Source organism: Calidris pugnax, unplaced genomic scaffold (genome assembly GCF_001431845.1).
Source record: "Calidris pugnax isolate Ruff unplaced genomic scaffold, ASM143184v1 scaffold459, whole genome shotgun sequence".
NCBI classification, from domain to species: Eukaryota; Metazoa; Chordata; class Aves; order Charadriiformes; family Scolopacidae; genus Calidris; species Calidris pugnax.
In genome coordinates this window covers 505320-615237 of record NW_015091670.1, presented here as the reverse complement: position 1 = coordinate 615237, position 109918 = coordinate 505320, and the positions used below count along the sequence as shown (strand labels likewise).

The 109918-nt window shown below is 50.3% G+C and overlaps 1 protein-coding gene across 2 annotated transcripts; it reads right to left on the bottom strand.

Annotated features, from left to right (window-relative positions):
- Positions 1–9199: 9199 nt before the first annotated feature.
- On the bottom strand, positions 9200–79356 carry PPP6R2 (protein phosphatase 6 regulatory subunit 2). 2 transcript variants are annotated; one of them, XM_014961962.1, is made up of 23 exons: positions 79218–79356; positions 65364–65609; positions 58582–58768; positions 57744–57881; positions 49803–49868; positions 48411–48523; positions 43418–43531; positions 42131–42257; positions 41440–41592; positions 39382–39585; positions 38006–38070; positions 37007–37122; positions 34149–34234; positions 33721–33801; positions 31786–31883; positions 28211–28268; positions 27196–27323; positions 25360–25538; positions 23826–23988; positions 23355–23443; positions 21706–21913; positions 10647–10802; positions 9718–9769 (listed from the first exon to the last, which is right to left on the bottom strand). In XM_014961962.1, the coding sequence occupies exons 2-23, from the start codon at positions 65588–65590 to the stop codon at positions 9718–9720; spliced, it is 2808 nt and encodes a 935-aa protein (XP_014817448.1). In that variant the 5' UTR covers positions 65591–65609; positions 79218–79356. The 2 variants fall into 2 exon arrangements, with proteins under 2 accessions (XP_014817447.1, XP_014817448.1); XM_014961961.1 differs by lacking the exon at positions 79218–79356 and having other exon boundaries at positions 9200–9769; positions 65364–65590.
- Between the last annotated feature and the right edge of the window lie 30562 nt (positions 79357–109918).

Sequence of the window (109918 nt, the reverse complement as noted above, 5' to 3'; positions counted from 1 at the left end):
CTTTTCACCAAATTCAAGACAAGGCTCAAGCCCCCAGCCAGCACCCCCAAGCAGCCCCTGCCCTCCAATAATCCCCCCCCCCCCCCCCCAGGAGCCACCACAGCCCCTGGGAATGCTCCTCGGTGGGAGAAGGACACAGACTCATCAGCCGAGGGGATCCTGTCCCCCTGCTCCCCACGCCGGGCAGTGCCAGGCACGGACGGACCTGTGGGTCTGCACCACAAAAAGGGGCAGCACGGAAGAGTGAGAAATGGGGCAAACTGAAGTTATCCCCCCAAAAAACAAGCCTCTGTCCTGCCGGGAGCTGGCGAGTGTCCGAGGGAGCCCGTAAAGCTCCAGCAGATGGAAGGGCAGAGGGAGGGGGGCATCACGGCAGGAGGGATGGGACACAATAAATGGAAATTAATTACATGGTGAGGGGACACGTGTCGCAGGCAGAGAAGCTTCTGGAAAGACACAAAGGAGCCCCCAAGATGCAGAACTGCCCCAGCCCCTGCTCTGTTGTAAGAAGGAAAGTTCATTCTGTTCACAGCCTCAGGCAAAAGGGCAACGGGGCTTTGCAAACGGCGCAAAGATATTCTTAAAAAGATAATATTTCCGTGTCAGGTGATGGACAGGAACCGAGCACTGAATTACCCATTACAATTGACTGTGTAATTTACTAAATACTCCCTTTTTTTTTCTTCCAATGTTCTCATGTAACACGTACATATTCATCTGATCCAGCCAAAATTTACATCAATTTATAGCATGAGGTAATTAATGGTTTTCTTGACACTATTTGACTCTGTCAGAGTAAGGATGCAGAACTGTCACTGACGTGTGACCGACGGGCTTTAAGGCAGGTTGAGTGCCCGGTGTCACCCGACTGCTACGGATCCGGGCAAACCCCCACGAGGTCCCTCCTGCTCCACCAGGTGACACTCGCCCGGTGGCCTTCTTGAAAGGTCTGAGCAGACAGACCTGGGGAGGTGGTGATGTGAGGAGAGCCTGGACAGAGAGGACACACGACTGTGCAAGGGATGGCACTGTCTGACCTCGGGCGAGAAGAGAGAAGAGGCAATTTTACTGCACAAAGCCTTTTGTCCAGACTGTCCCAGCAAGTCAGGCATGGGGTTGTGTTTAAGCCCGAGTCTGGAGATGAGATGAGCAGGAAGAGTTAAAGTTCCAGGGCAAAGTCACTGGCGTGGTGAGGAACACCCAACGTGAGGAGCACCCAACAGTGAAGAACACCCAACATGAGGAACACTGAACATGGGAGCACCCAACGGCAAGGAGCACCCAACAGCGAGGAGCACCCAACAGCGAGGAGCACCCAACATGAGGAACACCCAACGTGAGGAGCACCGAACAGCAAGGAGCATCATCAAACAGCGAGGAGCACCCAACGGTGAGGAGCACCCAACGGCAAAGAACACCCAACGCAAGGAGCACCCAACATGCCATCATGGTGCCACCTTGGGGCTCCCAACCATGGAGAGGGATGACCCTCCTCTCACACAGCCTCCAGCATAGATGAAAACCTCCTCAACACCAATTTTGTAAACCGAAGCCCAGGTGCGTGCAGCACCCATGGGACCCGGCTATGGCCACTCCAGCAGGCGCTTAAATGAGGATGGAGCAAGAGCAGGACTTCTCTGCTGGCCAACCAGCTCTGGCTGGCCCTCACCCAACGTTTGTTGGTTTGGCAAAGGACTTCCATGGGGTTACCAACGAGTGAGAGAGAGTTCCACACTCTACACGACGAGAAGTTTCCAATTAACATTTGCTGTGCCTGTAGTTAATGATGCTTCAAGTTTAGCTCATTAACGATCCAGCCTAGGAGACACCTAGGCAGCGCCCGGCCACAGCAGGTCTTCCTGCAGAGGACGAGCTTACTCAAAATCCACCAACAGTGGGAGATTCTCTACAGCATTTCTAGAATTCCTAGAAAGTTCTGAAAAACTAGCTACGAGCATTAAAATTACACGATAGAAGATTTTTTTCATAGTTTACATCTGTTTTTTACATCTGATTTTTTTCATAGTTTACATCACCAAGCAATTTGAGAAAATAAAAAATAGATGGGGAAGGATCTGTCCTTTATAAAAACCCCCCAGCTTCAGGGAGAGAAGCAAGGATTTTTCTCTCCCGCTCAGCATCAAATATAAAAATACACTTTACATATAGGCATATTTCACTAACATTTTTCATACTTCGGTGGGGAAAGGTGATGGGTAACAGTCACTGGGAGATACAGTCCATTTTTGTCCCACACTGAAGAGGGAGGTGGCCACCACCTGCCCTTCCAGTACTGAGGTCAGCGAGTTTCAGATGAGAGAAGCAAACGCACCAAACTGTTTATTTCCTGGAGATTTGTCAGAAGGTTCCCCTGTGAATGCAGATGGCAAACGCCCCCGGGGGCTGACGAGAGCCCCCTCTCCCAGCACGGTGCCAGCAGAGACCTTGGGGGGAAACCGGTACCAAAACCCACCTCCTTCCCCCCAAACCCAACAGCATTGCCCAGGCTGGAAACTGGAGCCGGTGGGAGAGCAACAGGAATTGTGTCCAACCCAGCTCCCAAAGAACCTTCCACTTTCACTACACTGAGTTTTAGAGATGGCCTAATACTTTTCAGTGCCCCTGGGGTGCCCATTTCTGCCTCCCGAGCCCCACAGCAACAACCAAGGGTGCAGAACTCTGGGCAGGAGCCAAGGTCCTGTCCACGACGAAACCCAACACACGCCGCTCCCCTCACCAGAAGGATCTCTATTTTTTTTTGGCGAGTCGTCACGCGAAGATAAAATTACTACTTTGAACTTTATCCCAAGTTATTTCAAGAGAAGAGGTGATTTACTGCACAAAGCCGTTTGTCCAGATTGTCCCGGCAAGTCAGGCATGGGGTCGTGTTTAAGCCTGAGTCTGGAGATGAGATGAGCAGGAAAAGAGTTAAAGTTTCAGGGCAAAGTCACTGGCGTGGTGAGGAACACCCAACGTGAGGAGCACCCAAGAGTGAAGTTGGAAATGACGTGCTCCGAGCCCCGGATGGCCCAGTCCCAGACACGGCACCCTCTTCTCACCCAGTGAGACCCTGGTGCAGCCCCACCGAGAAATGACATCTCATTAAATGCCACTTTCTAAGATGGGAGGAGCTGCAGGTGGGTTTGGGTTATCTCCACCTTGGGACTCTTTTTTTGCCCAGATAATGTTTCCTGCTTCAATGGAGAAACGAACAATGGGGGTACCTTCTCTCCACAACACAACACCTGCTGAGACAACACATTAATTAAGAAAATGGGGAAAAAAGACCACTTGCATAAAGTCATCCTTGGCCCATCGCAGGGAGGCTGCAGCCCCCCTTTCCTGTGGGATACACAAGTGGTCCCCGTCGCAACCGTGAGGAGCCACCACCGCAGCCACCACCTCAGCAAAGGGAAACTCCTGTCACAGCCCCATCACTGGGCTGTGGGACCCATCAGAGAGCGGGGACAAACACACCTCCAAGCCATGGATTCCTGCAGACACACACACACCCACACACACACACCTTGTCACGCTCCATGGCACCAGTGGCACCACACTTGGTGGCCTCCAAAGCCAATGTTCTCATTTTGGGAGCTTTCCAAGAGCCTCCAGCTCTGCCCCGACCGCGTCGCTCATGAAAATAAAACTAAATCCTCCCAAGCCCAGGGTTAACCACATCACACACAACTGCACTCTGGATTCTGGGGGGTAACAAGGCTTGAACAAGCCCTTTCACCCCCCGCCTGGGGGAGGCAGGAACCAAAGCCAGGAGCAGTCACACCGCACGTGGTGAGAGCCAGAAGGTGACACCAACGTGCTCTGAGGGACCAACAGCTTTCCCAAACCCACCCCGAAGCCTGCGGCACCTTCCATTTACAGCTCTGAGGCTTCTCCAAATTCCCCAACACAACGTGTCCTCGTTTAAGCAAATTAAGAGCAACCCCCCCAACAACACGGCGCGACGGCGGGCAAACCTGAGGCACAGTGCTCCATCTTCCTTCAGCTCTTTCCTATACATCTTTTTTTTGGGTTTGTTTTTAAAGTAGAGCCCCCCATCCCACGCCACGGGAGGAGAAAGACCCTCTCAGACCAAGGGGGCAGCTGTCACCTCGCAGTGGGGTGGCTTTTCGTGGCTGGTGATGTCCCAACCAGAGCAAACCTCTCCCACAGGGCAGAGCCCCCAGACCGGCACCGCTCCCCCAGCGTCAGGACTGGGCTGAGAGCAAGAAACCGAACTTCACTTTGGGGGAAAAGCATCTAAAAATGTTTCATTTTGAAGCCGGGGTGGGTGAAATAGCAGGGAAGCGCGTGGCACTGGCCTGGTGAGAGCTCACAGCCGGAGACGGACGCTCTCGGAGCGGGATTTCAGAGAGAACTGATGCCGGGTGGAAAAAAACCAACAACAACCCAACCAAAGAAAATGAGCACAACCTTGGGAACAGCAGGTTTCCTTTTGTCTCCTTTTTTTTCTAATGACAACAAACCCTCTTATAACAACCAAATCCACAGTTGATGGCTTCTGAGCACGACTGGGGTGAGACGGGTGCTTTGGGAAGAGCTAGAGGAGAAGAAAACCTGTTCTTTAAATGACTGAAAACCACACGAGCTGCCAGATGGCAGCCAAAAAGCCAAGAGTTACATCACAAAAATGCCGAGTGATCTTAGTTATCAGGTCTAATTAATTGGGCAGCCAGGCTGCAGGACTCTGGGGACCTCAAACTGCGTGGTGGGTGTCACAGCACCGGGGGGACAAGCTGCACCTCCTCCTCCTCTGCTGGCAACCACGGCACTTCTGGCACCTGCAGAGTGAGGGGTCTCTGCCACCCCCCAGACCAACCGGGCAGCGACAAAGCCATTGAAATATTTCCCTTTATTTAAGGGATGTTATTTAAGGAGTGCCCCTTGCCTTTCATCCACCCGGGGCACTGCACCCTACCCCAAACCTTCCCACCGCCAAACTGGGATGTCCCAGCCTTTCTGAACAGACGCTGTGGGGAACGCTGGGGAGGCTTTTAGGTTTTATTCCTTTATTTATTTTAAACTTGTGCACCCACCAGTTTTCTGTTCCGCTCACCAGCTGCAGCTCTCTACAAAGCCTTAAGGGCAGCGGAGCCTTGGGACGCTCACAGAACGTATCAGGCTTTGCTGAGGATACGTTATCCAGATGGATAACTGGGATTTTGTCAGCTGGAACTGTTACGACTCAAGAGAAGCAGCAATAAATCATTTTTGGAGGGGGGGGGGTTGCGTGAAGTTTGTTAGAAGATTGGTGAAATTGCTGAATAAACTACAACCACATTCTTTGATCCCTCTCCTTCCAAGGACTACCTCACCTGCACCTTGGTTTGAAGCCGGTGGATATAATTCCAGATGGGACCTCACCTCCTGGGACCACTGGGGAACTCACACCCAGCACCCACAGCCAGATCTCCCGGCTCTGGGGGGGGCACGAAGCTGCTGCCCTCCCCGCACCCAGCGTTCAAAGCCTGTAGTGAGGAGCAGAAATGATTCACCCAAACCACTCGGGTTTTTATCTACTGCTGGATCACGTCTCTGTGGCTCCAAACTAGTCACGCTCGACGTCTCTGCGGCACGGGGTTGTTCTGATGGCAGCCCCCAGCCGTGCTCCCCCCACTCCAACACCCAGGAACCCAACACTGGTGCTTGGACACCCAAAAACCAGAACCTGATGTGATGATGGTGGGACCCCGGCATGGGCACATCACCCAAAGGAGCGCGTTTCCCCCACAATCCAACCACCCAGAGACAATTGTGCTACGATTCAGGAATGATTTGTGTTGGCTGAAGTGCTACTTGTGCAGAAGAGGCACGATTCCTCCTCTCCCAGGGTGGAACACAAGGGCAAGGCAACACCACGGCGGCCACCGCTCTCATCATCCACCACATCAACGCCCAGGTGGGTCAAACCTTCCAGCAGAGCCTTCCAGCAGAACCATTATCCCCAGTAAGGTATGCTGTGCTGGTTTTGGGCTGGTAGGAGTTGCTCTGGATGGAGCTGCTGTTCCCCCATCCCTGCTTCACCAGGCTGCTGGCAACATCCAGCTGTGTGTGTATAGATACACGTGGAATAATGCGGATTGCAAATACCTATCTATATACACACTCCTCAGCAGGCACAGTCAGACCTAAACTGATATATATATATATATATATATATCCCCTGTCCATATGGACAGACCCAAAAATACTGCAGGGAAATGGGGAAGGACAGTGCTGTGTGTAACCTCTGCTCCCTGCCCACGCAGCCACCCCTCCCCGGGGGCTTTTACAGGGTTGGGGGGGGGTCAGTAAAGCCCTTCTCAGTAGATAATCCACCGGTGCTGCCCCAGGACACATGGCAAGAGGGACCCTCCGACCTAAGCTGGAAGCCCCAACTTAGGAGCAGACACACATTTCTGCACCCTCTCCCTCTAAACCCCCTTGGGCCAGGCAAGGAGACCCCCACCCAGCCCTGGCTCCGTCCCGAGCCGCACACCAAGGGGTGAGGAGCTTCTCCAGGTGGGCTCGGTGACTGCCCCGGGGAGCCAGGAGGTAAAATCCAGGGGTTAAAGCCCAGACGGGAGCACGGTCACAGCAGCAGGAGAGCTCGTGCATTTCCATACACCTATTTAAATACCAGCAAATTGTCTCATCACAAAAGTAACCAGCCGCAAGTCATCAAATTAAGATCACCAAGATAAGGAGCCTCCCAGGAACTAAACTGTGGTTTTAGATCTGCTTACCGGATATGTTTACATACTGCATTAAAGCTTTCTGTTAAATGTAGAGACTCCAAGCCAAAAGCTAACGAACGACAAGTTCAGGAGCTGCAACAAAAGGCACAGACCAACACGTCCTTGGACATCTCTCCTGAACGTTTCAGGGTGTCACTGCTGTCACTCTCCAGGCACAGGTGTCCCCCCAGCCCGTGCCCTTGCACCCGCAGCTCGGCCCCAGGTGACGGGAGGTGACCCCCGTCCATGACGTTACCCAAGGCAAACACCATGGTTAACGAGGCAGCCCAAGCGTAAGGAGGCAGAGGGGTGATGGAACGGTGCCTGCTCCACACACCTCCCCTTCATCTCCTGATCCTGGACGGGCTCGGCCCGGGCTGCAGCAGGGTGGGAGCTGGGAACAGGGACAGGCTGGAGGAGAACCATTCCCATCGCCCGGGATTTAACGGGGCTGAAGCCCAACCACGGTCTCCAACCAGCTGTGCTGACTTGTGGGTTTTCAGTTTTCATAGTATCGTTTTTGGGTGTCTAAGGAATCCCCCAAGAGAACCTGATTTGCAGGAAAACTCTAGCACCAATCCTCTGAAAATTAAGACTTTAACGTGTCTCCAATTAGGAACTCAAACCCGCTAATCAATTTTGATAATCCTGGCTAAGAGAGACTGATCTCCAAACTCCAAACGGGGCAAACAAAGCAGAAAGGGAGATTTTTTTTTTCCTCCCAGCGCGACGTAACTTTAAATTATTAATATTAAATTACAAGAGTGAGTGAGAGGAGTCCAGAGCAACAGTCCTGCGCCGTGAGAGTAACTGCAGCTGGAAGCACAGCAATGCCAGCAGCACAGCAGCACCCACCGCCCCCGAGGGCACGGGGACCTCACCCCCACCCCACTTTCTGCCCGACCCCCCCCTCCTGCTGCTCCAGCAAAGCAAACCCTCAGCTCTCCCTGCCCCCTGGAAGGAGCCGACCTTCCCCTCGGGCAGGATCCCCTCCTGCTGTGGGTACATCCCTGAGGGACACGGATCCGGCAAGAACAGACCAGCCCCAGCAGCCAGAACATGCTGCCCATCTCACCCCCTCCCCACCCCACCTCTCCATACAGCCCCGAGAAGTTCATACGCACTGCAGACATAATCACAGTTAAAAATAAAGTCTTTTTCTTTTTGTAAAAAGACGGAAGTCAGGCTGGGATGCCTTTGCCCGTAACACCAGATCTGCGCGAGGTACCTTCTGACGCTCACAGGGTGAAGTCCCTCGTTATGCACAAGTGAGAATATATCTGGGAATAAGCTATTTGGCTACCTACGTGTCAAGCTTCATGCTTTTACTCCAAGGTGAATGATTTTCCAGCCTTAGGTCTTGGACTACTAAAAGAAGCGGCGTTTCCCGTTGGAGGGGAGGGTTTTGGGGCAGTTACACACAAAAGCAGCCCCAGCTCTGGATCCACGCTACAGGGGCAGAGAGCGAGCGCCGGGGTCCACCCGGGGTCCCCAGCCCCAGCCTGCTTCTGCCAGCGGCCCAACACCTACACCCCCATCAGCTCCGAGCTGGGTGCCCCGTGGGGAGAAGCTGGAAGCAGAGGCTGGGGCAGAGCTGTCTCAAACCAAGCCTTTTTGGGGAGCAGGTCCTTCAGCCGTCACCCGCGTCCCCGAGTCACACACACCCCTCCAAGGGGCCTCGCTCCCAGGGAGGGTGAAGAGCAGTCCATCTCCCCGCACTGCTCTCTCCTGCTGCCCCAGGAGCACGTGTCCCCCCCACCCCAAACGTCTCCACCACGGCCGACTACCTGGGGAGCAGCAGCAGGAGTCCTGCGCGGGGGCCGTCTCGCTCTCCCCCGTTGTCATTGGTACAAAGTGCAAAAGTGTTGCTGTTCCTGCATCCATTAAAAACTTTAAAAAACAGAACAAAACAAAACAGAAAAAGGATTTCCATAATAATTTGAAAATACATTAGTCTCCAAAAAAAAAAAAAAAAAAAAAAAAAAAAAAAAAAAAAAAAAAAAAAAAAAAAAAAAAAAAAAAAAAAAAAAAAAAAAAAAAAAAAGCCAGCAAACACCCGATAACCTGTTTGTGCCACGTCTGCTCTGGTGCCCGCCCGGCCGCGGTCCCCGGGGGATGCCGATCCTCCAGATCCTCCAGAGGGATGCAAGGACCACGCTGCCTCCTCCGCGCGCTCCGTGGCCAACGCAGGACCATGTCCAGGGGAGGGGAGTTGTGACGGGTCGGGCAGAGGAGGCCAATGGCTAATTGCCCCACCAGGGTCCCACCACGAACCGCCACGGCTCCGGAGGAGAGCACCCGGCGACTCACGGGGCCGTGGGACGTCCCGCTCCTCCCGGCAGGAGGGCACGGCAGCTACTCGGGGACCAGGTCAACCCCTTCCCTCCCGCCCCACAAAAAGGTGAAATAAAATCCCTCCCTGCTTCCTCCCATTTAAAGTGTTTGCATCTTTTCCTCCTATGAAATGTTTCTGATAAGGCTTTATTGCTATACAAAAGCGGTGCAAATGCTGCCCAAAGACAGCTCCATCAGGAACTTTGGTCGCACGACTGCGGGACTCCTGTGCACTGTCCGAGTCCCAGCGTTAGACCTGCTACCTTTCCGAAGAGAAGCTGAATACTGTGTGCAATAACACTAAGAAAATAGGACTTGAACCCCAGATACAAAACAAAAACAAGGGAGAAGAGGGGAAGGGGGACAAGGAACTGAAATTAGGCAGAAGGCTTGCTCGGGAAGAACCCCATCGTTCCTGTGATGACTAACTGATCGATGCTACATTTAGACAATGCAAGTGTCTTTCAGAACAGATTGTTGGTGCTGAAACTGCGTGTCTGGTCCTGAATGCCAGCTCTCTCATCAATGCAGCATTTATTAAAAAATAAAATTAAAATGAAAAAAAAAAAAAAATAATAAATTGACAAATTGCATCACCAGGTAGCAGCCTGGCCTGGGTCACACACGTCCCATTGCAGCTCTTTCATCAAGCGGGGCCATTTAACGTGGCTTCAGCACAGGGCAAGACTTCTTCTTTCCTAGAGAGAAACCCAAAGAGTAGCAATCAGAGAAATAAAACCACTGGAACATACTCATTCCTCATGCTGACTTTCATCCTGGCTGGAAAACTTCCTCTTTAGTAGCACCTGAGCCATCCTTCCTCCTTCCATCCTTCCTCCTCCCATCCTTCTCCTTCCACCCTTCCCCTATTTTTGTTTCTTCTGCCTGCTGAAACTTCATTAGCTTCCTAATGAGATCACCCTCCAAGTCCTTTACAAAATGCTACGTTTAGAAATCAAAACAGAAACTGCAAAGTCAGCTTTGACCACCGATTACACAACATTGATTACATTTATTGACCCAGAAGTTTGGAATGTGACCGTCAAGGTCCCAAGTCCACCAGAAGGCTCTGACCTGACCAGCCTTGCCCAGGGCTCCTGTGGAGGTGACAGCACCAGACGTGCAGAAGGATTGGGCTTTGTATTTAAAAAGACCTAAACTGTCACATTCACAAAAAAAATAACAATGTCATTCTCCTTGAGATCACCTCCAGTTTCAGTCACCAAAACACACTCCCGCATTCCCTCACAGTATTTTAACTGTCCATGTCTATCTGCTCACCTGACCACACAACCCCACACCGCCCGGGTCCTTGTCACGCAGGAGGAAAATGAGAAGTCCATTATTTTAATAAAACAGATGGTTTCACAGCACTTCTGGGAAACTTAAAGGTATGTGTGATATACTGCAGTCAGAGCTCTTCTCCACCTGCAGGATAACACCTCCAGGACCCTCCAGACGTTCTACTTGTCTAACTTGTTCTACCTCAGCAGAGGTAGAACAACCGCATCCAGCGACACAGGAAAAACCCATTCTCTGTCGCAGGCTGGTAAAGGAGACTTTTGACCATCTCACCTGTCTTTTGTGGCCGTTTCCGTGACAGCTGTGACAACGGCGGCGGGGTTCTGGTGCTCCTCCGAGTGCTGGGCCACGTTGTTGAGGGGTTTGGATGCTTTTGTCGTTCCCATGTCAGTGATGGCCAGCTTATCGATGACCATGCAGTCCGCGTCACTGCCAGGGGAGAAGTCAAGTTCACGTTAAAATCTCGATTAAGGGGCTTACGTTCCGACAGAGAAAAAAGCATTCCTCCTCCTCTGCTAGCACAGGCCACAGAAATGCCATAAAGGAACGTGAACTGAAAATAAACTGGAATTAAAAAGCAGCGTGGGCATCCTGGAGGCTACGGGTCCTAAAAATCAACAAGACACCAAGAACGATAGCTCCTCAAGGAAGGCGTCCCCATTTCCTGCAGCAAAATCCAGCCTAAGAGCCCCCCGTGTACCCCCACATGTCCTCAGCCTACGGATGAACACAGAGGACCAAGAGCAGAAGGACGAGAAGGTGAAGTACAACCAGCCGAGAGCCTCCAGAAAGCCAAGTTCACCACTGGCAGCAACAACCCAAAAGGCACCAAGTGTCTGGGCAGAGCCATGGAGCAGCTCGGGCTGGAAGGGACCTCAGGAGATCCTCTGCTCCAGCCTCTGGTGGGAAAGGTGGCCTGGAGGAGCTCACCTCTCCCGGGACTGCCCTCCCTCAACCAAGAAAATTCCAAGTCCTTCAACTGCTGGCCTTAGCAAAGCGTTTCTATCTCACGCAGGCACCTGTGCTGCTCTGCCCTTTTCCTGTGTGCACCTAAGAAAGGCTTCAATTTAACTACAGAACCCAAAATCCTGAGGAAAAAAAAGGAAAAACTGATTGGAAGCTCATGAGTGGTATCTTGGATGTTCATGAGTGGTATCTTCAGAAGCCAAACAGCATGACATTAACTCGCTTTCAGTAACACTTCAGAGCACACACTCCCACGCCTGAGGGACATTTCCAGTGACATCTCCCCACAACAACACAGAAGCTCAAACACCGAAAAAGGAAAAAGCAACTTCTAACACAAAACCTCCAGATCTTCTACATTTGTATTAAAAAGACTCGTACTTCTAATTGGAGAAGTGACGTCCACGAACATCTCTCAATTTTTGCCTTCTAAGGCAGAGGACGTGAAAGATCTTCCCCACGGTTTTAACCCAGGCCCAGTTTCAGGAACGATTTCTCCCCCTTTCAGAGAGCACTGCCACAAAAATGGAAGGGAAACTCGGGAGACAACCGAGCTGGAGCCCCGTCACCAGCTGCCGGGGAGTTTATAATGCACACGTATAATCAGTCTGGTAATTAAGACACGTGACAGAGATTTTGAGATCAAGGTTCTATTTCTGCAGCTACTTTTCTGTGTGCTCTTGAAAAAAAAAAAAACAGAACAAGATGAGGAATAATGAGATCCAAACATTTATCTTGCTAAAGGGCTAACATGCTCTTCAAAAGAAATACTGCAAGTACAAAAATACACCTCAGAGACGCTGCAGGGGTGGATGATCGGGCAGAGAATTGCCCTCAGCCGCCAGAAACGGCCTCAGAAAATGACTTCCCGCACAAGAGACCGGAGCTCGTGAGACTTAAATTGCTCAAAGATAAACCTCTTCAACTCCATCGCTACAATTTCCATGACACGAGGACGTTATGAAGTCCTGAGGGGCACGGAAATGTCTCTCTGGTGGAGAGGCTGAGGGAGGAGCAGAGCTGGACACGCCAACCTCCGCAGAAGGACACGGCCCGGGCAAAACAACCCGAGGGCCCACGCAGGAGGGTTAAAAACAATATCTGATTCAGGCCCAGAATAAACATTTTGCATTAGTATTCCTCTGGTCGGGTTATTTTTAGCAGCCAGCTGTGTCCCTGCTGCCAGCGCTGGCCACCAGTGGTCCATCTCCACGTCCCCTCCAAACCCCGGGCGGGCTGAGGGCAGGGACGGAGAGCGCGTCACCTGCAAAGGGTAGGGCTGTCCCCTCATGGGCTGGGAAGGAGAGTCATCAGCAACAGCATCTCCTGACTCCTCGGTTAAGCTCTGCAAACAGATCTCTATGACTTCCCACTCCAGAAAGAATTAGGCATTTTTAAGCTCGAATTCAAAGCCACTTGTACAAACGTTCCAAGAGTAACCGTACATCTGTCCAGAACTGTGTCTCTTGTCACCGTGGACAATCCCTCCGCACAAACAAGTTGTGAATGCCACCTACAGCCGTGCCCCTGGGCTTTCCACCATGAGAGCCAGGACAACGTTCCTTTATGTTTGCCAATGTAGCCAACTTCTGCAGCTTAACCACCAAGTTTGTAAACATTGCTGTGGAGGCCACCCGTGACAGAGCCTCCTCTCTCTCTACAAGCACTGCAATGCTCCTGAGATACGTGACCACCCCTGGTGCACAACCTCAATGTCCAAACTCTTCAGTCTTACCAGAAAATAAGACCTGCATCAACAGGCCCAGCCATCTTCACCTCTAGAAGGTCAGAAGAGAGTTTGCACACAGTAAGCTGGAGATGCATCCTTCCAACTGCTGGCTGGTGGCTTCGGGACAGCCCTGGCAGAGGCTGGTGGTGTTCTCCTCGCCCAGATGCTCGGTGATTATTGGGCTTCACAGAATGGATCAGGTTTGCTTCACCGTAGGTACAACACAAGTCAAGTCTCTGCTGGACCTTCATACAACAGAGGTTCTGCAGGAGAACTCTTAAGGATAATCTTGGGGTCTTGGTGGCAGCAGTGCAGCGCTGCCTGGTGACTTGCAGAGGGAAGAAAGCAGGGAATTATCCAGCTGGGAATCTCCGGGAGGGTGAATACACGGGTGCTGACACTGGTGAGGAACACCTCCTGCCACAGCCAGCTGCAGAAGGTGGAACTGGGTGAGTTTTGGCCACGGTCACTTGACGGGGGAAGAACTGAAGAACACCCTCCAGCAACACATCTCAGAGACTGCTCCAAAGCACGGCAGGGGATGGTGAAGATGGAGAAAGGGAAAAAAGCCCATCATTATCAGTTCCTCTTCCCAGGTGTATTCCATACCTTCAACATCATCTACGCTTTGGCTTTGAGGGCAGCAAATCCCTTGGGGCAGGTACGATCCTGTCTCCTCTGGGTGATGTCCATTGCCAAGAACTTGGATTTCACGCAGAATAATTACATGATAAATTACAGTAATAACTTCAAGCTAAGAAATATTTAAAATATTACTGCTTCACAAGCTGTTGTTTTATGTTTGGTGATGACAAGGAAAGCTGCCGAAACACTTCTGGCCAAGGCCACCGGTGTCCGTGCAAAACACCTGCAGACACAAAGGCCCCGGGAGGGATGCACAGGTATTCCCTGGACACCAGGATCAGGAGTGAAGCCGTGATGGTGTCACCTCCGGGGTCTAGAAGGCTCCCAGTGACCACACACGTGGCCTTAGACACGGGACCCAGGAGCAGGAGCTCTGGTTGTCCCAGATGGACGTCAACTGCAGCAGCTCCTCAGAGAAGAATCTGCCATAAGGACAGCACCGAGTTCTCAGCTTTTACTGTGTGTGACAGAATAGGTGTAAATGAGAAACATCACATCTCCTCCTTCCAGACCCGAGGTGCTAGAAAATGCTCGCTCACTCTTTTTTTGCTCTAATGCCCAAATCCTGCAAAGGCAAAGCTTCCTCACGCTGACACCACCACTGCTTTCCTTGAAAGGCAACAGGATTCAACGAAGTTCACATTTCGCAATCACTGAAGTTGTCATAAAACCATTCTGTACCAACACCTGATCCCCAGTTAACACAAGTGATGTGCTGGTTTATTTATAAAGATGAACGCATCGGGAGCTTGCTTAACTTAAGCTAACAACCCGGCCCCGCCTGTACCTTTCCACCAGTTCAGAGAAAACACTTCAGATTGCAATTTTTTGGACCACCTCTCCTGCCCAGTTTCACTGCAAACGTCTCTCTGACTCCTGCAGGACACACCGTGCCCTCCCCCTGCCGTCCCACTGCTCCCATCACCCTGGGGGCAAACACAGCTCTGACAGCTTTGCCGGGGGGTCAATGACCCAAACTGCCCCCACATGGAAACCCATGTGCTATGGGACCTAACGCAGCTCCTCCTGAGGCTACGTGCGGTGCGACCTACAGCTCATTGTCCGTGGGGCTGCAAAACCCGGGCTTAGACCCAAATGATCAAAGAGCTCTAGGAATTTTGGGAAAGAAGGCCAATGGCATCCTGGGGGGCATCAAGAAGAGCGTGGCCAGCAGGTGGAGGGAGGTCATCCTGCCCCTCTGCTCTGCCCTGGGGAGGCCCCAGCTGCAGCACTGGGACCAGTGCTGGGCTCCCCAGTTCCAGAGGGACAGAGAAGTGGTGGAGAGGGCAGAGCAAAGGGCTGCCAAGATGGTGAGGGGACTAGAGCATCTCTGTGCTGAGGAAAGGCTGAGGGACTTGGGTGTGTTTAGTGTGGAGAAGAGCAGAGGGAGGGGGGATGTGCTCAAGGCCTGGCAATCCTTCCAGGGGGGGTGTCAGGAGGATGGGGCCAGGCTTTTCCCAGTGGTGCCCAGGGCCAGGCCAAGAGGGAACGGGCACCAACTGGAGCAGGGGAAGCTCCATGGGAACACCCTGAGGAGGCCGTTGTTTGGTGTGAGGGTGGCAGAGGCCTGGCAGAGGCTGCCCAGAGAGGTGGTGGAGTCTCCTTCTCTGGAGACATCGCAACCCCCCTGGAGACGTTGCTGTGGGAGCTGCTGTGGGTGCCCCTGCTCTGGCAGGGGGTTGGCCTGGGTGCTCTCCAGAGGTCCCTGCCAACCCCACATCACTCTGGGATTCAGAATGACCCAGCCTCAGAGCTCAGGTCTACCCACCTCCGAAGCTGAGGCTCCTGGACACACTCTAGATCCCCTCTAGTCCCTTTGGCAAACAATCCATGTCACAGACAACAGAACCCGGTGCAGACACAGGAGGAGAAACAGTGGGACGATCAGCAAAGCAGCAAGAGGAGCAGAAAAAGCGTTTCTAAGCACAAGCTTCATGCTCAGCCCATGAGCAGGTCCTTAAGAACCAGGCTCTGCAACGAGCAGCCGCAGGACGAAGCAGGAGATGGGAGGGCAGCCACGCGACATGCATGCTCAGCACTTGGGACATTAATTGTTAGCTGTTAATTAGAGAAAATTCACACAACATGGGAGGTCTGGCTTCCACATCCACATGCAATCCTCCAATAAAAGGCCAAGGCTCACGTTAGCTCAGAAGTTCCCATCTATGACAATTATTGCACTGAGTGCTCATCTCTGATGGGAAAAGGTGTTTTGGTGAAATGGGACCTCAGGTTAGTTGCTTTGATGTTTCCTTCTGGATAAACACACCGCTATCCAGCCGAATGTTAGCAAAATGGTGGTGTCATGCAGCGTGCCCCGTTCCCCACGGCTCGGCCCCTCTCATGGCCATGGGCAGGACACGGCTCCTCGGCTCTGTCCCCGCTCCCCACATGCAGCCCCCAACCCCAACCTCAGGCAGGACCGACCCTCGGCAGGCACAGGAACGACAAACATATCCCACAGCAGGAGAGCCCAAAACATCCACAGTGACAAGGTCCCCCTGCTCGGGAACCCGGGGGTGGTTCTCCCCGCTGCCCCCCAGCCCCGGCTCGGCCCCAGGAACCACTGCCAGCCCCTATTTCTGAGCTATTTCAGCAATTTGGGGGCATCGCTGCTGTTAGAAGGGAAGTTTTAGTGCTTTCACCCCAGAACCGTTGTAGGATCAGAAACAGGAGGAGACTTTCCCCGGGTTTCGCCGCAGCGGGAATGCAGAAGCTGCAGAAATTGCTCGGTTTGTCTCATTTTCACCTCCTCCTGAGGAAACCGCTGCAGCACCTGCAGCTCCAAAGCTGGGGAGGGTGCGAAGGGAGGGTCGGTATCACACAGGCACAGAAAAAATAAGATTTGTTTTTAGCAGATAGCAAGTATAGATGGATTCCAGCCTCCCCCCTAAACTTCCCTTCTCAGCTGCTTAGCCCAGGCTGCTCAGGTGAGGAGGCACGAGAGAGAAGGAGGTGGCAAATATGATCAACCATTAAAAAAAAAATCAGAACCGTTGTAGGATCAGAAACAGGAGGAGACTTTCCCCGGGTTTCGCCGCAGCGGGAATGCAGAAGCTGCAGAAATTGCTCGGTTTGTCTCATTTTCACCTCCTCCTGAGGAAACCGCTGCAGCACCTGCAGCTCCAAAGCTGGGGAGGGTGCGAAGGGAGGGTCGGTATCACACAGGCACAGAAAAAATAAGATTTGTTTTTAGCAGATAGCAAGTATAGATGGATTCCAGCCTCCCCCCTAAACTTCCCTTCTCAGCTGCTTAGCCCAGGCTGCTCAGGTGAGGAGGCACGAGAGAGAAGGAGGTGGCAAATATGATCAACCATTAAAAAAAAAATAAATAAAAGAGAAAAAAAAAAAAAGATTGAAGGGGGGAAAAAAGGCATTTCAGGTCAAGTTAATAAACTGAAAGAGAAATTGAAAGTTACAAACATCCCAAGCCCACTATCACCACCCACAGCAAAAGCGGGATTTTTTAATTTTTCCTTTATGCACAGCCCATTTTTTAAGGAGCTGCCCAGAAACCCCCATCTGCAGAGCCCAGCGCTGCAACACCTCCGGCGGCTCGAGACAAATCATGAAGCAGAAATGCAGGTTAATGATGTCCAGCCAAACACCAAGCACACGGGGAGATACCAGTCACCTCCCACAACCAGCCCCGCTCCCCTCGCACACCCAGGGGCCTGCCTTCCCCCAGTACCACCAGTCTCCTGGCTCTTTATTCTGCTGGTACTCGCAGCCCTGGCTCCCGCTGCCCCCATCGCCCCGCAGCCCCCCCTCACCCATCAACAGCCCAAATATTACTACATTTTCCTGGCAGAACGTATTGCCTGATGGCACGTACCCCCAGAGGAATCAATACCTACTCGCCTGCTTGTGAAAGAGGCAGAGGACTTTCAAAAGTTTGGTTAAAACGCCATTGCGACTCATTAAAATAGCAAGTTAAATAGGCACATGTCGTAATTATAACTATTTTAAAATACCACCCAGCTGGCACGTCTGGGAGCTCGGTGCCTCCTGCTCTCCAGAGCCAGGAGGGTGTGGGTGTCCATGGGCCGACCCTCCCCACACGTGGAATTTCTCTCTTTTGTCTCTGATCTCACCCCGAAATTACAGCAGAGCCCTGCCAGCTCCCACGGCGGCCGGGAAAACGCATCCGAAGGGATGAACTCCAGAAAAGAATTAGTAAAAACCCCACTATTTAAAACTGAAAGAAAACAACGGGGGAAAAGAAAAAAAATAAGTATTTTGTAAAACAAACAAACAAAAAAAGCCTTTGGAAAACACATCAGCCATTCTTTTTTGGCGTATTAGAGCAAAGCAGTGAAATATGTGTTAGTGCTGCTGGGAGACAGGCTGGGGAGACTCCCCCCCCGCCCCGGCACGGGCAGCAGTTCCAGGGGGGCTGCGTTGGCAAAATGCAGCCGTGGGGCTCTCCCTGGGGATTCATGACAAAATCCCCACTTGCAGAAAGAGCTCACAAAGAGGTGGGATGGCAGGAGCTCAAGGCCACGAGCCATGAAACCACCCTGTTCCCTGTTTGCTTTTCTAAGGGCCGGTCGGCGCGGAGCCCTCGTCCCTCCCCGCGGGGCGGCCACGCAGCCCCCAGCCCGGGCTTCCCAAAGGTCATTTCTGGCATCTCTTGTTGACTGGTTGTGAAAGGATGAGCTCTCCCAGTCCAACAGCTCTTTTGCCAGCCCCGTACGAAGCCCCGAACGGGGGGACACGAGGTGTCAGGTGGATGTTTGGGGCCCTGGGGAGGTGGCCGTGATACATACCCTCTGCCCGCAGGTCTAAACACTCTGAGCAATACCCGCGGCGAGAGGCACACACAGAGAGACAGCCAGGAAAGGAAGAGAGAGAAAACAGTAAAGATCGCTGAAAAAACAGACAAAAGAGTTAACTCTGCGGCCGCATCCTCAGGCGGCGCTCCTGCCGGGAACAATTAAAGCTGTTTCAAAGAGCACAATCACCAAACGTGGCATTTTCCACCCAAAATTCAGATTAATATAGAAAAACCCAGAAGATCCAATAGAAAGCACCTTTCTCAAGACTGACACAGGTATTCTGAAGCTATCAAAGTGTGAGATTTGGCAGCGCTGGAAGCTCTCTGCCCGGAGAACTTCTGCAAAACTACTCATTTTCTCCCAAGAAACTACCACACCGAATTAGCCACGGGAAAGGAAGGCAGCTAAAAAAAGTTAAAGTAGAGAAGTTACCTAAATGCATCTTAAACACCTTTTTTTGTGTCTGAAGTTGAAATTAGTACTGAGAATATCGGCTGCCTGAAGCAGAACTGCTGTGAGGGACACTCTCTCAGCTTCTCAAGGACAAGTAATGAACTTCCAGGGTTTAAATTGCAGGACGGGCAGGGAAGCAGCCGCTGTGAAGATGATGATCACGGAGGGGACTGGAGGTACTGGGACACCTGGAGCTTCTGTGGCCACAGTGAGGGCAGAAGCTGCAGAGTCCTTGTGGAGCCCCAAGGAGCATTAAAGATCTCCCCTCCCCCAGAGAATTCGGTATGGCCAGGAGGGAGGAAAAGGAGAAGGAAGCCCCATTTCTAAAGAAACGGGGATGTGGGGTGGGACAAGTTGAGCACTTCTGGGGAAGGGCTTGGGGAAATCAGCAAGAGCCACATACCCATCCCGAAAAATTCGTAAACTTTTAGAGTTCATTCCCTTGGAATCATTAAGGAACATGGTAAGAAATCCATATATTCAATCCTGGCCCTTTGAGTTTAACTGCATCTGTCCCATTAGAAGGCAGCCTGGTCTGGGAGCTCTGAGGATACTGGTAAGTTTCCATTATCATCACTGGTCAAGGTGGGAAAAACCTGGCTACTGAGCGGACCTGGAGCAGCTGGAACCAGCAGCTCTGGAACAGGTTTCTGTCTTCCCACAGCTTCTATTTTGATTTTTGGCTCCGGCTCTGGCTGTGGGAAGCTACAGACACCTTTAAAGTGGAGGCTGTGGTTATTCAAGCATTTGCTTTCTTGGCCAAAACGGAATGAGTTTTGTGGAATTGCAGTCGTGCAAAACCGAGCAGGTTCTGGAAACCCTGGCCTTATTGAAAGTGCTCGAGATATAGACATTTGTTTAGAGAGAAAAAAACATATTCGGCATTCCACTGCCTGGAACAGCAGCAGAGCCCACAACTTCTCACCTGACAGATTAGGAAAAAAAAATAAATACCCCTACCTGCTAGGAAATAAATGGGAAAGAGAAGCACATGCCAAGTAAGATTTACACTGCTCCTGCGCGTGGAGGCAGCCCCGTCTGCGACTCCCAAACACCACGAGTTTGTGAGGACAAGCAGCTGGAGCAGGAGCTTTAGACAGACACACCAATAGGTTTAGTTAGGTATCTCAAGCACAATGTGAATTTCACTGAATTTCACTGAATTTTTAGAGTTGGAAGGGACCATAGAGATCATCTAGTCCAACTCTCCTGCTAAAGCAGAACCACCCAGAGCTTGTCAGAGCATGTTACTCAGGAGCATCCAGGCGGGTCTTGAAAATCTCCAGAGAAGGGGACTCCACACCCTCCCTGGGCAGCCTGTTCCAGGGCTCTGCCACCCTCACCGTGAAAAAGTTCTTCCTCATATTCAAGTGGAACCCTTTATGTTCCAACTTGTGCCCGTTGCCCCTCGTCCTCTCACTGGGAACCACTGAAAAGAGTCTGGTTCCCTCCTCCTTCAGCCCACCCTTGAGATTCTTGTCAGCATTAATAAGGTCTCCCCTCAGCCTTCTCTTCTCCAGACTAAAGAGTCCCAGCTCTCTCAGTCTCTCCTCATAAGGGAGATGCTCCAGTCCTTGAATCATCTTTGTAGCCCTACGCTGGACTCTTTCCAGTAGTTCCCTGTCCCTCTTGAACTGGGGAGCCCAGAACTGGAGGAGGAGGTGCTGATGCCAGTGCAGCAGGCGCTGTTCTCATCTCCCTCCTCTCTCGTTTTCGGGGCAGCCCCTGCCCGGCCCTGCCAGCCCCACACACAGACAAACTCCACTCCTCAAAGCAGCTCCTCGGGTGCCATCTCTGCTGGGGAAGGCATCTGGGGCATCTCACTCCCGGCCAGTATGAAGAGCAAAGGCCATGTGGGGTGGACATCGAAAATAAAACCCAGCCACATTATTAAAACCTCAATGCCACGTCGCTGGACCAAACATACCCTTGGTCAGCTTCCTCCTGCACCGTGACCTGGCTCTGCCATCCCACTTGTTTTCTGAGCCTCTGCTTTGTCCCCCCCAGGAGCTGTTTGCTGGGGTGGGCGCACACGCCATGTGGGTCACGTTGACTACCCCAAAAAAGTCACATAAACCACAACCTACACCAGGTAAATACCCGCTCCTGAGTCAGATGCATAAAATACAGCAGCTCCAGCAAGTTACATCATCCCCTGCCTACTTGTAAGGAACATGAGGAAAAAACCCCAAAATACCTTAAAATTGGGTACTATTTCTGGACGCACCAAGGTGAACCAGACGCTGTTCTGAACAGCAGTGTCCCCTCTCAAACGCTCAGAGCAGGTGAGATTCAAGCACATGCAATTCCATCCAAATTGCTGCCCCAAAGCTAAGAAACCTCATGACCTGCTCTATGATTTCCTGGCATTTTTCATTTTTTTAATAATTTATTGTCTAGAATGTACTACTTGGGAAATGATGGCTCCAGAGGCTGACACACCCCCTCACACACTTGCCATGGGGTGAGGCTTTGATCGACCCTCGTGTGGGATCCAAGGTGGGACCCCCCCAGGAGCCCTGGCCCCCTGCAGACAGACAGACAGACAGACAGACGGATGGATGATGCTTCTGTGGCAAGGCTCGGTGGCTAAAAGGAGCCACAACGCTTCCTAAAATAAAACCCCTATAATTATTTTCTCAAAACAATCCCCCCCTTGAGAAGAAAGCCATGGGACATCCTCAGGCAGGACACTGGACCCAGGGTGTCTGAGGGGGAGAGGTGACACGTCAGCCCCGGCCCCAGGGGATTCCTCTCGCACCTGGTGAAAACAGCCTTCTCGTTTTTAGCATCCACAGTCAGCTTGATGGTCTCCTGGCCCGAGCCCGTGCTGATGGTTTCCGTGACGGTATCAGCTTTCTCCTCCTCCTCCTCGCTGTCCGAGCCCCCCGAGGAGCTGCTGTCCGAGGCCACCAGCGGCGCTTTCCTCGTGACACAGACGTTCCAGACACAGGGAGAGGCAGTGCTGACTGAGGGAAAGAGAAATAACTCACGTTGCAGAACCAAGAAAAGCCCAGAAACAACTCCCCAGGTGCGACCCCAGTTAAGTGCAGTGGCTTAAAATGGAGCGTTTATGGCTACTGTGAATTTTGAGATGATGGTTTCGGGGCAGCTCCCCCACTGGGACAGCACACAATATTATTTTTGCATGTAATAAAAAAACCCCAGCCTCCCAAATCAGTGTTCTCCACCTGCCACCTCATAATAGAAAGAGCAGAGGAGACTGGCCCCAGCTGGAGCACTGGGACCAGTGCTGGGCTCCCCAGTTCCAGAAGAATAGGGCACTGGTGGAGAGGGCAGAGCAAAGGGCTGCCAAGATGGTGAGGGGCCTAGAGCATCTGTGTGCTGAGGAAAGGCTGAGGGACTTGGGTGTGTTTAGTGTGGAGAAGAGCAGAGGGAGGGGGGATGTGCTCAAGGCCTGGCAATCCTTCCAGGGTGGGTGTCAGGAGGATGGGGCCAGGCTTTTCCCAGTGGTGCCCAGGGACAGACCAAGAGGGAACGGGCACCAACTGGAGCAGGGGAAGCTCCATGGGAACACCCTGAGGAGGCCGTTGTTTGGTGTGAGGGTGGCAGAGGCCTGGCAGAGGCTGCCCAGAGAGGTGGTGGAGTCTCCTTCTCTGGAGACATTGCAACCCCCCTGGAGACATTCCTGTGCAACCTGCTGTGGGTGCCCCTGCTCTGGCAGGGGGTTGGCCTGGGTGCTCTCCAGAGGTCCCTGCCAACCCCACATCATTCTGGGGTTCTGTGACTATTTGCTTCCCTTATTGAGTGCTGGTAACTCTGAAGGAGGACTGAGGTGGTCCCTGGGGCCCCTCCCAACCATCACCTGGCTCTGAAAACCCACAGGATAATGGAAGGAGCTGGACTTGCTGAAGTCTCATTGGTTTCCATCCCAGCAGCATGCCTGGCAAGGAAAGGCTCTCCCCAAAGTGGCAAAGAAGCGTTTCAGGCTCAGAAAGTGTTTTTCACCCCAGTGCTGACATCTTGCTCGGGAAGGAAGAGGGAAGAGCCAGACTGGAGCTCACCGACCGGCCGGGCGCAGTTACCAGCACTGTATTTACTCAGCACAGTGACCAGCAGTATAACTGACCCTTGCCTTTTAGTGTCTACAAGTAATTTTATAATCAAGGACACAGTTAAACCAGGACTTCTGAACAGTTTACAAATGAACCATCTCTGTGACATCAACTCTTACCAACTTAAATTTCATCCTTTTCCTGCTGAGTAATATTATCCCACCAAACACTGGGGAATTCTGAGTTATTACTTCAAGAGACTGATCTCTGTACAGAAGAGAGCTCTCAAGCACGACCCTGGAGGGAAGTTCTCCCTGGTAGACTGGGTTCACAACACAAAATTCCAAACAGCGTAAATAATGCATCTCTTTTGTCTTGTAACACTCTCACTTACAGTTCTTGTCCTGACTCTGCTTCGTGTTTCCACCCGAGTCGTTGCTTTCTGTGTCGACGGGAGAGCTGCACCGGGGGCCTGATTCTGAGCTAAAGTGGGGGGAGAAACAGCCTTGAGAACAAAGTACAGATATCTCGGTTCTGCTTCCAAATATCCCCAACAGAAGAAATCATTAGGGCTTTTATCTTCTAAAAAATTCATTGACTTAGGTCATGCTCCTGGCCTAGTGGCAGCGATCATACAGGAAGTATAAAAAGGTGATAAAACACCAGCCTGCACCAGTCGGAAGCACTGGAAGGCAAAGGGGCGCGTGAATCCCCCAGAATATTCAGATAACATTAAAAACTAAAAGGAGTAGCAAGGGGAAGGGAAAGGGAAGAAGATCAGGGTTAATGTAGACCAGAAAATCGTATTTCAAATACTGTTTCATTCAGAAGTTAGTAAGAAATGGCAAGAACGGGTGCCTCTTACCAGCAGAAAGGCTGGAAGTCTGTGAACTTGGCCCACCCCTTCTCCTCCGGCGCGGCGTTCTCCGGAGCCGCCGCGTCCCACACGCTGGAGCCGACGTCCATGGCCACACAGGGTGTGGGGGGCTTGGAGCTCACGGGCTCGAACACCGCCGTCCACCCCGCGCCTGGGGACACCACAGACGGGGAGTCCGTCAGTTCGCATCCCAAAAACATCCCAAAGTGACCCCAGAGCCAGAAAACAGAAAGACCATCCAGGAGGCGGTCTCCAGGAAGCCACCGGTCTCCCAGGTTACAGACCATCAGCTTGAAAATCCCCCTTCTGACAAATATTCACATCATCCGCCAGAGAAACGCAGCCATTAAGAAGAATGACATTAGGAACGTCCTCCTTCTTTGAGCCAGTGATTTTCAGCTGCCCCGTACCTACCTTAGCTCCCCCTCAGAAGCCAAGCGGCATGGCTTTCACCCACTTCAACCATTAGCTGTTTAATTTTGGCAATTATAGGTAAGGAACTGATACATGGATTAAAATGTTTAAGATCACCGAAGTGATCTTGAGCAAAAATAAGAATATAATTTGTTTTTCACAGTCCCTGTCTGCTCCTTACTCATTAGAACGTACCTCTGTTCCTACAAATCCCAATTCTTTAAAAAGCCACTTTCATGCCCTTTTCTCAAGGAAGAGAAGGGATCGCTGCGACATGTCCCGGAGCAGCAGAGATCCACCAAGTCTGCGCTCGCTCAGGAACTGCAGCCAAGTGTGAAGCAAAGTCTCTAGAAGGGAAACTGAGCTGAGCCCCACTACCCCAGGCTGCCACGGCCACTGCGTGTCCTGCTTCTTCCCAACCAGAACTGAACCCCGGGGACCCCACCAGGGAGCTGAGATGGCAATAAACACGCGCTGCGCTCAGGGTCACCAGACAAAGGCACGACCTAGAAAAATAAACCTTTTAAAACTGAAAACGCTCGTGCCAAAGGAGAAATGAGCGTTTGGGAGACCATTTCTGCCCCTTTATTTCAGCTGACTGAGTCTGTTCTGCTGCCAGCGCCGCGTCTCAGGAACTCACACAGCTCTGTTCGCACCCTCATCTGGGAAAACCTCCTCCCTCCGTGCTCTGCCTCAGGCGCTGCAGGAACCGCTTCACAACGCACACACTAAACCCAGAAAGGCAATGAGGCAGAAAAGGCAGATACAGGCAGCGTGGAGATACTTGGCAAGGGTCTGCCTAAATAATACAAGGAGTTAAGATGTCATAATCCTCCACTAATGTTCTGCTCGATGGGAGCCAGTATTGTCACCGCACTTGGCTGTCCCAGCGCAGCCGAAGCATCTCACTGCTGTCTGGGAGACACTGGGCATTTAATTCCCTCAATCTCACCGATATTTCAGAGGCAATACCAAAGGCTCACACTTCTCATCTGACCACGGGGAGTCAGGGAACAGTCAGGGAAACCTGGCAGCATGCACACCGCTGCCCTGCAGAGACCTTGCAGCTCTCATTTCCACAGGGACAGTGCTGCTCTAAACCCTTTACCTTCAGAGGAGTCCGAGTCCTTCTGCTCAGGAACATTATTCTGGTTGTTGTTCGCTGGGGAAGGCGGCGGCTGCTGCTGTTCCGTTTCCTCCTCTTCCTCGGAGTCCACGCTGCCGTCGTGATCTCCGTTCTCAAGATCACTTTTGGACGAACTCTCCGAGGTCTGAGACGCTCCAAATCTGAATTGCAGAACTCAAGAGTCAGAGAAAACCCCCCAGAGCAAGGGTTCAGACCCCACCCGCTGCCTCCCTGCCCCTGGGAGGAAGCACAAACTGCGACGCTGAACGCCTTTTCCTGGGCTCATTTCCCCCAGACGGAACCAGCGCAGACGGGCGACGGCAGAGGCTCCTGGAGGTGCTGCCACCCAAGCCCCCGAGCGCTGCGCTTGTCAAAAGGCATCTGCAGAGCTGGGGTGGGGAAGCTGCTGCAGTGACATATTCGGGGCTGGAGACCTGATGAGAGCAGACAGAGCAGCAGCAAACACGGGCACCGCTGGCCCGGTCCCCATCCCGCGCGGGGCAGACAGCGGGCTCAGCCAGGAGAGGGAAATTAGTGCTGCGGCCTCAGCCGTTTTTCCTGTCTCATCTGATTGTCCTTTCAAGACTGAGAATCACAGAAGTAGCTTTATTTAATAACTGACCACGTCGAAGGGGTGACAAGCTGTGATTTGCAGTGCCAGGGACACACCACGGGGGGTCACTCGTTCCCGTGCAAAAACAGAATCACAGAATCACAGAATCACAGAATTATCCAGGCTGGAAGAGACCCTCGGGATCATCGAGTCCAGCCATCCACCCTACTCTAAAGTTCTCCCCTACACCATATCCCCCAACCCCACATCTAAACAGTTCTTAAACACAGCCAGGGATGGTGACTCAACCACCTCCCTGGGCAGCCTGTTCCAATGCCCCACCACTCTCTCTGCGAAGAAATGTTTCCTAATGTCCAGAACATTGCTTTTCTTAACATTTTGGAAAAGAATATTGTCTACTGCCCTCAGCCTTGCAATTCTATCGACCTCCTCATCTCCAAATGTGAGGAAAAGGAGTAACTTCTAAGTATTTCAAACTAAGAGTGGGGTTTTTAAATATCTTTGATAACGGAGTCAGTAATTAGGCGTTTCCATCACCTTTGCATTCCCTCAAATCGGATCTTTGTTTCACACTCCAGATAAACCCTTGTCTCTTTTTCACTGAATTTCACTGAATTTTTAGAGTTGGAAGGGACCATAGAGATCATCTAGTCCAACTCCCCTGCTAAAGCAGGACCACCCAGAGCTTGTCAGAGCATGTTACTCAGGAGCATCCAGGCGGGGCTTGAAAATCTCCAAATTTTGCAGAAGCAGGACATGTAAAGCACTCTGGTTTATGCCAGCAAGAAGCCTCACAGCACATAAATAGCATTTAACTAAAATGTAAAGTGTTCACAGAATCATAGAATAGTTAAGAGTTGGAAGGGACCTTAAAGATCATCGAGTTCCAACCCCCTGCCCTGGGCAGTGACACCTCCCACCAGCCCAGGTTGCTCCAAGCCCCCTCCAACCTGCCCTTGAACCCCTCCAGGGATGGGGCAGCCACAGCTTCTCTGGCCAACCTGGGCCAGGCTCTCACCACCCTCCCACCAAACAAGTTCTTCCCCACAGCTCAGCTCCATCTCCCCTCTTGCAGGGTCCAACCCTTCCCCCTCCTCCTAGGGCTCCCCCCCTCATCAAAAGTCCCTCCTCAGCTCTCCTAAGGGCTCCCTGCAGATCCTGGAAGGCTGCTATAAGGTCTCCGTGGAGCATTTGCAGCATTTAGGAAAATGAAATTAAAAATTGATCTGTTGTTTTCACCTTACCGTGTTCTTGATTTAACTTGGGTTGCATAGGTAATCTCCTTCTCTTCCCAGATATCTTCCTCCTCCTCGTTGTCATCGAACTGTTGGATGCGTTCGTTGCAGCAGGCTTCGAAGAGGGAAGCGTTGGGCTGAAATGATGACGACAGCTTTGAGACAGCTTTAAAGTGAGGGATCCCCCTAAAAACACCAACCACCTGCCCACGTCAGCGTTCTGGGATCGCTTCATTAAAAGGCTGAGGAAGGGGTGACTTCCAGGTGGTGCACTGGAATCCCATCACACACAAAAACCGTCTAACTCAGGGAAAAACCAAGCTGAGAGAAGCAGAGAAACAGCTCTCGGAGCCGCAGACTGTGCTGGCAGGTTCAAAAAGAAAACCAATTTTCTACATCTACAGAGCACTGCCCAGAGCAGCCAGAAGAGAGAAAAAACCACTCTTTATAGTAATGTTTAAGCGGAAAAGGGAGTATTTTAAGACTAAGGAAACCTACATATCAGTATTGACTAAAATAAGCTTTGGTCAGGAGATGAGCTTGGAATCCCCTCTCGAGCCACTGCCCGGCTTCCTCAGTGAGTGCTGGTTTAGGGCAATAAAACAGAAAAAGCAGACACGGCACAGCACCACTTACACCCATAAGAAACCCAACCCTCTCTATTTGCATCTTCTCCTTGCCTGTGTATGGGAATATTATCAGAGCGAAAATAAGGGCAAGAGATTCACACTGCAGAGAAGAACAGAGAGAGACCCCCCCGTGCCAAGAGTACAACTTCTGAAGAGCCTCAACACTGCATTTATTGCATCCTAAATGCAATGAAAGGAGAGGGGTTCTCTGAGGGTCCACGTAATGTCCCCGTGTTCCTTCACTCAACTCAGCCACGAGTCCAGTTACCAGGTTTTATTTACCCAAACAACATATCAAATCTTTTTGTCTTTCAGCACGACATCAGCCCATTCAAGCATGAACTAACTTGCCAGAACCTGTCGTATTAAATAAATATCCAGAACCAGCCACTTACACTGTCGTCATCCGCGTCTATGTTGAAGTTTATCTCTGCGATCCTGTCGAAGGGAGCACTGCAAGAAGAAGGAGAAGCTTCAGTGATTAATTAAGTAATTAAGCACTTTTGCAGCACAAGACCAGGGGATAAGGAACCACAGAGACACTTTATTGACCACCCAATGCCGCCTGCATTTGTTCCCTCAATATTCAGTTTTGTATGGAGTGCAACCATCTCCTCTCTTTGAGATGAAAGGTTATTTGAGATTTTCATTCTCAGGCCTGATCCAATCCCTGAATGAGCAACGTGTGCTATTATGGTGTCGACGTGGTGCTTTGAGGCCCCATGGCAGCCTGGGCTGTTATTCTGCAACCCTCACGGTTGCACCCATGGAGCATAAAGGCTATCTTCATTTTTTTTCACTGGTCTCTCAGCTGAGCCAAATCTTGTTGAAAAACATCAAATTCATAATTAATTAGGAAGAGAAGGAGCTGCACCTTCTTGGCGGTCTCCCAAAAACTCCACTGGGCTCCTCAGCCCCGAGGAGACAGGACCCAGGGAGGGGAGCGAGTCCCACACGGTGGGGACACATCCAGGGACACCCAGGAGGGGCTGAGCCCTCCTGCGTCAGCATCATCTCAGTAGCTCCGGGGAACCTCTGTGTACTCGCTGCTCAACAGCCCCGATGTGTTGCTAAGACACGTTTGCTGCAAAAATCACAAAATAACCCAATTTCTGCTTTAGGCCCAGGAGTGTCTCTCGTACCAACAGCAGAGGGTGCTACAGGTCAAGAAATGCCAACCTGCTCCAAACTCCAACCTGCTCCAAACTCCAACCTGCTCCAAACGCCAACCTGCTCCAAAAACTCCAACCTGCTCCAAACTCCAACCTGCTCCAAACTCCAACCTGCTCCAAACTCCAACCTGCTCAAAAAACTCCAACCTGCTCCAAACTCCAACCTGCTCCAAACTCCAACCTCCTCCAAACTCCAACCTCCTCCAAACTCCAACCTGCTCCAAACGCCAACCTGCTCCAAACTCCAACCTCCTCAAAACTCCAACCTCCTCAAAACTCCAACCTCCTCAAAACTCCAACCTGCTCCAAACTCCAACCTGCTCAAAAAACTCCAACCTGCTCCAAACTCCAACCTGCTCCAAACTCCAACCTGCTCCAAACTCCAACCTGCTCCAAACTCCAACCTGCTCCAAACTCCAACCTGCTCCAAACTCCAACCTGCTCCAAACTCCAACCTGCTCCAAACTCCAACCTGCTCCAAACTCCAACCTGCTCCAAACTCCAACCTGCTCCAAACTCCAACCTGCTCCAAACTCCAACCTGCTCCAAACTCCAACCTGCTCCAAACTCCAACCTGCTCCAAACTCCAACCTGCTCCAAACTCCAACCTGCTCCAAACTCCAACCTGCTCCAAACTCCAACCTGCTCCAAACTCCAACCTGCTCCAAACTCCAACCTGCTCCAAACTCCAACCTGCTCCTAACTCCAACCTGCTCCTAACTCCAACCTGCTCCAAACTCCAACCTGCTCCTAACTCCAACCTGCTCCAAACTCCAACCTGCTCCAGACTCCAACCTGCTCCAGACTCCAACCTGCTCCTAACTCCAACCTGCTCCTAACTCCAACCTGCTCGCACTGTTTGGGGCCAGGCAGCATTCTGTCACAGTATCTACGCATCTCTGCGTTTCAATAATGTTATTTTCTTGTACAGACAACTGCTCAGTTACTAAAAAACACCGTCACACGCATCACCAGGACGTTCAAACATGATTAATACTTCTTAAAATATTCCAATTCCCATCTGCAACCGTTCACAACTGCTGGAAACCAGTCGACAGGGAGCAGTGTTCCCAGCATATTCAAGACCAGAACAGTTTTATCGCATATTCTTCTTTTCTAATGACAAATACAGAGAAGCCCAGCACGTCTCAGTTGCAGAGTTTGTTCAGTTTCATGTTCCTTTTCAAAACCACCATGAGGTGCCTCCAGCAGCTCCTCACAGGAATTACCTCCTCCCCTCACCAACACACTCACAAATTCGATGTTTGCTGTTAAAAGCGTATTTTACTTTTAAAAAATGTGTAGAACTAAGTAAACCGCATTCTGTTAAACACTCCTTCTAGTCTGGAATTTTTGGGCCTTATTAAAGTTCTGGACATTTACACTCAGAAAAAAAAAAAAAAAGAGGAAAAAGCTGGACTCCAAACTCCTTCTCCATGTCAGAAGAGGGTTCCCAACTCTTTGGCAAACACCTTAATGGAGCTCCTCAGACCCCAGGGACTTCATGACTCTACTTTGGTTCATGCTGCCCAGGGAAGGGGTTGAGGCACCATCCCTGCAAGGATTTAAAAGACGGATTGACATAGTGACATGTTTCTAAAGACATGGGTTAGTGATGGATTTTATGAGGGTTAGGTTGATGGTTGGACTCGATGACCTTAAAGGTCCCTTCCAACCCAGACAATTCTATGGTTCTATGCTTGAAAGCCACTCTGAAGCAACCGAACTGTCTCCACTTTGTCATTTCATTTAAGTTACTTCATGGAGCCCAGCAGTTGCTAAAAATACAGTCTGAGCAGAACCGGCCAAAGACTCCTCATAAATCCGAGGTGGAGCAGGTGGAGTGATGTGGTGTGTCCAGCACTTTGGGGGCTAAATGCTCTCTGTTTCCACCAGGATTCCGGGATTCCAGGATGCTGGAGCTCCCTGCAGAGCAGACCCAGTGCCTGTTGGCCTGTACCAGCCCCAGGATGGCACGTACAGCGGGTACCGCCACACACTCTCCCCCTCACCTTGGCTGACTAACAATTCTTCTGATGGAGACAAAGGCTGCCACGAGACAGAAGTGAATGGGGAAAACCCCAGGAGGAGCAGGAAACACGCTGGGTATCCTCTCTGCCAGTACCTGTACACTAAATGGTTACCATTTCTCAACCATTAGGGACAAGTGGGCTAATTACAGTCCCAGTCATCTCCTGTGCTACAGTTTTTAAGGCGAGAAGATGAGCTGCAGTCCGAAGGAGATTACAGGAGCTCTAGGAAAGCACCACCACTTCTGAAGACTGAATTCAGCAAATTGCATAACATTAAATCCACCTATATCTGCCGCCTTTGAGCTGTCATTTGCTCCTGCCTTATCTACGTTTCCTTATTCCTATGAGAGAAAATGGCTAAATTTTTCCACGGACTTCATCAGAAGACTATTCTTTCTACTCTAATTTCAGTAAGGACTTACTGCCACCAGAGGATATCTGTATAATTGCCTGGAGTTAGCTCTAATGCTTTGCTTTCCGCGCAATTAAATTCATTCTAGAATATGGCTGGATAATAATTGTGTGTTTTATTAAAAATGTCTCTCTCTGAAATGAAGAAGGACTTTTCCTTGGTTCTACAACTGTCTTTGGAGAGCAGAGCTGTACTCCTCTAAAAAGAAAAATCTGTTTTCTCCAAGCCATCTATCGCTCTTCTGTTTGTCCTGAACCGAAGGAGGCACCCAGCGAGGCTCACTTTAAAACCTGAACTAGAAGAAGAAAGATTAGATGCAAAAAAGTATAAACGCTGAAGTTTTATCAACTTACTTGATATTATCATCCTGGTCTGCAAACTCCTCATCGTTAAAGCCAAACTGATCCACGAAGTTGGCTGTCATCTGCTGGATCTGGTACTCAGAGAAGGCCTGAGCAACGGAACCCACATCATTAAGGTGTCCAAAGACATTCAATTAAGATGGCTGAAAAAATGTACTCTAAAAAGCACTAAAATCACAGAAAACTGACAAACTTTGAGAAATCACCTGCTCCAACCCCCTTTCTCAAAGCAGGATCTCAGATTGTTCTCAAACAGGTTTCTGCAAGTCCTAGACAGATGCTTCTCTGATCTGCTCCTCACTTCTTCCACAGAGAGTGAGGAGACTTTCCTGGGAAACCATCTGTTGGCTTCATTATTCCATTAGAACCTTCTATGGGGGCATTTTTCATGTTTGTTTTCCCCTGATGCAAGATGAAATTTACTCTGCTGCAGCTTAAACCCTCCAGGGATGTAAAGAAGGCACCTTTCCCTTCCTCTCAGTGCCTCTTCCTTGTAGGAGGCACATCCTTCCATGTGTGTCCCCACATCATCCTGCCTTCTCTTGACTGAGTGGACCAAATTCTTCCTGCTCTTCTTCCCCATGTCACATTCTGCACCTCTGACCGTTCTCATGACCATCCTCCAGCTCACCTTTTGCTAACACAAACCCCTTTTGAAGTTCACTGCCCCCAGCGGGACACTCACCAGGGAGAATGGGAAAATTCCTCCTCCTCCTGGTCTTTGAGACCATGGCTCCCACCCCTCTGGATCCCACCACGGCGGGGGCTCTCCTCTTTGCCAGCTTGTGCCTTTGGATAACTGCCCAGATCTGCTTCTGGTCACACTCCTGCCCAGTCATCCATGCCTCATTCTCTAGTTATGAAAAGAATCGCTGCTGCCTCCAAACAGCATCTCACACTTGTTCTTAAGCATTGCGGGGTTTGGGGGTTTTTTTTCAGACAATTTCTCCTGTTGGAGGCTAATCCTGATTACGGGCAGGCAGCCAGCTCCAGCTCCAGCTCAATAATTCTAAGAGAAATCTCTGCCATGACTCCCTGCAGGTGACACCAAGTGCCCGTGTTGGGGCTGAGGAGTTCTGCCAGCTCCTGTCAATATTTCTATTCATACTTGCCACAATACACAATAAAAAACAATTATTTTTTTTACAAAGACAACGCATTTCTGCTTTTTTTAATGCACTTTCTAAGTATCAGCTGAGCAAACAAGAGGTAAATATAATGTCAGAGTAGCCTGTTATTTAGACAAAAGAGTAACTTTAAACAATTTCCAGCTCATTTTTACCCTTGACTTGAAGATTTCAGATTAATCCTGTCTTTTTGCTCCCCACAGGTACCTTCCTGCCAAATAGGCAGAAACTTGCATGTTCTGCTAATGCTCTTTATATTCTTAGCAGCAAATAAGGCTGGAAGAACTTGTCTAAATATTTCACCCTGAAAAGCAGCTTCCATATATATGATGGAGCTTTAGCCGAGCACCTCAGATGTTGATGATCCTGAGATATTTGCTAAATGCAAGTGAACCTTTAATTACCTCAATTTCTCCCTAAGGCAGGGCTTTTTGCTGCTCTCGCTGCTACTGTCCACTGCTCTTGCTGCTAACGTAGCGCGGGGAGAACAGGAATCCCAGAGTGATGTGGGGTTGGCAGGGACCTCTGGAGAGCACCCAGGCCAACCCCCTGCCAGAAATATGCAGTGTCTCACAGAAATGTCAGACCATCACGTATCTGGGATGTGCACACAGTCTGAGCCAAATTTATTCCCAATCAGGGTCCAGACTACCTAAGAAAAGATACTGGAAGAGCACAAAAGAGCTGAAGGCTCTGGCTAAGAGGAACATTTCAGAAGCTGGTCTATACTAGGATGGATTGAGGGAGAATCCAAGGAAGAAGCTTCCCAGGAAGAGTGAAGAGCACATTGTCAACTCACCTGTTGGAGAGAAAGTTCATTGGGAAAAGTACTCTCAATGTCTTCGTCCTCACTGGAGGAGTGCAGGTGGTGAGTGCTCACCTGAAAAAAGTACCAAAATAATAAGCCCAAATGAAAGCTAAGAAAGTACAAATACTTTGGTTCCACACATAGAATCAAAGACCCAACTCCTCAGAAGGCACACCTGTCCCAAGGAATACCAGGAACATGGACAGAGTTTCCCAATGCCTATCAGATCTGCTGCAGCTTGAAGAACTATTATGGAGCATGTTTTCTACAAACACTCTGTCCCTGTAAGGCTACTTCATAAAAACAAGCAAAAGAAGGAAAAAACCCAGCAGTATTTATTTATTAATTTTTTTTTAAGTTAAAGAAAGCCCAGCAGATAGCAGGACTTTCCAAAATATGCACAATATCACTGTTCTCACCAAATCCACCGTATTCCTCCTGTTTGTTTCTGTCAGCGTCTCTTCAACAAAGCTCTCCCACCTCCCTCTGCAGTCCTCGGGCAGCTCTGAAACAAGAAGGGCACCACAAAGGTTACCACAGCCCAGGAGAAGGACCAACGCAGGTCCCTCAGCCCCACAGGTCACCTGGAAGTTTCTGGGGAGCCACAAATGAGCTAATTAATGCAAGTGTGCAGTAAGTGCTCTCAAAGTGAATTACACTGTACTCCAGATTTTCTAAAAATGGTAAACTTTGCAGAGAAAAGAAGATTTTTTGTTAGGCCAACCACTGAGGTATACTAGTCTTCACAGAATCACAGAAACTGCTGGGAGTCCAACCCCCAGTCCAACCCCCTGCCAGAGCAGGGGCACCCACAGCAGCTCCCACAGCAACGTCTCCAGGGGGGTTGCAATGTCTCCAGAGAAGGAGACTCCACCACCTCTCTGGGCAGCCTCTGCCAGGCCTCTGCCACCCTCACACCAAACAACGGCCTCCTCATGGTGTTCCCATGGAGCTTCCCCTGCTCCAGTTGGTGCCCGTTCCCTCTTGGCCTGGCCCTGGGCACCACTGGGAAAAGCCTGGCCCCATCCTCCTGACACCCACCCTGGAAGGATTGCCAGGCCTTGAGCACATCCCCCCTCCCTCTGCTCTTCTCCACACTAAACACACCCAAGGCCCTCAGCCTTTCCTCAGCACAGAGATGCTCTAGGCCCCTCACCATCTTGGCAGCCCTTTGCTCTGCCCTCTCCACCACTTCCCTGGCCTTCTGGAACTGGGGAGCCCAGCACTGGTCCCAGTGCTGCAGCTGGGGCCTCCCTAGGGCAGAGCAGAGGGGCAGGATGACCTCCCTCCACCTGCTGGCCACGCTCTTCTTGATGCCCCCCAGGATGCCCTTGGCCTTCTTGGCCACCAGGGCCCATTGCTGGCTCCTGGGCATCCTGGTGTCCCCCAGGACTCCCAGGTCTTTCTCCCCAGAGCTGCTCTCCAGCAGGTCCCCCTCAACCTGTCCTGGTGCAGGGGGTGATTCCTCCCCAGGAATAAGACCTCCCCTGGTCTTAACAACTGTACTTCCCTTGTGGGCTAATGGCACAAAACTTTCTGAAAACCAACATTCACATGACTTAAGGTCTACTTTTTTCTTGCTTTGCATTGATGGTGACTGTGGTGGGCTCACCCCCACCCACCCAGCTGCTCGCTCACTCCACCCCACAGCACGATGGGGAGGGAACTCAAAGCGAGAAAAACTCACGGGTTGAGGTAAAGAAGGTTTAATAACTGGAGAAAAGAGGGGGAAAACCCCAAAGTGAGTGACACAGAGGCACCGCCTCAACACCCCCATCAGCAGACAGATGCTCAGCCACTCTCTGAGTGGGAGCAACTTCGGAAAGATGGTCCCCCCAGTTCCTGCTGTTGAGGACACGACATGGACCAGCCCTTCAGGCAGCCCTGTGTCCCCTCCCAGCCCCTCATCCAGCCCCGTCTGCCCCCCGGGCTGGGGACGGAGTGGGTCCAAGCCTTGGGGCTGGGCAAGAGCTGAGACACCGGTGAGCTGTTTAGTCTCCAAGCCAAAGGACAGCATTGCTCAGCTGCTGGGGGCACATCATGGGCATCCCAGCCAGAGCCAGCGGGGGAAACCAGCAGAGAGACAACTGGGACCTGTGAAACTTTCAGTCTTTACTAAAATACTGATGACTTCTCACTTTTCATGTAGATACGCCGACACACCAGGTGGCTCTATCACCATTTGAGACGTTCGTTAGATGCCAAAAATGGAAACTCAGGCCATAGTTGTGCTCGTTGTTTCCCTTAATAGATGCAGACAGAAAATCTTATATCCTCTCACACAAAAATCTCAGACAGAACCAGTTCTCTAAAAAATAAAGTGCCATGAAGACGTGATGGACAAAGCCTGGCAACATGAGTATCTCCAACAAGCAGAGAGGCAGGGCCTCTGGGATCTCTTACTCTGGTGTCTCCCTTCCTCTCAGATGGGTGTAAGAATAAGGAAGTACAGAGTCACAGAATCACAGAATCTTCATGGTTGGAAAGGACCTCTGAGGTCACCCAGTCCAACCACACACACAAAAGACCCCCACAGTCTCAGGCACTAGAGCATGCCCTGAAGAGCCACGTCTACACGTTTCTTAAACACCTCCAGGGATGGTGACTCCACCACCTCCCTGGGCAGGCTGTTCCAGGGCCTGACCACCCTCTCAGGAAAGTTCATTCTTCCTAAGATCTAATCTAAACCTCCCCTGCCCCAACTTCAGACCATTTCCTCTGGTCCTGTCATTATTCCCTTGGGAGAAGAGGCCAACCCCCACCTCTCTCCACCCTCCTGTCAGGGAGCTGTAGAGGGCAACGAGGTCTCCCCTCAGCCTCCTCTTCTCCAAACTAAACATGCCCAGTTCCCTCAGCCTCTCCTCGTAGGACTTGTTCTCCAGACCCCTCACCAGCTTGGTGGCTCTCCTCTGGACACCTCAATGTCCTTCCTGTAGTGTCCTTCTATGTAGAAATACCCCATATAAAGAGCACCCCAGAATGCTGTAGCTAATATAAATGCACACTTAAATCTGGAGGAAAAGGAGCATTCTTTAGCAGAAAAAGGACACCTTCAGCCTCCGGCTGCAAAAACAAAGTTCCAACAATTTCAATGTAATTGTTTGAAAACAAAGAGCACCCAAATTTGGTCTGGACCTTTTTTTAAGTTATGGGAAATATTTAACTAAGAATGCTTTTCATTATAAAAGGGACTTGCACGAAAAACATGCAATAAAAGTCTTCCCAAAATGTCTGCAAGGATTATTTAATCAAGGAAAACAGTGAAAGGAGCACATACCTTTAATGAACTCACTAATTTGGGTCTGCATGGGGCCCTTCTCCATGTTCTGCACCACGGCGTTGGCTATCCGGGTGAGGTGGCCCATGTTGCCTCGCCTCATTCCACCTTCTGCCCTGAAAAGAGGAAAGGGCCAGTAGCCACACAGCCAGGCAGCACGAACCCCCGGGTCATGACATACCACGACATGGCAAGGGGGTCCCACTGCTGCAACATGGGAGGGCTAGGAGAGAAGACACAGCAAGGATGGGCCCTGCTCCCATGGGCAGGGCACGGGAGGAGATCACCCCCAACAAATGAACCCAGCTTCAGTTCTTCATGTTTTCAGAGAGATCATAGAATCATAGAATGTTTTGGGTGGGAAGGGACCTTTAAAGCCCCTCCAGTGCCACCCCCTGCCCTGGGCAGGGACACCTCCCACCACACCACGTTGCTCCAAGCCCCCTCCAACCTGCCCTTGAACCCCTCCAGGGATGGGGCAGCCACAGCTTCTCTGCCCAACCTGGGCCAGGCTCTCCCCACCCTCCCACCAAACAAGTTCTTCCCCACAGCTCAGCTCCATCTCCCCTCTTGCAGGGTCCAACCCTTCCCCCTCCTCCTAGGGCTCCCCTCCCTCAGCCAGAGTCCCTCCTGGGGTGGGAGTCCCTCACCCAGTTTGAACGCATGTAATTAAATTATATTGAGGAGAATATAATGAAGCATTCAAAAATACAATAAAATAGTTAATGTTGTATGCAATTAATACGCTATGTAATTTCCTGCCAAAGCAAGAAAGAACCATATTGTGTATTTGGGTTGAGATGTTTTATGCATTTTAAAAAAATCCTGTTTTCAAATTATATGCCTATTTGGTGAACTGGCTTTCAACATGCAAATAATCCTAATTCCCAGCCACAGTCTAAATCCAAATCATTTTTAGACACTATAAAATTATGATTGAAAGACTACTTCAAAGCCATATTCTCGCTCTGCGGCCCGAGAAGAAGAAAAACCCCTTACTGGATTTTGTCGTTGGCTTCCCAGGCGTCCAGTATCCTTTGCACAAGGCAGCACTTCTGGAACAGCTGGAGGGGAAAAAAACAGAGAGAGAGAGAGAGATAAAGACCATTTCAGGAGTTTGCCAAAGTCCGACTCACGCCGTAGGAAGCCTGCCCTGAACTGGAGTTACTTCAGCTCATTCCTTCGCTCCTGCTGAACAAGAACTTAAAGTTCAGAACTCTTCTCTCCCAAGAGCTCAAGTTTCCTCTCTCTCAATTCTTTTTCTCAGAGGAGGCAGCAGGGAAAAAGCTCTTTCCCTTTTTTTTCTCAGGGAAAGCAGCGACACCTACACTGGCCTCCAGCTCCGGGGCTTCACAGCAGCAGCAAAGTCTTTTTACAAACCCCACTAAAGGTTTCTATCATGAGGGCCCCAGTGCAGAAGCTAAAATGTAGTCAGCTGGTTGTAGCCCAATTTACTAAAAAAATTAAATATGAATGAATTCACAAGCCCATTAAAGGAGGTGGGTGGTGTGTTTGTTTTGTAATTGGATGCTAAAAACAAATTGACGAAAGCAAATACTTTCATCCAGGACTGAGAGAACCAAGTTCTATCGACCCTTTTGGAATCACTGAATCACACAATCACATGGGAGGGACCTCTGGAGAGCACCCAGTCCAACCCCCTGCCAGAGCAGGGGCACCCACAGCAGCTCCCACAGCAACGTCTCCAGGGGGGTTGCAATGTCTCCAGAGAAGGAGACTCCACCACCTCTCTGGGCAGCCTCTGCCAGGCCTCTGCCACCCTCACACCAAACAACGGCCTCCTCAGGGTGTTCCCATGGAGCTTCCCCTGCTCCAGTTGGTGCCCGTTCCCTCTTGGCCTGGCCCTGGGCACCCCTGGGAAAAGCCTGGCCCCATCCTCCTGACACCCACCCTGGAAGGATTGCCAGGCCTTGAGCACATCCCCCCTCCCTCTGCTCTTCTCCACACTAAACACACCCAAGTCCCTCAGCCTTTCCTCATAAGAGAACGTGCTCCAGGCCCCTCATCACCTTGGTAGCCCTTTGCTGTGCCCTCCTCAGCAGTTCCCGGTCCTTCTTAGAATCACAGAATTGTCTGGGTTGGAAGGGACCTTTAAGATCATCGAGTCCAACCATCAACCTAACTCTGATAAAAACCATCACTAATCTACGTCTCTAAGCACTATGTCAATCCCTCTTTTAAATTCCTCCAGGGATGGTGCCTCAACCCCTTCCCTGGGCAGCCCATTAAGGGCTTAATAACCCTTTAAAATAAACTCCATGCTCCTGACCTGTTCCTCACACCATTTTCTTGTTAATGCACGTTCAGGCTGAATCACTCTGTGTAAAACTCTCTGGTGGCAGGACCAGACTTACGTGAGTGACCATGATGTTCTCCGCAGTGGTTTCTGGAGCCTCCGAGTTCTCTGTGGCCACGTTTCCGTTCAGGACCTCCTCTTTGCTCTCCAGGTCATTCGTAGTCGTTTTTCCCTCTTGCACAGAGTGGGAGAGAATAGCTGCTATGGACAACTCCACTTGGAAATGCAAAAAGTTATTCCACGTGTATTTAAAAAATAAGTCCTGGAACAAAACAAGAAACAAAAACAAATGCACTCTAGATACATCTTCCAGCTCTTAGCAACCGAATGGTGTTAGAACTCTGCCCAAGTAGGTGTTTAACCTGCAATTCCACTAAAATACATTTACTTGTGTCCCACTGTACCCACTTAGAGCTGAAGGTGCTCTCTTTGCCCTGCTGTAACCCAGACTGCCACCAAACACACCGGGAACACTCTCGGACACAGCCAGGGCTCAGAACAGACATACTGAAAAAATAGAGTGTTATCTATTCTGTGGCTGAATTAATCATGAGAAAAATATTAACTAAATAATTTGTAATAATTAGTATATCAATCGAAAAAGGAAGACTAGGGAAAATGTAGGCCCACTGATGAATGAGGTGGGCACCCTGGTGGTGCAAGACAGAGTCACACAATCACATGGGGTTGGCAGGGACCTCTGGAGATCATCCAGTCCAACCCCCTGCCAGAGCAGGTCCACCCAGAGCAGGTTGCACAGAAACTTGTCAAGGTGGGTTTTGAATGTCTCCAGAGAAGGAGACTCCACCACCTCTCTGGGCAGCCTCTGCCAGGGCTCTGCCACCCTCACACCAAACAAGTTCCCCCTCATGTTTAGGTGGAACTTCTTATATTCAAGTTTGTACCCATTTCCTCTTGTCCTGGGCAAGGACAGCGAAGGCAGAGTTACTGAGTGCCTTCTTTGCTTCGGTCTTCACTGCTAAAGCTGTCCCTCCTGAATCCCAGACCCTGGAGACAAGGGGGAGGGTCTGGAGAGAGGAAGATTTTCCCTCTGCAGAGGAGGACTGGGCTAGAGACCACTTGGCCAAACTGGACATCCATAAGTCCATGGGCCATGATGGAACGCACCCGCGAGTGCTGAGAGATCTCGCAGATGTTATTGCTGGGCCACTCTCCATCATCTTTGAAAGGTCATGGAGAACAGGAGAGGTGCCTGAGAACCGGAGGAAGGCCAGTATCACTCCAGTCTTCAACAAGGGCAAGAAGGAGGACCCAGAGAACTAAGGCTGGTTAGTCTCACCTCCGTTCCTGGGAAGGTAATGGAGAGACTTGTTCTGGATGTCATCTCCAAACACACTGAAGTTATTGGGAGTGGTCAACATGGATTTACCAAGGTAGGTCATGCTTGACCAATCTGACAGCCTTCTATGATGTTATAACTGGATGGCTGGATGGAGGGAGAGCAGCAGATGTCATCCACCTTGACTTCAGCAAGGCTTCTGACACTGTCTCCCATAACATCCTCATTGGGAAACCGAGGAAGTGTGGGCTGGATGAGGGGGCAGTGAGGTGGACTGGGAGCTGGCTGGGTGACAGAACTCAGAGGGTTGTGATTAATGGAGCAGGGTCGAGTTGGAGGCCTGTAACCAGCGGTGTCCCCCAGAGGTCAATACTCCGTCCCAGTCTTCTTCCATTTGGAAGTATAAAAATAATTTTCTGAGAGACTGACGGGTTACAGTGGAAGTTTTCAGAACAGGTCCCTGCTCACGGCCACAGGAGCAGCTCCAGAGCCACGAGGGCTGACACACACACACCCCCCAAAAGCCAAGCTCCCGGGGTACGCAGCCTCTTCTACGTACGCACCCCCAATGACTACGACAGCAAACGTGGAGCACGAGGTTCCCTTCAAAACTCTGAGCGACTGCATTTGCGTTACAAAAGCTCCTCTGGGGACGGATGTTCCCACTTTCAGCAGATTAGAAAAAATTAATTAGACCCCGGCACACGTGAGGCAAAGCACCTCGCGCTGAGGAGATGAAAGGGAAAAAGCAAAACTGGTCCCAGTTTAAAGTTATTCCCCCTCTCCCCGTTGAGGGAGTCGCGGTGCGTTACTCACAAGTAATAAATTCATGGTACTGAGTCTGCATAGTTCCTGATTAATACTGGGAGTGTTGGTGTGAAGCAGAGCAGCTATGAGACGAGATCCGTGCAGACGAGCGTTGCCCAGAGGCTCCTCCAGGACACCGATTGTAGTCAGGATCGCCGTTTTCTGTGGGGAACAGGTAACGAGCACCTCAGGGCTGAGCGCTTCCCCGGGGGCACACGCACAACGAGGTGACTAAACACAACTAGGTCACTTCACAAACACTCTGCTGGTGAACCTCAACTACCCTCCCACACAGAGGAGAGTGTCGTGCGACCACTCTGAGGCTTGGGCTTCCAAAAGCGAAGATTAAAATCAAAATATCCACTAATTAAAATCCCTTTCTTTTCACCCCCTCCCCACCTTTACATAAGCCACCAGCCCCAATATTTCTATGCTTGTTGGTTTTACTGGAATACAACAGCTTCCAGAGTTCCTACAGCCTAGTCCCAGAGCAGCTAAATTCACAGAATCACAGAATCTGTGATTCTTATGAAATAAAGAACTTCATAAATTATGAAGTTTAAGAGTGAATTTTTCTTCAAAAGGCTGTTCCAGCACCTGGTGCTGCCAGAAAATACCCCAGAAGCCCACGTAGAAGGAAAGGGAAACCCTGGATAAGGTGAGGAGCCCTTTGCTCCTGGGAAAGGCTGAGATGCTTCACCTTGGGAGGGCTGAGCAGCAGCTGGTGGAAATCCTTTAGCCGGGGTTCGATCCCGTGTAAGATGCTGCTGTTGACAGTGTAAGACCTTTCAAATCCCTGAGTGTACGAGTCCATCAGTCCTTCCACTCTGCCGAGGAGAAAAGCACAGCAGTTAAGAGCGGGCAGAGTCTTACAATGGTCTCCAGTCGTGTGGGACACTTCCTCTTGAAAAATAATTATGAATATGAAAAATAATAATTCCCAGCTACTGAATATATTTACATAAGGACACTGTATTAGCACATCATTTACAAGATGCTATTTACGTAATCAAACCTGCGAGTGAGATGAGTGGGATGACAGGGCTGACAAAAACAAATCTCTGAAGTGCCTCCTGGCTTTTAAAACTTCCCAAACATTTGAAAAGTAATTACATCAGCAAGAGATAACTACAGACACTTGTTAAACACTGCAAACCCTCCCCAAGTGTTCAAAAATATGTCCGTAAATACACTGGGAAGCCCTGAGCAGGCAGGTGGCTGTGCTCAGACGGGCAGGCAGAGGATTACAACTATTACCAGCCCCTTCCACCAGCACAGGGATCACAGAAACACTTCCATTTCAGTAATGAGGTGTAATTCCAGTAACGAGGTGTAATTCCAGCGAGGCAGGAGCCCCCCAGCCCCCAACTCATCACCCTCCAGAGACCCCAGACACGAGGTACAGCAGAACCAGTATCTCAGCTTTTCACTTTTAACTCTGCAGGTGACTTTCTGAGCAGCACCCTGTTTTCCCAGTGCCATCTCCTCCCTCCTCCCCAGGACCTCCTCCGAACCCTCCCTTATCTCCTTCACCCTTCCTTATTTTCTCCTTTTTTAGAAATTTTATCTTTTTTTAGAAATCGAGATTTTCAGCTTCTCCCTTCCTCCCTAAAACCTTCTTTTGCCTTTTCTCTCCTCTATCTCCATAACAAGACACAAAAGGTGGATAAAATTTAAAAAACAAAATTAAAACTACACTATATATACATATATACACATATGCATACATCACCCCACCAATTATGCCCGATGAACCATTCCCTTCCCCACCCCGCACAGGTTCTGCTGGAAGATCTCAGATGTGCAAGAACCAGCAGAGCCCAGGGAAGGGCCCAGTTGCCAACTGGTACAACCACTAAGAACTTCAGCTTTTCTTGTTTTCTACACACCACTTCACTCTAGGGCAAAAAATGTCCTTTTTTGCCCAAGTAAAAGGAGGCTGGAGCTCTTGAAAATGTTCTTGCTAGAGAAGCAAGCGCTGCCTTACCCAGAGCGCCTGGTTTCCAGCAACGTTAGAAGAACCTGTGTTCCGTTCACTATGCAATTTTCAGTCTGTTCTCCATCAAACATGTTCTTCAGGAGCTGCTCCACACATTCCTGCCTGTTGAGGAACACACAAACATTAGCAGTGTAAGAGTTAGAAGCATTTGGCAGTTGCTTTAATCACAAAATATCCACTTCTGGGTCTTCTGGTGAAAAAAAGGCTGCAATTTTTCTCCTATTTTTCTTTATTCTTTTTTTAATTAGCAAGAATAAAGACGTTCTTCTCTGAGAAGGATGGTTCTACACCAGTTTCTGAACTCGCTCACTCAGCACTAAGGCAAGCCCTGGTTAGAGACACCCAGACTCCAAACCAAATTGTTTTTCTCCTTTATCAACAGGCTGTACCTCTTCATTATAAACTGGAAGACAACCGCAGAGTTAACTCAGCCAAATGAATGGATCAAAGCCAAGAGGGAGCTCTGAGCTGACAGCCTAAAATGATCCCTCAGACGGGCAGAAGACAGACACCAAAGGGTAGAAGCTGACCCTTCTCATTTGTCACTGGCAGATGACGACCCAGGACCCAGAAACAGAGACCGACAAACACAAACTATAAATAATAATCCCATTTTCAGTAGTTTTAGCTATTACCTCCTTGAAATGTTTTAATCAGTTCACCATCTCTTCAAGCCTTAAGCCAAGATCAGATGGATTTGGGGGCAGGTAAGGGATCACCCAATGAATCATAGAATCATAGAATGGTTTGGGTTGGAAGGGACCTCAAAGATCATCGAGTTTCAACCCCCCTGCCCTGGGCAGGGACACCTCCCACTAGAGCAGGTTGCTCAAGGCCCCATCCAGCCTGGCCTTGAACCCCTCCAGGGATGGGGCAGCCACAGCTTCCCTGGGCAACCTGTTCCAGTGTCTCACCACCCTCATAATAAAAAATTTCTTCCTGAGATCTAATCTGAACCTTTTTTCTTCCAATTTAAAACCGTTTCCCCTTGTCCTATCATTACACCTCCTGGCAAAGAGTCCCTCCCCAGTGCTGGAGACGCTGGAGTCAAGTTGAATAATGACGCTGGTCCCCTCTAATGTTAAGAATTACTCTGAGACTCAAACACAGCCTTAGAACTGAAGAGGAACTGGCACAAAGGCAACAGCCCACATCCCTCTGCTGTGTGCCGGGCTAAACGAGTCACAGATCCGAGGACCATGAGGTCCAGGCTGGGGCTGTTCCTCATCCACAGGCACCGGGATGCACCAGAGCCCGCTGCCACCTCGGCATTCCCATTCCTCCCCTGAGAATCCCCTGATGCCAACGGGGTTCTCCACCACCCAGGGCTCAGCGAGCGCCTTTCTCCACTGCCTGAGCCACGTGTCCAGCTAAAAACAGAGTTACTCAAGTGTACGGTCTCATTTTTACTATTTTCTAACATTTTAAAAAAAAAATCTCATTTACATCTGTATAAATAAAATATGAGATAAAAATGTAAAGTACATGAATAATGCACAAGATAAAATTATTTTAATAAGTAGCATCTAAATACACTCCATCAGCACAAGAGGCAGGAAAACGAAGTACCAGCTTACTGTAATTAACCCAATTCACTTCTGTTGCACAGAGCCAGCACTTACTGAGAATCTATATTTGATATTTATTCTGTAACCCTGATCACGGCTCTTTTGTGCTGCGCTCCCCGATTGCTAATCCATGATTCAGAGATAAAAAAAGTTATCACAGATCAAAAAAGGTGACCAGCAGTGCTCGGAAAAATCGGCCAAGAAATGTAATGAGATGTGTGACATTCAGCAGAAAGATGAGTTTTGCAAAAAACCAAATATAAAACCAAAATATATTTTGCTTCCAAGCAGCCAAGTGGTACAGTGGTATCCAGAAATGCTTTTTGAGAGCGCAAAAGCGTTTTTATTTCTCTCCTGGAAGTCACAGGTAGCACTTGAAATGTGCACAGAGAGAGACAAGCAGGGAGGGGAGGAACCTAAAGACCTTCTGAGCGATGGACGAGCCCAACTTCAAACTGCAGCTTTGCCTAATTCTTTGTATAATCAGGGAAACTTGCTTAACTTCTCCTGCTGGTGTCACAGCGGCTCTGAGGAAAGCCCAGGGGCAGCCACCTCCTGCCCCACACACAGCAGGGTTCAGCATCCCACCCCAAAACTCCCGAGAAAGTCAAAAATGATGGAAAAAGTCTGAAAGTACCACGTTTTCCATGGGCCACCACCATGACCACCACCTCCATGAAAGGTTCCCAGGTGAAACAACCAGGGAATAGCCTGGTTGTTCAAATCCCTCCTTTTTTTTTTTTTTTTTTTTGTTTTAATCTCATACTGAATCTCCAGTAGATGTTTTTAGGTTTGAAGCAGATCCAGGAAGTGGTAAAGACGCTAACACGAGTCATTTAAAACTACATTAAGGAGCAAAGCAGCAACGCAGAGGGAATAGACTGAACTTGAAAAAAACATCATCTTCTGGTAACACAACTCATAGTTAACATCATTTGGGAAATGGGTCCTAATACAAATTCTCTTTGTGTGTGCAAGTTTCTCATCAATTTTCCCCCTCAGAATCACAGAATGGTTTGGGTGGGAAGGGACCCTAAAGATCATTGAGTTCCAACCCCCTGCCCTGGGCAGAGACACCTCCCACCAGCCCAGGTTTCTCCAAGCCCCCTCCAACCTGGTCTTGAAATTAGCTCTGGATTTAGACAAAAACCAACTTCACATAAAAAAAACTCTCCCAGCTTTGACTGAAGCCCAGGTACACAACCACGGGGTCTGAGGAGATGTGCCCTGCTGGGACACACAGGGCCTCACCACCTTCCACCAGGAGCACCCCTCTTCTCAAATGGATTCAAACACCTGAAACACAGCAAATGCTGCTCTGCCAACTGGTCACTGATACCGTTTAATTAGTAGATTACAACTTTCCAACAACCCAACACCCCCCACAACAGCCTCCAAGTGCAGGAATTCCCTAGATCCCCTCCCCACATCCATTTCAGTGACACACCACCTTCAGTAACTGACACAAGTCCAGGTGCAAACACAACAAAACCCTTGAAAACAGCTTTTCTCCTTTTTCTGGCCAAAGTACCAAGCCTAATAAGACACTAATATCTCTATTTACAAATTCTCCCTGCAAAGTTCATCAATCAGAAGGCAGGAAAGGATGAAACCAATTATGTATCTGCATTGTGGGATGTTTGCTCTAATTAAAGGACCATGCAATGATTCCAAGACACGAGGAGAGATCACGATGGTCCCAGGTGACGAGGCTTTGAGGATAAAGATGCTGACACCAACTCTGATGTCTTAGGGACCACTGGGACAGTGTGGAGAGGGGAAAGATCTGAATAGTCACCATCTGACCACAAAGAGGAGTGACTTGGAATGAGGAAGGAGCGCTCGGGAGGGATCTGAAGCGCGTGGGCTGACTCTGTCAGGGCTCACCCCCATTTGGAGAATAAAAGCAGGGAGATGAATGATTCGGTCACAGGAAGGGGCAGACAATCTCTGGTGAGATGTATGAGCCAGTGTCCCAGCATCGCCTGATCTCTGGGGAACTTCACACAAGTTACAAACTCTTCAACTCTTCAAATGACCCAGGAGCCAAACCAGGGTGTGCCAGAGACAGGGAGTGTGTGAGACCTCGGCAAAGGCTGGGGGGAAGCTGGTGATGCCCCATCCAAAGCAACATCCATGGGGACACGTGTGCTACTGTGGTGAGAAACCCCTGCTCGGCACAGCATTTTCTTCCCTGTTTTGATCAACAGCAACTTGATGATCCGAAGTCCATGGTGCAACATGTTTACTGGCAGGAATAACAGCCGCTGTTTGAGTGAAACTTTGCACCTGAACTCACACTTGGTACCATGAAACACCACCAACACAGGCATTTTAAGATTTGCCTTGGTGGGACTTCCCTCAACTACTGCCACCCCAATTCACCTTCCTCCAAACCAGGTTGCCCAGAGAAGCTGTGGCTGCCCCATCCCTGGAGGGGTTCAAGGGCAGGTTGGAGGGGGCTTGGAGCAACCTGGGCTGGTGGGAGGTGTCCCTGCCCAGGGCAGGGGGTGGCACTGGGGGGGGCTTTAAGCTCCCTTCAAACCAAACCATTCTGTGATTCTACGATACCCTGTGAACGTTTTAACACACTCACTGGTGTTGCCTTGTCCCGAATCAGGGTGTGAACTCTGGGGATCACCAACACCCATCTCCTGCCTTCGGGGAGGGCTACAAAACCCAGAAATCTCTCCAGAAGTGGTGAAATGATGGTACTGAAATTTAAAAGCAACACTGAATGGTTGGCACAAGTGCCCCACCTCGAGTACTGTGTCCAGTTTTGGGCCCCCTACCACAAAAAAGACATTGAGGGGCTGGAACGGGTCCAGAGGAGGGCAACAAAGATGGTGAGGGGTCTGGAGCACAAGTCTCCTGAGGAGAGGCTGAGCGAGCTGGGGTTATTCAGCCTGGAGAAGAGGAGGCTGAGGGGAGACCTTATTGCTCTCTCCAACTCCCTGAAAGGAGGGTGTAGAGAGGTGGGGGTCGGTCTCTTTTCTCAAGTCACAGGCGACAGGATGAGAGGAAATGGCCTCAAGTTGCCCCAGGGGAGGTTCAGGCTGGATATTAGGAAAAATTTTTTCACTGAAAGGGTTCTCAGGCATTGGAATGGGCTGCCCAGGGAGGTGGTTGAGGCACCATCCCTGGAGGTGTTCAAAAGCCGGGTTGATGTAGTGCTGGGAGGTCTGGTTTAGTGATGATGCTCCTTGTTTGTTGTGTGGGTGTCTATTTTTGTCAGTTGGGTTGACGGTTGGACAAGATGATCTTTAAGGTCCCTTCCAACCTAGAAGATTCTGTGATTCTGAGTTAAGCGAAAGCTTAAGACCACTCATTGCAGTTTGTGTCCCCAGGGAGCCATCAGCAGTGACAACATCAGCAGCAATTGGCTTCGCAAGAGTCCTCTGGGCAGTACTTACGATTCCAGTGCTGTGAGAAGTGGATCAGGCTCAGGTATGTCCTGGAGTTGATTGCTCTGGTCTCTGCTCAACCTGATGATATCACACAGGGTCTGGGAAGCGTTTGATTGCCTCTGGAAACAAGGACACAGGGAAGGTTTCAGTGCTAAGGGCTAACGGGTTTCAGTGCTAACGGGGATGCAAGAAACTGAATAAATCCATTTTTCAGAACAAGCTCTGCCACGCTCTAGATTATTCATCTGCGAACTACTAACAGATTTTAGAATCAAAGAGGAGGTCTTCCCGAACCTAACAATTACACGCAGTTCAAGATTTCAGAAAGTGAGGATTCTTTTTTTATCTTCCTGCCCAAGTGTGTTAACTTGCACATTTCCAATACATTCCAATTTCCAAGCATTTCATTCCTTCTTCTCACTACTCGGGAGGTCTTTCTGCATGAAGAAAAATAAATGGCTTGATAAAACCCTTTACAATTTAATTACTATGTATTAAAAAGCTCTAAAGTACTGTTTTGATAACTTAATCATCTCACTCTGGCTATCAGTCAAAGCCTCTCTGTGTGTAAGGTCTCACCCTGGAGTTTAGCTTTCACCCATCAGCCAGCATGGCTGAGGGCACACAAATCAGCATCTTACTGCCCAGTTTTTCCTCTCAGAAGGGGCAATTTTTGCTGTGATGGGATGGGGGAATCACACTGTTGGCATTAACACCTCATCAAAGGAATCCTTCCCGTTGGCTTTGGCTGCTGGTGCTGGCAGGACCCCGTTAACCAGGGTCCCCAGCCCCATCCCAGCTGAAGCTGGGAATCAGTGTCCCTCAGCACTGGGGAGGGCAGTCAGCACCCAAATGGGAAATAACAGTGTAGGAAACTCAAATCCAGACCTACAGCTCCTGGCTCGGGTGTTTTGTAAAAATCATTGAAAGGAGGGGAAAAAAAAAAAAAAAAAAAAAAAAGAGAAAAACAAAATATAATTTAATACTCAGCAAGTCTTTCTCATGGGCTCACAGAACTGCATCTTGTAGATTTTCTAATGGAATACCTACTTACTTACAGTCTAAAAAGAATTGAAAGTTACAGTAATTAATTTTAAAAGTTTTTCAACAGCCTGTTTCAAATAGCAGGTTCCTACTTAAAACCAAATTAGTTACCACTGGCTGTAACTACTGAGACAAACTGATGCAGCAGCAGAACGAACTAAGAAATTGGCAGTAAAACAAGCCAAAATACAGGAAAACATTTCAGTATTGAGCTTGGATGGACATCCTGTCCTCTGGTTGCCAGATTATCTCCTTCCAGAAGTCACCTGGGCACTATGGAAGAGAGGAGAGGTTCCTCTGGACCTTACAGGACCCACTGCCCACAAAGACCAAACTCAGTCCCATCGTACTCACGTCCTCGTCTTGGCTTGAATGGATGAGCTCCACGAGTCTCTGGATAATCTTTGCTTCATTAAGCCACTGGAAGGAAAGAAGGGGAAAAGAAAGTCCTTGTTTGGTATCAGAGAATTCAAAACAAGAGGATTTTGGCAAAGATTTGCATAGCCCAGGCTCTTCAAGAAGGGAAAGCCCTTTCCTTCTGACTCCTAATCAAAGCCCCGGGCGATTTGCAAACTCCCCCCAGCACAGAGAGATGCAGTTTAATCTGCACCAGGACATACAGGACAGGGAGGGTGTGGAGTCCCCTTCCTTGGAGATTTTCAAGACCCGCCTGGATGCTCCTGAGTAACATGCTCTAGCTCTGGGCAATCCTGCTTCAGCAGGGGAGTTGGACTAGATGATCTCTATGGTCCCTTCCAACTCTAAAATTCAGTAAAATTCAGTGAAATTCAGTGAAATACACCCTGCCCACGGAACCACGACTCCAAATGCCTCTGGAAAACGTGGAATAGATCAGCCATAAACACCACCCCACCTGGAGCAGCATCAGCATAATTACCCACATGTTTTTCTCCCTCCATTTCCTCTTCTTATGCTCTCACCCCTGTTTACACCGAGTGGTTTCTCAGCCTTTGAGGTGACACAAGGAGGCTGTTGTCGCACCCCGTCCCCGCGCTCGACGCCGACTCCAGACGACTTCCTTTTCCTAGCGCTCGCTATCGCTTCATCTCCCTTCCCTGACCGCATGCAAACCAAGGACATCATCTGCAAATCACCCCCCCGGGGCCCTCCCCTCCGGCTCCATCCGCAAGCTCAGCTTCTCACTTCCACCCAACCCCATCCACCCCCATCCCTACCCCCTCCAGCTCAGCCCAACGGCTCCACCTCTAACATCAATCACGCTCATCAGTCAAATCAGGCCAACCAGTGCAGCCCCGGCTGCTTTTGAAAGGACTGACCAAAACCTTAATTACAAGGAAAAAGACTTTGGAGGTTCCAGCAATGATCCTGCCATCTCCCATCGCTCCCCAGATGAGTCATGGAGAAAATGAGCAGCCTCCTGCCTCCCACCTCCCTGTAAGAAGGATCCATGAGCATCTTCCCCCCAAATGCTCATCTTTGTCTTATCTATTCCATGAATTGAACTCTAACCCTTACACAGACCCTTCACCAGCCTTGCTCTAATGACCTTCCTACAGACCTCCCGCCCTCTGCGACTCCGTGCTGAGCATGATGTGTGTCTGACTTCAAAACTCCAGATCACCATTTTTAGGGACTTCTCCCATGAATAACGCTGCCGTTTTCCTACTAAGTCTGAAGCGTCTGGCTCTGTCTCCTTTCTGATGTCCTTTATTAGTGCAAAAATACTACAGTTGTCCAAAATCCTACCCCAAAATTCCTACAGCTGGGAAACCAAGTGCCATGTCTTTCAAGACCATGTTTTAAGATCCGGATTCTCTAATTTCTTCTTCCTGACATCCAGTTTACCCAAAAGTTCAAAAAAACTGGGCTCCCAGGACATCTTTCCTCCCCAGTCTCTCTACCAGCCCATCTCTCCAGATTCTTCCACTGGTTTCTAGTTTCCCAGCATCAAAATTAAACTCCTGGACCTTCTTCTCCTGACCATCACAGCAGAGTTGATCCTTGCTCTGTCCTAACACACTGCCCTCTTCATTCCACCCACAAAGCAAGTGTCTGTTCCCTCTTGGATGATTTATTCTATGACCATCTTTTCTCATCATAGAATCACAGAATGGTTCGGGTTGGAAGGGACCCTAAAGCCCATCCAGTGTAATGCCCATCCATTCTGTCCCAGTGGCCTCCCCCAAGCCCCACACCGGGCCTGATTAATTAAAAATGGGAGTTAAACAGTAAGGAAGGAGAAGGTTTGCTCTTTTTGCCTGGGCTGCCAGGATAGAGGGGCCTGGGGGGAGCTGGTGGCCACAGGGAGAAGCACTGAAGGGACAGAAGCATGATCATTCACTGAACTGGGGGACACACGAAATGGAATGAAAAAGGAAAAAAACAGCCAACTGCAATAATCTGTTAAAATCAGAAGAGCGATACCAAGACGTGGTGAATGAAGAAGCGCATGGACAAACATGGAAGAGACTCATTCCTCCGGCATGAGGCTGCTCTTGAAGAGATGGACATTCACAAGAGAAGGAATATTCTGTGACCGACTCCTCAAACGGTGGCCCCTGCAGGACTCACCCACCTGGGCTGAAGCAGGACACCCTGCCCAGAGTCACACCTGAACCACAGCCTCTGCCCACGGGGACCTCGGCAGCGTGTTCCTCTCACTGGGAGTGACACACGTGTAAGGAACTCACAGCCAGAGAACCTGCACATGCGTGCAACTCGGATTATTAAATCACAGAATTGTCCAGGTTGGAAGGGACCTTTCAGATCATGGAGTCCAACCATGGACCCCGCACTGCCCAAACCCCCACTGACCCATGTCCCTCAGCACCACGTCTGCCCGGCTTTGAAATCCCTCCAGGGATGGGGACTCCACCACTGCCCTGGGCAGCCTCTGCCAAGGCTTCACAACCCTTTCAGGGAAGACATTTTCCCCAATCTCCATCCTAAACCTCCCCTGGGGCAACTTGAGGCCGTTTCCTCTTGTCCCAGGGCCTGTTCCTTGGGAGAAGAGACCGACCCCCCCTGGCTGCCCCCTCCTTTCAGGGAGTTGGAGAGAGCAAGAAGGTCTCCCCTCAGCCTCCTTTTCTCCAGGCTGAACACCCCCAGCTCCCTCAGAAGTTCTCCAGACCCTTCTCCTTGGTCTCCAGCCCCCTCCTCAGCTCCGCTGCCCTTCTCTGGACCCGCTCCAGCACCTCAAGGTCTTTCCTGTCATGAGGGGCACAAAACTGGACCCAGCCCTCGAGGTGGGGCCTCACCAGTGCACAGTCCAGGGGAACGGTCACTGCCCCAGTCTGCTGTCCACACTGGTCCTGACACAGGCCAGGATGCTGTTGGGTTCTTGGCCACCTGGGCACACTGCTGGCTCATGTTTAGTCACTGTCAACCAACACCCCCAGGCCCTTTTCCAGCCCCTCTCCCCCCAGCCTGGAGTGTCCATGGGGTTGGGATGACCCAAGAGCAGGACCTGGCACTTGGCCTTGGTGAACCTTACACCATTGGCCTCGACCCATCCATCCATCCCTGTCCAGATCCCTCTGCAGAGTCCTCCTGCCCTCCAGCAGATCAACATCCCACCCAACTTGGTGTCCTCTGCAAACTGACTGAGGGTGCACTCCATCCCCAATCCTATTCCCAGGAAAAAGAGGACAGGAGGACGTGGGGCTGCCAAGAGGGAGGCAGTTGATGCAGGAGCTCTTTGCTGTCTCCAAACGATCAGGGAGCGTTGGGCTTGTGCCCAACTGCTGCTGGGGAGCACCTGCACCACGTACGCTCAGGCACCCACAACCAGTGGGACATGGCAAACTGGTCCAGGCAAACCGGGACTCGGTGGTTAATGAGGGTGTGGAGGTGCTGCCCGGGGCTGCATGGGACTGCAGAACACTGCAACCGTGGTGGGGACATGCAAGAAGGCATGGTCCCCACCACCAGCTGGGGCAACTAAATCTGGCACCCAGGAGGCCTCAACCCAACTGGAGCTCCTGGGAAAAGGCATGGTCAACTGCAACCCAGGCTGCTGGGAGTGCCTTGCTGGAGATACGTCCCTCACGAGTGCCTTGCTGGAGATGATATCCCTCACCCACAGCAGATGCACTGTCATCAAGGCACTGTGCTGCCAGGGGATGGCAGTCATGGGTGGAGGTGAAAAAGGAAATGCAGTATTATAGAATCATAGAATAGTTTGGGTTGAAGGGACCTTAAAGCCCCCCCAGTGCCACCCCCTGCCCTGGGCAGGGACACCTCCCACCACACCAGGTTGCTCCAAGCCCCCTCCAACCTGCCCTTGAACCCCTCCAGGGATGGGGCAGCCACAGCTTCTCTGCCCAACCTGGGCCAGGCTCTCACCCCCCTCCCACCAAACAAGTTCTTCCCCACAGCTCAGCTCCATCTCCCCTCTTGCAGGGTCCAACCCTTCCCCCTCCTCCTAGGGCTCCCCTCCCTCATCCAGAGTCCCTCCCCAGCTTTCCTGGAGCCCCCCCCTTGAGGGACTGGAAGGGGCTCCAAGGGCTCTGGGGCCTTCTCTTCTCCCGGCTGAACCCCCCCCGCTCTCTCAGCCCCCCCTCCCAGCAGAGGGGCTCCAGCCCTCCCAGCGTTATTAGATTCTGGATGAACAGAATTCCAGCAGGGTTTTTCTGCAGAGACAATGGAAATGGTCAGCATTTCCTGGACCCTAATTTTGCACGGAAGAAGGAACAGCCAGGGCCTACAGAGGAATTAGAGGACAGAGAGTCCCAGGTCAGGAGTGGCTGGGAGCTGGTAACACAGGAAAAGCTTTCTCCACCAGGAGATGTGGACCCACAGAACAGGCAGGATGGCTTGGTGGTAACAGGTGAGGAGGAACAGGTTTCTTCATGGGAGCCATCAGAGCCACCTGAGCCCAACCCTCACCAACGGAAGAGGAAGCCACAGATGAGGGTGGCCGGAGACTCCCTTCCCAGAACCAGGCACCAGCTGGATTTGCTGTTTGTCCACAGAACGCTGCTCGCCAGCAGCTCAGGCTCCTCCAGGTCATGGGGACACCACCGAGGCTCATCCAGCCCCTGGACCATCACTCTCCTCCTGACACCATGAGTGCAACTGATGCCACTGCCACGGGACATCTCATATGCACCACGGCCCTGCTATGGTGAAGCCCTGGATCAGTCCCTGCGCTGATGGACACGTCCTTTGCCAGGTTCAACTCTGGCTGAGCTTCAGCTTTCCTGACAACATCCATCCCTGCTCCACCATCTCTCACCACCTCACTGGGTGCTCCATCCCTGCTCCTCCATCTCTCACCACCTCTCACTGGTTGCTCCATCCCTGCTCCACCATCTCTCACCACCTCACTGGGTGCTCCATCCCTGCTCCTCCATCTCTCACCACCTCTCACTTGAGGGTGATCAAACACTGGAAGAGGGTCCAGACAGGTCTCCAAGTCTGGAGATACTTAAAGCCCTGGATAAGGCTTTGGGCAATCTCCTTAATGGACCTGCTCAAAGGGCAGTTGGACTTTCTTGGGGCCCTTCCAACCTGCTTTATGTAAGGAAAGAGGTCTCACAGAGTCAATGCTCAGGGGAGTTGGACTAGATGATCTCTATGGTCCCTTCCAACTCTAAAATTCAGTGAAATTAGGACTTCAACAACACTTAGATTTCTTAAACCTGCTGAAAATACACCTAGTAACAGCGTGACTCTGGCTTGGATTTTCCTAATCAGCCACAGTAAAGTTTGTGCTTCAACCTCAACCATTCTATGATTAGCACCGGCTGGAGAGCTGGGCAGAGGAACCTGACCAAGCAAAAAACCAAACCAAGCAAAAGCCAACTGAAGAAATTGAGCTGTCTGAAAACAATCCTGGCAGAAAATACAACCAGAGGAGAGGTGTTTCCAGTTGGATCAGTTCCCCAGTCCGTGTCACCTTACAACCACACGGATGCTTCAGCTGGAGAAGATCCAGAAGGAGCTGGAAGAAGAAGGTGCCAGCAGGATGGCCTCTGTCTGTGGCAATGCCAACTTATGGCCCTCGGGGAACTGCTGGCCCGGCTTCACGTGGCACTGGGAGCAAGAGCCTCCACCCCAGCTAACACTGTCTGAGCAAGGGGTACATGGGCCAACTTCAACCACAGCCTTTAGAAGGTCCATTGGGCAGAAAGCAGAGCAGAGAAGGGAACCAGGAGCACTGCCCCGCTATCCCAGCGTCTCCAAAAGGGAAGGCCACAGAATTCCACTCTTGTGCAATTCTCAAGGAGTCTCCGACGTTCCGGGCCCAGTGACAACGTGGACACCAAACCCCTCAGGAGAGGTGCTGTGGGACTTGTTATACAGAATATGACTTCGTTTAGCTTCATCCTCATAAATCTGAGGCTGTGAAACACCACCTTCCCAGACAGCAAGACACACGGAATGACCCAATGATCCCAGAGGGATTTTGCCAGCACAGCAATGTCCAGTGGTAAAATGGCTTTTTCACGCCCCAAAGTGATGTGACCTCCACGGCCGCACCTTCCAGTGAAAAAATGCTGCTTCCTAAACTTTACTTGCACGACAAAGTTTTTAGCTGTTGCTAAGTGACACAAGCACAAGGTAGAAGGCATTTTGTTGTTCAGACGACATTCATATTCTGCTTGGGAAGTAGCTGGAGCGTGGCCTGGAGACCCTGATGTAATGTCAGGCCTCCTCAGATACCATCCCATAGCAGAGCACCAGTACTAGGGAAACCTTAAAATACCAAGTTTAATTGCTGGAACAAATTCCAGTTTAACTGGAAACTGTCCAATGGCAGATGACAACACACAGGGGCTTATGCTGTCACGCATACATAGGAAGTTAATTAATAGCACACAAATGAAGCTCAGCTCAGACCCAGGTCAGGAGACAGCCGGACACCGCTCTGCTGTTCTGTAAGGGTTGCCATGGCCTCATGGTTACCATCAATACACCCCGTGATGGACCACCTTTCCACATCCACATTATGGTGGAACATAAGAGGTTCCACTCAAATATGAGGAGAAACTTCTTCACGGTGAGGGTGACAGAGCCCTGGAACAGGCTGCCCACAGGGAGGGTGTGGAGTCCCCTTCCTTGGAGATTTTCAAGACCCGCCTGGATACTCCTGAGTAACATGCTCTGACAAGCTCTAGGCAATCCTGCTTCAGCAGGGGAGTTGGACTAGATGATCTCTATGGTCCCTTCCCACTCTAAAATTCAGTGAAATTCAGTGAAATTCAGTGAAATCCCCGCAGTCAGAAGGGGGAGAAGAGTGGGTAAGGAGACCTGGACAAGCTGGAGAGCTGGGCAGAGAGGAACCTGATGAAATTCTTCAAGGGCAGGTGTTGGGTGCTACCCGTGGGGAGAAATAACCCCCTGCACCAGGCCAAGAGGGAACGGGCACCAACTGGAGCAGGGGAAGCTCCATGGGAACACCATGAGGAGGCCGTTGTTTGGTGTGAGGGTGGCAGAGGCCTGGCAGAGGCTGCCCAGAGAGGTGGTGGAGTCTCCTTCTCTGGAGACATTACAACCCCCCTGGAGACGTTGCTGTGGGAGCTGCTGTGGGTGCCCCTGCTCTGGCCGGGGGTTGGCCTGGGTGCTCTCCAGAGGTCCCTGCCAACCCCACATCACTCTGGGATTCTGTGATCTATCCCGGGTCTCTGCAAAGGCTGTGAAACACACAAATCCTGCTGTGGGCTCCAGTGACCCCAGCAGAGCTCTCCGTACCACACACTGCTCTCTGCCTCACTGACAAAGAGCTCAAATAGGGTTTTTCCCTCCGATCCCACACATCTGCCCACTGAAGGGGGCTGAGGCAGCCTCACCCACACCAGGCTACGAGGGGAGAAAAACTCGTCCTACCTGTAAAGCAAAGCGTCCCAACGGGCTATTCTCTAAGGCTGGCTATTAAAGAGGAGGGGGAAGGAGGAGGCAGGAGATAGCATCTCCAAAAGTCACAAACATGGCGAGGAACTAAACAAATTACTGTCCCAAATGATCAGGCTGAAATTCCGAACACCGGGAAAGCTTACAAATGTCCTTTTTGTCGAAGCTCAACAGCAAAACCAGTAGGAGTAAACAGTGGTTGCTACATGGAAAAATGAGTTGAAAAGCCTTCCCTGCCAGGGATGGGCACAGTGCTCTGCCGGGCGAGCCACAAACGGGCTGGAGGACCCACAGCAACCCCCCTGCAGGCTCCAGCACTCCCAAAAATAGTTGTCAGAAGAGTGGATCCACTCTCGCAATAAATGACAAAAAAAGAATACTATTTCTTTAAGACACAAACCAACCCAACCCCCTCCTTCCCCATCTTGTAAAGCAAGCAAGCAAGCAGCAGATTCTCACATTCAGCACTTCCTGCCGTAGCGTGGCGGGCTCCACGCAGCTGATCAGCCGGAGCAGGAGGTCCATCATCGCTGACGTATCTATGTGCTTTAGCACCAGGCTAATAAATTTCTCTTTTTTCCTTAAAAACGCAATCACCTGAAAACAAAAGCATCATCATGAATTGCTGGAACACCCCCCCCCGACAGGGCACACAGAGCTTCACCTTCTGGTCTCAACCAGCCCGTTTTGGTGTTAATTCGGCTGAGAAAACCTCCAGAGAACGAGAGAGTAACGTTCCCGTTTCAAGGCAATACTCAAATCTTTTTAGCTATTTTTCCCTTCCTCTGTGCCACAAAGAAACCCAAACCCCAGAAATAAGAGCGTTGAGAAGCTGGTGAAGCTGGAGAATTTTTCACTCCACTACAGCTCTCTGACAGCCTTATTTACAAAATGGATTTTGAATTGGAAGACGTGTATTCCTAAACCACCGCTCAGCTGGTGTTCCCAGCACCCATTACAGCAGGAGACCGAGGTGCTGTTTGTGCCACCAGATGATTCGGGGTGAGGACCAAAGGGCAGTACAAAAACTAAAGCTCTGGCTGTGGCAGAGGGACATCCCAGCTACGGCAGGTCTGAACCCGAAACCCCACGGAGGTGTCCAAACCAGCCGGCACCTCCTCCAACTGAGGGAGCCCCAAGAATTTTTCGGAGCCTACATTTCAATTTCAACCTTAAAAGAGCTCTTTTTGAGCTCTAGGAATACAGCAGGAGGAGGAGGGCAGTGATGCTGCTGCCACTCAACAGGAGGATCGCGCGCTCGTTCGTGCTTACGCGTCAGGACGACTCTAATCACTACCTGTTCCGTTTTTCTTGCAATGAGATTCCCAATTGTCTTACTGAAGAAACTGGCAAGCAAAGGGTTGAGGGGGGGCTCGTGATCCAAGAAGTCGTAGAGGATGTTGAGCAGGGTCTCGTCCCCTCCCAGCTTGTCGTTGATCTGCGGCACGTCGGAGGTGAGCAGCTCGCAGGCGGTGTTGGGGTACCTGCGGGGACAGAACCGCAGCGACTGAGGGTGAAATGAAAACTCTCAAGAAAATCCGCCCTCATTAAGATTCTAACGAGCAGAAGGATCGTCCTTCCTGGAGGCTGAATCATGGGAGAGACAAGGGGCACCCCGTTAGAGGCACGCTGTGTCCTGCAGCACATCACGTGGGTTTTTCACCGGGGAATTGTGCACCTCGCCTGCCTGCAAACTGCAGCTAATTCCCATTATTAACAGTGGGGCTTAATCAGCCCCAACACACTTACAGCCTCTTCAAATCCTTTCACATAAATCTAGTTGCACAACTAAAATTAAGCCCCCGAAAACTGGAGGCTGATTTGAAGAATGCATATTTTAACACATTTCTGAAAAATTATTCACTCCATTGCTGCGGCTCGATTAAAAATGTTTTTATTGTTTTTAAATCCAGGACTAGAATTTAGAGACAGAGCATCAGATCTAACACCCAACTCCTAAGAAATGAGCACGCACTCTGTACAAGAGCAGGCAATTCATAGCCAACCTTCTGAGTTTCACTTTTTCAGTCATGCCTACAATATACTGTAAAATTAACTTGTTTTTCAGAACAATGTTAATCTCAGAGAGTTAAAAAAGGGCTAGCTAAGAGGTAAAATTACTGAACAGGAATTGGTTCTGTTTTACCTCAAACCAAGCCACTGGTTTAGATAATTTTGCTCACTTAAATCAGAATAGGGGATTATATCTGACAGCTAATGAAATCCTTTATTTTCCTTTCTTGCTCTTCCAGGTGGTGCTTTTAGAAACCCGGCACATTAATGCTCAGAAAAGGCAGTAACGTGTTTATAATTAATATTATGTTTATAACTCAAATACCAAAGCACATATGTACAAAACAATACAGACAAAACAAGTCAATACACACAAAAAAATTGCTTTTTGGGGACTGTTGGGTTTGTGAAGACCGGGTTTGCCTGTGCCCCACTCCCAGCAGGGCCCTGCCAGCCCCGACTCCCCCTCTGTTTCCCAAACCGTGGAGGGGCTGAGCAGGGCACGGGGCCTCCCATCCACACACACCACAACACTGACACTCATCTCGCTATTCTTGAATTTTTTAAAACCTGATTTCAGCGTTTCAATATCAGGTTAGTGTCCAAATTCCATATTCCAGCTACTGTCCATGGATAAAAAGGGCTTAAAAGAACTCCCTTTGACAAAGCCCTCGGCACCATAGAGTCACAGAATCCCAGAATGATGTGGGAATGATGGACCAGGGGAAGTAACATCTCACCATGAGGAGGCCGTTGTTTGGTGTGAGGGTGGCAGAGGCCGGGCAGAGGCTGCCCAGAGAGGTGCTGGAGTCACAGAATCAAAGAATCCTCCAGGTTGGAAGGGACCTTAAAGATCATCTTGTCCAACTGTCAACCTAACTGACAAAAATAGACACCCACACAACAAACAAGAAGCATCACCATCACTAAACCAGACCTCCCAGCACTACATCAACCTGGCTTTTGAACTTCCTCTTCTCTTGAAGAGGAAGTTGCTCTTGAACCTCTTCTCTCCTTCTCTGGAGACATTGCAACCCCCCTGGAGACGCTCCTGTGGGACCTGCTGTGGGTGCCCCTGCTCTGGGCCTGGGTGCTCTCCAGAGGTCCCTGCCAACCCCACATCATTCTGGGATTCTGGGATTCTCTGAACTGCCAGGACCATCGTGAGGACCAGACGTGGGAAAGGATGCTCTTTGGGTTGATCGCAGTGGCTGTTTTTGGTGTGTACACCCCTTCTGTGATACACCCACAGCTCTCTCCACTTGCCCATCCTTCCTGGGGGTTTGCCTGAGCTGTACCAGGAGCTCTGGGCACGTGGCTTCCATCCCAGTGCCATGGCTCAGCCGGCAGGATGCTCTGCTGGCCCTCGGCTCCCTCCCATTCACAGCTCCAGCTGGAGCTTCCGTTAGTCGTTACGCCCCCAAGGGCATCCCGCTGTGCCCACCTTTCCCCTCTCATTGTCACTACACTCATCAGATAGAATTTTTATTTTGGAAGAAATTCCACACCTTGACCTTCACAGTTTAGGCCTCACTTTACCCATCACAGTTTCATTTGGTTCTTAACAAGGAAGATACTTCTTGTCCCGAAGGTGTGAAGACAAGTGCAAAGGGCAGCAGGAACTTCTCCAGCACCTACACTGAGCTGCTGCCTGGAGAGCTTGCACTTTCCATCATGAATGTTAAGTTTTCCCCATTTATTGAGCATTTCCACCAGGGCTCTGGCACCTTCCCCGGGATGTAAAAGCCAACTTGAAGCCCGTCAAGATGCGCATGCAACTTGGGCCATCAATCACCACACAAAGGCTGTGTTTGCTCACACACTGCCCGCCCATGTAGCATCACAGGATCTTTTTACCTTTTAACTCACAGAACTGATTTTGTGTTATCAGCTTCCTACATTTATAACTCAGCTCCCCTCTTATCTCACGTGTGAACACATCCAACAGCCCAGGACCCAGCAGTGCAGAGCCAGGAAGCTGGAACTGGCCATTCTTCCCTCATCTCTATTTCTTATCATAGAATCGTCTAGGTTGGAAGGGACCTTAAAGATCATCTAGTCCAACCATCAACCTAACTGACAAAAAAATAAATAAGAAATAAGCAATAAGAAAAAAAACCATAATTTTGAGGACCATGTCAACCCGTCTTTTGAACACCTCCAGGGATGGTGCCTCAACCACTTCCCTGGGCAGCCCATTCCAACGCTGGATCATTGAACAGCAATTAATTGATGAAAGAACCCTTCCCCGTTACCCCACGAGAGCTTCTTTTCAATGGCCTTTGCACAGATTTACTGGCTCACAGACCCTTCTTAAGAACCACTGCCCTTCCATCCCACTGGTTTTAAGGCTGACCGGGTGAGAAATTTCATATCTGGGCTCCTCTAAATCACTGGGGTGAAGACCGGCTGCTCTTAACAATTATTCTACTGATTTTGTTCCTCAGATGCTCCAGTTTGAACTGGAATTGGTTCCTCAGACTACTGCCCTGTAAAGAAAGACACCGCTTGGAAGTCTCTGAAGTGAGCACCAACACAGATGGTTTAATTAGATTTTCTGCTATGGTCCTATCTTCCTTTTTATACCTGGATCATGCACCCACCCTACACCTTCTGGGAGAGCTCTCCTGATTTTGATGGGTTTAGAGTATGAGTGAGTTTGTCTTTAGCAAACTGCTTCTCAAACCCCCTGTGTCCAGCCCCAGAGATTACCTACCCACCTTTTTCCATACCTGGACACAACTTCCCTTCTGTGAGGATGTACTCTGAGCTGCAACAGGTCATTTGTCTTTAACCAAGCCACTTTTCTACGTTAGGATTTTCAAAAAAAAATCTTTGTAAGACAAGCTCTGCTTTTACCACGAGCCACTCCAACGTTTCCAGGCCAGCCGTGAGCTTTTTACCCTTTCACAGACCCACTTACCTCCCACCCAGCCACCTCCTATTTATGTAGCTCCATTCCTAAAAGTTAGAAAAACAGCCCCCAGCCCCACCATAACACCGTTTAGGTCTTTTTTGCTCCTTCGAGGATGTTAAATCTGAGCACGTTACGGTTACTATTACAAAGTGATTTTACAAGTTACATTTCTTAGAGCCCCCAGGGGTATAGGAAGAGTTATTCCCCCTTTTTCTGGCTCACTGCTCCACGCAGAAGGCATTCACCGTTCCTAAAAACCCGTGCCCCCCCGTGATGTATGTGCTGTTGGTGGGGGGATAATGAGACCTCGCTGTGTTCCAGCACATTGAGCTCCTGCAGCCTTTCCAGTCCCCCAAGGTCAGATCCAACACTTCTCCTTCTCCATCCAGACACGGCATCGCAGCCACCGGACCTTGGGGACACCACGCTCTGTGCCCCCCAGCCTGTCCTGTGCCACCAGGCTTGGCTCTGCCTCTCCCGGGGGCTGCTCTCAACCCCACGTGGTCCCAACGGGACCATAAGACACCCCGGTACGTCAACAAGCTCAGAACAAACAGACACCCCAATTCTATAATTCAAACCTTTTCTACACTTCCTTGATGGCTCCGAGTCGTCACCCGGTTGCTGGGTCCCGTGTGCTGTGCCAAGAGGGGGATTTACTGCCCAATTTTCCCCTTCACCATTTCCCTTCTCAACTTGATGAACTTCCATCCCACGGACGTGTCAGGAATGAAGCACTCTGCTGATTCCATTTCCACAGCACGCACCACTCCGAGCTCCATCTCCTTCCAAACCTATCAAGTTTCTCCCCTGTTCCAGTTTAAAAATCTTTCATAACCTTTTCTTAAGAGCCAAAAATTAGATTCCATTTGGATTTAGACAGAGTTCGTTCTTCCTGATTAGCCTTCATTTATTCCAAAAGCTTCCCCAGTTCCTAATAAGCTGAAACCCCCTCTCCCCTCTCCAGTGCCTCTCCAGGCTGTGGAAATGCTCCTCCGCCTGCTCTACCCATGGCACTGGAAGCATTTCCAAAGAAATGCTCCATAAGGATCAGCTCTATTTGTCCTGGGCAGCAGGTCAGAACGCAGCTCGTGTTGCCACCACACTCACTTCTCTCCCTGCTGTGTAACCACACTCCCACCTCTGCACTGGCTTCTCCAGCGGGCACCGTATGGACCACTTGGAGAAGAGGAAGAAGATACAACGGCATCATCTGACAAGGAGATTGGTGAATGAGATGGATCATTACGGCCTTCCCAACACAAAACTCAGAATGATGGAATGGTTTGGGTTGAAGGGACCCTAAAGCCCCCCCAGTGCCACCCTCTGCCCTGGGCAGGGACACCTCCCACCACACCACGTTGCTCCAAGCCCCCTCCAACCTGCCCTTGAACCCCTCCAGGGATGGGGCAGCCACAGCTTCTCTGCCCAACCTGGGCCAGGCTCTCACCACCCTCCCACCAAACAAGTTCTTCCCCACAGCTCAGCTCCATCTCCCCTCTTCCAGCAAGGGGACCACAGCGCTACTACCTTCTCCCACCAACCAACATCTACCTTCATCTGTGCCTCCTCCTCAGCTGTCCTGGCCTTTCTTCAGCCTCCCAAACCCCACGCTGCCTTCAAAAGCTGAAGAAAGGGCACATAGTCCTGCATGGGAATGAAATTCAAGAACACCCAGGAGAAAACACTCTGACACTGAGCTTCCCTCTTCGTTTGGATTTGCATTAAGGATTTTTCTTCTTGAGAAGTTTTTGTCCCCACCTTTCCTTATTCTTAACTCTGGTTACAACAGGGAAAGGTCTCCACTTCCACCCTTTGGCACGCAGGAGCAGACGACATAAACTGTCTTCCAACAGCAGCCACAGAAATCTCAGAAAAGACTTAAAAATATAGCCTGGTCAACTGAGGGAGTGTTCTGCAGCAGTACTGACAACGTACCAGTTAGTACTGGTGCGATACTGGAATCTCTCATCCTTCCCTCCCCCAAAACACACCCAGATCCCAGTGAGGGACCCCAAACCTTGCCCTGCCCATTGGCTCCCAGCACGAGGGAAAGCATCAAACTCCTTCCTCAGCAGGACATGTGGGGTGAGCTGGGCTCAGAGCCTGGGTAAAGGGCTGGGGGGCACAGAGCCAGTCACCCCACAAAAAGCTGGTTCTTCTGAGAGGGCACGGGAAAGGCAGGAAGAACCAAGACTGTTTTGTGCCACGTTCCCTGCTTTGGGAGAATCTGCACTTGTAGGACAGCGGTGTGAAACCAACGCTGCTGCTTCCTGCTGGTAATTCACCTTTGACAGCACAGGCCTTGCAAAAGCAGCCAGATAATATTCCAAGTTACTACATAACACGTTTCTTGGCGTTCCTGGAAATAGTCCCCTAAACCTCATCAATCATCTCACCTAGTAACAAACCTGAACAATCATTTCTTCAGCGGGTTTCAAGCACCAAGAGCAATGACCCCCACCGACCCGTTCCCACACCGCCAAACTTGCCCCGCTTTATTTATTTATTTATCCGCAGAGCGAGCTTTTATTTTTACATAAACTTAACAAAAAGAAAAACAAACTTCCCAAATCCGAAATGTAAATATTTTCAAGTATACATTTAGTTAAAAACGTATAAACACAACTGGCTGTGAGAACCAAGCGCATCTCGAGGCTCGGGCCAGGGTCAGGGCTGTCCCTAACGGCAGGGACACCGAAATCCCCAGGGTTTGTGTATGTGGGACACTGAAAATATTACTGAAAATATTACATCTTTTATTCCCTGTACAGCTCCCTCTCTTTTGTGGGCTTGACTACTGAAAACCAATCGAGCTCAGAAATCTGTAACTCAGCAGAATGCACTTTACTTGCAATTTTGATAAATACATACTAAAAGTTCGAAATACTGATTATTTTTCTTGCAAACTTTTGAACAAAGAGAAAGAGGGATTATTTTTTTTTTTTCCAGACAAACTCAACATCAAACCATTCAAAATAAAGAAACAAGCTTCTGAAAATTCACTATAAATAACCAAAAGGCTGTGAAATATTTTCTGGAACTCAAAAGGCTTTTTTCCCCAAGACTGGGAAGGCGACATGAGAGCATTCCCAGCACCAAGCTCTCTCACGGGGTGTCTCCACACAGGATGGCAAACCAATACCTACTTGAAGCGGACCTTCTCGTCCATGTCCAGGGGGGGCTCATGTGTGATGAGGGTGACCAGCTCCTCCATGCAGTGCTGCTGGCAGAGGAAGTCCAGCAGCTTGCGGTTCTGCGCCTTGCACTCCTGCAGGATGTCATCTTCGTCCATCAGCTCCTGAAGCGTCACATCTTCTTTATCCAGCAGCTTGTCCACGTGTGATGTCGTGTTCAAATCGAACTTCCAGAACATGTTGATGGGACACTACTAGCTGCAAAGCAAAAGAATACGAGTTAATCTCTCACCTCTGTCATTTACTGCTCCTCTGTAATTCTGAGTGGAATACCTTCATGTCGCTGAGAGCCAGCTTGTAAAAATCAGTTACATCCTGTAACCAAAATTATTAACTTTTCATACCAGAATCATAGAATTGTCCAGATTGGAAGGGAGCTTTCAGATCATCAAGTCCAACCATCTAACTAACTCTGATAAAAACCATCACTAAACCATGTCTCTAAGCACTATGTCAACACATCTTCTGAGTTCCTCCAGGAACGGTGCCTCAACCCCTTCCCTGGGCAGCCCATTCCAAAGCTTAATAACCCTTTCCGTGCAAAAAATGTCCCTAATCTCCAATCTGAACCTCCCCTGGGGCAACTTGAGGCCGTTTCCTCTTGTCCCATCGCCTGTGACTGGGGAGAAGAGACCGACCCCCCCTGGCTACACCCTCCTTTCAGGGAGTTGGAGAGAGCAATAAGGTCTCCCCTCAGCCTCCTTTTCTCCAGGCTGAACACCCCCAGCTCCCTCAGCCTCTCCTCACAAGACTTGTGCTCCAGCCCCCTCCCCAGCTCCGTTGCCCTTCTCTGGACGTGCTCCAGCACCTCAAGGTCTTTCCTGTCGTGAGGGGCACAAAACTGGACCCAGCCCTCGAGGTGAGACCTCACCAGTGCCCAGTACAGGGGGACGATCACCTCCTGTGTCCTACTCACCACGCTGGTCCTGATACAGACCAGGATGCTGTTGGGTTCTTGGCCACCTGGGCACACTGCTGGTTCATGTTCAGTCACTGTCAACCAACACCCCCAGGCCCCTTTCCAGTCCCTCTCCCTCAAGCCTGGAGCATTCATGGGGTTGGGGTGACCCAAGAGCAGGACCTGGCACTTGGCCTTGGTGAACCTTACACCATTGGCCTCGACCCATCCATCCATCCATCCCTGTCCAGATCCCTCTGCAGAGCCTTCCTACCCTCTAGCGGGTCAACCTCCCACCCAAACTGGTGTCCTCTGCAACCTTAGGAAACTACCATGACTTGGATATAGCGATACAGTATCAACAACAGACACAATATAGGCATGAACTAACTTTAATCACAAGTGCCTTGAACTGAAACCAAAGCTGATGTTCATACAGAGAAAGGTGGGGCTGGAACAGAGCCCACTGCTCTCTGAGCACTGAAGGGTTTGGGGTTTTTTGGTATTATTTGTATTTCATGTCATGTTCATCAACATAATTGCAACAATCACTGATTTATGGAAGAGGAAGAAAGGCCCCCCCATGAATAAATAACAGTGAGAGAGACACCATCACTGCAAGTGTTAGAGACCCCCCGACCTCCTGGGCACTATGAGTGATAACACCAGCAAACCTAGAACCGAATTACTAATAAATATAAAGCTTGTGGAATAGTAGAATATGCTGTTAATTTCACAAATGCCATAAAAGTGTATAACGGAGTGGTCTTTTGCAGGGCAGGAGAGTGTATTTTGTTCAGTAATAACAGGAACAGGCAAAGAGGACACTATAAATCAAATCTAGAAATAGAAAGTGAAGGAACGGCTGCCCTTCCCTGCACCTCGGAGCTCTACTCCTGGTGAATACCCACTGGAAGGAAACCTCCTCACCACCCCTTCCCTCCCAGCACCTTCCCCATGGACATCTTACCTCATGCCCAGCTACACAGAAGATTTTGATGCAGTTCTCTGAGAAAGCAGTAAAGGGAGATACCGCACGTAACAACAAATGACAAACTATTCAAGACTGACTCACTCTGGAGGCCAATCCCAAAAACTCCTCTGCAGCCCCCTCCTACCCCTAAACGCTTTCTTTCCTTTGAGTTTTCCTGATTTTTCTCTCTGTCAGCTCTATTAATTACGTTTTTCCAGTTACCTTTACAGCACTCATTAATTATATCAAAACAGGACAGCGTTCCAACTATCCCTAGGAAGCTCTTCCACTGATCTTCCTCCTGCCCTGTATTTCCTCTTACCCTTCTGCCCTCTACCATCCCACCTCGGCTCATCCACCACGATTCCTCAGCAAGCCCCAACCTTGCAAAGCCCTGCTACGACTGGACCAAGTATCTTAGTGATCTCCACAAAGAAGCAAGAATTAATGAATTTCTTCTACTTAGAGCAGCAGCTGCCAAAGAAAGAGCTCATGTTAGTTTGCCACAATTTAAATTACTAATTTTCATTTCATTTTTTATTGTTATATCTTTTAATGTTCCCTACAAGGAGCAACTAAGGAGCAACCTTCATTCTTCCCCAGCAATGACCCCAGTACCTTCAGAGAGTACAAGATAACTTCGGTTCTTCCTCATCAGTCCCTCAAGGGGCTCCAGGAAAGCTGGGGAGGGACTCTGGATGAGGGAGGGGAGCCCTAGGAGGAGGGGGAAGGGTTTGCCCCTGAAAGAGGGGAGATGGAGCTGAGCTGTGGGGAAGAACTTGTTTGGTGGGAGGGTGGTGAGAGCCTGGCCCAGGTTGGGCAGAGAAGCTGTGGCTGCCCCATCCCTGGAGGGGTTCAAGGGCAGGTTGGAGGGGGCTTGGAGCAAGCTGGGCTGGTGGGAGGTGTCCCTGCCCAGGGCAGGGGGGTTGGAACTGGATGATCTTTAAGGTCCCTTCCAACCCAAACAATTCTGTGATTCTATGATCAGACGTTGGTATTTCAAAAACCAGGTAAGTCCTTAGCTATGGGAGGATTTCAGTACAGCCTTTCAGTTCTGGCTCCCTTGTTTCAGACTAAATTCTTCCCAGACACCATCTCACCCTCATCCAAGCCCCACGTGCGGAACACAACGGAGGAAACATCCACCCTCTCAAGGATGAGCCCTGACCCCAGGTCTGTACACAGTGCAGAGGCCAGAGATGTCATGGTGTGGGCTATGGGACAGAGATGGGCTCAAGAAATAAACATTAATGCTAAAGAAAACAGCAGGGTAAATGTTATTATTCCCCACTGAGAAAGGTGATACGCACAGCTCAAACAAGGTAAACCAACTGTGCAGTAACATCATTGGCCTGGAGAAAAGGAGGCTGAGGGGAGACCTTCTCGCTCTCTCCAACTCCCTGAAAGGAGGGGGCAGCCAGGGGGGGTTGGTCTCTTCTCCCAAGGAACAGGCCATGGGACAAGAGGAAACGTCCTCAAGTTGCCCCAGGGGAGGTTTAGGATGGATGTTGGGGAAAATGTCCTCCCCAAAAGGGTTGTGAAGCCTTGGCAGAGGCTGCCCAGGGCAGTGGTGGAGTCCCCATCCCTGGAGGGATTTCAAAGCCGGGCAGACGTGGTGCTGAGGGACATGGGTCAGTGGTGGGTTTGGCAGTGCTGGGTCCAGGGTTGGGCTCCATGATCTGAAAGGTCCCTTCCAACCCGGACAATTCCATGATTCTGTGATTAAGCTAAAGCACAGCTGATAAACTGAACCAAACTGGCTGAGAGATGTCACTGTGCCGCATCCCCAGATTATTTATGTCCAAGCGTGTGATTTTACACAACAGGATCGCGGGGCTTTTTTTAACCTAACCCACATTACTATTTCCGCAGCAGCAGGAACACTTGCTCCAACCATTCAATTTGCCTTTTTTTCCAGCATCCAAAAACGTTACCACGCCTGATCTTTTGGCAGTCCCACTGCTTGCGTAACTGTATCTAAGACAGAATTTTGAAATTATCCTTTTTAAAAAACACCAAAAAGAAAACACTGCTTTTTTTCCCCTCCAGGAAGGTTTACTGAAGAAGGGGGCACTGCTTCCCAGTTACCAAACTTGGGCAATCTCAAAGGCTGTGTAAAGACCCACTTTTTAAAAAACATGTTTAAATGTCTCTGTGTCTTTCACACTGAATCTCCAACTGAAGGGTTCAGAGGAACTACTGAGTGAACCACGTTAAAAGAAACAATAATTTCTAATTTATTTTTACTAAGTTACTGACATGCATTTTCTGCCCTAGCTCAGTTAAAGGATTCTCCACGTGTGTTTGTGTGTCTAAGGATCTTCTAAAAGAAAAAGGATTATCTTATGAAATTAATGTTATTTTCATTCTTGGGATAGCTCTGTTACCTGGGATGTTCCATCACAGAATCACAGAATCACATGGGGTTCGCAGGGACCTCTGGAAAGCACCCAGTCCAACTTCCCCTGCTCCAGTTGGTGCCCGTTCCCTCTTGGCCTGGCCCTGGGCACCACTGGGAAAAGCCTGGCCCCATCCTCCTGACACCCACCCTGGAAGGATTGCCAGGCCTTGAGCAGATCCCCCCTCCCTCTGCTCTTCTCCACACTAAACACACCCAAGTCCCTCAGCCTTTCCTCACCACAGAGATGCTCTAGGCCCCTCACCATCTTGGCAGCCCTTTGCTCTGCCCTCTCCACCACTTCCCTGTCCTTCTGGAACTGGGGAGCCCAGCACTGGTCCCAGTGCTCCAGATGGGGCCTCCCCAGGGCAGAGCAGAGGGGCAGGATGACCTCCCTCCACCTGCTGGCCACGCTCTTCTTGATGCCCCCCAGGATGCCCTTGGCCTTTTTGGCCACCAGGGCCCATTGCTGGCTCCTGGGCATCCTGGTGTCCCCCAGGACTCCCAGGTCTTTCTCCCCAAAGCTGCTCTCCAGCAGGTCCCCCCCAACCTGTCCTGGTGCAGGGGGTTATTCCTGCCCCCAGGCAGAGAGATAACAAATCCTGCGAAGCTCCACTCACAGCTTCAGAAGTTGTCACAGAACTTCCCTCGTTCAGAAAGCTTTTTTCCTATGTCAACAGAATTCTATCTTTCAATGCTTTTGTCCCAGGGAATTAGAAGAAACCCCCCACACACATCATCATGTATGGATGTATGTGGCCCCACACCCAGCAGAACTGGAACTGAGAGCCCAACCCAGCACCACATCTAGAAACACACTTTGTACTTAACGAAGTTTTAGGGAAAAAAAAAAAGACATTTTGGACATCAGGGATCAACCACTTCCAGTCAAACCTACAGCCTCATGTCTCCTGTGAAGCCAACAATGAGCATCAAGGCTCGAGGCTCTACTCGTGACAAGCCAGGCCCAGTTACTGGGGGAAAGTGGGGGGAAACTGGCCAAACCAGCAGCTCAGCAGCCCTCCCCCCAGCCCACCCACCGCCAACTCCCAACCACCCCTAAACCCCCAGGTTGGTTAGTTCTGGCTGACCCTAGTCTTTGGGGAACTAATCCCTCCCTAAGTAACACAAAATATGGCAGAAAGAAAAGCAGTTTTTCATTTGAGCTCTTTAAATCAACAGTATATTGCCTTTTTTTAAAAAAAAATGTTAACTTTTAGCATTTCAGCACCCAGCGAGAGCATCTGCACCCGCCGCCCAGCTGCCCAAAACGCTCTCAAGGAGCTGAATTTCTGAGTTGGGAACAGACATCTGAATTTCCAACCTACGTGACATTTCTGTGACAGCAGCGCTGTTTGCCTGTGTGCTGTGTTCCTTACAAACTGTTCTTCAGATATTTTTAACTAACTCTGCTTCGTTATAAATTCACCGAGCGAAAAGCTGGCGTAAAGGGCCCGAAGTGAAGACTGTTTGGGTGCCCAGTTAACCCCAATACATATATATTCCATATGTATCCGCGGGATACACACGTAAATCTCACTTTTCAAATTCAAACCCATTACAAATCCATCTGTTCCACTGTTTATCAGAACTTTTTACATATCTATAGGAAAAGCTGCCTGATGTATAGGAGCCATGAAGGGGAATAGGCCCTTCTCTCAGCACAGAGTGGGCAGATCCCCTTCCAACCTCCTTCAAACACAGGCTGAGGAGAGGTCCCGAGGTGTTTGGCCTCTCCTGGCCCTCTGGAAGACACTGATGCAATTCCCAGTGTCCCAGGACCGGGAAGGGAGGCTGCCCCGTGGCAGAGACTCTCCAACCAGGTTACCCAAAACACACGCAACAACATGAGACTCTTCTTCACCCTCACCCCAGTGGAAAAAAGCTCTTTTAGCTCCAGTGCTCTTATAGGTTACTCCATAAATGCAGCGAGTGAGACTGGGAAATGGTCCTTCATGGCATATTGAAACTGAGAGTTTGGCCAAAGCAGGCATCCAGGCAATCAAGTGAGGTTCTGGAATCCATGGAACTTCTCTGTAAGCTTGGAAGCGGAATGGTACCACACACAAAAAACCCCAAGGAGACACAGAAGCCACCTGAGGAGCAGCACAAGTAGTCATGACCTACAGGAGCCAGGTGAACTGTCCTGGAGGGCCACAAGCCAGGCACAAGACGGACAATACACTGCTGGACCACTGTCCAGGGGATGTGAATATGTGCCTCTGGGAGCAGAGAGGCACATGCAGCTCCACATGCTACACAATTCATAGTCACAGACTGGTTTGGGTGGGAAGGGACCTCAAAGATCATTGAGCTTCACCCCCTGCCCTGGGCAGGGACACCTCCCACCAGCCCACGTTGCTCCAAGCCCCCTCCAACCTGCCCTTCAACCCCTCCAGGGATGGGGCAGCCACAGCTTCTCTGCCCAACCTGGGCCAGGCTCTCACCACCCTCCCACCAAACAAGTTCTTCCCCACAGCTCAGCTCCATCTCCCCTCTTTCAGGGTCAAACCCTTCCCCCCCTCATTCTATCACTACATTCCCTGACAAAGAGGCTGCTATGATTTTCTTGAAATACAGCAGCTTTCTTTGGTCAGGATTTCTTTATTTCTAGGATTTTCTTGGGAAAAGCATAGCAGTGCCTCAAGGAAAGCATCAAACAGCCTTGAGGTGCCTCACATCCCCAGGGAGCAACACAGCCCCCCAGGCACAGGAGAGCAAGGCAAGAGTGGTCTCTCTGGGGAGCAGCCGCAGCCCTTCGTTGTCATGTCTTCACAGATAAATCTTAATTCACACCTCACATTCAATAATTATCAGCGAACACATCCTATGAACGTGCCTCATCCTTTTAAACCCATTTGGGCCCGCAGTCGAGAGTGTTCTCTGACCTTAAACCATCCCAATGTTTAAAATGGTTTGGAAAAGTGCTTTTTAAACCAGCTGTTTTGCATTCACCGAGCATGAGTCCTCCTCCCACCCACGCGGGGCCGTAAAACACAACTGCCTCCCTCCCGTTCACGTTCTCCGTCCCATCCCTCACTGACGGGGAACGGGACACACACTGCCCAAGCAGCACCAGGCAACTCTGAAAAATTCATCCTCTATTAAAAGCAGCAGAAGAGAGTAAAGATCAACTATAAACTATAATACAGGGTTTTTTTCTATTTGTAAGAAGTTAGAGTTAACCCTCAGCTTTGTTTTAGTCTGATCTCTACGCTGAAATACTCACAGAACCCCAGAGTGATGTGGGGTTGGCAGGGACCTCTGGAGAGCACCCAGGCCAACCCCCTGCCAGAGCAGGGGCACCCACAGCAGCTCCCACAGCAACGTCTCCAGGGGGGTTGCAATGTCTCCAGAGAAGGAGACTCCACCACCTCTCTGGGCAGCCTCTGCCAGGCCTCTGCCACCCTCACACCAAACAACGGCCTCCTCATGGTGTTCCCATGGAGCTTCCCCTGCTCCAGTTGGTGCCCGTTCCCTCTTGGCCTGGCCCTGGGCACCACTGGGAAAAGCCTGGCCCCATCCTCCTGACACCCCCCCTGGAAGGATTGCCAGGCCTTGAGCAGATCCCCCCTCCCTCTGCTCTTCTCCACACTAAACACACCCAAGTCCCTCAGCCTTTCCTCAGCACAGAGATGCTCTAGGCCCCTCACCATCTCGGCAGCCCTTTGCTGGACCCACAGTATCTTTAGAAAATCTGCTTAAAAATAAGAGGTTGCAAACAAAAAGAAGCATTTGGTAAAAGTGGTACCTTTTCCTTAGAGAAGTTCCTTGGATAAAATCAAGGAAGAGAATAGAGACATAAGCGCTTTCAGGACCATAAATAAATAGCGATCATTCAGAACGAATCTGAATGTTCTCGTTTCACTAACCCCAGCCAGCCATCCAGTTGTCATTCTTCCACCCAACCTCACACCACAAAAACCTCATTCCTGCCCTGGTTCACTTGTTCTCCCCATATTTAAGTTTCCAGTTTTGTAGAAGCGGGGAAGTCCTGAGCCGCAGGAGGATGCTGAGGAGATTCACAGCTGCCAACAGCTTAAAATAAGCTTTCCATAACCGGGTATTTCTTCACCAGGCTGCTATCCCCCACCGCCGCCCGCCTGCCTTTGTAGCCGTGGCAGAGTCCATCCGAGACACGGAGAGGCTGCCCCAGCCAGGCAGATATCGACAACAATCCCCCTCACACAGCTCCTCCAGTGTCACTTTCCTTCCTTAAACAACAAGTGGAAAAAACAAAGAGCTAAATCAGAATATGAGGCCATGAGGATAAACATGTCGGGGCCAAGGTTCACATTCTTGCTGCTCAAGCTCCTGCTATTTCTCTTCTAACGCTGTTTCTAGCTCTTAGATTTGGGGGGAAAAAAATAAAAGTAGTCATTATAACGGCTATAATGAGGTTTGTCCTATCTGGAAGTTCTCCTCAGGAGGGAAAAGGCAGCAGGAATGGCTCATGCTGCCCAGCAGGTCTGTCCCCTGTGACACCGGTCACTCCCTTCGCCCGCAACTGGAAGCCTGGGTTTTCCTAATCACTGTAATCAGCTGGGAAGCAACGACCAGTGCTGACCTGTAACTCCTCCCAACTGTCCCCAGGTTACGTTAGAGTCACCATTGTGCACACATAGCATTCGATTCAGGTGCTTTATAGATGTAAAATGAAAGATCCAAGATGCTTGTTTTCCAGCAGTTCGGTTGATGGCAGCGGCTCAGCTCATACCCAGCTGCGGGGTGTTTTATCTGGGCAACCAGTTCACCCAGCAGCTTCCTCAGCACCAGAGGGACACAGAGCTGTTGGATGGAGCCAGAGGAGGCCACGGAGATGCTGGGAGGGCTGGAGCCCCTCTGCTGGGAGGGGGGGCTGAGAGAGTTGGGGGGGTTCAGCCTGGAGAAGAGAAGGCTCCAGGGAGACCTTGGAGCCCCTTCCAGTCCCTAAAGAAGGGGGGCTCCAGGAAAGCTGGGGAGGGACTCTGGATGAGGGAGGGGAGCCACAGGAGGAGGGGGAAGGGTTGGACCCTGAAAGAGGGGAGATGGAGCTGAACTGTGGGGAAGAACTTGTTTGGTGGGAGGGTGGTGAGAGCCTGGCCCAGGTTGGGCAGAGAAGCTGTGGCTGCCCCATCCCTGGAGGGGTTCAAGGGCAGGTTGGAGGGGGCTTGGAGCAACCTGGGCTGGTGGGAGGTGTCCCTGCCTTCACTGGAGGCTGGTGCCAGGAGGCAGCTCAGGCAAATCATGTCATTAAAAACAAGAAAAAAAGGGACAAATTTCCTATTACAATTCACAGCAAGAAACATATCGGGTTCAAAACAATCTGTGCAGAAGAGAGACTGATTTGTGTGTGCAAACAAACAGCTTTTCAGAAGGCAGGTGCCTTCCAGACAAGCAGCAAGCAGGGCCCTTGCTCTCAGGAATATGAAGAAAAGAGAAAAGAAGGTAAGTGGATGGAGAACAGGAGCAAAAAAAATCAGAGGTGCCAAAAGGTGCTCCTTGTTTGATATTTTTAAACGGGAAGTGGATTAATTGTTGTAAACTCCTCTTCAAACCCAGTCTGTCAGAGCTGGGGGAAGGACGTTTGCTGTCCCCAGCTCCGAGGAGGCAGGCAGTGAGTCTTGGAATTCTGCACTGGAACTGGGAGATGAAGTATTTCCTCCATTTTTCCTAAGAAGTTAAATATCACAGCCTTTCCATTCTACTATTAAAATTAATTAAGTGTATGTATTCAAACTAAGGCACTGGCACATTCCGGTTCCATCCTGGCGAGGCCCAAGGACAGAGCTACCAAAGTACCTTTATCCCCATGTTTGCTCCATCTCAGGTCTCAGTATCTCAGCTCAGGCCAGCAATAAACCAGAAACACCTTTTCCTTTTGCAGCCAGACCTCTCCAAGCCCCTCCAAGTCGCTTGTATTATTTCTGAACCGCGGTATCTAATTAAAGGAGATGCCACAAAGGTTTAAGGAAACAAGTTTTCTCTAAGCACACGCTGCTGCTTTTGCAGATGAAGTGCTTTCGGAGAGCGCTGCTGAATGTGATGGGGGTAGAATGGAATTGCCCTCAAAACCCCTGCTATTGGCCAACATCGTGCTCAGGAATGGTCGAGTATTCAGAAGGCAGGCAGGGGCTTCGGTGGAGAAGCAGAAGAACACACAGAACCACCCCTGGCTGACACAGATTCTGGGGGAGAGGTTTAAAATCATCAAATATAATAAAAAAAAAATCCTCTTGCCAAGTCTGTTTCAAAGTAATCACTACTTTTTGTCTTATTTCTTAAGTAGGGTGTCAAAAGTCTCCTTTTTCCTCTGCAAGGCCCGGAGGGACCATTTCACCCCTTTTGTCTCACTTCATTCATTCTTCCACTTATTGGCCATTTCCACTTTGTGCCCTGGATTTTATTTTTGTTAAAACCGTGAGGGGGAAATGTGTCTTTTCAGAGCCTTCACCCAAGTACCATTAATTTTAGGAGAGGCACCTCTGCCTTTTCTAGAAAAGGTCAGGAGGAGCCTCCAAAAATAACTGGGGATCAAAGACCAGTATTTCTCTGTATCACAGAAATTATTTCTTATTTCCTTAAAGACCAGGAAAGACCAGTATTTCTGTGTATCACAAAATGTACAGCATAGTGCAATGCTTCTCTGGCATATTCTGGTTATATATAAAAATATATATATACCACATCTCCTATTTCCCCTAAAACTTTGGGTGATTTTTTTTTTCTTCCTCTTCTTTTCTGAATTCTGTATTTTGCCCAGGATTATTCCCGTAGTTACCGAAGGCCACCCCGAGCCTCACCCAACACGGGCACACAGACAAAAAACCCACAGCATTTTCCAACCTTTTAGAACTCTCTCAGTCCTCCAAGACCAGTCAAAGCGGAGAGGGAGGGCCAGTGATCACCACAGGCAACTCCTGCTGGAAACTGGGAGGAAATTACCAAGATTTACGGATTTTTTTATTTAAGCCTATCTAAGCCCGTTCCTGATAAAATAAAACATTTAACATTTTCCACTTAGTTACTAAGTGGAAACACATGGAAATGCGGAGAGAAGTACATTATCCCACTTGTTTCATAAAAGAAAGTATTTTTGAATACTTCTGACTTTCCTGTAACATCCTTTCTGTTATAAAAATACAAAGGAAAAGTTAACTTCAGCGGCCCCATCACAGCTGGAGCGTTCCTGCGGCACATTTAACTCAGTCCCTCTAGTCTTAACAGGCGTGGATTCCTGATCAGCATTTTAAGGTTATTTTACGATATTTTTCTGGCTAAGTTTTAATACAGAATTTCCTTTATTTCCTCTATAAGTATAAACAACTTTAAGCTTTGCTGCACAGAGCAAAACCCCAAAATAATCTGGATTAATCTCTCAAATTGCAGCATCTGAGCGAGGTCTAGAACCCACCACCTGGGAGTGGGACAGGGAGAGACCATCCAAGAGCTCTGCACCTTTAAAATGCATCTGCCCAACAACTCCTTGCAGGGAATAAAGTACCGCTTTATTTAACTTAGTGAACTTCAAGTCTAAAATTAGCTTTTTAAGCAAATTGTCACAAAATTTAAAAAACCTACGATGAACACACACATCTAGAGAAGGAAAGTGCAATCAATGGTTCATCTGAATCCACCCAGAAGTACTTTGATGGGCTTCTCCAAAGAACCTCAAAGAAAAGCTCACTATTCAGCAGCGGGTTAAAACATAAGAAATATGAGAGAGAGGAATCTGATTAAATTCAATAAGGGGAAACATCGGGTGCTGCCCCTGGGGAGGGATAACCCCCTGCACCAGGACAGGATGGGGGGGACCTGCTGGAGAGCAGCTCTGGGGAGAAAGACCTGGGAGTCCTGGGGGACACCAGGATGCCCATGGGCCAGCAATGGGCCCTGGTGGCCAAGAAGGCCAAGGGCATCCTGGGGGGCACCAAGAAGAGCGTGGCCAGCAGGTGGAGGGAGGTCATCCTGCCCCTCTGCTCTGCCCTGGGGAGGCCCCAGCTGCAGCACTGGGACCAGTGCTGGGCTCCCCAGTTCCAGAAGGCCAGGGAAGTGGTGGAGAGGGCAGAGCAAAGGGCTGCCAAGATGGTGAGGGGCCTAGAGCATCTCTGTGCTGAGGAAAGGCTGAGGGACTTGGGTGTGTTTAGTGTGGAGAAGAGCAGAGGGAGGGGGGATCTGCTCAAGGCCTGGCAATCCTTCCAGGGTGGGTGTCAGGAGGATGGGGCCAGGCTTTTCCCAGTGGTGCCCAGGGCCAGGCCAAGAGGGAACGGGCACCAACTGGAGCAGGGGAAGCTCCATGGGAACAGCATGAGGAGGCCGTTGTTTGGTGTGAGGGTGGCAGAGGCCTGGCAGAGGCTGCCCAGAGAGGTGGTGGAGTCTCCTTCTCTGGAGACATTGCAACCCCCCTGGAGACGTTGCTGTGGGAGCTGCTGTGGGTGCCCCTGCTCTGGCAGGGGGTTGGCCTGGGTGCTCTCCAGAGGTCCCTGCCAACCCCATGTGATTCTGTGAAATAAATCAGAAGCACCTAAAGAATAGAAAAAGGCAGCAAGTAGGGTCCCAAAAGAACCAGTGTCGCCCAACGGATTTATAAGTGATTTCAGAGGAAAGACAAACAGCAAGGAAGAAGCATTTGTTATTGATAGAAAATTTATTCAGCTTAAACCTACCAAAGGTGACACAAAGAGCTGCAGGATTATTAACACAAAATCATTAAGTGATGAAACTGCAGATTTCTCTCAGTGCTGACAGAAGCAAAGCACTAACCGTGGGAGAAATCCCAGCTCTGAAGGATGACCACATCACTGTGCTGCGGGACCTGTGGCCACTCCTGTGCTCTACTTCCTAGATGGCTTCCACAACAATTTTCACCAGTTTCAAGCTGTTGGGTCTGACATCCAACACGACCATCATCATCTCCACCAGCAGCAGCACCTCTATCTACAGCTCACCTAAAACCCACACTTCTCTGCAACAAAACTTAGGATCTCCTGCGTTCATTGAGGACCTTCAAGAACGCCTGTATCTCATAACCTACATCCCCTGGGAGATTGTGCTTTATGTAAAATCTCTTGCCTTCATAGCACTAGGAAAGTGTTTCCCAACTGACATACCAACAGGAAAAGATGGAGTGAGCCAGCCCCGCTGCTAGCACTGGGAGGGACCCCAGTGCTCCCACATCCAGCCAGGCCATGCCCAGTAACCCTCAGTCAGCGAACCCCCAACACAACTACAGAATCACATGGGGTTGGAAGGAAACTCTGGAGACCATCTAGTCCAACCCCCTGCCAGAGCAGGTCCTCTTTTTCCCATCAATTAGTGACAGTTTTTATCAGAGTTGATGGTTGGACTAGATGATCCTAAAGGTCCCTTCCAACTTAGACAATTCTATGATTCCATGATTATGTACACTGTGGGTCCCTCTCAAATGACTCTAGGTAATAAATATTAAGAACAACCTCACTAGCAACCAGCAGAACATGTAGCACAGCGTTACAAAGCACAGCATTATAACACACACCGTGGTTACCGAGCTTATAAAGGGAAGCTGGAGGTGCATACCTTCAGTAGAAGTTACTTCAAACGTGAAATCTTCTCCACGGACAGAGAAACATTTGGGTTACGGTTCCTGGAATATGCCCAGCTTCAGAAAATTATTTTCATCCAGTGTGAATTCTTCCTCAAGCTTCCTATCCTGGAAAATATTTTTAGAAGTGGTTATTAACCAAAGGTAACCGAGGGCCAAAGATTTGTCTTTTTTCCTGAGCAAAATTCCACGGTACTTTTCGGCCCAAAGACAAGTCTGAGCCAGGCTGCAGGTGAGACACCCTCTTTGTGAAGCCACCACCACCGTGTCAACATGGTCCCTCCAGTTTCCCCCCCAAATTTACTGGGCAAACCTGAGCCTACACAGCAAGCGGGGACCACTGGGGGGGTTAACAGCCCCCCTCCCTGCCTCGACGAGGCTGGAGGCTTGTACTGCAGCCAGCAACAGGTTTGCTTTCTCGATACCCCTTCAAAACAAAGTTATAGGCTGTCCAGGAAACCTAAGGGTCATGTTCACTTTTTCCAAGAAAAATTGCAGCAGCAACACATGTATTTCATGGTGAGTCTGGGCCCCCCATCACCCGGGGGGCAGCGAGGTGCCTGGGAGAGCTCCCCCCACTTTCCGGAGGCACGGGGTTTTATTGTGCTTACTTAAGATCTGTAAATTTGATGCCTTCTTTTTTCCCCAGCCATTTGTCCTACAAAGTCCTTTAAACATTATAAATGATAACCTGAAGACAAATCAGTGCAGCAGAAAATTTAAAATGGTAACCTGCAGCCCAATAATTAATGTGCTGCTCCGAAAACAGGCTGAATTGTTTCCAGGGAAATCACGGAACACCTCAGATGGATTGCTGGTCTTTTCTCAGTGGTGCCCAGGGACAGGACAAGAGCAAATGGGCACAAACTTGAGTATAAGAAGTTCCACCTAAACGTGAGGAGGAACTTCTTTCCTGTGAGAGTGGTAGAGCACTGGGACAGGCTGCCCAGAGAGGTGGTGGAGTCTCCTTCTCTGGAGACATTCAAAAACCGTCTGGACAAGATCCTGTGCAACCTGCTCTAGGTAGACCCACTCCCATGTTGGGGTTGGACTTGATGATCCCCAGAGGTCCCTTCCAACCCCATATGATTCTATGATTCAGAATACAGCAGAATTCTGTGAGACAGAGCTTGAGAAAAAAACCCACGCTTTTTGATTCTACAGACCCCCTTAAAAGTCAAACTCAGTTTTGGAAATCAATTTGCAGTTGGGGCTACCGGGTGGATTTACCTAGAAGCAAAGGGTAAGAAGAGACCCTCTAATGACTTCGCATTTGGCAGAGGGCAGTTATTACTCAGAAGCTACTTTATTATGGGCTTTCAGCCCCCTGCCCCATTCTGACACCTCTGTTGGTGGTGCTTGGGGTCAAGATACACCCCGCTTGGCTTGGGGGCTCCACAATCCATGGAATATTGTACAGCCCCGGCTCTGGTCCACCAGGGCTTCAATCCTACACCTGAAGGCAGACCCCCCCTTACACCTACACACCGCAGCACCCAGCCGACTGCCAGCAGCCCCCCCTCCACCCCCTGCCTTCAGTCTTTACCCAGTTTTTCATCAATGCCTTCAATTAGTTCTTAATTGTGCTAGTCACTGACCGAATTCCCAAACAAGCGTGGCGGCACCGCTGGATGCGCCGCGTTTCACCGCAGCTGAGCCACGGCTGTGGACGCCACCGTTAATTAATTACTTCCACTCTGAACACATTCTGCTGAGATTCCAGCTTTATTCTCTCCTCAGACACGTACTTCATTTTATCCGACAGCTGATTTGAAACCAAACACGATAAAGTAGTTAAAGGAAATAAGAGCTTGTACTTTCTGCCTTCCCCCTAGTGACTTTAATTTCTTTTGCTAAGCCGCAGCCGCTGACCAGCAACACCCCCACACAGCGACCCATCCCAACCCAGCACAGTACGGCCACAGAGACGTTCAGTTGCAAAGTCCAACCACGTGCAGGTTCCCATCTTGTCAAAAACGAGGTGTCTCACTTCTAACAGGAGAAATCACCCACCTCAGAATAACCCCCAGTATCTCCAGTGACTTCCTGACATCGGGTAGAGAGAGTAAAGCCAAGAGATCACAGAATCACAGACTCATGGTATGGTTTGGGTTGGAAGGGACCCTAAGGCCCCCCCAGGGCCACCCCCGACCCTGGGCAGGGACACCTCCCACCAGCCCAGGTTGCTCCAAGCCCCCTCCAACCTGCCCTTGAACCCCTCCAGGGATGGGGCAGCCACAGTCTCTCTGGCCAACCTGGGCCAGGCTCTCACCACCCTCCCACCAAACAAGTTCTTCCCCACAGCTCAGCTCCATCTCCCCTCTTTCACCAGGATGCCCAGGAGCCAGCAATGGGCCCTGGTGGCCAAGAAGGCCAAGGGCATCCTGGGGGGCATCAGGAAGAACGTGGCCAGCAGGTGGACAGAGGTCATCCACTCCCCCACTGATGCCACATCTGCAGCACTGGGACCAGTGCTGGGCTCCCCAGTTCCAGAAGGACAGGGAAGTGGTGGAGAGGGCCCAGCAAAGGGCTGCCAAGATGGTGAGGGGCCTAGAGCATCTCTGTGCTGAGGAAAGGCTGAGGGACTTGGGTGTGTTTAGTGTGGAAAGAGCAGAGGGAGGGGGGATGTGCTCAAGGCCTGGCAATCCTTCCAGGGGGGGTGTCAGGAGGATGGGGCCAGGCTTTTCCCAGTGGTGCCCAGGGCCAGGCCAAGAGGGAACGGGCACCAACTGGAGCAGGGGAAGCTCCATGGGAACACCCTGAGGAGGCCGTTGTTTGGTGTGAGGGTGGCAGAGGCCTGGCAGAGGCTGCCCAGAGAGGTGGTGGAGTCTCCTTCTCTGGAGACATTGCAACCCCCCTGGAGACGTTGCTGTGGGAGCTGCTGTGGGTGCCCCTGCTCTGGCAGGGGGTTGGCCTGGGTGCTCTCCAGAGGTCCCTGCCAACCCCTGCCACTCTAGGGTTCTGTGATTCTGTGAAAGTTTTTGAGGACATAGAGACCCAGCCTGACGAGTCCTGGTTACCCCTGGCTCCTCCACACCCTTGGCTCTGAGCACTGAGCAGGAATCCCATGGCACTACTTCAGGGAGCCTTGAAGGACACCCCAATCAATACCGTCATGCATGTCTCCACATGTGCCACCACGTGCTGCCTACTCCTCCTCCACTATCTGCCTCCTAGGATCATAGAATGGCTTGGGTCAGAAGGGACCTTACAGATCATTGAGTTCCAACCCCCTGCCCTGGCCAGGGACACTTCCCAGCAGACCAGGTTGCTCAAAATCACACATCCCTGGAAAAACAGAATACTCTTAGTGGTGCAAGCACCCGGGGAAGTTGTTCTACCAAGAACGAGGCTGATAAACCTACCATCAACATTTCTTAATGATTTCCAGCTCCAAAGCAGTCCCATGCCAGCCAAACCTTTCCAAGAGCCGCTCGAACCAACAAGGCAGAAAAAAATTGAACCACTTTCGCTTTATGAAAGAACATTGGCAAAAGGCCCGAGTAATTTGCCCAAAGTTTAGCGTGAGCAAAATCTAAAGGAATTCAAGAGAGTGCTGATGTCCAGCTCCTTTCATCAGACAGCATTTGTTTCCAGATAGCCAAAATACCTAAAAATAGCCATGGGTTTTTCATAGAGCCAAGACATGCTTCCAAATGTATTAGCTCAAAGACACAAATTAAAATACCAATCAAGAGAGAAGGTCCAGTTTGTGTATAGCTTAGAACTAAGTCACTGCGAAACTACAGCGTGTGGCAGCTTTTCCAGGCATCTCTCTCCAAAACCCCCGTGTCTTCCCCACAACGGCTTCTCCTTGCGGTCCTCAGACAGCAGGGTTTGAGATGTTCCACAGCCTTTTCATGGAATCTACTCCGAAAAGCTCACGTTGAAGCCCTATAACGGCTCTCAAAGAGCATTTACACTTTAGCAAGTTAGGGAAAAAAAGAAATTAAAAATATCCCAGCTTCTCAACTACCTCCTGAGCCCTCTCCAGGAACTTCCACCTAAAAAAAGCCTTGCTGAAGGATGTGCAATGCACCTTCTGTTACTTGGGGCAGCATGTGCCCAGACAAGGGGTATGAGAATGGAGTCCTGGTGGACAATAGAATGCCCATGAGCCAACAATGTGCCCTGGTGGCCAAGGGGGCCAAGGGCATCCTGGGGAGCACCAAGAAGAGCGGGGCCAGCAGGTGGAGGGAGGTCATCCTGCCCCTCTGCTCTGCCCTGGGGAGGCCCCAGCTGCAGCACTGGGACCAGTGCTGGGCTCCCCAGTTCCAGAAGGAACCACAGGGAAGTGGTGGAGAGGGGACAGCAGAGGGCTACAAAGATGATGAGGGGCCTGGAGCATCTCTGTGCTGAGGAAAGGCTGAGGGACTTGGGTGTGTTTAGTGTGGAGAAGAGCAGAGGGAGGGGGGATGTGCTCAAGGCCTGGCAATCCTTCCAGGGTGGGTGTCAGGAGGATGGGGCCAGGCTTTTCCCAGTGGTGCCCAGGGCCAGGCCAAGAGGGAACGGGCACCAACTGGAGCAGGGGAAGCTCCATGGGAACACCATGAGGAGGCCGTTGTTTGGTGTGAGGGTGGCAGAGGCCTGGCAGAGGCTGCCCAGAGAGGTGGTGGAGTCTCCTTCTCTGGAGACATTGCAACCCCCCTGGAGACGTTGCTGTGGGAGCTGCTGTGGGTGCCCCTGCTCTGGCAGGGGGTTGGCCTGGGTGCTCTCCAGAGGTCCCTGCCAACCCCACATCACTCTGGGGTTCTGTGAAAGCCAAGAGACGGTCCATGCCCTGAGCAGGTCCTGGGGCTCTGCAGGGACATGGGGAAGGCTGGAACCACACCATGGCACCCAGGACGTTTCTCCCTGCTCTGTCTCCATCAACCAACCACTGGTAACGGAGGGGTGTTGATCTGGAAAGGGCGTTCTCCAAGGAGAAAATATTCAGGAAAACAGAATTTCCTGGATAAAAATAATCAAAAGGTAGATTTAACTCCTAAAAAGATAATGTGGAAGCATCTCTGGGTAACTATTCAAATGGCTCGGGCATGGCAGGAGAGGAATGAGACTCTCACCATCCCAGATGTGCCGGTGGAACCGCACAAGAGTCGGGAGCAGGACACAAGCGTGTGAAAAAAGGACAGGCCTGTTCCGTAATACCATATAAAAAGCAGCTATTTTTCAAGAAATTAAAATTCATCCCACTGCCTTAGTTACCCTCATATGGATGATCACAAATATAAGGCAAGATTAAATAAATTCAACCTTTTATGTAAGCTACAATGTCCCTCATACTAAGAAATTCAGAATTTTAGTTACCCAAACAAAGGAAAAAAAAGCATTTCTCCAGCGTATCTCCATTGTAATTGAAGAGGTAAACGAGGGATCCGGCAGCTTCATAAAAGCAGTAACAGCCACAAACCGGTCTCTGGTCAGTTTTATCTCCACTTGCATATGTTGTGGGATTCATTCAGCCACTTCCCACCTACTTTAAGAGAGGTCACAAAAAAATTATCATAATCCAAAGGAAAACAAGCCGTTGTCCTTTTAATCTTTTCCTCTCCGGGGCGACAAGTGAGAAATGCAAGTATATTTAGGACAGTCCAGAGCCTTGCCCAGTCACGGGATTTCATACGATCAACACTTGCATCAAGTTTCTGAACTTGTGGGGTTTTTTTCAGATCATCAGCTCTTTCCCACCCTTACTTCTGCGAAGGCAACACCGCCCGGAATTCAGGGATAAATGGCTGTAACAACTGTAAAATTGTCAAGGAGAAAAACAACAAAAGCTTATTTATAATTTCCCAAAGATGGGTGAAAAGTCAGGATGCTCTTCACGTCTTCTAGAAAGCCGTCAAGAGTTGGCTCCCAGGTCTTGAGGGGCATCTGCGCCGCCCCCCGGGTACCACCACGGTGTGACCACGCTGCGGCCCCGCGGGGATGTCACTTGGGAATAATTCAGAGGCACAGCCCCGAGAGCACCTTGGGGTGTGCAATGTCTTCCACTTCCTCATTTCCCCACAAAAGTAAAAAAATAAAAAATACTCCTAAAAAATCCATCCACCAACACTTCTAAGACTTCATGGGAAGCCAAATATTCCCATAATCATTAGATATAAGAGTAAATAAATACAACAGCTCCCACAAACAAACCCTGGAACAGTTAACGGATACTTGGGGCATTAATTAGGACACATTGGGCATTACACACTGAGCTGTTTTATCAGAAACTACACTGAAAACAAACTTATAGGGAATGCTCCTCCAACTTCCAGTGCCACTTCACATCATTCTCAGAAGAGAATCCAGTTCCCTGCACATTTTCAGAGCACTTCAAATTTCCCTCTTGGCCTGTCCCTGGGCACCACTGGGAAAAGCCTGGCCCCATCCTCCTGACACCCCCCCTGGAAGGATTGCCAGGCCTTGAGCACATCCCCCCTCCCTCTGCTCTTCTCCACACTGAACACACCCAAGGCCCTCAGCCTTTCCTCAGCACAGAGATGCTCTAGGCCCCTCACCATCTTGGCAGCCCTTTGCTCTGCCCTCTCCACCACTTCCCTGGCCTTCTGCAACTGGGGAGCCCAGCACTGGTCCCAGTGCTGCAGCTGGGGCCTCCCCAGGGCAGAGCAGAGGGGCAGGATGACCTCCCTCCACCTGCTGGCCCCGCTCTTCTTGATGCCCCCCAGGATGCCCTTGGCCTTCTTGGCCACCAGGGCCCATTGCTGGCTCATGGGCATCCTGGTGTCCCCCAGGACTCCCAGATCTTTTTCCTTCCTCTCTAGAGATCTTCACTTTCTTCTCCAACAGCATTGAAGACTACCTGGTGTCCCAGGCAAACATCTCAGAATCACTGAATCACAGGATATTCATGGTTGGAAGGGACCTTTGAGATCATCGAGTCCAACCACAAAAAAACAAACAAACAAACAAACAAAAAACCCACAAAAACACACCACACCCACCCACAAACAGGCACAAACCAACATTCCCAGGCACTAGGGCATGCCCTGAAGTGCCATATCTAAAAAGTGCCATCTCCTTTGGTTTTAATACTTCCCAAATAAAATAAAAGAGTAATCATAGAATCACAGAATCATCTAGGTTGGCAGGGACCTTCAAGATCATCTAGTCCAACCATCAACCTAACTCTGACAAAAATAACCACCACTAACCCATGTCCCCCTGCCCCATGTCAACCCGTCTTCTGAACACCTCCAGGGATGGTGCCTCAATCCCTTCCCCGTGCAGCCCATTCCAATGCTTGATAACCTTTTCAGTGTAAAAATTTTTCCTAATATCCAATGTGAACCTCCTTTGATTTTTTCAGCCCTTTAGGACAATTCTCAGTAAGGACAATATCCCTGCAGCACCAGTACTGCCTGGTGTCCAGTCCCAGCTACTTCACCATGGCCCCTCACTCACATAAAGACCATGAAACACCCTTTAGAGTCCACAACTAGTTCAATATTAGATTAACTTTTTACTATTATTGTACTTTTCTGATAACAGAAGAATTCCTTTGAATAACTGGTGTAGGTATAGATCCTCCCATTTCAAAAGACTATAAAATATTTGCTCTCTCTCCCTGGAATTCCCTCTCTACGCTGAGCAGAGGGTAAGAGAGGGAATGTAAGAGCAGCCACCCTACTCCTCCCTACCCCAATTCCAATTTCTCTTCCCAGCCTCTGCCACTCGTTTCCCAGATTTCACACACACACACTCGTAACAGCAAAGTCCAGTTTAAAACACATCCTTTATGAATCCAGGTTCAGAGTGACCACAGATTTATTTTCCTCTCCATCTGGACATTTGCAAAACGATATGCAAACCATGGGATACACGAAACGATAGTGGTAATTCTAGAAGTAACCCCGAGCAGTTACTATTTTAAACTCAGGGCCAAGCGCTGCGGGTGGCGTTCACAGGCGCTGCCCCATCCCCAAAACCAGCGTGTTTGGGTGACGGCGCCTCCACAAAACCTTTCCAAAGCCCTAAGGAAAGGCAGGAGGAACGTGAAGTCACGGTGGGGTTTTGAGTCAGACAATAAAGTTGGAAGAAAGTCCATGCCCAAGGTCAGGCAGAGCCAGGTATCGAAGAGCAAGCTGAGGATTATCGAGCGCAGTTATTTATGGCTGCGAACTGCCAAGAGGCAGCAGAGCTGGGGCAGAGAAGGAAATCAAGGACAGTGTTTTACGGCCAAATGTGCTGGCTGGGAAGAAGCCGGAGTCTCTAATAAATCACCTGCAGAAGCCTGGAAGGGCCCAAACACCCTCCTGCTGGTTCTTACCCAGCGTTGACAATACCGGAATTGCCACAGTGAAGCCCAGCGATTCACAAGGCAGGGGACAGGGTCATCTCAACCCATTTTTCCTCTCTTGCCAACGCTCTGCTCCTTCACACGCCCCAGCTGATGCTTGAAGTCAGCTCCAATCCATTTTAAAAACCTGTCAAGCCACTCGGTAACTAAACGAGCTGAGGAAAGTTGCCAGTTTAATACATAACACCACGCTGTTACCTCACAAGAATTTACATTTTCAGTATTTTTATCCCCAACATCTTTCCAAGAAATTTGGTAAATGGGGTTATCAAGATTTTTTTCACTGCGCAACTTAAGTCGCCTGAAAAGGGCCCAACTTTCCAAAAGAGTTGAGTCAACACCCTCCAAAACTCAGAGCACACTACAAGGTCTCGAGTTATCCGTGACGACATCTGCAGCCACATCTGAAAGTCCTCCTCCCGTGACTGCTGGAGACAACGCCATCATCCTGCACCCAGTTTATATCAAAAAAGGCCCAAGACGCTCCTGAGAATCCCCTTGATTATCCAAGCCCTTGTTCTGGAAACCCAGGAGCCCCTGAAGACAGGGACACTGCGACAAAACATCCCAGCCACGGGAGGGAACATGGGGACAGAAAGAGAACTGCCAGCGCAGCCACTACTAAATTCCTCGCTGGGTGAAGAAACGTAACATGGAGCCCAACAAACATCATCTATTTCTAGAAGACACATAAATGTCTACAAGTGCTACCTAAAACTTCTCATGCCCCTGACACAAGGCACAAAAAGAATGGATTTTGATGAAAACACAGAGTTACAGGAGAACATGATGCCCAGGCAGCCCAGAAGGAATTCTGAGAGAACCTGGAAACACCCGAGCTTCTGTACATCTCCATTTCCCCATTTTCTTTCCCCATAACCTCTCCCGCTCCTCCCACTCCAGGCCCTGCTGCCGGGGAGGTCAGGGTCTCCTCTCTATTCACAACTTTACTCTCATTTGCAAACAAACCCCAGGGTTTTCTGTGGTTTCCATCTATTTGTTCGCCAGCACGAGCAATGCCTCACCCGTGTCACAGCGAGAGGGAAAAGGCACATGAGGAATACATCAACGCTGTATCCACTATCTGCCCCGACTACGAGCCCATCTCCAGAGCCACACTGTCACAACTCATCCCTGGAATGAGTTCTGTGGCTCTTCAGCCCCTGGGTGCCCTCCATGGGTACCAGGTGGGCAGGAAAAGCCCAGCAGAGCCATAAAAACACACATTGGGGACTAGTTTGACCCATTGAGTGCCCAGAACCTCCCCAAGCGTTCACAAAAAAAAAAGCTCCTGTGCCAGAAAGGAGCAAAACACCATGAAACCACAGTCTGATCAAACACACGGACATCAACCTACACTCACCCAAAGACAACACAATCTGGACATTGTAATTCAGCGCTGAACTCATAGGCAGCCACCAAAGAGCTATGAAGATCACTCAAACTTCCCTGATCTCAGAAGGCTCGTGGTGGGACTTAGAGGAGCTCACAGAATCATAGAATGGTTTGGGCGGGAAGAGACCTCAAAGTCACCCCCCAGTGCCACCCCCTGCCCTGGGCAGGGACACCTCCCACCACACCATGTTGCTCCAAGCCCCCTCCAACCTGCCCTTGAACCCCTCCAGGGATGGGGCAGCCACAGCTTCTCTGCCCAACCTGGGCCAGGCTCTCACCACCCTCCCACCAAACAAGTTCTTCCCCACAGCTCAGCTCCATCTCCCCTCTTGCAGGGTCCAACCCTTCCCCCTCCTCCTAGGGCTCCCCTCCCTCATCCAGAGTCCCTCCCCAGCTTTCCTGGAGCCCCCCCTTGAGGGACTGGAAGGGGCTCCAAGGTCTCCCTGGAGCCTTCTCTTCTCCAGGCTGAACCCCCCCAGCTCTCTCAGCCCCCCCTGATAGCAGAGGGGCTCCAGAAGTCTCGCCTACTGACACCACATCTCCCATCGGGCCAGCGACACTGCTACACCCGGGAGTTCAGGATGTATTGCCAGGCTTCAAAACTCTTCACTCTTCCCCAGAAATACACTTACAAAGTCCAGCACATACTGGTTTTAGCGATCAAACCTGCAACCAAAAGGAAATCAGCGACTGGAGACAGCTGGAACCCAGGAGCACTGAACAGAAAAGGTAAGAACATCCGTCTTCCAGGCATTCCAGGATGCCAGCTGAACTGAGGGTCCCACGTAAGATACTTTCATAGAAATTACAAATATCCCATAAAGAATATGCACAGAAATCATGTTGCAAAGTTGGGGGGGGGGGGGGAGAATACACTCTTTCCAGAGGTCCCATTTTCAAGCTGTGCATGTGGCAAGAGCAATTATCACAACTGGAAGCCAAGGCTCCCACCACTCAACATCGACTCCATGGGTTTTTAGCAAAGGAGCTTCTTGATGACACCAATGACTATTTGCGTGCCATTTTCTCTGAAATTGAAGAGAATTGAAACTGAATTCTCTCTACTACCAGAGAAACAGCTTTGCAGGATAAATAAAAAAAGGGTCGGGTTCCAAGCCCTCCAAGGTGGCTTTGGGAGCCCATTACTGAGAAGGAGCACGCTCCTAAGGCTCGGCTCCATGGGAGGCTGGGAGGGGGAGAAAAAAAAAGAAAGAAAAAACAAATATAAGGAGCACAGCTAAGTTGTTTAGTACCTATTCCGAGAGTTACTGGCCAACCACCCAGAAGAGATGTGTCTGGCGAGCTCTGACAACAACACATTTTGCACCACCAAAAAGGCTGTCTATCTCCTGGGCATCCTTCCACCGCAGCCCGACGTGCCAGGGCGATCGGTAAGAAGTGAATTTACCAACTAAAAAGACTCTCAGTCTCAGCTTTGCTTCATCCCATTCTTTTATTAACATTTATTTTAAAAAGCCTTTCCCAATTTAAAAAGATCGGTGCATGAACATCACCCACACCGTCACGGAATGGCTCTGAAGGGGGAAAATCGTCTGGTACCCAGAAAGTGTCCCTTCCTGATGAGTCTCCGTATGACCCAAGGGGGTATTTCGGGATGAGGGGAAGAGGATGGGGCAGGGGTGACAGGGACAATGGGGGGGGGGTTTCCCATGTTCTTTGCAAGCAGAATGGAGCCAGCACCACCCCAGGCCGGTGGAAGGTGGGGGTTTGCTCTGTTTCCCCAGGGCTTCCAAATACTCCAGGTCTGGACAGAAATCTGACGTTATTCCTTGAGCACTCACAGACTCCTTTAAGGTTCTTTTCCACTTGCTTCTAGGGGCATTTTAAGTTCTATTTAGACATTTTTCTGACACCTCAGAGAAGAATTTCCAAGCCTCCATGCCCCAGGCAGAGCCCCCACCACACTGAGCATGACCTGGGGTAGGTGAGAAAGGTGCTGAGGTTGGAGAGAGCCCCCAGCTGGGAAAGGTCCCCCAGCTCCTCACCCCCAGGCTGACACCATGACGGGTAGTTGTGGGTGCAAACACATCCACCACCGACCCAGACCTACAGCACCTCCATCAGAAGATGCTTCTGGGCCAAGGGTCCGTCCTGCTTATTCCCACTGTCACCAGTCTCTGCTTCACCTTCCCTGCGACAGGCAGGGCACGTCCAGAGAGAAAACCCAATCCCTCCTTTTCTGGGAAGAGTGTTTCCCACCTGAGGGAGCTTGAAAGAAAATCAACAATCACCCGGACTATCAGAACCCATCAGGTGCCATCCAAAACTGACATTGATACAAATTAATTGGCGAAGGACAGCAGAGCTAAAGCTAACTCTGCAAAAGCCAGGAAATGTAAAACAAAAATACCACCAGCCACGCTCTGCCGTGCCGTGATCTCCGGAGCTGGCAGGGACCCACCGGGGACACACCACGAGGACGACTCAGACTGTTCTGAACAAGCAGATGTGAGTAAAGGGGGAGGGTGGTGAGAGCCTGGCCCAGGTTGGGCAGAGAAGCTGTGGCTGCCCCATCCCTGGAGGGGTTCAAGGGCAGGTTGGAGGGGGCTTGGAGCAACCTGGGCTGGTGGGAGGTGTCCCTGCCCAGGGCAGGGGGTGGCCCTGGGGGGGCTTTAGAGTCCCTTCACCCCAAACCATTCTGTGATTATTCTATGATAAAGAGCAACCGCACTGTTGTATGGACTGTGGTGTGTCCCACAGGACACGATGCTTTTACCCCGAGGGTGGTGACAGTCACACTGACCAGCCACAGCCACCATTCAGGGGGTGCCAGAGCTCCCACTGCCATGGGGACACAGCACTTGTGCCTCTAGAACCAATGCTGACTCCTGTGCCAAAATATAACCATGCCAACGAAGCCAATGGGCTGTTCCTGGCAAGCACAACAGCCCAACAGCAATCTTGGGGCACCCAACTGTCTTCAAGTGGCACCCAACTGTCCTCGAAGGGCACCCAACTGTCCGCAAGTGCTTGCTGCCCTGAACGACACAGTTTGAGAGAGACTCCTGAAGACAAAGTAAAGAGGTGGCAGCTTCACACAAGCTGAGGACAGTTGGGCACAGGACCGATTACAGTTTGGCAGCTTTTGTCTCAAGGAGGACACGAGCCAGCACTCTCCTGTGACAGCCACGGTGACAGGATGGAGGAGACAGAAGGGCATCTCTGGGAGATCACTCAGTCCAACCCACTGCTTTTCAAAGTGGGGTCACAGCTAGAGCTGGTGGCCCAGGCTGGGGCTGAACCTGTCCAAGGATGGAGACTCCACCATGTTTTTGGGCAGCCTCTGCCTGTGGTCAGCCACCCTCGCAGTAAAACCATGTTTTCTTTCATTCCATTTCCCACATTGCAATTTGCACCCACTGCCTCTTGTCCTGTCACCGGGTACAGCCAAAGAGACCTGGCTCCACCTTCCTTCCTCCCCCATGAGGGATTTATACACATGGATGAGATCCCCCTGCAGCCACCTCTTCTCCAGGATGCACAGCCCCACATCTCTTCACACAGCAAATGCTCCAGTTACTTCATCAACTCCATGGCTCTTTGCTGGACTCTCTCCACCACGTCCATGTCTCTCCCATCCTGTGGAGCCCAGCACTGGACCCAGAACTCCAGATGTGGCCCCACCAGTGCTGGGCAGATGGGAAGGATCATCTCCCTTGACCTGCTGGCAATACTCCACACGCTGCAGCTGCTGGTCACTTTAGCAGCAAGGGACCGTTGTTGGGTCCTGGCCAGCCTTGTGTCCACCAAGACCCCAAGGTCGTTCTCCACAGAAGTGCTTTCCAGCTGCTCAGCCCCAGCCTGTCCCAGCACCACGGGTCAGCCCTCCCCAGGGACAGGGATTGCCATTTCCCTCAGCAGAACCTCGTGAGGTTGCTACTGGCCCATTTCTCTGGTCTGTTGAGGTCTGTTGAGGTCCCTCTGCACGGCAGCACAGGTCCATTGAGCACTCCTCCTGGTTCTGTGTCATACAGCACATCCCAGACGTGCTCCACTTCACCCTCTCAGAAGACACGCTGTTATCTGTCAGGGGATGGGTAGGGGCACAGCATTCAAGAAGGGAAGAAACAAACTTTTGAAGCTGCAAGTACTTCCCAAGTGCAGCTCTGCGCTGGAGGTGACCACAACAGTACGATGTGTTAAAGAGCTGTTAGTGAATCTGTTCAAAACAACTAAAATATATTCCAGATAGACTAACTATCTCTTCAAAATAATTCTTCTTCCAGCTCCTACCAATGAGAGAACAGTTTGGGTTGAAGGGATCTGAAACCCCCCCAGTGCCACCCTCTGCCCCGGGCAGGGACACCTCCCACCAGCCCAGGTTGCTCCAAGCCCCCTCCAACCTGGCCTTGAACCCCACCACCAGCTGCTGTGTTTGAAGGGATTTCAGCCTGGTCAGACCGATGGAAACCTTGATGATGCTCTACCCCACACCGCACACAGCATGAATTTAATGCCTCAAGTTCTCTCCTGGTGCTGAGGCCCCGAGCACTGACAGCACTCAACTGTTCATTCTCCTTTGCTGTTGCACACCCCACTTTGGTTTCTTGAGGATTTAACTGCTGTCACCTGCCAGAAGACAACGGCTTGCAATACCCAGGCTGCCCGTGTAATAGTGTTCTCTGTTCCACTCCCTCCAACCCTCTGGTCCTGCAGCACCACTGCTGCTCTGCACGTCCATAGCCCATGCTGTGTCCCCCCAAACCCCACTGCAATCCCCTGGCCCCAGCATGAGCTCACTGGCTGGTACTTATCGTCTCTGCAGTCCATCAGCACCAACGCCTCCAGTCCCACCACCCTCCTGCTTTCATCTTCCAGTTCCATGACCCCACCACTGTCAAGGAAACTTCCCCAACTGCTTGGCACAGACAGAAGCTGGGTTGGAACTAGATTATCTTTAAGGTCCCTTCCAACCCAAACCATTCCATGGTTCTATTTCAGGTGGAGATGGCACAGGGCAGCACAAGCCACCAGGGCCCATTGCTGGCTCCTGGGCATCCTGGTGTCCCCCAGGACTCCCAGGTCTTTCTCCCCAGAGCTGCTCTCCAGCAGGTCCCCCCCAACCTCTCCTGGTGCAGGGGTGATTCCTCCCCAGGGGCAGCACCCTAGATGACCTACATCAGTCTACTCTTCTTTGGGTTCAAAATACTCAGAATCTACATTTCAGTCTGTCAGGGGAAGAGAATCATGAGCTGCTCAATTATTTCTAGAGCTCAATCTCTTTAGGATCCGTGTTCAGGCTCTTTTGGAATGCACTCTCGGTGCTTGTTTCCAAGACAAAGCAACGCTGACAAAAAATGTCCTCATTCATCTTCTAACACAGCCAAGATCTGTCCTGATCCCTCTGACATTCACACAAGGCAGGAAAAACACTGAAAAACTCCAATGGAGAGAAGGAAAAACTTGCTACATAAATAAATGCCATAGCTCAAGAGGAGATTTTTTTCAGATTATTATGAAATTATACCTGACTTCTCCAAACTAAAGCAGAATTGGGGATCTCCTGCTGTATCTAGTAAGCACTGGAGCTGTTGAAGCCCACCTCTATATGGAGAACTAGCCCACCACGTATCTCCTTCCTACCAGGTACACTCCTCCTGGGATGTAGATGTCCATGGAGCCACAAGAAGGCAAGATAAGAAATAGAAAGTTAAAGGCAAGAAACACAAGAATGCCTCTTCACCAACCTTCTACTTCTTTCTAGCCCACCTAATCTGTAATTATCTGTAATTTGGAAGGACTCAGACTTCATTAATACGCACTGCTCCCAATACAAATTGGTATTGTGCCCACCTTTGGTAGTCAGGCTACCTTTGACAGTAACAGATCATTCAACCTTATTCCAGAGGATTCTTACCCAAAGAATGTTTTTCTCTTTAGAAACCTACTGGCAGACACTCTTTGAAAGCCAAGTCTTGGCCAGCTTCAGATCAGGCCCCCCCAAGCCCACGAGTGTCACATCAACCCAACAGCAGCAAACCCAGAGGTTATGGAGCATTATGTGATGTGCCCCACGTGCTTTCACACCTCCCACTGCCATGGGCAGGCATTACTCTACGCACGGTCTGTTGCAAGCACTAAAGCCCAAAGCAGAAGAGTAAAATAACAAGATATAAATCTGTCTTCTCCAGGTAGCCAGCACCTTCGCCTCCCAAGATCAAACATCAAGACAAACCTGATCCAACCTTAGTGCCACACTGAAACTGCAGCTTAATGCTACAACAGGAGACTAAGCACAAAGCCAGGAGAAAAACAGAAATCCAGGTTTTGGTTCCAGCCTGTGAAATAAATAACAGTTCACACGGCAAAGCACAGCAGGCTGTAGGTGCAAGAATGCCATTTTCCAAGCAATAGCTGCACGGAGTTAGAGAACCAAGAGGAAAGGAGCAGCTGCCCAGAATACACAGCCTGGGTCCCAGCCAGCCCTCTCCTGTCCCAGGCTGAGATCTCTCAATGAGCCCACCCTCGTGTGAAACAGCTATAGGGCTAGTGAAAATAAACCCAGGGACATCTCCTACCAAACTCTGCAAGAGACATCACCGCGCTCAGGCCACCTTTAGAAATTACAGGACGTGAATAAACCAACTATTTTAACATCAGGATTTTACGTAAATATATTCTCATTCATCACTACTCTCTCCGTTCCCACCCCTCATTCATCTGCCCCATTCTTTTTTATAAACTCTGAGTAAAAGGCAAAGCAGGATTGACTGGAGCCAGCCGAGGCACGGATGGTCCCAGCAGCTCCCCACAGCCCCGTTAGCACACAGGCATCAAACCCTGCGGATCTTGGCAATTTCTGTCCAGCTCCGACTGCACATGTACACATCAAAGCAGCAAGAAGATAGAGCACAGAGATGAACTATAGCCTTTATTGCCTCCTACAAAATGGGCATATCAAATTATACATTGTCTCTTTTGTGCTCAGCTCTTTGTAGTCAGTGATTACCATAGCACTGCCACAACTTAAATACTGAAAATCTGTGAAAACTGGTATCTTGTACCATGTTTCAGTCTCAGTAAAAAAAAAAAAAAAACGGACTTGGTTTATCATAATTTTATTACTTCATCTTCCATCACCCCCTCAGCATCTCATAACCTTCAGAGGTGAACAGTCATAGAATCATAGAATTGCCCAGGCCGGAAGGGACCTCCAAAGGCCATCTAGTCCGACCCCCCCGCAGTCAGCAGGGACACCCCCAACTAGACCAGGTTGCCCAGGGCCTCCTCGAGCCTCTCCTTGAATATCTCCAGGGAAGGGGCCTCAACCACCTCCCTGGGCAACCTGTTCCAGTGCTCCACCACCCTCACAGCGAAGAACCCTCTCCTCATCTCCAGTCTAAATCTGTTCCCCTCCAGCTTGAAGCCATTCAGACAGGCAGAAGCTTCTGTTTCATGCAGGTGAAGGATGCATCTCTGGGAAAAGGATAAAAACACCCCAAACCCAGAGGCTCTTGCCTGTAGGCCACTTCCAGGGCGGGTGGGGAGAAAAGCATGGTCTGAGGGGCAGGGTGGCTTGTCCGGGTGTCCCGGAGGGGGAGCAGGTTCCTCTGGTGAGCGTACCCCTGAACTCCAGTGCAGGACCTGCTGCTGCCTTCCGAGCTCCAGCTACTTCCAAGGGGAATGGGCAGGCACCTCCCGGCAGCAGGAGCCACAGCCCCACACTACGTCAACCTGGCATCCCAACCCCGTGGTTTGATTTAAGCAGAGGCCACAATACACTTCATTAACGGCATTTTTAGGAAAGATTTGGCACGGAACCCAGCCGCAGCCCTGGGGAACACCCGCTCCCCCTTTGGCCGTGGCACCCTCTCTGCAGCTCCTCTTCCCAAACCTTCCTTCCCAGCATCCTGGCACCACGTGCTCCTGCCACGGTCCTCAGCGCTCGCCTCAAAAACCAGTAGGGGAAACAGCAGTGCTTAGTGAATCTCTTCAAAACAGCTGGAAAAAAATATACTCCAGATACAGGGGATGAGAAAATGGCAGGGGAACATCTCCGACCCAAGATGCTTGCCCTCCCAGGGCACTCGCATCACACCAGGGCCAAGAGGAGGATGGAAACACTGCACAGAGAATTCTGTTACTCCTCAAAAGTCACCACCTGACTAAAGCTGGTTCAGCTTCCTGAGAGACTTCTCACCCCGTGCTGTTGATCTGAAAACACTCAGATACACTTAAAATTCTCAGATAAAATTTATTCTTAAGCAAAGCAGTATCCCAGCAGTTTGCAGGAGCCTGCGCTTGGTTTCCTCTCCTCGGCCAGCCAGATGAATTGCTGCTTCTTTTTTTTTTTTTCTTAACTTCTAACTGAGAAATGAAAGAGCCATCTACGTTTACATTCCTGGGACACAGAGGGTAAATCACAAGTGCTGCCGGAGCCTGGGATTCGGCACAGAAAGGGGCTGTGCTGGGTGTTTTTTCTTTTAATAAAAAAACGCTGCAGGCAAAAAATGATGAAGGCCCGTCTGTTGTACAAATATGCACACCAAATTAAGAGCTACTTCTAATTATGCCATGCTTCTGAAGTTCCCTAATAAAGAGATGATATCAAGAAGTACTTTGTTTTGATGATCAACTTTATCCTCGTGTAGTATCTAGTTAAACAGCCTCCTAATTGACGCCCTACCCCATGCTAAGGACAAAATTTGCACAGCTTCTTTATTTAAATGTTACATTTTTAATTAAATTCAACACACCCAGACACTGAAGAAACTGCAGCGCTTCAAAAAACGCAGGAAAAAAAGCTACCCATAAAAATATAACCAAATGCACTGTGAATGTAATTGCACAAAAAAAGGTCTTTTTTCTTTTTTTTTCCTAGGTCAGTCCAAAGCATATAGAGCGAAACACACCCCAGGGAAGGAAACCCCACAGTTACCAGCTCCAGGGCATCGGTGAGGGCATCTCAAACATTTTAACCTGCATTTCACTCAATCACTCATCATTTAAGCAATTAATAGCCAAACATTTTGGGTTCCTACTCCCTCTGTTTCCATAGCTCTGAGTCCATCCCCCCCACCATGCAAGCAGCACCCACAAGGAACCTTGGGGGGATTTCCGTGCTTGGCTTTAAAGACTAACCTTTAAGCGCAAGATTTGCAACTTGATTTGGATATTAAAAAGGTAACACACAATCCAGAGCTGATTTACACCTCCTGCAGGACTCCCCAGTCTCCGCTCCTCCCCACCGGCACCACTCACCCCACTCCACGAGGCTTTGATGCCACTCACACCATTTACTACCTGTTGTTTAAGCAACGCGTTACATTTTTTTCTTGGATCACCACAGTTAAACCCTTTAGAAGTCATTACAATTAATTAGACTGCTACCTCAGGAGTGAGAGGCTGGTATTTACCCAGGCACACCAGCGGCGGTTTTGAGACATCCCAGTTCGTTTGCATCACTCACCCCATGGGTCCCCAGACCCCAGCGATTTCATTTCATCGGGAGCTGACCTGCTGGAGAGCAGCTCTGGGGAGAAAGACCTGGGGGTCCTGGGGGACACCAGGATGCCCAGGAGCCAGCAATGGGCCCTGGTGGCCAAGAAGGCCAAGGGCATCCTGGGGGGCATCAAGAAGAGCGTGGCCAGCAGGTGGAGGGAGGTCATCCTGCCCCTCTGCTCTGCCCTGGGGAGGCCCCAGCTGCAGCACTGGGACCAGTGCTGGGCTCCCCAGTTCCAGAAGGCCAGGGAAGTGGTGGAGAGGGCAGAGCAAAGGGCTGCCAAGATGGTGAGGGGCCTAGAGCATCTCTGTGCTGAGGAAAGGCTGAGGGACTTGGGTGTGTTTAGTGTGGAGAAGAGCAGAGGGAGGGGGGATCTGCTCAAGGCCTGGCAATCCTTCCAGGGGGGGTGTCAGGAGGATGGGGCCAGGCTTTTCCCAGGGGTGCCCAGGGCCAGGCCAAGAGGGAACGGGCACCAACTGGAGCAGGGGAAGCTCCATGGGAACACCCTGAGGAGGCCGTTGTTTGGTGTGAGGGTGGCAGAGGCCTGGCAGAGGCTGCCCAGAGAGGTGGTGGAGTCTCCTTCTCTGGAGACATTGCAACCCCCCTGGAGACGTTGCTGTGGGAGCTGCTGTGGGTGCCCCTGCTCTGGCAGGGGGTTGGCCTGGGTGCTCTCCAGAGGTCCCTGCCAACCCCACATCATTCTGAGATTCTGTGATTTTCTGCTGCACATGCAAAATAAGGCCACGTTACCCGACCAACGTCACCCCACTCAGCCCGTGAGACACCGCAGCGGCAGCATTTGCAAACTAAGATTTCCTGTTGTGCTTCACAAGAAGATGAAGAGCTGCACGTTTCAGCTACACCTATTTTATCAGCACCACAGCGTCCTCAAATGAGCCAGAAAACCAGTGCTACCATTCATTTAGTGGTCCTTTCTACAAGTTCAAAGCTTCAAGGCTGCCTTTGTGCCTCCATCTACATTTTTTTCATGCTGCAGTTTTTACCAGAATATTCCAACATCACATTCTACTACCAACCAAACTACATGCCAACGAGGCACAATATCGCTGCGTCAACCCCATAACAAATCGGTGCCTGAAAACAGCATTTCAAACAATACATGCTTTTTGGTTTCCCAGGTTGGCCAGAGAAGCTGTGGCTGCCCCATCCCTGGAGGGGTTCAAGGGCAGGTTGGAGGGGGCTTGGAGCAACCTGGGCTGGTGGGAGGTGTCCCTGCCCAGGGCAAGGGGTTGGAAATCAATGATCTTTAAGGTCCCTTCCAACTCTAACCATTCTGTGATTCCATGAAAACAACCATTTGGAAATTTCAGACCCACCCTTTGGCTTTACCTGGACAAATAAATACTAAAAGCTCAGGTTGCTCGTGAAATCACAGACCGGAATTACACGCTGACGACACGAGGCCACAGTTTGCTGTGGATCCAGACCTGCACTGCTGAAAAAAAAAAAAAAAAGAATTTCCATTTCCACGCAGTATTAGCAGAAGAAAAATCAGCTGAATCACTGCCCCAGGCTGGTCAAAGAGGTGGCTGCAGAAAGGCTGTGCCAGAGGGAGGGAGGGCAGAGAAGGGCCTGGCAGGGGTCTGAGGAGCACGGAGGGGACAGCGTCCCGGCCACAGCGACAGCTTAAATCCACGTCAAACTACAGCTTTAGGCACAAACTCTAAGTGGTAGCTCACAACATAACTAAATGGCCTTAATCATAACCAAAACCACTAATAAAGAGTGTGGACTCTGCACCAAAAAAGGTGAAGATTTCATATGACTGAAAAGGATGACATTTATTTTTCCCAGTTTAATAATTCTAGGGATTGTATAAACTTTGGGAAAAGAAATTACCATCAGCCTTGCACAAGAGATGACCAGGAAGTATTCCTGGTCTCCAGAAATACCTTGGAGAAGGCAAATCACAATAGCTGCAGGAACGGAGTATCATCTCAGTGATCACCTCTGACTCCCAGAAAACCTTGTGGTCAAGCTCCCTTGGTGTTGGGATAAATATTCAGTTACAAGGAGTAAGATATTAATTCGCATAAGAACAATCCAAGTCCATTTGAGTAACAACTCCCACATCAGAAATTCAGTTTCAAGCAAAGCACACTGTAGTACCAGAAATGCTTGCCCCGTTGTGGCACAGAGAAGCATTCCCTCCGCAGCCGAGCCCTCGCCACTGGAAACCTCCTGAGAGCACCAGCACCTCAACGGGCTCCACAAGGGACTCGGCTTGAGGGAAGCATCTTCCAGTGAAATGAAAACCTGAATTCAGCTATGAAGAATACAGAAAACTATCAATCCTTTCCAAAGATGGAAATTCTTTTTGCTTTCTACAAATTCTGGAGGTAAGGTGTGGGGGGTTTTTCACTGCTGGAAAATGCCATTTTAAATAATCATAGAATCGTTGAGGTTGGAAGGGACCTTTAAGATCATTGAGCCCAACCGTAAACCCAACACTGACAAACCCACCACTAAACCATTTCACTAAGCACTATGCCTACCCAGCTTTGAAATCCCTCCAGGGATGGTGACTCCACCACTGCCCTGGGCAGCCTCCTCCAAGGCTTCACAGCCCTTTCGGGGAAGACGTTTTTTCCCAATATCCATCCTAAGCCTCCGCTGGCACAACTTGAGGTCATTTTCTGGGCAGCTCCAGCCACTCCTCCCCCAACCTGGACTGCCTATGGGGTTGATGTGACCCAAGAGCAGGAGCCAGCACATGGCCTTGGTGAACCTCACACCACTGGCCTCGTCCCATCCAGCCAGAATCACAGAATTGTCTGGGTTGGGAGGGACCTTTCAGATCATCAAAGCCAACCATCAACCCAACACTGACAAAAACCACCACTAAACTATATTGCTAAGCCCAGATCCCTCTGCAGAGCCTTCCTACCCTCCAGCAGATCAACACTCCCACCCAACTTAGTGTCCTCTGCAAACTTACTGAGGGTTCTCTTGATCACCTCGTGCAGGTTCTTGATAAAGAGATTAAAGAGAACTGTTGTACTTGTTGCTTCTATATCTGAAGAGGATAAAGCACTGTATTAAGGATGTCCCTCTTGATTTGGCTCCTGAGCTCGTCCACCCACCTCTGCACCAAGTGGCCAAGGCTGAACTTCCCCCCACCGCTGCGTGGAATGGTCTCAGTGAGAACAAAGAAGCAGTAAGGGAAAGGGAAGCATCCCAGGTTTTAGCATCCCAGAAAAAAAGCTTGTGACATTCAGCCCCTGAAAGCCAGCAGCACCCACTGCCTCAGAATTAGGTGCAGGAAAATCAGTCTGGGACCAGAGGATCACAACCTGCTGAAGATTAACTAAAAATGCAGGATTCCACCAACATACTCCCCAGCATGTCACGGTGGTGGTAAGCATTACACACAGAGGAATGTTTTCCCCTCTAATTTAGATGGGTAAAACACCCCCACTAACTCTTGGCCACATTGATAGCCCCAACACCGCGTTTGATAAGTGACATACGTGCCAAAAACTGTGAAGGAGAAATACATCTAGAATTCCACAGGGACCACGGGACATCCCTTTCCTGTTCTTAAATACACCAGATCATCCAGTATGGGGTTTGTCTTTTCTGCCATTTTCTTGAATCACATACCTCAAAATTGTCTCTAACATTAACACACGTAATATTTTGCCATTTTTCAGGCATAGCATCCATTCCAATAATTACACTTTCCGAGTTAGTTTGGCTTATTACTTCACACCCAGAGATCAATTTTCACAGACCTTCCATCAACGCTGCCTGGTCCTCCCCTCTCAGGCAGCCGGCCTTTAAACCAGCCCAGATTCACAAATTGTAGTGACTTCCTTCTAGCAAGTATTGTCTTCCACGTTTCAAAACCTAAACACAAGGGTCAAGGGAGGATGGTTTCTTCTTATCAAGGGCCTTTGAGGTCCTCCCATTTCTCCAGGCACGAGGTCTGCTGTTGCTTGTTAGTGATGTGGTAAAGTTTCTGGTTTTCCCTAACTAATATATTCATGACCAGGGCACGGTCCACTGGCTCTAAAAACAAACCATGATTATGCAGTAATATTTCCCTCACAGGGCAAATGTCTACCGTGACCACTAGGTGATTCAGTTTCACTTCACACTTCCCTCTAAAAACTCAAGCCTATGCCCAAACCCCAAGTATACACTAAATATTTTTACCCGTTCTTGTCTTCTAAGACTAGAAATAATTAAATAGTCTTGTTCTTGGGAATTGCACCATTTCATTCCCAATGTTTTGTTCCAGGTATTTTAAATAAAACGGCACTTACAAGCTCACTTCAATTGAGTAAAAAAATTTATTCATGAGAAATGAGTTGGAAGCAATGGGGTCTCTCTGCGAGACACGACATCCCTTACCAGCACTAATTAAAAGGGAGGGGAAAAAGAGGAGCTGGGAGGCCACGGCCACACCAAAAGCACTGCAGATATCAACACTAATGACCTGCAACCGTTATTTTACAGGGACTATAGTTGGCCAAGAGCAGGGGTGACAGAAGTAACAGGAAAAACAGAAGTAATGAAATTAGCTGCCTATTTTGCAAGAGGAAGCAGCGGGTACCGTGTAACATCAATGAAATCCAATATGCATTTATTCCTGGCACCACATCCCAAAAACATTACGCGCCTTTCTACAAAATCTGGCATCCTTGAGCCCCTTCATAGTTTTGTAAACTCCTCTGTTCCTTCATGCTTGAGTCTTCCAAAAACTCAGACACGTGCAGCAGCCTCGAGGACTGGGCATAATGAAATCGTCTTTAGAGAAAGTAGAAGGAAAACACTCAATATTTACATGTACTAAAACAGTGATAAAGTTTGCTTCAGCTTCAGGCCCTCTTCATGCCAAGCACTGAGGAAACATGGAGAGACCGTGTGTGCTGCACCGTGGAGCTCACTGCCTATTTATGGCCCAAACCAGGCAGACGGTCACAACAAAATCCCAGAGTGATGTGGGGTTGGCAGGGACCTCTGGAGAGCACCCAGGCCAACCCCCTGCCAGAGCAGGGGCACCCACAGCAGCTCCCACAGCAACGTCTCCAGGGGGGTTGCAATGTCTCCAGAGAAGGAGACTCCACCACCTCTCTGGGCAGCCTCTGCCAGGCCTCTGCCACCCTCACACCAAACAACGGCCTCCTCATGCTGTTCCCATGGAGCTTCCCCTGCTCCAGTTGGTTCCCGGTCCCTCTTGGCCTGGCCCTGGGCACCACTGGGAAAAGCCTGGCCCCATCCTCCTGACACCCACCCTGGAAGGATTGCCAGGCCTTGAGCACATCCCCCCGCCCTCTGCTCTTCTCCACACTAAACACACCCAAGTCCCGCAGCCTTTCCTCAGCACAGAGATGCTCTAGGCCCCGCACCATCTTGGCAGCCCTTTGCTCTGCCCTCTCCACCACTTCCCTGGCCTTCTGCAACTGGGGAGCCCAGCACTGGTCCCAGTGCTCCAGCTGGGGCCTCTCCAGGGCAGAGCAGAGGGGCAGGATGACCTCCCTCCACCTGCTGGCCACGCTCTTCCTGATGCTCCCCATCAACAACGTGCAGCTACTCCTCTGGCATCTCCACCTCTCAATCAGAGCCTGGAAAACCAACCGTGCCGGTCACATGTATGACACAAACTTAAAGGGGTTTATTGTATTGGTCTTAAATAGCTAACTGTGCCATTCTGAATCATTTATAGACACCGCTTTCAACCTCAAACTTATCGGTCGGCTGTAAAAGAGGAAGAAGATTCATCAAGCGGAGCAGAGGGCACAGCCCATTGCAAAACACTTCCAACATCTCAGACACCTTAAAATCCACCGTGGGTGAGATGACAACCTCCCTGGCGTGAGGTGAGACGAGGAGGTCCCCACAGAGCCCTTCCCTAGCGAGCCCAGGCTCCTGTGACAGGACCCCTCTTACCTGACGGGGTAAGCATTCATGCTATGGATGACTAATCTGAGTTAGTCACCCAGACTCCCTTTGCAGCAGGGGAGAAATGAGCACTTCTACAGCAAAACTTGGCTCTATTTTCGACTTCTGCATCAAAAGAAAACAAGCATCTGTTTTGCTCCACTGGCTAAAAAAGGAATCCTAACTGGTTACCTCAGATGTGGGCATTTACATCATAAATATGTGAACTTCAGCGAGAGGGCTCCAGCCCCTTGGAAGTGAAGGCAGAATCTGAAAATCTTGGGGGAAGGGAAGGCTTAGAAAGTAGAAAATAAAAGAAAATTTAGGATATACCATGGACAATGTAATGTTAAAAAGTAATACAGTAAAGGCCTGGTAGTAAAAAAACAACTCAGCACTAAGAAAAACAATCTTCCATATTTTAAAAAAAAAAAAGGCCTAACATGCAATAACAAGTTGAAATCAGTCATCTAGTGTTGTCTAATTTGTTAACTAGAGTGCTGATTGAGCATCTGTTGCCCATTAATTGGGTACCCCGGCTCAGCCAGCGTCCTGGGACCCCGAGGATGCCCTGGATATTCTATTTGCTGGGCTTGGTTTGAGTTAATCTAAAACAGAATCACAGGGCTGCAGCCCCGCTATTCCCAACCCCTTCACATTTAAACTCTCTGGCAAAGGCCCCAGCAGCACTGGGGCTGTTCTTACCCCGGCTATTAAATAAAATAACCCCGCAGAAAACAAGGAGGGGAAGGGGAAGCAGTGTTCTGGCAGAGCAGCTCCCCGCACGGGACCAGCAGGAACGCAGAGGGACCAACCAGGAACACGCTGTGCCATAAATTCAGATTATTTCAATGGGACCACACCCTATTTAAATCCCGACGGGGAGAGACCTGCTCTTTCTACTCTTCTCCTTCCTGGGTGACAGGTTCCTGCGTCCTCCCCCGTGTCAGCACTGCTCATGCAACCGCACTCGGAGCTGGTTGAGGGAGCGACCCCCCCAGTGACACACACAGCCTGGACCCGGCCCCTCCACAGCCCCGGGCACCTGCACCCTCCTTCCTTCTAAAAAGCCAAGATCTGTCTTAACAGAAAAGAACTGAACGGCACACCAGAGGATCTTCTGAAGAAAGCAGATGAAAAGTAAACAGCTAAAGCAGCACAACCTTTCTCACCCCACCCGGCTGCACAGGAAGGTGAGAGAAGCTGGAAGAACCCACAGGTCTGGGGAGGCTCCGAGGAGCAGAGAGAAAGGAAGGAATCGCCATGGAGAAAAGAATCTTATCACAAAACGTCCCGGCGTACCCAGCCTGCATCTTCTCAGCCAACAGAATTCAGCCTGCCGTAGAAAAATCAAAGACAAAACCGAAACTGAAATATCTTGTGTTCTATATTTCCTTCTTCCTTCCTGTAGGTTGCAGGGAGAAGAGCCCAGCTCCACTGCTGCAGCCTCCCAAATTTCCCTCTTGCTCCCAGTAAGCGCTGCCGGTCTCCTCTCCACTTTGCTGCTACCGCTCCTAATTCTGCCAAACAAAATCAGAATCAAAGTGACTTAATAGTTATCAGTGTCACTGCAGGCCACAGCAGCAAACTGAGGAACTGAAATAAAATTTAAAAAAAAAATAAAGACAGCAAGGCCTGCTGGAGAGAGCAGCAGAGACACTGCCCGGCTGAGCACACACCTTCAACCCCAGCCATCAACATGCTTGGGAAGTTTTCTCTGCACACCATGGAGATCCCTCACAGTAGATCCCACCCCCCAAAAACAAAACCTGGCGAAAGCTTCTTCTTTGGCCAAGGTGAGAAACCAGTTCCCAGCTCTGCCCCTTCGCCTCGAATAACTTCTTGAACTTTGCCATTTAACCGTAATGTTATTTTCTCGTGCCTTCCGGTTTCCCCTTCTGTCCAGATAAGACTCTGTCCTCGAGCACACGACAGGGGCAGGGGGGTAAGAAACTCAGCATTTGCCAGGCCGTGACACCCGGGGACACTGCCCCACGCACCCCGATGACACGGCCCACAGAGCCTGCAGCCCCCGCACGGGGGGAGAAAGGGAGACCCAAAGCGAGAGAAATTGAGAGGAAAAAAAAGAATCGGTGGCAGCTCCACAGCTGCAGAGCTGCCATGCTCATGCTAATGATTTTAACTTCCTCCTCCTGACACCGCTGCTCTCCGAGGCTGGCTCGTCCTCCTCCTGCTGCCCAGCCCCTTCCCCAGGCTCGGTGCCACTCGGGGGTGGCTTTGAGGTGACACCTGCCAAAAAGGACCACTCCAGGGAGGCTCCAGGCACTGCTACGGAGCCATTTATTGTCTCAGCTTTATCTAGGACTGAACGGCATTAATAAGCAGAAAGAGAGAACGTCACTGTTCATTCAGCCAGAGATGTCAGACCCCCCCAGCGCAGACCTGAGCCCGACACCACGTATGCCACGTGTGTGCCACCCAAATTCCACAGAAATCCAAGCTTTTTCAGTCTTAGATTTTTTTAACCTTGGCTACGAAAGCTTCATTTCCCCAGATAACTAATATTTATTTGCCCGAGCTTCCCCCCGTACCAGAGTTCACAGGCAGGTAAAAATAGCCAAGGCATGTAATAATAATGTCAATATTGGTTATTGCGCTGCTGCCTGGTTTGGCAGATCAAAACAAGGAGCAGAGAAGTCCATGGCAGGGGGAGGGCAGGGTGGTGGGAGGAACAGAGAGAGGGAAAGAGAAAAAGCCCGATTAAAGGAACAAGTGCCCCAGAACCGCAGCAGCGGACAGAAAAGACAACATACTTTTGCTTCTAATAATATTGAATCAAAGAAGACACTTAAGTTCCTTTGTTGCTACTACTGGTCACACAGAGGCCACATTCTTTCCCTGATCCTTATATAAACCCACAGACATCTGTAGATTTTCTGTGAAAAGGAGGTAAGAAACAGTCAAACCCATTCCCCAGCCCATAAAACGTAATTAAGAACAGAACTGTGTTACCCTATAAATAGGGCTGGGAGTAAAAAACTGCTCTGAACCGTGGCTCCATATTTGACTGCTGGGATGGAGAGCTGAGATCATTCATTAATACAGTCCATTAATTCTGCTCTCCTCAATTAGGTATTTTTTTTCCCCAATAATTTTACATCTAGCGGAACAACGAGACCTCCCACAAATATTCCTGCCTATAAAGTTCTCAGAAGTTTCGTCCCCACTTGGCCTCTGCTTTGCTCCCGACTCACTGACCTCACCCGTCTTTCCCATGTCATTTACACCCCAGTTTCCCAGTTATTCCTGTCGTTCTACTATTGTTTCAGAAACATTTACTCTAACGAGATCCTCTTCCATTTCTCGGCATTCCAGTTCGCCCATTTTTACGGCGGAGCTTATTACGCCGTCCCAGCTACGGCCCTTCAGGCACTGACACTTCAGACTCGAGCCACTGGCTTCAGAAAACAGGCTCCTTGATGATGTATGTGAAGTCATTTTCCCAAACGTATAATCTCCAGCTTTGACACTTACACTTCTCTACACGCCTTATTACCAGAAACACGGAGAGGGAGAGATCATCCTGCTGCCCCCGCCCCGAGCTCACCCCAAACCTAACACCTTTCTCGGCTGAAATTCTTCTCTACCACCAACCTCGGGGGAGGAGAGGGTTTTGGTTTCCCTTTGCCACCTGAGCCGATGGCGAGTCAAAGTCCAGGGAGAAGGAGAACGAAGCTCAGTCCCTTCCACAGAGCATGGAAAAATGGATGTATCTCCCTGGGATAGCTCCCCAGCAAAGAGGAGGAGAAGCAGATTCCTCCTCCTCACTCAGGATCGTGCCATCCGTGGACAGGGAGGATGTCATTCACTCCAGCTGATCCCAGTCCAACCAGTGGGTCAGGGCTGGGGGAGCCCACCCCGAAGCACCTCCAGCCCCCCCTGCAGCAGGGCCATAGCCCTCTCCCCCCAGGGCAGCGTGGCCAAACAGGCCGTGCCACCCCCGACAGCGGCCTGCAGCTCTCTACAAACCATTTAAGACTGAAGATGCTCGCTTACAAGGAATAAAAAACCCCAAAACATAAGCTCTTACAGAGTTTTCTCTTCGCTACTCGTTTCTGACAGTCCCCAACTTCTGAAGGATGAACTTAGAAATTCAACCCGTCCCTCCTACGGCACGACTTTGGGTTCTGAGGGGGGACCCTCAGGTTGTCCCCACCGCCCCCAGAGCCACCGCTGCGCAGGGGTGTCTCTCTCCTGGGTCTGCAGGAGCCCCCCCAAACCTCCACGCCATCCTCTGCACCATCTGACACGGCCCGGGCTCTCCCCAGGAACCTGCTCCAGCCCCAACACATTTTCCACCGTTTCCAGCCAGGCCGTTGTGCCAGGGCCCTGGATTGGCAACGCCACACAAACAAAGTACAAAAGTCACCAGAAAGGTCTGCATGAGCCAACAGAATAAAAAAAAAACAAAACTCAACCCAAAGCCTTTCCATTTCAAACCAGTCTGTCCTTATCCAATCCTCAGGCTTCTTCTCCCGAGCAAAGATTTGTTGGTATCACTCAAAGCAGTGCAGATCATGATGTGTTCCACCTCCCAAAATGTAACTTTGCTTCCTATGCCATCGCCATGGGTTGCCATGGAAATGGCTATACTACCAGCCACCACATTTACTTTTTTTTTTTTTGAACCACTGAAGTATTTTGGCAGACTGTTCGCTTTTAAGCAGCAGAGTAATAAGAGAAATCATAAACGTTTATTCTTCCATCATTCTTAAAAGGGTGCCTTACAACAAAACCCTGCTGGTAAGCAATTCCACGCTGGGCTCCAAACCCGGGAAGCCCTGGACAGGACTGGAATCACAACTTTCTCCTCTGGGCTTTTTTGTTAAGAGAAAATAAAGCGCATTATGAAAACAAGCTTCACGTTCTAAAGTACTAATTTTTAAGTGGGAGATCAGGATATGAAAAATACCTCAGGTCCCTCCAACTCCTCTCGGTTTCTCTTTTTCACTTCCTAGTTGCTTTTTTTTTTTTTTTTCAGACTAGTGCAAAACAAGGCCTTCAAATAGGGGGAGGAAAGGGGGGGGAGCTCTCCTTAGACTCGGCCAGAACTCCTTTTTCTGTAAGGTGAGGTGCTTTGGCGATTCCTTCGGCGGCGACAGCCCCTACCCCAGGTTCTGCGGGTTCATCACGGCGGGAGGGTGACGTTAATTTCGGGGGGAAGGCGGCGGGTCCCCGGGCACCGACCCCCCACCCCTGACCTTGTCACCGCTCCCCGGGGCCGGGCACCGAGGAGCCGCCGAGGCCCGGACCCCGCTCCCCGTCCCCCCAGCCCCGCCGGGCCCACCTCCTTCCGCAAAAAACCCCAGGAAAAGGGCACGGTGACAGGCGCGGAAAGTGGGGTTTAACCCCCAAAGGGCAGGAAGCGGCGGGGCCGGGAAAGGACCCCCCAGGCCCGGAGGAGCCGGGGGGGCGGGCGGCCAGCACCGGCGGGGCTTTAAATAACCTAAAAACCAGGGAAAAACAAGGCAGGGGCCGCCGGACGCGGCCCTGCAGCCGCGGCAGCGCTGGGGGCCCCGGGTGAGCGCTCCCTCCGGGGGTGGAAGGGGGTGTCGGTGCCGGCGGGGAGGCCGGAGGGGCGGCGG

Coding starts and splice junctions, on each gene's coding strand:
- PPP6R2 (XM_014961962.1), bottom strand. CDS start 65,590: ATGTTCTGGAAGTTCGATTTGAACACGACATCACACGTGGACAAGCTG. Junction 57,882..58,581: donor TTGCAAGAAAAACGGAACAG/GTAGTGATTAGA, acceptor TTTTGTTTTCAG/GTGATTGCGTTTTTAAGGAA. Junction 23,989..25,359: donor GGACTCGGACTCCTCTGAAG/GTAAAGGGTTTA, acceptor TGGTGTCCCCAG/GCGCGGGGTGGACGGCGGTG.